At 38.9% G+C, this 144,179-nt stretch overlaps 1 protein-coding gene across 1 annotated transcript; it reads right to left on the reverse strand.

The window, feature by feature from the left end:
- Positions 1–6,217: 6,217 nt before the first annotated feature.
- Positions 6,218–75,521, reverse strand: LOC139724666 (unconventional myosin-XV-like). The gene is made up of 16 exons (XM_071635795.1): positions 75,507–75,521; positions 66,486–66,580; positions 51,016–51,131; positions 46,919–47,004; positions 46,089–46,244; positions 44,023–44,117; positions 40,289–40,371; positions 38,602–38,830; positions 37,991–38,165; positions 33,147–33,307; positions 31,941–32,074; positions 31,091–31,358; positions 28,529–28,663; positions 20,422–20,587; positions 7,682–7,801; positions 6,218–6,225 (listed from the first exon to the last, which is right to left on the reverse strand). Exons 2-16 carry the CDS (start codon positions 66,564–66,566, stop codon positions 6,218–6,220), a joined length of 2,013 nt encoding a protein of 670 aa, XP_071491896.1. The 5' UTR covers positions 66,567–66,580; positions 75,507–75,521.
- Between the last annotated feature and the right edge of the window lie 68,658 nt (positions 75,522–144,179).

A 144,179-nucleotide genomic window follows, 5' to 3' on the forward strand; every position in this document is an offset into this window, starting at 1 on the left:
TATACATTGAACCATTTGCGAGAAAAGTGATATTGCAACATTTTCACCTAACCTTTGACCTTTTGACCTTTGACCTTATGACATGAAACTCCCTCTGGAGAATCCTTACGCAGTAGTACATGTCTACACTAAGTTTCAAGAAAATAACTGCGGGCATTGCATAGATATGGGGGAAATAGCAACATTTTTAGCATTTGACCTTGACCTTTTGACCTTTGACCTCTTGTCAATGTCAATAGAATCTACTCAACTAATTGTCCCATCATACATCATCCTTGGACCAAGTTTGGTGAAAGCTGCTTCATCCAGTTTTGAGTTATCACATAAACAGATAAATTTTAGGATTTGACCTTGATCTTTGACCTTTGACCTCTGTCCGATTTCACTGAAAAACTAATCAAGTAATTGTCCCATCAAATATCATCCTCCAACAAAGTTTGGTGAAATTTGCTCTATACAGTCTTGAGTTATCGCGTAAACGGATACAATTTCATGATTTGACCTTGACCTTTGACCTTTGACCTTTAGCCGATTTCACCCAAAATCTTATCAAATCGTTGCCCCATCATACTTCATACTTGGACCAAGTTTGGTAAAATTCCAGTAAATATTACTCAAGTTATCGCGTAAACGAAAGCGGACGGACGTACGGACGTACGGACGTACGTACGGACGTACGTACGGACGTACGTACGGACGTACGTACGGACGGACGGACAACCCGAAAACATAATGCCTCCGGCACCACTTCGTGGCGGAGGCATAAAAAGTTGGGAGTCTTCTGCATCAGAAAATGTGACTTTGATTGACTGATCAAGCAGTGCCACAAGGGGGCGCTAATCAGTTTCATGAAGGAGCAGCATCGGCATTGAGTACATCTGCACAGACAGCACACATTTTCTCTTGATCTTGTGAGAATACAAGAGTCAAATTTATAAAGATTACAAACATTGCAAAAAAGGATCAACAACAAAGATACTCTGATTATCAACAAATCAAGTTAAGAATTTGAAATCAAATGATTGGCGCTTTCATAAATCCAACTCATTCTCTCCCTAGGAAAATGTCTTGATAGACATTTCTACACATATCCTTTTTAAACTTTTCTTGTGAATGAGTCCCTGCTAACTAGAGATCACCTTTTTGCTCAAGTGGGGAAAATGGTATGTTGATATTTGTGCTTATAAGATAAGAATACTACCTGCCCAATGTAAGATATGGACTTAAAGATTAAACAGGCAAAAGCTTAAGTTGTTTTCATAGCAACAGGTGCCCAGATCAAAGTTTCGCTGAACACACAGTGCCCACAAGAGGGCGCTCTTCAGTATTATGAAGCAACAGCATTGACACTCTGTACAGAAGCACACACCACACTCATTTTCTCTACACCTAGGGAGAATAAAGTAGAGGCAAATTCATGACAAGCAGAAACATTGCATGAATTATCAACAGCAACAAAGATACTTTGCGTGAGAGAGACAACTTTCTAGAAGAGTTTTACAAACTTTTCTTATGAATAAGTTTCTGCTCATGTAAAGATCACTTATCTTTGATCGAGTGGAGGAAAAAATATGAAGTGCTTGTTTTGTGTGCTAATGAAATAGAAAAAAAAAATTGCCATGGTAAGATATGGACTTAAAGAATTAATAGAGAGAGAGAAAAAAAAAAGTTGGAAGTCTTCTGCATCAGAAACTATGACTTTGGTTGACTGACCAAGCAGTGCCACAAGGGGGCGCTCGTCAGTTTCATGAAAGAACAGCATTGGCATTCATTACATCTGCACAGACAGCACACATTTTCTCTTGATCTTGTGAGAATACAACACGAGGCAAATTCACAAATTCATAAAGATTACAAACATTGCAAAAAAGGATCAACACAAAGATACTCTAATTCTTAACAAATCAAAATGTAATTAAGAATTTGAAATCAAATGATTAACTCATACATAAACCCACCTCATTCTCTCTCTAGGAAAATGTTTCGATAAGAGATTTCTACACATACCCTTTTTGATCAGAAAAACAAAACAAAAAAGTGCAAATACATGTAAATCAAGCAGTCCACAGTTCTTTTACAGGAATATTTTTGACTTTAACATACCTTGACAATGAGGATGACACATTCGTATATCGCCCTCTCTTGACCAGTACTGCCGCGTGTTCTGAGAGGGTAGTCCCCCATTATTTGCATCAGTTCTATATGTTTGTGTGAGTGAAAGAGAGCAAGACAACGCATGAGCACTAAATTCAAAACCCATAGTCTACTGTTAGGCAATGCTTGTGGGGAAAAGAAAAAATAGCCTGTTACATTGATCATAGTAGCATTTGTACTGTTCATAGAATGCATTCAATAATTCCCCCCCCCCCCCTCCTATATGAAAAACCTGGCCACAAACAAAACCAAAACTTTGTGTCTGAACATAAAAATCTGTCATCGTTTCAGTCCTGGACAAAAGCATTTAACAAATACTATATATCAGCAAATTTTATAAGGCCGATACCATATAGCCATGTGGTGAGTCCAAATGAACAAAGCTGTGAATCACCAAATGACAATCCCTTTGGTCAGCATATAAAGCCAAAATAATTTGTCCCCATTTGGATAGGATATAAAAGTCCTGCATATCAGAGAGTCACAACACAAACATGTAACAAATCTGACTTAATTAACTTCTCCTCATGAAAAACAAGGAAAAGTAGAAATTACGCGGTGCGTAATATATGTCCCCGCCGAAAGCAGCATTTTGTAGCAAAATGTACAATATAGGTCAAAAATCAAGGTCAAAGGTCAAAGAAGTCAAAGGTCAAAATTCTGTGAAGAAGTTTTGAAGCCCTCACCTAGTGCCATCACATAAAGCAAACGGAATCGAAATCGGGTTAGAAATGGCGAAGGAGTAGCATTTTGTAGCAAAATGTACAACAAAATGTTGGTCAAAAATTCAGGTCAAAGGTCAAAGAAGTCAAAGGTCAAAATTCTGTGAAGAAGTTTTGAAGCCCTCACCTAGTTCCATCACATAAAGCAAACAGAATCGAAATCGGGGAAGAAATGGCGAAGGAGTAGCATTTTGTAGCCAATGTACAATATGGGTCAAAAATCAAGGTCAAAGGTCAAAGAAGTCAAAGGTCAAAATTCTGTGTAGAAGTTTTGAAGCCCTCACCTAGTGCCATCACATAAAGCAAACGGAATCGAAATCGGGTAAGAAATGGCGAAGGAGTAGCATTTTGTAGCAAAATGTACAATACAGGTCAAAAATCAAGGTCAAAGGTCAAATAAGTCAAAGGTCAAAATTCTGTGTAGAAGTTTTGAAGCCCTCACCTAGTGCCATCACATAAAGCAAACGGAATCGAAATCGGGTAAGAAATGGCGAAGGAGTAGCATTTTGTAGCAAAATGTACAATACAGGTCAAAAATCAAGGTCAAAGGTCAAAGAAGTCAAAGGTCAAAATTCTGTGTAGAAGTTTTGAAGCCCTCACCTAGTGCCATCACATAAAGCAAACGGAATCGAAATTGGGTTAGAAATGGCGAAGGAGTAGCATTTTGTAGCAAAATGTACAATATAGGTCAAAGGTCAAGGTCAAAGGTCACGACTGAAATTCTGTGTAGAGTTTCAAAGCTCCCATGTAGTGCTATCATGTAAAGCAAACAGAATCAAAATTGGCTCAAAAATGACAGAGAAGTAGCAAATTGAAGATTTTGATCACACACGGACGCACACACGGACGGACACACGGACGGACACACGGACGGACGGACGGACGGATGGACGGACACACGGACACACACACGTACGGAGCCCGTTTCATAGTCCCCTGCTCGAACTCGTTCGGCGGGGACAAAAAAGGGTGCTATCTCGAAAATGTGTTCCCCTACCCCAACACATATACTCACAAGACACGCAAGAAAATAGTTGACTACTATGGTGTACATGTGTTTGCTTGAGCTTATTAGCAGCAGTCTATGAACAGCAATAAATCTGCAATTCATGGAAAACTAATGAGGTCATACGTTTTCACTACATTCGCAGGGACATGCTTAGGAAGGAAATTTAGGAGAAAATCGCACTCGGAAAACTAATGTTTGTACATCGCCACTGTGATAAAATTCCTAAATATTGTGACTGAGATCATAAAAACATCCAGTATACATTTCAAACAAAGATACTTGTAGATCAGTACCCAGGTCGAAAATTCCATAGCCTCCCATAGAAATCTAACAAGAACTTCTTAGTGGTTTCTACTGGTTTCTATTGGTTTTGCTGGTTCTCATTGGTTTCTCATTGGAACCAACAGAAACTCCACCAAGTGCAACAGTTCATTACTTTCCTAAAACACCATCAGAAATTCAATAGGAAACCATAAACTTCAAACCAACAGGATATCTAATAAGTCTTACTGGTCCTATTGGCTTTTGTTGCTTTTACTGGTTTCTATTAGATTCCTATTGGAATCATTAAATGCTATAGTCCATACATTTAGATGCAGTCAATGACACCTGATACAGTGTTTTATGAGTACACTTTTGTCAATTTGAGAAATCTGTAAAATACTTGATTTTGCTCCCAATATTTCATGGGAGAATTCAAGAATCAAATACCCCATATAAACTGTTTCTTACTACCAGTTACTATCACAAATTGATGACACAATCTTACTTAACTCTTAACGTGCCATGGTCGCCGAACGGCGACCTTAGTCCTGACGTGCCATGGTCACCGATCGGCGACTAAGAACAGCGAGAAAAGCATTGATCATTTAAGTTCTTGTGGTACCGTAATGTGTTACACCAAGAAACTGCCAATGATATGTACTGGTGGCTGATTAGGATAGCCATCGTTTCCACTAAAAATATGAGCATGCTTACATTGGAAAATTTTGAGTAAATACACGATTTTTCAGCTAGATGTATTTTTTTCACATCGGGAAAATCCGCAGTGGGCGCACCCTCTGCGAGATGTGTATGGATCAAAAGTCTCATAGGTAAACCACACGTGTGTATGCTATTGACTCTGCGTGTATTGTCTATGCGGTTCCACTCGCATTGTTCCGCTTGGACGCTGTCCTGCGGGAAGCTGCTTTGATTTTGTCCCTCAAAGAGGATCAGCTTTCGTTCGTCGGTCAAGTCTTTCATCCTTTTGTTTTGGTGAACGTCACTAATCGTCCCACGCTAGCATAGGAATTGCGCGTGGACAAAGGTCTGCCGATTTCAATAGAGTACGCCCGCCCGCGGTCCGCGTAGACAATAGGAGGATTAGCAGGTTCTTCCTTCTCAGGTGGACAAAAGACACTATTCCAGGGCCCGGGACAATTACTTTAGTTTCAAATACAGGATCTGGGACTAGAGGACTCAGATTTGGGAATGAATTACTGAGGCAGAAAGAGAAATTGCTACGACAAAATAAACTGCTAGTATCTTTGGAATCATACAATTCTAGAAGGCAATTTTGTTATCATTTGAAAGAGGAAATGTTGCTCTAAACCTTTCTCACAGAGTCAAGGGAGCGTTCCATTGAAGAAAAAACAAGACTGACTCTTTTTTTCCATACTACACAAAAATTTCTAATAATTTTTTTGATGTATCAAATATTTCTACAACATTTCAGATTCAGATAGATATTGTGGCAAACTGACTGCATGACACGAAAGAGCAAACATTTCTTCATATATGTTGTGTAGAACTCAATTCAAAACAATCAATAGTTTCAGAGATATGGCGGTTTCAAATTTCATTGTCAGTCCAGTTTCGAAACATTCTGGCGTTAGGTAAAAACCTCTGGCACGTTAGGGGTTTTGGGCCTGGCACATTAAGAGTTAATGTCCAAACAGAGAGTCCAAACCAAGCAAAAGAATAAATATAAAAATGAAATAAACTGAGCAATGACCTAAACTCATACTTTGCATCAATGCAAATATAAGCCCCCCCCCCCCCCTCCACACACACACAAAAACGAAAAGCAAACACACTAACACCATAAGGCACACTTTCATTTTGCACACCTTTTCCAGGATGATGTTACACCCATTCTAATTACAACATGTCATTCTGACTCTGGACTGCTACCACTGGACTGAACTGAATGAGATTTTCAAAGACTTGCACTGATTTGTCTTACTAACTTTCAACAGACAGACCTATCACCAGAAAGACATACATGTTCACAGATTTACGTCGTAGAAAGAGTGATAGCATTACATCGATGAGACATGAGATTACAAAACTATAAGACTGAAAAATAGACAAAAAGAAAGATGAATAGATGAATGAATATCAATGCAGACAGACAAATGAATGAATGTACAGACAATCTTGTATGCACAAGCTAATTCATTCACTTGACAGAAAGACATCTCGCCTTTTTTGTGACAGAAACATCTCACTTTTTTTTTACTTCCTTGATATTCTACTTGCTAGATTTATGTTTTTGCTTGTTGTTTATTAATCATCTATTAATCTACACTAACACTGAGGCATGAACAACTGAAATAGAGCACAACTAGAAATGTCGCTATGGCGACCGGTATGCCTCCGCCATAATGCATGATTCTCCTAATAGGTCTATAGTACATGTGGACAATGTGTGATTACATTTTCACAAAATTGGCAAAATATTAAAATGACATGTTTGTCACAAATGTATCGAATGTTCACCTTCCTTGACCTATGTTTAATTGGATGAATAGGAGAGCATGTATTTGGGGATTTAAGAACTTTAACTTCGACTTTGACCCTTTCATAAGTTTACACACTTGAGAGATTTTAAGGTATGGAGTAAAAGTGCAATTTCCGTATTGAATAGTAAATTGTTATCATTTTCATCTGTCAGGCAGAACATACATAAATATGTACTAAGTTTAAAGATAACTTGAGCCACTTCCGAGATATGGAGAAAGAAGTAAGTTCAGCACTTTCACTTGATCTTTGACCTTTTGACCTTTGACCTTCTTGGCAAAAAAAAAATCCCAGAGAATATCTAGTGGGTTATACATGCATACATCAAGTTTTAAAAAAATAATCCTGCTGGCATTGCATAAATATAAGGAAAATAGTAAAATTTTGAAGTATTGCCCTTGACCTTTGACCCCTGACCTTTGACCCCACGAACCCCAAATTCCCTAGATAACCATGGCCAGTCAGTACATGCATATATACTTTGTTCCATAAAGATACCTTGAACAATTTCCAAGATAGAGAGAAAAAAGTGAAATTTTAACATTTTACTTGACCTTTTGACCTTTGACCTTTTCACCTCAAGACCCCAAACTTTTACCAGAGAATCTTACTTGGGTAATACATGTATAAACTAAGTTTCAAGAAAATATCTTCAGGCATTGCATAGATATGGGGGAAAAAGTGAAATTTTCAGCATTTGACCTTGACCTTTTGACCTTTGACCTTGAGCATGTGCACCCAAAAGTTGATAGGCACAACTTCACCCCCTAATACACATACATGCTAAGTTTCATTAGGATACCTCAAAAGGTTTTGATAGTTACCCTGTCCACAAAATTCATTACGGACGGACGGAAGGACGGACGGAAGGACGGACGGACGGACGGACGGACAACCCGAAAACATAATGCCTCCGGCACCACTTCGTGGCGGAGGCATAAAAACCCAAACAAACAAACAAAACAAAAAAACAACAACAACAACAACAACAACAAAACAGTCCTGGACCTACTTATCAGAGCTCTCCCGGAAGTACTTGCTAGCAAACTCAGGCAGGGAGAACCGCTTCTGGTCCTCATTTGGTACGTACAGCCGCGGCAGGTGGCTGTTCCACACGGGGCTGCAGGCCTTGCTTTAATTGTGAGATAACAGATACGAGGGAATTGTAAAAAAAAAAAAAAAAAAAAACTGCGCAAATGGGGCCTTCAAGTCCACATTCATAGTTACCACTGATTATTGGATATCTGGCCTGTAAGTGCAGATGCAGGTTTGCCATTAAGAGTTAACAGCACTTTATCTACCTGAATCCTGCCTCGAACATACATGAAAAAAGAAAGAAAGGAGAAATATTCTCACAAACGTATACTAACAGCTGCCCTTATTAGTCTTGCCAACTTATCACAATGTGGTGGCTCAAAAACAAAGGGGAAAATCCTTTATGAATCAGAAATGGCATTGAAATGGAAGGGGAATATAACTTTTGGACATTTTCTTTTGAATACATAAGAATTATGTTGTAATAGGTAGTTCAGTAATAAGGAAAAAAAGAATATATATCATGTACAACTGTATGAAGCAATCAGACATCAATCTTAGAGCAAAGAAAGAAGTTATATTGAGAAATACAACGTACTGGAATACTGCCATTTACAGAGACAAGTTCAGTTAAAAATATACATGTATATAATATGTATTAACTATATATTAATAAATGCAGCCAGCTTATTTTGATTTTGATTTGTATTTTGCACACGGGTGCATAACCTTTTCTTACAATAAAAAAAAATGGTAATACTTCCTGTTTGATGCCCTATCATGTAATGATCTTCGTGCAATGCAATGATGTCATGTCATGACTCATGTGCCCTGCCCCATGCCATTACATGCAATGAATAAACACACAGTTCTACAACTCCAACAGCTCTACCTTTATCTATACAGCTAGCTGAGCTTTGCCAACGGGACAGATTTGCTTTGCCATGGGACAGATTATGTGCTGGAATGGGCTTATTCTGCAATCCATTCATTGCAATTGAGGTACGTGTACATTGTAGGGACCCCAGCTTGTGAACTGATCCTATAACTGATGATTCTTGCATATTGATATTGCCGTCAAAGAAATGCTGTCATTGTTAGTTAAAAATCACCAACAGTGTGTCTAGACATCTTTGACTTTTAGTTTTGTCATCTGCATTCATGTTAACCCTGGGGCATTCCTTGTGCACACTTATACTGTTTTGCGTTCGACATTCAGGCTGGTCACAGTTACATAGTACATTAATGTATATTTGTTATACATTGTACCAGGTATTATGGCAGTATTTTTTCACATGGTGCACATGACATGCAAGAAATGCAGTCTGCAACAGTGTGTATGTGTACACCAGTGATGTAGCATTGTGTTTATAAATGCTTACACATTCAAAGCTTTGTAAGAACTTCTGCCTACTTGCAGGTAAGAATCCATTTTGGAATCACCTAACTTTTATTGGCGAGTAAAGTCCTAACACTATATTATCTGTAATATATGTCATACATTTGTAGGTTCAAGACATTTGAACATGCATTATTTGGAGTACGGGGTGCTGTATGAGATTGCCTAGACAGGGGTATTGGTGATAGGGATAGATATGTGTGTCATGCAAACTAGAGAAACAAATGATAGGTGAGGTCTCTCATGTTTGAATGAATGCACAAAATTATGTCATTACTTTGGTGCAGACAAGAACCTACCCCAAATCGATTCTGTAAGTGCCTGTTGTTTATATTTGATCTTGGTAATCTCTTTCACTTTGCAAAATGTTAACAAACTTTGCCTGTAGATATGACATTAATTACCCTACCTGGTGGTGTCAATTTGTAACATTATTTTATTGTGTAGTGTCAAGATTATGTCAATCTGAGTAAAAGAAGGAAAATAAAGCACTTAAAAATCAGACACATTGGGTAACAAATGGATACATATACATATACTGCAAAACAGGATATTTTCGCATTATGAAATTTTTCACAAACTGGAGCCAATGGTCTTTTTCGTGGCATGAAATTTTTGTGAGTTGCCTCTAACATTCAATGTGTAAATAGTGTAGACAAGAACTTTCCCGTGCATTTTGATTTTGAAAATTGGCTCTCGTGAAATTCGCGAAATTAAAATGCACGCGAACATTCCTCGTTTTACAGTACATTATCTTAAAGGGATACCCCACTCTGTGCTCAAGTTGATTTCAACAAGATGAGTAAAGGCATGACGGAGCATTGAAAGTTTTCTCTAAATCAGAAATCTATTCTACAAATCATTTATGAGGCCGATATTACTGGAATTATACCCCTTCACAGAATTTAAAGATGTTGAAATCCCTATCCTGAATGTTTTCACTTCATATTTTACTATTTTGACTTAGATAAGATAGATGCAAATTGACCCATATGTACGATCTTTTCATCGCACACGGCGATCTCTATTACAGTCCCACATATACAGATTCGTGTAAGTTCTCCACACAAGAAACCTATGGCAAAACTGTGCACAATACATCGCAGTCTGAATGCTACGTATACACTGAATAAATCTTGTTAGAGTATGTGTCCGTGTTGGAAACAGATGACGTACTGATCAAGGAAGGCTTATGCGAGGCGCTAGATCTCTCCCTCGTACATCCGATATCCCCAGAGCCGTTTCCACTTCCGGGTTTGTGCGATCGCGATCGCAATCAACAAGATATTTGATATCGATAGCAAAAAAAAATAATAAAAAAACATGGGGTCGGCGGAATTTTTAGGGTCGGGCGGGTTACGCCAATGCAACAATTTTTTTTTTTTGGCCTAATGATGTCATTGGCTCAACACTCTCCCAGTCATATGCATCTCACAGGAAAAACATTTTTTTTCTCTGTCAATTCATGGACTACAAAACTAAAAACCCCTTCACAAAGTTGTCAATGTTAAACTGTCATGTTTCTGTATCACTTTGGAGTGCTGCATACAATTCCTCTTCTTAAATTCTAATCACATATGAGAATTTCATTGAAGATCTCAGTTAGTAAGCAAATAAGATACTTAAGAGGCCATGTCCTTGTCACTTTATGAAATTTGAGGCAGTGGACAGTGATTGACATAATTACTGTTTTTGAAAACATATGAAACTTTGAATTTCATATCCATATTTGGTCAAATCTTTGTCAAACTTTCATTGTCCACTCACTGTATATGCCATGTATTTAGGGAGCTATATTTTTTATTTAAATATTTTTTTTTTTGCAAATTGGGATTTTCCAAAATTTTCGTGAGTGGATAAGTTAGTGGTTAAAGGAATATAGTAATGAATAGAGAAATGTACAATGTATGCATGCACGTTGTATCAATGTTGAGATCAGCGTGAATAATTTTGCATGTATTCATATTCGCAATTGGCACCTGACTCGTGAAATTTGTGAAAATAAAAACATTGCGAAATATTCTGTATACACAGTAATTGTTTGATTTTCATTCTATCACTCAAAATCTACTTGAACGCGGAGTGGATTTTTTCAGGTCAATGAACTCATTTACTTCTTCACGCATCCTGGACTCAATGTTAACTTGGTTCTGGGCCTGATCACCATGCACATGAGGTGAGAAAAGATGATGAGTTATGAGAACTCTCCTACATGGATGTTGATAAAACCAGACTATGGTTCATATCATGCAGAGGAAATGGCAGGATTCAATTAAAAAAACATTGCCCTCGGGGCCAGGCATGTACTGTGGCATATTGCACAAACATTTTTCTGAACTCAAATCTGGACCAACTGACTTTTAAATTAAAAGAATCCTCACCAGAAATTATGATAAAAGGATATACAATGTATTTTTTTTCACAGTATCTCATGATCTTTTCTGAACACATGGACACACATGATTTTTGGCAAAGATGTATTTTGATTCCCAGCATGAAAAAAACAACAACATATGGGTACATATTTGAACATTAAGTAGTATATCCAAAGACTTTTTCTCCTGCAGTTGGTTTAAAGGGAATTATTTGTCTTTTAAGATGAAATTTCAGGGGAATTTCAATTCCAACAGGAATTAATAACCTGACTTATTAGATTGATTACACAGAAAGACAAAAAAAAAAAAAAGAAGAAGAAGAGATGATCACTTCAATTCGATTCCAATTCTTATGAACACTTAGAATAGCAATGCAAGTTGGGTTTCCAAGATTTCAATGGACAAATTTAGAGTGACACACACAACAAACACATGTGAGAATTACAGCTCTGAAGAATAAGTTGTTATTGCATGTGCTCAAAAGGCATTTGTACTCAGAATGGAACAAAAAGAGAGGCCATACCCCCCCCCCCCCCCAAACAAAAAAAAAAAGAATTATAACTTCAGGAAATGTATGTGACTGCTGGTGGAAATGCACTACTGGTATGGTGCTGTGTGGGGGGGGGGGGGGGGGGGGGGGGGGGGTTTATCTACTAACACAATATGTTTGTGGTTATGCCATGCAATGTTCCATGATTCAAGGGGAGTGTAGAGCGCCACCTACAGTCAAAGATCTAACAAGTCTATTGAAGGTCAACAATGCTGTACATGCACACTGAACTGATTAAACAGATAGTGTGTGTGTGTGGGGGGGGGGGGGGCAATCTCTGGCATGCATGTACAACAATGATTTAAGACATACAGAGCAAAACAAATTTATGGATAAACTGGACTTAAGGACATATTGAACACAGAGCTGAAAGATGCATTAAACTCTCTCTCTCTCTCTCTGATACAAATCAAACTGACATACTTGTCAAGTGATATTATCAGGTGGTGTGGAAGTTCAGTTTGAGTTTTGGGCATCACTAAACTTATTTCAATAAATGATACACAATTCTTTTTTGAAATATCACAATTTTGAAAAAAAGAAAAGAAAACAACAAACATTATCTATATGAAATCTTCACTAGTATGGGGCCGAAACATGATAATGAAGTTTTTTTTTTTTTTACTTTCTTAATCTTTCCTACTCTTGATATCATGAAATTAGAAACAGGTGTTCTGGCTAATAGACTTCCTGCCTTTAACAAAATAATGTATGACCTCCGATTCAATAGACATACAAATCAAGTTTGATAGTATCCATAATATTCTTGTTATATGTAAATCTGATAACATCAGAAAAAAGGATATAAGTGAAGTACATGAATTGAATTTGATAAATGAGAGGATCTCTCTATGGATGCTGATTAATCATCAAATCGTTCCCTCGATAACAAAATCCCCCTCCCCTTTCTTTCATTGTACATACATGTACATGAATATGGAGGCATGGGCTCACAACTAATGCTCTTAAGTCTATGGCAACATATCGTGTGTCTCTTCAAAAAAAGTCTTCCCTTTATTATTCCAAAGACTTGTTGTTGTTGTTTTAAAGAACGAAAGAAGAGAGAGAGAAAATGGACTTCTGTAAAATTTGTTTGGTGTCAAATGTCACCATCAGATATAATCATACGAGCTGACAGGGAAGCCCAGCAAAGAAAAGTGTCTTTCTGCATGTACACAATGTGTGGATTGGGAACTGAAAATCAGAATGCTCCATATAGAAGCACAATGGCATATAAAGACTTTGGGACTCTAATAAGAGAGGCTCAGCTGGAATTGCACCCCCCAGAGATTTCCCATAGTTGAGTATAATATTTGCTTCACGAAGCATTTAACATTGTCTAAAGCATTTTCCATGAAACAATCATTGCCTATGAAATCATTTAAAGGGGAAGGCTAGTAACTGATCAGTGGGAATCGGTGGAAATGCTGGGGGATGATTTTTCAAATCCTTGTGGGATTCATTCAAGAGTTCATTGTATATCTATTCTTGTGTGAAAATGATTTGCTTCAGAACGGTCTCATATTCAAGTAATGTGCAGATTAATGCTCCGTCACTGACCAGGGACGCTAACCTGGAAGCATTAAACTGCACATTACTTGAATATGAGACCATTCTGAAGCAAATCATTTTCACACAACAATAGATATACAATGAACTCTTGAATGAATCCCATAAGGATTGGAACAATCAACTCCCAGCATTTCCACTGATTCCCACTGATCAGTTACTAGCCTTCCCCTTTAAAAGAAACCTCTCTACAATAGAAAAAGTATTTTCCCGAAAATTTCATTCCACAAAAAAGGCCGTTCAACTCCAATTCACGAAAATTTCATGCCGCGAAAATATTGTGTTTTACAGTATAACGTGGTGCAATAATGTCAACCATGGTAATCAGAAGCAGCCACCAACAAAGACATGCCTGCAAACAGCAAAATACAATGACATTTTGGCTTGTACTGTGTGACAAATATTGGGTAAGCAATATTTGTCAATGATGGCCAAAGATATATATGGGAGACCACTTCTCCTACCTTGTGAATGCCAGCAAGGGGCAGCACATTAACTGTCCTATCAGCAAAATATGATACCCTTCTCTGATCCTGGTTGGCAACAATATGTGATCCCATGCACATACAAAGTAATGTGCCCAAAGATATTGCAATGGCAATTAGCAGTGGCAATTTGAGGTCACAAAAGCTCTGTCCGATGGGTTCATTTACTAGATGACATCCAGAATCATTCTGAACCCCTGCGGTTTAGTCGATCTACCATTTTTCACAGAAAGGAGGAGGGATGTTGACAATTCTTGGTGATGCACACATCAAGCAACAATCGGTCAAGTCTATTCTCATGCATGTACCAGTGAATCGAGGTTAATGTCCAATACCAGGATAACTACCAGTAAGTGTGCCTGCCTGTTTGCTGAATCCTCAGTACCAGTAGTTTTCACATCATGCAGCTGATAAAACTCCCAGCACTCAGCCTTCTATATGAAATTATTGATTTAGATTGCACAGCGCAATGCACCGGTGCTTGTCAAAGAAGAAAGAACGACCCTAGAGGATGTTTATCATCACAACCATGGTAACAGGGATAACACCTCTTCCCAGGGCCCCATTTTATCAAAAGATAGCATTGATGTCAAATTTCCCTACCACACAGGATGCCATTGACTTACAGGTAAAATCTACTATATAGTCAATTTTAACTCTTCATAAAAAAGGACCCAGGTAGTATTGCACGCATAAACTCCCAGCATAAGTATAAACTTATATAAGTCTACACTTCCTATATTCATATCATACCTCCATACAATGCCTCTGCCACCTTTCAAAGGTAGAAGCATAACAAAAGACAAATATGAGCAGACTCACTGACTAATTATCTTTGTTTGAAATAATGTGAGCTAGACATATAAATGCATTGTATTTAAACATACTACTACCCTCTAATCCTCTTTCTCTCTATTTTGCATTCTTCTTGAATGATAACAACTGGTGTACATTGTAGGACTATACACATCTAGAACTCTCACTCAATGTGATTACTACCCTCACCTAGAACTGAGGGAGTTAGCTTTAATATCCAGATATTACTTTGTATCCTTTTTATCGAAAAAAAGGTTACTACGGCAATGTATTATTCAACATTGTATGTATATTTTGCTCAATGATAGTCACTTGTGCCATATCTCAAGACATATGTTAAAAACTTGAGTAAAATAAATAAATTGGCAATTTCTATTACTTTCATTTAAAAATGTTGTTACCATGGCAACACAATGTTTGACATAAAAAAATTGATGTTTGCACAACTATATATAATAGCCATCACATGAGCCAAATTAGTCCAGTGCTCAAAAGCTGAGGGAGTTACACACTGTAGCCAAATTCACAATATTATTGCATGACTTTCGTTGAAAATATGCCGTTACCAAGGCAACACATTTTGCAACAAAGACAAATAGTAAATTTAGCTTACCTAGGTTATATAGTAGTAACATGTGCCAAATTTGAAGCCATATGCTCAAAAATTGTGAGAGTAAAAAAGCTGAATCTAAAATTCTGTATGATTTTCATTCAAAATATATTGTTACCATGGCAACACATTGTTCAACAATGATGAAATACAAAGTTTGCACAGATCTTTGTACTGTAGTGGTCAAACAAGCCAAATTTCAAGTTAAATGCTCAAAGACTGAGGGAGTTAGCTGAATCCACAGTATTTTCGTATCATTTTCATTCAATTTATGTTGTTACCATGGCAACAAATTGTTCAACAAAACTCAAAGAATAAATTTGCACATGCATGAACTACAGCGGTCACAAGTGCCAAATTTCAAGTCAACTGCTATCTAAAAGACTTAGGAAGTTAGCTAAATCCATATTCAGAGATGCCAACTTTTGGAAATCAGAATTAGGGAGGATTTGCAACTGACACCAAATAATGTGCGCAAAGCGCACATCTCGAGCGCGGAGCGCTCGACCCTTGCGGCGGGGTCCAGGGCCCGCCTTAGGGCCCTGGAAGCTCTGGGGTTCTAGACGCTCTCTAGTGCTCTCTGAGCCCTATTTTGGAGCATTTAACATGTTAAAAATTCCCATTTTTTTAAACAAGAAAAAAGGGGAAAATTGTGCACTTTTCAATGTTACATGTATGTTAATATTAGTAAGTTAGGGGACAATCAAAGATTAACAAAAAGCAAAAAAGCAGCAATATTTTTCTTACCTTACTGGCTGGTACTACTGCTGCTTGCTTTTTCCATGGCAGCTTTGCTGAGTGATAGCTGTGTGGCTTTTTTAGCCCTTCGGATAATGTCTTTGCTGTATTCTCTCTGGTAGCAAGGGGTGCTATGAGCTAGTTTTTCAATTAAGAGTGCTTCCAGGGTTTTGACGCTCAAATTGGGACGAAATTCAGTATGATTCTTCCGTACAAGACTGAATGCCCGCTCACATGATGCGTTCGAATGAGGAATGACCAAGATTCCCTTCATCACTTTGCTCAAATTAGGATACTTCTTGGCACCAGTGCAGGGATCTGTGAGCTGTGAAATCCGATGCCACTGCTCATCCACTCTCACTGTCTCAGTAGCAATTGTAGGTATGGAGGCATCTGCCTGGTAGTGAGCAAATTCACTCTCAAGACTGTCTACAATGTCACTATCACCGTCACTGAACAGACAGGGGAATTTCTTGATGAAAAACTCCACACAGTCAAACCCCACTTCTTGGTGTAGCTTAACATCCAGCACCTGAGCATGCTTGGCTAATTCATCATCTAGCGGCCAGGTTTTGAAGATGTAATTGCAGGCTTTCACATAATATGAGCGAACTGCACTGAAGAAACCTTGGATGTCTGACTCACTCAGAGTGAAGGTGGATTTCTTGAGCCTCCTTTGTTCCCTTATATACAGTTTGGCATCGTTCCCAATCATGAGGTCCTCATCATTCTTCTGATGATTTCTGTCAGAGAAGGGTACATTTACCAGAGCAACCGATGACACTGATGATGGTTTCAAAAACCGTACGAAGATATCTTTCAGAAGACCATTCAGTTCTCTGTGCAGGAGATGAATACAGGGTTCGTCTCTTTGGAGCAGAAGATTCCCCTTCTCAAAAAGCTTGTTAGCATATCGAAGGAAGAAACAATAGAGTTTTGTTTGTGGAGACAAGAACATCCTGTTGACACGTTTTTCTCTAGATTCCTGCACAGTGTTTGAGGAAGATGCGTTTTTAGTTGTAGAACTCGTAGTACACTTAGCCGCAGGGCGATCACACTTGCGTTTACTGCCAGCAGAAGAGGTCAGACTCGTAGTACCAGATTCAATTTTACGTTTGAGGAGAGAGCTTGAGGTAGGTGCAGCCAAGGAAGAAGGCCTCTGATTCGAAGGTTTTGCTGAGCCTGAGCTTCTATCAAGTGATTTGGCAAAAGCAGAACTTAACTTGGGTCCTTCTTTGCCTGTAGATGGGACTACAGTCTTTCTCGACTCTGAAGGGATCTGCTTTGTAGATGAACGTGATGAAGGGCCGGTGATGCTACCTGCTCTAAGCATTGGTTTTGGTGCTGTCCCTGCTGTCTTCTTCGCAGCAGATACTGCAGTGGTAGTGGTGAATGCTGCTCCACTAGTGCTTGATCCTGCAGTGCCAGTACTGGCAGTAGATACAGTGCCGTCCTTCTTGCTCGTTGTTAGAGTCTTGGCTACAGTTGGTTGCATTTTTCTTCGTACTTCCTCTTTGAAGAAGAGGCGAAGTGGCTCCCACTGTTCAATCAGCCTGTCTATGCACTGGCCAAGGGACAGCCACCTTGTTGCGACATGCTTTAGAATCTTGTGTGTCGGGGCATCACAGAGCTCTTGCAGTGCTTTCACTCCTTTGACGCGTTTACTACTTTTGTCCAAGTAGTAGTAAATATCGATGAGAAAGTCATCTAATTCAATGGGTAAGGCCTGAGCCGCCTTCTTGGCCGTATTGTGCATCATATGGCAAGGGCATCCCATGATATAGCACTCTGGATTTTGTTTGTGGATATAAGCAGCGACTCCTTTGTGCTTGCCCACCATGACAGAGGCATTATCAGCACAAAAGGAAACACAATTTCCCCACGGAATTTTCCTGTCACTGAACTCATGATCAAGCAGTTTGAAAATGTTTTCTCCAGTGGAATCTTGTTTGCACGCAGGCAAACTTAGCAAACCTTGCTTCACAATCCCAGCACTGTTGTCATAGTACGAAATCAGGACAGGATATAGCTGGGCCTCACCACTGTCATTGCTACCGTCTGTAGCTAGGCTAAATGGAGCTAGTCTAGCAATATCTGCAATAGATGAAGCAGTAACATTTGACAACTCACCAATTATTGCTGAAGTTTTTGTTCTTGCACATCCATACTTTGAAGCAACTTTTGAATCTGGAAACATCTTTTGAAATAGAGGTCCAGCATGATCTGAGACTGATATGGGCAAGTTATGTTCCACAATAAATCCACTAAAGAGAAGTTCCGCTCGGGTAACATCCTCTTCCTCGCTTGTCCCTTGTTTGGTGAAATAATTCAGAAGTGTACCGGTACTCGTGCTCGAAGATCTCTCCTTTGCAATGTCCGTGTGCCGTTTGCTTCCAACGTGCTTCCGAATATCATCGCGACCTCCGTGCTCAACTGAAATATCAACGCTGCACACTGTACAATACGCATGATGAATTCCTCTTTCAGACTTTTGAATACACGGGTATTGGAGACTGTATTCGGTCTTGTACTTCTGAGACCATTTCTTGGTCTTCGCATGCTTCTTTTCCGCCATTTCGTAACCAACATCGAAGGCTTGAAGCATCGGTAACTTCGAAGTCGATGTTCCACAGCTGCGGCGCGACTCGTAGAACTCTAGCGGCTGTTATACACGCCGGCACGGTGGTCGCGACCGCCGGGCTGGTACGGGGCCCAGCTGCATGCAGTGAGCGTATCGCATGCATATACACTGTGCATACATGCCGCATGCACTGTATTGTACACATACTAGTAAAGCATGCACTAAATATCAGTGCATGATCGCATAAGCGAGATCCAGACCCAATGTTTCGCTGCTCCTCACTTGAATTTGCGATTTTTTACGTACAATTTGGTAGCAGCGAACATTATGGAGTTACCACATGCTATACGTAGCAGACGATGTTTTTCATTCAATTCTCATACTAGTACATTCTGATTAGTGAACAGTGCAAAAATATCGAAATTTCGGGAGGATAAGGATAGTGATCGTAAGGGCGGGAGTTTGGGTGAATTTTCGGGAGCCTCCCGATGAAATCGGGAGGGTTGGCATCTCTGCATATTACTTTGAATTTGCACATCAATGTACCACAGCAGTCACATGTGTCAAATTTCAAGCTAAATGCTTGAAGACTGAGGGAATAAGCTGAATCTGCAATATTTTTGTATGATTTTCATTCAAAATATGCTGTTACCATGGCAATGCATTGTTAAACATTAATAAAAGATTAAGCTTGTACATCAACATACCATGATGGTCACATATGCAAAATTTCAAGCTAAATGCTCAAAGACTGAGGGAATTAGGTAAGTCAACGATATTTTTGAATTGTTTTTTTAATGAAAACATGCTGTTACCATGGCAGCACATTGTCAACAACGACGGAAGAATAAATTTGCACATGTATGTACTACAACAATCACATGTGCCAAATTTCCAGCTAAGTGCTCGAAGACTGTAACCATGGCAAAGCATAGTTCAACATCAACAGAAGATGAGTTCTGCACATGTACATACAGTAGTGGTCACATGTGCCAAAATTAAAGTCAAGTACTCAAAATCTTAGGGAGTTAGGACAATCCACATATTTTTGTATGATTAGCATAAAAATCTGCTGTTTCCATGGCAACAGATTTATTCACACATAAATAAAAGGTGTTTTGCACAACCACCATACACATTACATCGATCATACATCTCAAATTCCAACTGAATTGCTATAAAACTGAGAGTAGTTTGATCCACATTTGGTACAATTTTTTAAAAATTTGCTGTTACCATGGCAATGCATCATGCAATACTAGCAAAACAGATATCTTGCACATCTTACTCTGATAGCAGGCACACACGCCAAATTTGGGGTCAATTGCTCAAAAAATGAGAGAGAAGTTCGATTCACAACATTTGGTAGGATTTTTAAAAAATTTGCTGTTGCCATGGCAAAGCATTATGCAATACTAACAGGAGTTATTTTGCACATTTTCCTTTGACAGCAGTCACACATGCCAAATTTGGGATTAATTGCTCAAAAGATGAGAGAGTAATTAGATCCACAATTTTTATGAAAATCTGCCGTTGCCATAGTTGTGGTGAAGTCCATATTTTCTGATTCCCTCTGCTGAGAGCCAAGCCTCACCTGGGTCAGTGACATGATGTTTGCCAGTGACCTTGATGATGTCCCCCTTGTGGAAGCTGAGGAGGGTGGTCTCTCGAGTGATGTAGTCCTGGATGGCCCTCACGTGCAGCGAATCTTTCTCAAGGTCCAACACGTAGGCATCGACCTTGCTCTTGATCTGGGCAGCCTACAGCCAAGTGACCCAAAAAGATACGACGAGAAATTATCATCTGCACTTTTCTTTTTCCTTACCATACTTAACATATTGGATGATACATCTACACATTATCTCATTTCGACTGGCCTTTATATGCACGGTCAGCAGACTCAAAGAAGCAGGCCAACATTTTCATCTACTGGTATTGCCTGATTTTTGTTTATAATTACCGGTACTTGTATATGACGGAAGACTGATATTTATACTCAAAACAATTAAAATGATGTAATGAATGACTTGTAGTCATTTATACTAAAATATGTCTTTAAAGCGGAAGAGTTTACATGTGTAGTTTCACTTTGAAAGAATTGTTGATGATGATAAAGTAGGGTATTCAAGTGTTAAAAAACAAAGAATCAGGATCACGGGACAGGAGGCACTGTGTTTTGATAGCGAGTAATGTAAATAACTACTGCAGGGGATGTTGGCATAACAGTCAGGACGTGCCAGCTTTGATGGGGAAAATCAGAAGGACAAATCCATAAAAGATCTCTGCCTTCCCTTCACAATTATGAAGAGACACCAAAAGACAAAACAAAACAAAACGAATATGCATTGTGCATGTGCTCCGCATATTTTGCTAAGTAGGGCCTATATTAATTTGCCTATTGGGGCTTACAAGACAATCTCTCTAGTGGTTGAGTTCACAATCGAGAAGCACTTTGGCAGAATTAAAAACAGATGTTATCCATTTTCAACAGAAAAGTTAGCAATTTCCCCACCTGGAGATGATATTCTACGCATTACAATTTCATGAATATTGGTCGATTCATGAAATATGTGCACACTGCAAATATGCCACGTACACTAGTGACATACATTGTACACAGGCATGTATATACAATGCAACAACAGATAAGAAAAAGTCTTCCCTAGTCTGGTGGTCCCCTTTAAATATTTTGACAATCTCATGATGCAACTTTTTGTTACTGCAAGACAGTCAAGTTGACATTTTACGTTTCCTTCTTTCCAATTCTGTTCGGTATTTAGTGTTCAGGTTTTGTATAGGTTCTCAGGTTATCACCCATTTTCACTGACCTTTACTCTATCTCTCTAATCACCTTCACTCTTTTCCTATTCAGTAATTCATTCATTGCATCCTCCACATCTGACTCTTGTTAAAGATTCATTGTAAATGTAATCACAACACAACTTTAGTTTGCTGTTTTCATCCTACCTGATTTCATTGGCTGTTTTGGTGAATCAGGTTCTTGTATTTCAGTTGTATTCCTCCATTTCTTTTATTTCTATCGGTAATCAGAATATGTGAATATACTTTCTGTAAATTACATTCACTGTGGAACACTTTGCTGATGGCAAGCATCTCCCCTAACAAAAAAGTCCTGTGGTACTCCCTGTGGTACTTGTCGGTACCACGCAATGTACCACACACTTGTAGTGTTACCACAGGAACTGTGTGGTACTGTACCACAGGCTTGTACGGTACTCCCTGTAGTACTTGTCAGTACCACACAATGTACCACATAAATAAATGTTACCACAGGAACTGTGTGGTACTGTTTTACAGGCTCATGTGGTACTCCCTGTGGTACTGGTTGGTACCACACAATGTACCACACAAATATATGTTAACACAGGAACTGTGTGGTACTGTGTCACAGGCTCGTGTGGTACTCTGGGATGTACCACAGGGCAGTACCACAGGACAATACCACAGGAAAGTACCACAGGACAGTACCACAAGACAGTATACATACAAATTGTCCTGTGGTATTTTGGGACGTATACCACACGACAGTACCACAGGACAGTACCACATGAATTGTTCTGTGGTATTTTGGGACGTACCATAGGAGAGTACAACAGGAAAGTACCACAGGATAGTACCACAGGACAGTACCACACGACTTGTTCTGTGGTATTTGAGGACGTACCACAGGACAGTACCACAGGGCAGTACCACATGAATTGTCCTGTGGTATTTTGGGACGTACCATAGGAGAGTACAACAGGAAAGTACCACAGGATAGTACCACAGGACAGTACCACACGACTTGTTCTGTGGTATTTGAGGACGTACCACAGGACAGTACCACAGGGCAGTTCAACAGGACAGTAACACAGGAAAGTATCACAGGATAGTACCACAGGAATTGTCCTGTGGTATTTTGGGACGTACCACAGGACAGTACCACAGGATAGTACCACAGGACAGTACCTCACGACTTGTCCTGTGGTATTTTGGGACGTACCTCAGGACAGTACCACAGGGCAGTACCACAGGACAGTACCACAGAGCAGTACCACAGGACAGTACCACAGGAAAGTACCACAGGATAGTACCACAGGACAGTACCACACGACTTGTCCTGTGGTATTTTGGGACGTACCACAGGGCAGTACCACAGGACAGTACCACAGGAAAGTACCACAGGATAGTACCACAGGACAGTACCACACGACTTGTCCTGTGGTATTTTGGGACGTACCACAGGACAGTACCACAGGGTAGTACCACAGGAAAGTACCACAGGATAGTACCACACGACTTGTCCTGTGGTATTTTGGGACGTACCACAGGACAGTACCACAGGGTAGTACCACAGGAAAGTACCACAGGATAGTACCACACGACTTGTCCTGTGGTATTTTGGGACATACCACAGGACAGTACCACAGGAATTGTCCTGTGGTATTTTGGGACGTACCACAGGACAGTACCACAGGATATTACCACAGGACAGTACCTCACGACTTGTCCTGTGGTATTTTGGGACGTACCACAGGACAGTACCACAGGGCAGTACCACAGGACAGTACCACAGGAAAGTACCACAGCATAGTACCACAGGAAAGTACCACACGACTTGTCCTGTGGTATTTTGGGACGTACCACAGGGCAGTACCACAGGACAGTACCACAGGATAGTACCACAGGACAGTACCACACGACTTGTCCTGTGGTATTTTGGGACGTACCACAGGACAGTACCAAAGGGCAGTACCACAGGACAGTACCACAGGAAAGTACCACAGGATAGTACCACAGGACAGTACCACATGACTTGTCCTGTGGTATTTTGGGACGTACCACTAGGACAGTACCACACGAATTGTCCTGTGGAATTTTGAGACGTACCACAGGACAGTACGACAGGAATTCCTGTGGTAATTTTCGATGTATACCACAGGAGAGTACCACAGGAACTGTCCAAAATCCCACAGGAAAATCGTAATATGGTGCTATTCCACACAGAAGTACCACACAGCAAATTAAATTCGTAAGTACCACAGAAAAATGCTACAGGATATTCTTTTTTTTTCTTAACATTTTATACCAGAGGACTATCACATCAGGAGAATATCAAACAGCAGTACCACACAGGAGTACCACACAGGAAAATTGTAAGGCAGAATCAACTGAAATTTATAACAAAAATACATACAAAAAAGCACATATTAATATTCCTCAATTAATTGATAGATGAGTTATGCTGTGAATTATAGCAATTGATTTGCCATTACTTATCCTGTCCTATACTCCTACAGTACTTCACCCTACATGAGCACCCCTGTCTACATAAACCACTCAGAGCACAACAAAACCTGCCATGCCCCCTTTCAATTAACTTAATCTACCTTGCAATCCCTCCCAAAAATTCCCATCAAACAACCACAAAAGTCAAGAAGACGCGATCCAATACCCACATGATATTTCCAACCATATACATTCATTACTGTGTCGATGTTTACAGAGACAACATTTTTGTTTCTGCAGATCCAGTCTGTTATTTTCTACATCAATACACTTATTTGTCACTTTTGGTCAACTGAGAACATTCTGTTTCTCTTACGCAAATTAATTGCTCCTGCTTCTCATTTTGCAGCAATCTATGGGGGAGTAGTAGCACTTGAAGCAGCACTATGAATCATATATTCATTTTCTGCATGGTCAACAACGTAATTTCACCCACGGACACTCGGTCACCACAACAACATGCGATGGACAAAGTTTTCAACCAATCTCCCTCTTCCTTCACTTCAGCTTTCAAAGAAGTTTCCCATGTCTGCTAGAACATTTGTGACCCACTACAACAAAAGGATCCTAAAGTCGCTGACGGCTGAGCCAAGAAAATCAAGTTTGAAGTCACATTGTCAAAATTGGTCAAAACAATCAGATTTCTGTTTTTGGCATAATTCTGTAATTGAATGTTTTGTCTATCATCTGCCGAAATTTCGAAGCTAAATGATCAAAGGAAAGGCAAGAAATCAGCGTCTTTCTGGGCCATAATTTTCTGACTTTCTAGGTAACAGAAATGTGTCTGAAGATTTGGATTTAGCACTGAAGCTAGACTCCGCCCCTAGCAATGAGGGAGTGATCTTATTGGTCAGTGGGTGGCATCCTGATTACCGATTGGTTGTGCGTAGACCGCTGGGGCTAAGCTTGAATGAACATCACGGAGGTTAGTCCGGTAATTGCTAGGAGCATACCTTCTATTGTCAAGAGGTGAAAACCGTCTCGCCTCCCCTTGATCATGGTAGCATCGGAAGATTAACTTACAGGCGTTTTTCTAGACATTGATTTCCTCAACCACTTGACATGCATTAATAAAATCATCGATATCTCCGCAACCAAGTACTTTTATGATTTGTGCTATATATGAAATTAAAGAAGAAGAGTAAGGAAATAATATCATGCAATTTCAAGAAATTTGTAGTCCCCCGACTTTCAGATCATAGGTGACCGTGCACCTCAAAATGAAGATAAAGTTGCACACACTGATTTTGCGTGAGGACTGAAAATAAGTGACATGGGTCAACCTAAGCTGAACTTGACTTTTTCATATTTTCTGAAAGAGCGGGTTTTCTTTTACATTATGCTACAATTTGGTATCATAAAACGGGCAGGAAAGTGTGTTTTTTAGCAGTTTATCTCTAACATTTTTTGTAGAATAGTGTGATTAGGTGTGTCTTTAGAATCCCTTTTTCATTTCTAAGAAACCTTGTCCACTATACTCTTCACTTTCAACTCTAATAACTTTTGAAAGGATAGTGCTACTGCCTTGAAAGTTGGCATTAATTATGGACAGAATGTGTTAATGAGGCAAATCCCTTCATTGTTGTTACTCTGGTGGTTTACTTCCTGTTTTTTGTCCCAATCATCGCACAGCCAGCACGGTTTGGTAAAGATTAAGCGCTTCAATAGACACTGTACTTCAGAGCCTCTTTTCTCAGTTCACACTTTTCCTGAGTTTGTGCTTTCTTTCCAATATTTAGATAGGTTAGAAGAGTCCATTTGATTTGAGTTATACATCATTTTAAAGCTTAAAATCTGCTCTTTTAGAATATGGTCTTAACTAAACATTCCTGTCTGGCGACTTTTTGTTTGTTTTGGGGTGCAGGGTCACATATTGTTGAAGCGGGTCACATTTCATTCACAAAATGCTAGATGACAAAACACTAAGTGTAGTTGGTGGTACCAATCCGTAAGGGAAAGGGGATATGATGAGCTGTGACGTGCACAGAAAGAGCTGAGAAAGAGAGGCATACCAGACGTAATGGTAGGGGCAGTTCTGTTGAGTTCTTATGCAGAGGTAAGGACAATACTTAGAGTAATTGGATCAGAGCTATTGGACGGAGTCTGTGGTGAAAGTTGGCATACAGTGTACATCAGGGATCTGTCCTAACTGTCACTGTTTGCAATAGTGGTTAATGAGGTGACAGAGAGTGGGATTGTTAATGGAGATATTGAATGCAAATAACCTGGTTTTGTTTTTTGTTCTTTTTTTATTGTTCCATATTTCACATTTAACAAATAAATAGGCCATAAACATAACAATACAAAGGCAAGGATGAATTTTCAAGTACGATTTAACATGTGAAATATGAGGAATCTACATAGAAGCATTGCTCGTAGGGTGGTTCTGATGAGCAAGGGGATGGAGGAATTGAGGGAAAAGTTTCAGTGGAAGGTACATGTAGTGGTTGAGAGCAAGGGACCAAATATAAACCACTGGAAGATAATGATAATGATAACAATAACATCTCATTTACACGTACAATGCAGGGTAGTCTCTTCAGAGTTGCCACTGCTCTACCAGAGGGCCCTGCCATTATTATTACCCTAGCATTAATTGCCAAGTATCCATTCACATGTATACACCCAGGGACATGGTGGGTAAAAGCATCTTGTCCAAGGACGTAAGCACTGATAGGCAGGAATTGAATCTGTGTCCTGCAATTAAGAGTTGCGAGACTTATCCAATATGCCACAGCGCCCCTATTGTTACCAGGTTGGAACGAGTAGTGCCGTTCCGTGAATGAGTTAGATCCATGTGGTGTGTGTGGGAAGAGGGGTAATGGCAAATTTGGTGTTGCTGTGCATGAAATGTGGGAAATGGATTTATGGTTGATGTACACAAATGAAGAAGGTGACCCCAAAAACAACAGGAGGTTCTATTTTTGGAAGATGTTACAAAAGAGTTAGAAAGCTGGCAGAAAGGGTGAAAAGGGTTAACCTTTTAACTGTGGGGATTTTCCCAGCATTTCATAGGAGAATTTACACCATATGCAGCATACTCATTAAACCCGTTGAGGATGGGTTAATTTCCTTCAACACGCATTTTCCACAGACCCTTGCCCGAGTATATATCATGTGACTGTGAATCACAAAAAGAACAAAAAGTTGCACTCCTTGATTTTACGCTCGGGCTCAAAAAAGGTGCAATGGGCCAACCAAGCCATGCGATCTTGAGTTTTTCATATTTTCTGATAGAGCTATCCTTTTACATTATTCTTTAGTTTGGGATCATAACATGAATGGGAAAGTGTGCAGAGACTCCAACCCCAAGCACCTTGTAATCTGGAGATTCTCCCGCCCGAAACCCCTTGCAAACGGGAGACTCCAAGTTGATGTGTGCGAAGCGCGAAGTTCCTAGGATTCTAGATGTTCTCTGGTGCTATCTAAGGCTTATTTTTTCAACATACGATAGAAATAAGTAAGAAATCCTTTCCATCGGGAGACACAGAGCCAGGGCGGGAGAAATCAAATCTCTAATGGGAGAACGGGAGATTGTGTAAAAATGGGCTTTCGGCGGGAGATATCCCGTCGAAAACGGGAGAGTTGGAGTCTCTGAGTGTGCTTTCAGCAGTTTTTGTACAACCGTTATGGGGGGAGAATAAAATGATCAGGTATGTCTTAGAGTCCCCTTTTCATTTCTTGAAATCCTTTACACACTCTTCACTTTCAAGTCTAATAACTATGCAACATACCTGGGCCAGGTACTAAGAAAATCTATCAAGCATTTTTTTTTTACTAAAATCAGGATAGCAAGACGTGGGAATTAAGATCGGAGATAGATGAACAACACAATGCCTCTAGCACCCAATGGGGTTAGAGGCATTTAACCCATTGAGGACGGTTTGATTTTGCTACAACACGTACTTCCCATAGACAACTGCCCGTGTATACGTGTACATGTACTTGGGAATTGTCCTCAACGGGTTAAGCTGATAAGACTTGTCAGCCAAAAATATGAATGCGCTATATTCTCTGAACATTTTTTTTTTTCTGTAAACAACAGACTGATCCTCACTTTTACAGTCCATCTGGTAGTGATGTGAAAAAAAAAAATGCATGCACATTTATTTACACAGAAACTGATTCCTACATCTACCAAAAGACTGCTGTCAACAGCCAAATTCACAAATTGTCTTCCAAGCTGAATTCCTTGGAAATACATAGAGCATGTTTTGTAGTAACATATCACATGCACACACACAAGCATTCACATGCACACGCACAAGCAGGCACATGCACACACACAAGCGGGCACATGCACACAAACAAGCAGGCACATGCATACACACAGCTATGCACATGTTTACTTTGATTCAAAAGGAAATGATTATTCTTTCAGTTAAGAGGATCTTTGGAGAGAGTATGCTCACCTGATTAGTCTCAAATCGAGACACCTTCTGCATCATTAGGTCACCATGCTTCACATCAAAGTACACCACCCCATCGTGAGATTTCAGTCTGCGGCTTGAGACTATCTCGCCAAGGGAGACGTGCTGAAGAATCTCCTATATGTTTTTTTTTTTTGTGTGTGTGTGTGTGTGTGTGTGAAGGAGAAGGAAATACACTATTGAGGAACTGTGGTCAGTTGTAATCCTTAACACTGACAGAAATTGATAACCCTAAATTGCATAACCTGCCATATATATCGGTCAAAACTCTTAATTTCCTTTATTGTGCATTCTTTTTCTAATTTTACACTATTGCCAACACTGCTGACCGTACTTCATGACATGTGTACCATTGCTGCCTTTTTTTGCATGGCTTTAGCGGCATAAGAAATTTTCTCAAACAGATCCTAATTGATGTATTTTCCAAAATTATGCTAACACATTTTCCTGCATTGCAAGTTTACCTGATGTCTCATATCTTAACTACATACATGTACATTGTACAGTACCATTTACGCTAAGATGGGATATATGAAGACTAGGAAAACTGCACATCTATCTTGAAAGTTATGATTCCTATAATATCAGTAAGAGATCTCTCATGAAACTCTGTGTTGAGTTGGTGAACAAGAAGGTGAAATCCCCTATTTCATTCATCAGGTTCAGGTTACTATTCAGGTTTTCAAAATATCCTGTTTAAGTCTTTGACGATGTGTGTGAATAAAATTCTGTCTTTATGGCACTGTACTTTGCACATACTGATACAGATCTGCTTTTGAGTAGAAGCTTGAAATACTTGTACAAATAAGAAGAGCACCGTATATGCCATATATTCAGCGAGTCTAAATTTTCGCGAATCGGCGCTTCCCAACGATTTCGCGAGTGGTTAGATTCACTATCGTGGAGTACAGTGCTGAACACAAAAATGTATATGTGCACGTCACATTTATATCTGGATCACAGTCAATATTTTTGTGTGTCTTTGAATTCGAAAATAGCACCTGACTTGTGAAATTTGCAAAATAAAAACATTGACTGAAATATTTGGTGTATACAGTACTTGTCATGTGACATCAAAGTCACCTGACAAGAGATAGCTTTATTCAAGCAGCTGGCTCTTGAAGTTGTTTTCCTTTTATCCTCCTCCCTTCCCCCTTAAACTCTTAATGTGCCACATTCGCACCTCCGACTCAGTTGACGGCGTGCCAACTTCGCATATTCCGCTCAAACGCACAAACCCCCCCAAACCGATCGATATATCGCCAAAAGCCACAGTACAATGAAAGCGTTTCTTGTGATTCCGTTCCCCTCATCTAAGCTTGCATTTTATGTGATGATTGACTAACAAGCAGTGTTTCATACTGGATCTGCATGCAAATTTTAAGTTACTGTCTCTGCTTTGTGTGCAAAAGTTACATATTTACTAGCTGTAATGTAGCTACTGGGCATTTGAAAGAAAAGCAATTATGGATTTGCCATAGAATTTACATCAATGCAAAGCTTGACATTTTCTCTACAAATTTGCTCACTTCCTCTACTATTTAATATAAATCTATAAAAGTTGTATAGATTTTAAAAACAAAATGTTATCTCAACGCATGACTACGTTGGTGTCTCAGAATAAAGTACATATACATGGCACACGGGGGGTTTCCACCATGGCACATAAAGAGTTAAAGACCCGGTAGTGTGGAGATACCATGGAGATGGAAAGGCTGGCTCAGTTCGGATATATTTGAGAATCCCCCGAACAAATTGCTTAGGACCTTATCACTGATCTCTATGTAATATACTGTGAAATGTGGAATGTTCACATGCATTTTAATTTCACAAATTTCACGAGATCCTAGAGTCGCAAAATTAAAAATCAAGAGAAAGTTCTTGTCTACACTATATGCATTGAATGTTAGAGGCAACTCGCGAAAATTTCATGCTGCGAAGAAGGCCGTCGCCTCCAATTTGCAAAAATTTCATTCCACGAAAAATATCACTTTTTACAGTTAGTATACTGTAAAACGTGGAATGTTTGCGTGCATTTTAATTTCGCGAATTTTACGAGAGACGAGTCGCAAACTTAAAATGCACAAGAAAGTTCTTGTCTACACTATATGCATTGAATGTTAGAGGCAACTCACGAAAATTTCATGCTGCAAAAAAGGCCGTCGGCTCCAATTTGCAAAAATTTCATGCCACAAAAATTATCATGTTTTACAGTCAGTACTTGTACATGTCCACACACAGCTGAAGAATCATGACTAGAGTCAAAATGTCACATATGTGCATACGCTCTGATGCACATATTCGATGACAGGTGCTATTCTCAGTTTTTCAAATGTACTCTAATGTGCAGTGAATGAAGATCAGTTAAATTGAACCACCCACGTCTCCCCATGCTACCAGGTCGTTAAACCCATTGAGGACTGCCTGACTTTGCTACAACACTCATTTCCCATAGACCCTTGCCCGAATATACTTGTACTCGGGACTTGTCCTCAACGGGTTAAAGGAAAAAAAGAAAATGTCATCTTTGTGACAATTACTCACATGGGTGTGGTCCTTCAGGACATAGAACCCTTCCTTGTTGATCGCCAGGAGGCGCGGTTCACTAGGACTGGCGGCGCTGCGCATCCTGACCGGGAAGAAACTGCAGCCGAAGAGGCGCCACCTCTGTAGCACGCCCACGAAGCGGGCCCGCGCCTGGGCAGGGGTCATGTCATGCAGGTCGCTGAGGGTGGCGTGGAGTGCGTTGAGCCACTTCTGGGGCTGCTGCTTGTCCTTTACATTGTAGGGTAGCACCAGGTTGATGTCCTTTCTGCAGGACAAGCAACGGAAGAGAACAAATGGAATCAAAGCACCACCACAATATTATCAAAATAGTCTCAAATTTCGCATACATATCAAGCACACCCCGTTGGAATTATCCCTACTTTTGACATTTTCATCAATGCTAGTAGTGTATAATAGAATGGAAAATAATACCACATACGAGAAAGTTATGTCTTCAAAAAATATTTTCTCCTTCCAAACTTGATATTTCATCAGAGTAAAGATTACTCCTCAGAAAATGCCAACAAAGAAATAGCAACATTGTTGACAACCCTCCCCTTGTGCCTCCCCCCTTACCAAACAAAAAGAACAACCCTGCATTATCTGTCACAAGGAGAGTCTAACATGTTTTGTTGTTGTTGGTGGTGGTGGTGGTGGTGCTGCTGCTGCTGCTGTTGTTGTTTTCTTTTGTTTTCATCTACTTTATTATTACTATCATGTTTGTTTGTTTGTTTGTTTGGGGGAGGGGGCTGCATTTACATACAATAATATAAAGCCAAATATGGGAACCCTAGAGGAAGGGGAGAGGGGGTAGTGGATTCTCTGGCTTGTACCAACTGACACTTACTGGGTTGGGAGCTGGACCTGATCATTAGCTTTAATCTGGAGGGCTGCCAGGTGGATGATGGATGAAATCAAGTCGTCCCGTAACTGACCATTTTCAAGAATGACCAGGTGGCCAGCGATGTAATCCTGACGGACCTGCAGAGATCATTGAAATTGAGATGGAGAGATTAATGTGATATCTTCATGTGTCACGTCTGCAAAGCAATGACTAATTTCAATCTATCCAACACTTTCATTCCAGCACATAGCTTGTCCTTGATGAGGTAATGTTTTGTAAACATTCAGCATTTCTATTGGATGTGGTTTGGGAGGTCATGTATTTGCTTTACTGCAAATTGTGAAACCCCCTGTTTGGGCAAGGATAATTAAAAAACAGAACCCATATTCTGATCCTGATTAGTTTGCCACATGTGAAAGCGCTTCATTTTGTGATCACTTCCTTGATTCAAAGAGACAAAACAGGAACTAAGAATACCAAGCAGGACCAGTGACTCACTCTACTTGTGACACACACCCATGTTTAAGCTTAATGTCATCATGTAACAACATAATCTCAAACTCCTGTAGGGCCTACTGCCTTGGCTGTGTATGCTTCTAGTAATACACATGTTAATGTGTGCCAATTATTGTTGGTTATATATTGTGACTTTTTCTTGCGCGGCACGCATTCTATGTAAGGGGATGAAAAAGCAGCATCTGGCTGGCATCCATAATCTCTGAATTAACCATGAATAATATATACGAATGAAATTCATTTGGTACTTGGTATGGCATGACTGACATCAACAAGAACAACACGACAACAACAGAATCTTACCTGACTGCTTTGGTTCTTCAAAGCTCCTTGTTCAACAATCTTGTATTCATCAGACACTCACATGGTAATCTCTCTGAACCCACTCCTTCACACAAAGACACAAAATTCGCTCCTGCAACAATTGCTCCGGTCTTATTCTCTCGGGTTAGGTTTAGGGTCATGATAGGGTTTTAGGTTTAGTTTGATGTCAGAAATAGGATTAGGGTTAGGGTTGTGTCTGTGGGTAGAATTTATGTTTGGATCAGCATGCAGATTTTTCATGGCAGCAAATGTTGCAGGAGAAAATGTCATGGAGCCCCATCAGACACATTCTCCTCTCTCAGGCAGTGTGCATATCCACTAGTGCAGCCACACTTAACATTACATGACATCTACGCCCTTCAGACATACCTGGCTGTAGACAATGGACACAAGGTCCTCATTCTCCAGCCGCAGGGGGCGCATCCAGAGAATGCGCCGGAAGAGCAGCACAAAGCCGACGCCCATCTGTTCCATGTGGGTGGACACGTCCATGATGTAGTCATTCTGCTGGAGCAATGTCTCGTTTTGCTCTGGAAGGAAACAATTGTGTAAAACTTCTGTCTCAGCAGATGACATGTGCACTGCTTAAAGTGCTATAGTTTGTACCACTCATGACAGTGTACTATGCATGTTGTGGGCTTGATGATGATGCTATGAAAGTGGCTACATTGTACCTATAAAACTTTAATTCGAAGCATGCATTTCTGAGCTACATGTACTTTAGTATTCAAACTGCCATTATAAAACAGGAGAGTTCATTAGAATGTTCCAGGGAATATACATGTACATCTCAGGGTATAACACACTAGTTTGGGAAGGCTAAAGTCCTTTGCACCTAAAGACTGACATCTCTCAATACCTTTAAAATCATTGCAATTTTCCCTGCATTCCCTCCCCTTCCGGTCTTTATCATCACACTGTAACAGCGTTTTCTGTCTATTAAAGATATTCATTCCACAGCCTGACCCCTTTCTCTGAAAAATCAATGATGCCAAAGTAGCTTGGTATCAAACTTATAATGCATCAGAAATGCTTAACTCTTGTGGGGAAAGTTTTGCAACTACAGTCTTGGGCTTCCAAGCTTGGATGTGATAGATAGTTATCATTTGCTACGTATAATAAAACAAGGAAATTTCCAGACTGCACCTTGCCCACCAGGGAGACACCCAGGGTGAACATTTTCATGGGAATGGATAAATAGAGCAAACTTGAGAAAATTACGAAGAAGTGTGAAAAAGGCATGGTAGTTAAGTCTGTGGCTCAAAGCATTAAGCATACATAACTCTGCACGTTTTCATAGCAAAGGTAATCATTACCATATTCAGTAGAGAGTGTGAGAAGCTCTTAGAAATTTAATTATGCATAAAAAAGATATTTCTGTCCCAAGTGCATAGTTATTTGTCAAAAGAGAGTCTTGCCAGTTAGCCTTTGTCCAAGACCCTCCAGCTGTAGTGACTGCAAGGAGTAGGCAGAGGGCCATTAAGAGAGACTAGTCAAGCCACCAGTGAGAGCCCATACTAGGCCAGAGGGTCTCTTTGGATCTGTCAGAAGTCTTAGACCCTTTCTGAGCCAGAGACAGTGGACAATACTATGGGGTTTCTGTGCCAATCAGCACTCAAAACACACAGAGTTAACTTACACTCGAATTCTTGAAATGCATATGGGTAATTCCGTGAAGTTGGGTCAAAAAGTGTGACATTTTAGCATAACTCAATACTAATTATGCTATACATATATTGTTTATAGGCTTTACATTTGTATTGAGACCATATTACATTTCCTGGAAATGTTGTGCCATTCAGACTCAATTTTGATGAAGTTATTAAAACAATATGTAACGGTGTCCTGTAGCATCGTGACATGTCCATGTAGCATCGTGATAGTTAAAATCTGGTCCTAAAAGACAAATTAATGCAATTAGCTTGACCAAAATTTGATATAATATGCATAATTACTAGATTAGTCAGATAGCTAAATATCTTAACTCTCCTTTCCACAGTTTTACTTTTACAAGAAAATTACACAATGTGTCACTATGCTACGCGGTGTCCACCAAATGTCACAAAAAAGGACACCGCATAGCATCGTGATACATTTTGTAATTTTCTTTTAAATCAAAACTGTGTACAGCAAATTTGAGGTATTTAGCTATCTCATTCATATCTTGTAAATATGCATATTGCATCAAATTTTGGTCAAGCTAATTACCATAATTTGTCTCTTCGGACCAAATTTTAAAATATCATGCTACATGGACACGTCTCGATGCTACAGGACACTGTTACATATTGTTTAATAACTTCATCAAAATTGAGTCTGAATGGCACAAAATTTCCAGGAAAATGTGTGGCCTCAATGCAAATGTAAAGCCTACAAACAATAAATGTATAGCATAATCAATATTGAGTTACGCTGAAATGTATTTTTTAAATATCACGATGCTACATGGACACTGCCCCAACTTCATGGAATTACCCAAATGAGTACCCATTTCTCACTGACGGTCAACGGGTGAATTGAGAAGTTTCATTGGTCGAAATGACTATCTAAATCATTCGGTGGGATTGGTTTCTGGGACATAGTCTCCTTCGTCATTATCTATGATCACAATCATAAATCTCAAAAAGATTTTGTGCTGATGCACTCAGCTTTGGTTCTCTTGCTCTTCGTTTCACCAACAGTGTGAGGCCATTCTAAAAAGGCTACATGTACCTGCCAGTAGACTTTAATATCTGACCTGTAGTGACCTTTGACCTGAGCATGTGACCTTGGATAGCACCATAGCATGGAGATCCCCAAGTGGATCAATAACAATCTGGTGTTACTGTGTGAAAATTATTTGTCAACCAGGATTCTTGTGGTTAAACTTGATCACATGACCAGACATGACCTTTGACACTGAGTTCACATCTCATGAAGATGCAATGTAAAGGTCATATGATGAAAGTAAGCCTATGCCATGTTCAAACATCCTTATGCTGGCCAATGGAATAAAAAACAAAGCAAAACAAAACAAAACAATCACATGCACCATATGCTATCTCTGTCATTGTTTAGGTAAGGTGTCAAGTGTAAAGTGTAGTGGCATAAACTGGAGAGTGTCACACTACAATAACTTCACATCTTTTAAAGACAAGCCCCAATCAAGGGTCACATGACATAGATGTAAATGCTTCGTTAGAAAAAAATTCTTGATCATTTGTTAAGAAATACCTAACATATTCTCCAAGTTACATGTATGCACCAGTATTTCAATGTTCAAGAAAGCCATTAAGTGTAAAGTGTTACAGATTGTAGTGGTGTAGTTGTAATAACCTCATATCTACCAAAGACGTCATAAATGTACTTTTATCCACTTTTCATAAGTATTTTCTTGGCCAGTTGGAACAAGTTTCTGATAACCTGTGTAGTAACTACTCACATATTCCTCAAGTTATGTACTCCCGTGTTCAAATGAGCTGTTCAGTGTAAAGTGTTACAGCATAAATTGGTGGGTGTCAAGTTGTAATATCTTAATAACAGTGGGTAGAACACCATGATTAGCAGTCCAGAGGTCTCAGGTTCAAACCTCAGTTTTCTTTGCTCAATTTTCATCTATATTATATATCTTTCTGGTCAGTTTCCTTTTATTTGTATTAATGAAGATTCAAAAAGCTGTATCACTTCAGTGATCCATTGCATATATCTCCCAAGTTGATATCTATCCTTCAAGTTTATGTCAGGTTTACATAAGCTTCTGACTATACAAGCATTGAGATTAAAGGGTTTCTGGCATGAACACCACATTAGGGACTTCTATACCTCAGTTGACAGAGCAAAAATTTAGAAATCTGGAGGTCTCAGGTTCAAATTCCGATGGAGCAAAACCCTTTTCTCAATTTTCATCTAAATTATACATCTTTCTGGTCAGTTTTACCTTTATCTGCATTGAAACAAATAACTTCACATCTTCTAAAGACATAGCAAATTGGTCATGTGACGTAGACATGTAGCACTTTTCCTGGCCAATTGGAATCAATTTCCAGATTGCTTCTACAGCAACTATTCTCATATGTAACTGAATAAGAGTGGATTCAAGGGTAACAGGGAACTGTTTAGTGTAATGTGCTACGGAATAAGTTCAGGAGTTTCATATCAAAATAACTTTACATCTTTAGTAGATATGATGTAAGTGACAGATAATATCAACATTACACAAATTTATCTACTGTATGCTATAAATAAAAACACTTCCTGCAAATTCCTTATCACTTTGCAGCAAACACTCAACAGATTGGAAAGGTTGCGTTTGATAGTGTTAAACCAAAACATGACATACAAATCTATAGTCATACGGATAAGAATATTGTCATATTGCACTGCATGCCGAAACACAGATTATAGAGGGCTGTTTCACCAGATAGTTACACAAGTAGTGAAATACTGTAAGTGCTATTTTGTCTTGGTATCAGGCCTCACAGCTTAGATTTTTGCATGGAGGTGACTCACATCAAAACAATACCATAAAAAGAAAGAAAATCACAAAAATATAGAAAAACAATAACTTTACATTAAAAATGTAAGCATAATAATATTTCATACTGACTGTCATAATGACGCTCATTTTTGTCAAAATGAATTTTGTTACCATACTTATTTTAAGCCTTTTTTTCTGTACTTTGGAATAAAACACTGTGAACTTCACCTTGAATAACATCAAGCATTAATCAGCACATTGCTCAACCATTAAATCTGTACTTCAAAACGTAGTGATATATTGGTCTAAAAAAAAAATAGGTCACACCATTTGTCATAACTTCTGAATTTTACATCGTACAAGCATTAATGTTTATTTTCGTGCTCTACGAACCTCAATAGTGTTTGGGGAAAACGTCGAACCAGGGATGTCTTGGAATAAGAAATGAGAATACACCAGAAAAATATCAGAATTGCTGATGTGCGCTAACTTTATCCCAGATGTAGCATATGGCAGAAGCTCCATAACACACTGTACCATGCAGTAGTACTTGCAACTGTACAGTATCGTTTTGTTGCTGTTGTTGCAAAGGAATTTCTTCTTTTCTTTAAAAAAAAACCCAAAATAGCATAATGAAGATTGAGGTTGAAAAAAATCTCTAGAAGGATCAAACAAATGGGAAGGTCAATGGCCAGGCACTGGATTCTAATTAGCAATCTGTTAGCTGGTGAGTGTGCAAAGACGGCTCAATACGTACTGTTGCCTATGATGACAAATAGGCCAAACTCTTGTCTGTCGCCCTCGTTGGTGAGACCAAGGCTGCTGCAGAGGGCATCCAGTACGTCGGCTACCACTGTGCTGGCATTGACCTTTAACATGGTGCGCGCTCCACCGGGGAGAATGAACTGTTGCCGCTTGGTCACCCGTCCGTCCTGGGACAAATATAATGAAATCACAGGAATCGTAAGACTCGAGTCACTCTTTTAAATTTGCTTAAACCTTGCTCATATGGTTTTACCACATTGAAGACACTGAGTGAGATGTTAGCATTGTTCATTAGGAATAAACCCAAATTTTGCAGATGTATTGTAAAAAAGACAGTTTTCCAGACATTGAGGGAGTTATATAATCTCATTACTCATAAGGCCTACATGGTATCATACCTTTATTTCAAACAATGTGATGCATTTGTCACAAAGCTGTTGCTGTTTAGTAGCTAAGATGAGTCAAGCTTGCTGGTGGGTTCCCTCAATGCCCTCACTCTAGAACTAATGAGGGATGCATGTCAAAAAGCACTGCAGCAGTTTGCTGAAATGGACAGGGGCTACATTCAGGGGTTTCCTTAACCCCGGTCCCTTTCATACTCACCAGTAAGTTGGTGACCTCGGTCTCGATGGGCATGACTCGTCGGCCACCATACCGCAGCGCCTTGCGCATGTTCTGCGCGCACATGGCTGCCAGGCCGCTGTACACGTTGGGCCCATCCTGGGCACCTGCCTCCGTGAGGTACTGGAAGAGGTAGGGCCGGAGGACTTTGGAGCAAGGCATGTAGGCTGTCAGAAGGAGCAGCAGTCGCCAACCCTGCTGAGCACTTTGCCTACAACGCAAATGGGGGAGCACAATCATCAGATGCGGATGTCCGTTGAACAACATTTGCCCTTGATAGCATAGGTCTTGCATAGAAAACCCCAATACTTTGTACAATATGTATATAAGTGGATTGAGCGAATACCACAATATTAACTGAACACATCAATTATACACTATGTGTTATGCGTTATATGAGCATTGTTAATCTTTATCACTATCATCAATGACATTTGAGGAAAGGAGGACAATCTGTGAAAAACAAATTTTCAGAGTTTTGGTGCTGCCATTGCTGGACAAGAAGGCTGCAATATTTCATGACGTCACACATGGATGGCATATACAAAGAAAATATAAAGAAATTTCAACACATTTCAATATTTCTAGCATAATGTAAAAGTACTTGACTAACCTCTTTCAGAAACCAGGGGGAATAATATCACTAGTAAAATGTCACTACCACAAGGACGGAATGTGAACCTTTCATTAAAATAACATTTTGCGGAATTCTCTATAATACATTATTCTTATATCATTGTCCATGTATGATGTCACAAACTACCAATTCTCCCATTAACCCATTGAGGATGGACTGATTTTGCTATAACACACATTTCCCATACACACCTACCCAAAAATCCTGTCTTCAACAGGTTTATCAACACACAAATCCCCGGAAAATTTCTTATTTGAAAAATAACAAAAAGAAAACCAAAAACAACCCATAAACCCATCAATCATCCAAAGTGGGTCGAGAGGTCCTTCCTGAGAGGCAAAATAAATTAGGGACGCTCGTTTCCTGAATTACTTCCCTCACCTTTTTTTTTTTTTTCAGCCAACTCATGGTAGATGTGGCATGTCTTTACAGTGACCCTACAATTATATGTATCAGTGTGTAAAGCTTTGAAATGAAAAAAAAAAAATGCATCCTTTGTTGCAAATATTCATGCATCATTATTCTTATTCAAATTTATGAAGTCGATGTAGGGCAATTTGTCAATCAGTTGCAATCATTATTCTTTATCAACACTAGATTTTAGCTGGAAGAGGCAGCAGGTGATGAATTATTAACTATAAGTAGAGCCTTTTCTTTTCTGTGTACAAACCATAGGAAAAGTTGAGATATGATTGCATCGTCATATCAGTAATTTGTTGCCCTTTGTTTTCAACCAATAGTATGACTGTCGTGCAAAAAAAAAAAAAAATTGCAAATTCCAGAGTCATGTCTGATTTCGAGGAAAATTCTGTCATAAGCACGATTTATAGAAGAATTTCAGGAATTTGAATGATTTATCAAAGTCGATTTGAACATGGAACAGCATTGCACTTGAAAATGATGTACAGTCAATTGATCACTGATTTTACACTTTGTGTGTGTCCCATACCCATATATGGCCCCTAGGGTCAATCTACATGGCTAGTGAGTGGCAGGAATGATGAGTTGGTCATAGACGTGCTTTGTACTCACCTCTTAGGGCTCCTGTTGTCCGTGACCTGCTTGATGACCTGGCACAGGATTTCGTCCCGAAGCTCTGGGTACTTGTAGCCGGCCTGAGCAGAGTGGAGATTGGAAACACAGTGTAGATGCACACTAGTGAAACCTGAACTTTCCTACACATTCAAACTGTGATCATATCCTCATCAAAAAACAACAACAAAGCAGGAGTAGTAACAGCGAGTAGTCATGTTAAAAGATAACAAAGACTTTCTGTGGCATTCATCATCCTTTGTGACCTATCTTCCGTTGCTTTTGGTTGTCAGTCAAGATACTGTAATTTTTTGTGCTCTGCTGGGTAAGATGTTTCTGTGTGTTTTTGCCTGAATTAAAAAAAAAAAAAAAATCAACCTACAACATAGAGTTACATATAGCAGCAAAACAAACTGCCCCCAAGGCCCCCAACATACCTTGGGGATAACTTTGCATTCTCTAATCAAAGACGATTTCTTCTAAGTCTCCGCAGAATTGATTTATAGGAGAAAATAATGACCAGGGTACTCTCACCAATAAGGACCACCCTGGATCTACCATGATTTTTTGTGTTTTTTACCCTTATATATTTTTAATATACAGACAGCTACACAAAATAGTGTATCATGTGGGTACATGAACAATTTATTTTCTTCAGTTCCAAAAAACATGGCACCTTTGCACACAAACAAAGAAACAAGAGTTTTTAGTTATGAGGGCCCCCATTGGGGCTTTTGGTGAAATTTGGGTGGAATTTGAACAAGTTCTTTATCATATCAACCTGCACCTAAGAATGATTCCTGACCAGCTTGGTCAAAATCTAATAATTTCTTTTGATAGAGTAGCTACATATGTAAATTGTATCCCTCTGGCCTTACAAATTTCTTACACCTACCCCCCCCCCCCCTTCTCCCTTCAGTGCTCAATAAGGCCATATCTGCTACAGTCGTGAGCAACTTGTAGTGTTCTTCACCTTGCTCTTCTGCTTTCTAAATGCAATAAACTACAGGCTCTGGAGGGGGGAAAAAATCTTAAATTTATTGACATTGGGCTATTTGAGCCCATATTCACAGTGCCATCTTAACTATAAGAACAACTGTGTATGCCCTACCCCTCAGAATCATCCATCATATGTTCAGTTCAAACCTGATGATGAATTTGACAGAAAGAGATGGAAACTTATAATGTTTACAGACCACAAGAATGACTCGGGGAAATGACAATTTGGTTTACACACTATTCTTTAGAGTCTCTGCCCACTATAATGGTACCGTGTATTTGTCTTTTGGGGAAATGATCGGTATACTTGTACATGTAAAGATTGTGAAAAAAAAAACAAACAAGGAAAAGTAGAAATTACGCGGTGCGTAATATATGTCCCCGCCGGAAGTAGCATTTTGTAACAAAATGTGCAATATAGGTAAAAATCAAGGTCAAAGGTCAAAGAAGTCAAAGGTCAAAATTCTGTGTAGAAGTGTTGAAGCCCTCACCTAGTGCCATCACATAAAGCAAACGGAATCGAAATCGGGTTAGAAATGGCGAAGGAGTAGCATTTTGTAGCAAAATGTACAGGCCTCACGCTCCTAATTCAACTCGCGCATTGCCTGCCGGGAAGGCAGTACAAAGATGAGGTAATGTTATTTTTTACCAAAGAAATCATTAAAAATCAGTCAAGTGGAAAATTGCCATCTTTGGTAGTGTTTGACATTGCTTGAGGACAGAAGCTTCTGCAGGCTATGAAGAAGTTGTGTGAATCAGGGTTTTTGTATTTTTAATGAATTTTTATTGATGTATGAGGTAATTTGCTATTTTTATCGTTTTTGAGAGTGACTGGATGACTAGTCTCGTATGGAGGCTCTTAACTTTTTTTAGAGCTGGAAAACATCCCAAAATATGTTGTTTGCTTGAAAGCAGAGAAAATTTCCATTCATATGCTTCAATCAAAAAAAAAAAATCTATGATTCAATTATTTTTTTATGATTCATGGAATATGCTGCATTTAACACAGTTTTCTATGGGAGCCCATAAAAGGAGCGTGAGGCCTACAATACAGGTCAAAAAATCAAGGTCAAAGGTCAAAGAAGTCAAAGGTCAAAATTCTGTGTAGAAGTGTTGAAGCCCTCACCTAGTGCCATCACATAAAGCAAACGGAATCGAAATCGGGTTAGAAATGGCGAAGGAGTAGCATTTTGTAGCAAAATGTACGATACAGGTCAAAAAATCAAGGTCAAAGGTCAAAGAAGTCAAAGGTCAAAATTCTGTGTGGAAGTGTTGAAGCCCTCACTTAGTGCCATCACATAAAGCAAACGGAATCGAAATTGGGTTAGAAATGGCGAAAGAGTAGCATTTTGTAGCAAAATGTACAATATAGGTCAAAAAATCAAGGTCAAAGGTAAAATAAGTCAAAGGTCAAAATTCTGTGTAGAAGTTTTGAAGCCCTCACCTAGTGCCATCACATAAAGTAAACGGAATCGAAATCGGGTTAGAAATGGCGAAGGAGTAGCATTTTGTAGCAAAATGTACAATATAGGTCAAAGGTCAAGGTCAAAGGTCACGACTGAAATTCTGTGTAGAAGTTTCAAAGCTCCCATGTAGTGCTATCATATAAAGCAAACAGAATCAAAATTGGCTCATAAATGACAGAGAAGTAGCAAATTGAAGATTTTGATCACACACGGACGCACACACGGACGGACACACGGACACACGGACACACGGACGTACAACCTTACGGTGATATACTTGTGTGTCTACCCCTTTGTTCTCCCTTTTGTTAAACTAGACACACAAGCAAAAATTTTAGCCACACAAGCCTGACGGAATAAAGGCCATCTATTGTGCACTATTGTTCTCTTAGCCACACAAGCATACTCTCGTTAGCACGGACGGACGGACGGACACACGGACACACACACGTACGGAGCCCGTTTCATAGTCCCCTGCTCAAACTCGTTCGCCGGGGAAAAAAAAAAATATATATATACATATATATGAGAAGGCTAAACCAGACCAATCGAAGATAAATCTACTCAAGATGGAGCCACTACACCACCATGAAACAGCATAAATGGATTTGACTGACCAGCACTAACAGTAGAGGGCGCTAGTCCCAATACTCCACAGGCATACCTTGGATGAAAGAGACAACTTTCTCGCGAAGTTGGACAAACTTTTCTTGTCAATGAGTCCCTGTTCACTAGAGATCACCTTTTTGCTCAAGTGGGGAAAATGGTATGTTGATATTTAAGCTTATAAGATAAGAATACTACCTGCCCAATTTCAGATATGGACTTAAAGACTAAACAGGCAAAAGTTTAAGTTGTTTTCATAGCAACAGGTGCCCAGATCAAAGTTTAGCTGAACACACAGTGCCCACAAGAGGGTGCTCATCAGAATTATGAAGCAACAGCATTGACACTCTGTACAGAAGCACATTTTCTCTACACCTTGTGAGAGTAAATTAGAGGAAAATTCATGACAAGCAAAAACATTGCAAGAATTATCAGCAGCAACAAAGATACTGTAATTATAATCAGCAAATAAAAATTAAACATTTTAAAACAAAATGATTAGCTCATTCATAAATCCACCTCATTCTCTCCCTAGAAAATTTCTTGACAAGAGATTCTACACATACCCTTCTGTGATGAGAAAAACAGAAACAAACAAAGTGGATACAAATCAGGCAGTCCAAATCCCTTTTATGGGGATATCCTTAACTGATTTTAACATACCTTGATAATGAGGATGACACATTCGTATATCGCCCTCTCTTGGCCAGCACCTTTGCGTGTTCTGAGAGGGTAGTCTCCCATTATTTGCATCAGTGCTATACGTTTGGGTGAGTGACAGAGAAAAAGAAAAAACACATGAGCATGAAATTCACAACTCAGAGTCTACTGTTAAGCAATGCTTTGGGGGAAAAGAGAAATAGCATGTTACATTGATCATAGCAGCATTTGTACTGTTCATAGAATGCATTCAAAAATTTTTCTTTACCCCTCTATGAAAAACCTGGCCACAAACAAAACATAAACTTTGTGTTTGAACATAAAAATCTGCCATTGTCTTGGCCCTGGACAAAACCGTTTAACAAGTACTATATACAGTCTGTATGAGCAAATGTCAGAATATTTTATAAGGTTGATCAGTCAAAATGAAAAGTGAATTAATAACAAATGTAATTATGGATATTCAACAAGAACAAGTTGTTAATCTCAAACTCACATGAAATATTGATTTTATTATCTTTCAGCATACAAATAAACAAACAAAAAAGCCTGGACATTACTACTGGTTTCATAGGTAAATAAATGGCCTGAGGTACAAAGTGTATTTGATCTCAGCATAAAGAGTAAGTTTTCTTTGTGTACGAAACTGAGACTAAGATGTGCTGAAGAGCATAATATGAGTTTGTATATTATTATCGTCAACGATTAACTTTGCATTTTTTCATTTATATAGAATATTGATATTGTGCTGATGTTATGATGTAAAAAGGAATGTCCTTGATTTATTATTTTGTGTTTGTTGAACTGTTATATTTTGTCATTCTGTTGCAGGGCCCCCTAGGATAAGTGTTTAAACCACTGATGGGGCTACCCTGGGAAAAGAAAACTGAATAAATAAATAAAAAATAAATGGGATTTATTTTACTGTTATGCATCTATAAGTTATAATCCACCTTTTCCATTATTCTTTCAAATGTTATTCATCCTCACGCCCTACCTATCAAAAACAGACGAACAAATCTTGTATTGGTGCAGGCTGAGGGCATGAACAACAAGGTTCGGCACAAGGTCTTAACTCTTTATGCACCATGGCGTAAACCCCTTGTGTGTCACATTATCCTGAGACAGCAGTGAAGTCATGCTTTGAGAAAGCTTGTTTTTTAATCCGTGCAACTTTCATGGACTTTTGTTACCCTCGACATATATTGAGCAAAGTGGCAGAGAAAATGCCAAGCTTTGTTTTGATGTAAATTATATGACAAACCTATGGTTATTTCTCTCAAATGACCAGTAGCTACATTATTGCAGAGGGATTACTTTAGCACACAAAACAATGATAGAACATTAAAATTTACTGTAAAACATGATATATTCGCGGCATGAATTTTTCGCGAATTGGAACCGACAGCCTTTTTCGTGGCATGAAGTTTTTGCGAAGTGCCACTGGCATTCAATGCATATAGTGTAAACAAGGACTTTCGCATTCATTCTAATTTCGCGAATCTTGGCGCTCGCGAAATTCGCGAAATTAAAGTGCACGCCAAAAATTCCTCGTTTTACAGTACTGTAAAAGTGGAAATTTTTCAGTGTCGAAATTTTCGCGCATTTCGCGCAACCAGAAACTAGCGCGAAAATAAAAGCACGCGAATGTTTTTGCTTGCCATATGTTCCAGTAGTTGACGTCTTGATTCCGCGGAATTAAAAACATGCGAAACTCTTCTACCCCCGCCGAGCGCGAAACATTAGTCGCGCGAAAATATCCACTTTTACAGTACTTACAAATCCAGTAGGGAACATAGCTTGATCTTCAATCACCACAGAGAATGCAAGCTACACGTGTACATGTGACAGGAATGGAACAGCTAGAAACGCTTTCAATGTACGATGGCATTTAATGGTGGCATACAGTGGCGATTTATCAATCGTTTTGAGCGAGTTTGTGCATTTGAGCAGAATAAGCGAACTTGGTATGCCATCAACTGAATCAGGCATGCAAACATGGCACATAAAAAGTTAACGGTGACACACAGTAAATGGATGGATGGATAGCACATGGACCATGAACTCACCAAGGAAGCACTCGAGGGCCGTCTTGTTGAGTTCGGGAACCGTGATCTCGATGAGGGATGCCTGGATGGGACTGTTGGTGAAGGAAACGGCCATGATGTATTGCTGCATTGACTGCTGCATTGAAGGCGGCTCTCCCTCCTCCATCTTCTTCTTCTCTGTTGGTGGACAAGAAAGCAGAAATATTCCAGGGCCCCATTTCATAATAATGCCTCTGGCACCCTTCGGGCGGAGGCATAAAAACTTGCTACAGTTTAAAATATAGATTAGCAGTTGCGATCTTACAAATTTCACTTGCACAGAGGGAGACAAATTGAAGAAAACTCATACTCCATATCTTCACCCCTCTGCTTAATAATCTCTTACTTTCATTTTATATATCTTGTCTACCCAGGACTACTTAACATAATGTAGGAATTTCAGAGCTTGGGTATTTGTTCCAAGTTCATCATGTCACTGCCGGCAATCAGGGAGAGCCTTGTGCGGCCTTGAGATGGCAAAACAATGTATCTACAAAAATGTACATCCAACCTCACTTCCAGTATAAATCGAGCTTGAAGTTTCGTAAACCTACAGCTCTTTTTTTTTGTTTTCATTCAACACGTCATATCTTACCCTAGGAATATTAACAACTGTGCTTGTCTGAATTTTTCCTTCATATAAAAGCAAGCTTTAACATGGGAGTGGTATTGCACTTTCAAACAGCAATGTCGACAAACAGGAATACATTTCCTGCAAAAGAAATTTAATTCTTGGGTCACATGCTGTTGACACATGGTAGCTAGGGAACTACAAGTCACCCTAGCATGGATGTTCAGTAATCTGCTATCACCTTTTCTAAGAAGCGACCTCTTCAGCGACCCCATGAACTTGAGAGAACCGCGGATCGACCCGTCACTCTTCCTCTGCATGATGAACCTTACCACAAAGTATGAGATACATGGCTGTCACTGAATCTGATATGATTTTAATCAATTTGATATGATGATAACTATCCTTCAAGGAAATTTACTTTCAGGGGATTGCAGAATCACATCACCATCGATTCACTTACAACACGGCAATGCAACAAGTGACGATTGTTTAATATATGACATCACAAAAACGCTAGCTTGATTTGACATCTCTACATCTCCACCCTGGTGTCAGTGAAAGTGTTATATGAATTTTATCATATAGGCATGTGCTGAGTCCCACAGCAGTTAATTACTTTCCTATAAACACCATCAGAAATCCAATAGAAACCCATAAACTTCAAACCAACAGGATGTCTATTAAGTCTTAATGGTCCTAGTGGCTTCTGTTGGTTTTACAGGTTTCTATTAGCTTCCTATTGGAATCATTAAATGCTAGCCCATAGATGCAGTCAATAGTATCTGATACAGTGCATCAAGAGTACACCTTTGTTCATTGGAGTAATGTGCAGAAGATATGCCCACACCCATTTCATTCATTCATTCATTCATTTATTTCTTTATTGGTCTAAGTCAGACATAGAAATTTGGCTTCCACTGGCATTACATTGCAACAAAATGAGTTTACATCACTGTCACATTGAAAATGCATTTCCAGGTTGTTTCATGTACAACACCTATCGGTCATTCAACTAGACAAACATGTTTACGGGTAGGGATAACGAGACAAAAAGTGCGAGTGAGTGAGCGAGAGAGAAAGCGAGAGTGAGAGAGAGAAAGTGCTAGGACAGGTGTGAATGTTTTACAAGTCGCGCCATCGATGACCGAGAGGAGTTCATTTATTTTTGCATGTCAATTAATGTAGAAAGAAAAGACAGGAAATAGCTCCAGTTCCGGGAGAGTGCTGTAGAGGTGTTTTCGTTCAAGTCCTTTTAGTTGTATCAAATATTCCAAATGCCTCGAAAAGGAGTGTCGTAGTCGAGTAGCAATTTAACAGTAGAGTTGGATCTTTTCGTGGCAGACACCATTTTGATTTCACCGAGAGAACATTGAGTTAGCTCCGTGATGGCAGAAAACCAACCTGCCACACCCAGGCGCCAGTTGGCAAGATAATTTTGTGTCTAAGCCCAATTTCGTTTGCGGCCAGGAGCCGTCCGTCCACCTTACCGTCAGCCTGTATACTGGCTGATTTGAGTTCAGATTTTGTTTGCTGCCAGAAGGCGTATTCCAACAGCCTTTGCAGCCTTCCAGTAGCCAAGAAGAAGAGGCATTTTGGTTATATTACACCGGTCATTGGTAAGTTAAATTGCGATTTGATTTCTGCTTTGTCGTGTAAAAGGATGTGAATGTGTCTCAGGGCACCACATATAGCCCCGGAGAACCCCGTGAATAAGTGATAAAGTATATTATAATGGTGTACAGTTTTTGAAAACGATGCGGTGATGTTTGATAAGCTATGCACTGTTATATTTCCAATGTTTGAAACATTTCATTATGTGAATTTTGTATGTTAATTGGATAATAATGCAGTTCTCAAATTTTCACTGTGATGTCAGGATTTTAAGCTGATAATGTTTTTGTGTGTGTGGTTAGAACACACCCCATTGGTATATGTTGCATTTAAATAATTTTGTAGATGGCGCCGAGGCCGAGGTCGAATCTACTCCCAGGCCGACGCATTCGCAGCAGAGCGACTGTGCCCGCCCCTCGCTAGGGAGAACTTTGGACGCCAATGAATACGGAGCGCGGGTCCCTCGCGAGACTTTGGAGCTGGAACAGCAACCTCGCATACAAGGACGCTCCACCCACGAATCAGTTATGTTCTGGAAGCGAATAGTTTGACAATTAAGGTGACTCTGGGGACAACGCAGGTGAGCGATGAACCTGGCGGGTGCATGACACCCTGTTGATATGATTGGTTACGACGAGGAAGTGTCGCCGAAGTAGAGAGGTGAAGGTCATGTTAAATTGGTAAAAGGATGAATATGATGTGCACATAATTCGAATGTTGGTATTTATACACTCCATGATAGTTGCGGGTTAACACAGAACCCGGATGTAAACGGAAGCAGTGTAATTGAAGGCAAGTGTTATAACCGCGGTAAACCGTCGTGCGTGCAGGCTGGTCATCTCAGGATCAGCACTACGGTGGTGTGAACCATATAGTGTTGCGCTTGATAGCAGATAGTGTATTGTCAGGGATAACGAATTAATAGTGAAGCTGTTATAATTATTCTGAAGAAGTGTCAAGCCAAAAGTACAGGTGGAACCGGACCAAGACAGGGTCCCGTTTACATGGTTGTCGAATATAAGAGTATTGTAATTTAATTTATCTCACTCAGAATTTTGATTTTGCATTTTATGTTGGTCACAACTCCTTGATTTCAGTCTTGTAAATATTCTACAAATGGTTTATTAAAGTGTACATTAAAGTGAATGGCACGAGTGTGATTGAGTATTATTTAAGTCCGCCCATGTGACAATCACAATTACATAATTACGTCTATGATAAGCACAATGAAAACAAACAACACCCTACAAATCTATTACACAATACATATACAATATATCAATTCTTTATAACCCTTTATAAATCAAACTACTTCAACCCTTCTCAGCCCCCAATTTTAAATTTACAAAATAATAACATAATACTGCAAACAAAACTTATATCAGAAAATTCAAAATAACACACACACCCAAATAACTAACATGAGTCTCAGTTAGCATAACAACCAGTAATATCAAACATATACCATAACTAAATAATTCTCCCATTTCACGGGAGAATTTAAAGATCAAATACACTGTACCCAATATAAACTGTTTTTTACAACCAGTCACTGTCACAGATTGATGGCACATTGTGGAATACTTAATGTACAAACAGGGAGTCCAAACCATGTAAAAAAAGAGTAAATAAATAAAATTAAAATAAAAATCAACTCTGAGCAATGAGTTAAACTCATGATTTGGGTCAATGGCAAATATACTCCCCCAAACAAACTAACAAACAAACAAACACCCTATGGCACATTTTCACTTTGCACGCCTTTACCAGGATGATGTTACACCAATCCTAACTTGTTAAGGACGAAATGATTTTGCGATAACTCACATTCTCCAGACACGTGCCAGAATATACTCAGGACTAGTCTTCAACAGGTTAAAACACACCATTCTGGCTCTTGACAACTACAACTGGACTGAACTGTGTGAGATTTTTAAACACTTGCATGGATTTATCCTTACCTTTAACAGACAAACTTGTCACCAGAAAGACATACATATGTACAGGTCTACATTATGGAAAAAGAGTTAGAATTACAGTAAATCATTATACATAAGGATTTAGAGAATGCAGCAATATTAGTAGAACACATCAGTGAAAGTTTGAGGAAAATTGGACAATCAGTTCAAAAGTTACGAATATTTTAAGTATCTGCGCAGTCACTGCTGGAAGAGAAGACTACTACAGTGTTTGATGTCACATGCGTACAACTATATAAGGAAAATAAAAAGAGAATTTCACAAAACTTTACTTTTTGAATAAAGTGCAGATTTCTTCGACTTGCTACTGACGTATGTTAAGGGTAATATTATTCCCCCTGCCTTCTGAAAGAGAGAAGTCGAGTGTTCTTTTGTTATGCTGGAAAAATGGAAATATGTTGAATTTTCTCTATTCTTTCTTTATATCGTTGTACTCGTGTGACATCACAAGCTATAGTAGTCTTTTCATCCAGCCGTGACTGAGCAGAAAATTCAAAAATTCATAACTTTTTAAAGGATTGTCCGATTATGCTCAAACTCTCACTGATGTGTTCTCCCAATATTGCTGCATTCACTCAACCCACATGTCTATGAAGGTGAACTTGTCCTTTAACTTTCTTGATTCTATTTGCTAGCTTTATGTTTCTGCTTGTAGTTTATTAAATCATCTATTAAACTGCACTGACACTGTGGCATGAAAAGCTTACAAAGAAGAAGAACAACAACAAAACAGTCCTGGACCTACTTATCAGAGCTCTCCCGGAAGTACTTGCTAGCAAACTCAGGCATGGAGAACCGCTTCTGGTCCTCATTTGGTACAGCCGTGGCAGGTGGCTGTTCCACACGGGGCTGCAGGCCCTGCTGTGTTTGTGAGAGAATAGATACAAGGAAATTATTGAAAAAAAAAACACAAACAAACAAACAAACAAAAACAAAAATAAACAAGCTGTGCAGGTGGGCCTCAAAGTCCATTACCACTGATTATCGGATACCTGGCCTGTAAGCGCAGATGCAGGTTTGCCATAATGAGTTGACAGCGGGGAAAATTTACCTGAATCCCGTCTCAAACATACAACAACAACAAGGAAATAAAATATAAGATACAGTGTATTCCAATAAACTTATCCTAAAAGCTACCCTTATTAGTCTTGTCAACTTATCACAATGTGGTGGCTCAAAAACAAAGGGGGAAAATCCTTTATGAATCAGAAATGGCATTTCAAAGTGGAAGGGAAATATCACTTTTGTTTGAATAAAAACAAATTATATTTTGCTGGTTACCGCAATAAAAAAAAGGAATTGTGTATGAAGCAAATAAGACATCAATCTTCCATCAAATACAAATTTTATGCAGTGGGAGACACTAGAATACTGCAACTTAATGGGAAAATTGATTTAAAAAAATATATCAATGTATCCAGTATATCTTGATGTTGATTTGCATTTTGCAAATGAGTGTCCAACACATACACAAAACACACACACACACACACACACACACACACACACACACACACACACACACACAGGCACATACACAAATAATAATGATGTTTATCCCTAATCAGATATCAAAAACAAATGAACATTGAGGTTTAGTCTATCAGTAAAAATGAATAAATAAATGAATAAATAAATAAATAATAAATGAATAAATAAATGGAAAAAATAACTTAATAAATAAGTAGATGAATAAATGGGGAAAAAATAACCTAACAAATAAACAGATAAATGAAAATAAATAAATGGGAAAAAGTTAATTAATAAGTAAAGAAATGAAAATAAGTAAATAAGTAAAAATATACAAAGATATAAGAAACCTCTGGAAAGTAAATAGTGATTCATATATGTTGACATGGATATTATAAGAAAAATAAAACACTGCATATCAGATTCAGCCAAAGTTTCATAATGTATGCTAAACTCTTGCACTGAATGTTCCTGTATGACGCCCTCTAGTGATGATCTTGCCGTGCATTGAGATTTGTCATGATCTCATCATGTGTGGGGTGCCATTGAGTACCGTGCAATTTTGCATGTGAAGGAACACAGCTTTACAATGTAGCCAAAATGATACCAACCAGCGGAATGGATTATGTACCGGAATGTGTTAATTCTGCCCTCTTGTATTCATCAAAATCCAGGTAGGTACCCCAGTTTGTGAATCAATTCTATGAATGATGATTTTCTACTCGATTGCAATCAAAATATTGTTGTTATTGATGGGTAAAAAATTCCCACCAGGCAGAGTGTCTACACATCTTTGACTCTCTGTATACATTCATGTATACAATGTACATGTCATACAGTGTACAATGTACATGTACACTGTTATACGTTATGCCAGGTGTGTGAAAATTGGCAGTACAGTAATTTTCCACATGCAATCCTGAACTGCCAGAAATAATGACTGCAACAGTGTATGACAATATTGATTGCAAAAATATTACATATACTTGTATGTGTGATGCAAATTATGAATTTACAGCTCAGGAACTTCTGCCTCTTTGCAGATATAAGAACCCAACCTGAAAGAAGTTTCATCACTATGTTACTTGTAATGTTGGAGGTTCAAGACATTTGAACATGCATTGCTCGGGGTATGAGGTGCTGCATGAGACTGCCTAGGAAGGGATATTGGTGATAGGGATAGATATGTGTGTCATGCAAATGAGTGAAGACTAGAGAAATGAATGATAGTTGAGGTCTCCCATGTTTCAATGAATGCACAAAATCATCTCATTACTTTTGTGCTGAGAAGAACCTACCCCAACTTGCTTCTGTAAGTGCCTGTTGTTTATATTTGATCTTGGTAATTTCTTCCACTTTGCAAAATGTTGAAAAACTTGCCTAGGTAAGGACATCAATTACCCTGCCTGATGGTGTCAATTTATAACATTTATTCTATTGTGTAGCATCAAGATTATGTCAATCAAGTATAAAAGAAGGAAAAGCACTTAAAAATCCAACACATTGGGTAACAGATGGATACATATACATATACATGTATCTTAAAGGGATACTCCACCCTGCGCTCAAGTTGATTTCAACATGATGAGTAAAGGCAAAGGGAGCATTAAAAGTTTCTTGGATTCGGACGAAAATAACAAAGTTACAGAATTTTTGAGAGTATGCAAAAAAAAAAAAAGAAAAACTTATGGCTTTTTTAATGCAATATGTTTTCATGAAGCAGTGATGTCACCTAATTGATGCCAATTATGCAAATTAGATAAAAGTACTGATGTCATTGGCTCAACACTCCCCCAGTCATATGCATCTCACAGGAAAAACATTTTTTTTTTCTGTCAATTCATGGACTACAAAACTAAAAGCCCCCTTCACAAAGTTGTCAATGTTAAAGGGATGATACAGTATTGGTGGAGATGAGAATTGGGCTTTTAACATTTTGCGAGATACCAAGAAAACACTTATAATATAGTACAGAGCATACCATTTTACGAGGAATTCAAAGTTTATTTGATGAAAATCGGGTTTGGAATGACTGAAACATCCAAAAACAAAGTAAAACAAAGCGATCGTAATAAAGTGTGGGTCCCACACTTTATTAGAATTGCTCTTTTTTGGATATCTCAGCCATTTCAAAACCAATTTTCATCAAATAAACGTTGAATTCCTCATAGAATTACATGCTCTTTCATATGTTGTAAGAGATTTCTCATTATCTCGCCAAAAAAAATGTTATAAACCTGAAATTAGGTCTCAACCAAAACTGTTTTATCCCTTTAAACTGTCATGTTTCTGTATCACTTTGGAGTGCTGTATACAATTCTTCTTCTTAAATTCTCATCACATATGGGAATTTCATTGAAGATTTCAGTTAGTAAGCAAATAAGATACTTAGGAGGCCAGGTCATTGTCACTTTATGGAATTTGAGGCAATGGATAGTGAGTGACATCACTGTTTTTGAAAACATATGAAAATTTGAAATTCATATCCATATTTGGTATGATCTTTGTCAAACCTTCATTGTCCACTCACTGTATATGCCATGTATTTACTGAGTCTTTTTTTTTCTCGCAAATTAGGACTTTCCAAAATTTTCATGAGTGGTTAAGTTTGCACTAAAGGAATATAGTCATGAATAGAAAATGTTTGCATGCACGTTGCACCAATGCTGAGATCAGTGTGAATAATTTTGCATGTATTTAAATTCACAAATGGCACCTGACTTGCAAAATTTGTGAAAATAAAAACTTGCAAAATGTTCAGTATATACAATAATTGTTTTACTTCATTCTATCTCTCAAAATCTACTTGAACGCGGAATGGATTTTTGAAGGTCGATGAACTCATTTACCTCTTCACGCATCCTGGACTCGATGTTAACGCGGTTCTGGGCCTGATCGCCATGCACCCCAGGTCGAAATTCCCATAGAAACCAGTAGAGCTAAAACCAGTAGAATTCTACTGGTTTGTACGGGTTCAGTGGAGACCGATTTTCTACTGGTTTCAATATGGAAAGTGAAATAAAACCAGTAGAAAACCAGTAGGAAATTTGTACTGGAACCAGTAGCAGACCAGTAAGAATTCTTATTGGAACCAGTAGAAACCAGTAGAAATGCTTGATTTAAACCAGTAGAATCCAGTGAAGACCAATGAAAACTCTCAATGAAACCAGTAGAAATCTCAACAAAACCAGTAGAAATCTTAACAAAACCAGTAGAAAACCAGTAGAAACCAGCAGGATTTTTTTACTGGAACCAGTAGAAATCTCACCAAAACCAGTAGAAATCTCAACAAAACCAGTAGAAATCTCAACAAAACCAGTAGAAATCTTAACAAAACCAGTAGAAAACCAGTAGAAACCAGCAGGATTTTTTTACTGGAACCAGTAGAAATCTCAACAAAACCAGTAGAAATCTCAACAAAACCAGTAGAAACCAGCAGGATTTCTTACTGGAACCAGTAGAAATCTCAACAAAACCAGTAGAAAACCAGTAGAAACCAGCAGGATTTCTTACTGGAACCAGTAGAAACCAGCAGGATTTCTTACTGGAACCAGTAGAAACCAGCAGGATTTCTTACTGGAACCAGTAGAAGCCAGCAGGATTTCTTACTGGAACCAGTAGAAACCAGCAGGATTTCTTTCTGGAACCAGTAGAAACCAGCTGAATTTCTTACTGGAACCAGTAGAAACCAGCATGATTTCCTACTGGAACCAGTAGAAACCAGCAGGATTTCTTACTGGAACCAGTAGAAACCAGCAGGATTTCTTCTGGAACCAGTAGAAACCAGCAGGATTTCTTACTGGAACCAGTAGAAACCAGCAGGATTTCTTACTGGAACCAGTAGAAACCAGTAGGAATTTCTACTGGAACCAGAAGAATGCCAGTAGATTCCTTACTGAAACCAGAAGAAACCAACAGAATACCAGTAGATGTTGTACTGGCCCCAGTAGAAACCAGAAGAAATTCCTACTGAACCAGTAACAGCATGTACCAATGCATTTGGAAGAAGAACTTGCACTTCAAGTGACTCCCATTATAACGACATCTTCAGGACCGACAGTTTTCTTTTTGTTACATTAAAATGTTGTTACAGCTCAACAATGCAAGAAAGAACATTGTAAATGTAGTACAGTTGTAAATACAGGTAATTTAAGGACCTGATTTTTTACTTTTTTGATACATTGCAAAAAAGTTTCCATAGAACCATGTCCAATATAATGGATGTGCACTAGTAGTACAAATTCTTCTTCAAATCAGCAAAAACAAACAAGCAAACAAAAAACCTATTTGTAATGGTGCCACCAGACATCAACTAATGTACAGTACTAACCAATTTTCGACTGAATGAGACATACCTGAATGTTCAAAATTAAGAATGCATACATGTACACAACACATGCCACACAAATTCACACTGCATTTGTATGCATACATTAATCAAAACATGAGACTTCTATCACACACTGTAAGTCTGGAGTAAATACAGTCTTAAGTTGAGGAAATTTTATTACAGGTCAATGGATGATAATCATATTACATGAGTACATTACATTTCAAAGTATTCATTATTCAGATTACTTTTTTTTTCACCATGTTGTTTTGCCAAGCCAAAGAATTTTTATTTCAGTTAACAAATTCGTTCAACTGATTATGTGACAGGAATTTTTGTTTTTGAAAGACAAATAAGGCCTCGACAGGTATTTGAAAAAAAAAAAACATGTAAATTTGTATTACATCAAAAATACAAGGTTTACATTCCTGTCATTGAGCACTTTCCATATGCCCCATTTGTTTGTTAAAGCGATAACTCAAAGATGATTACCCTAATCATAGAAAATGTTCATCTGAAAGGATGCAAAACTCATACGTACACAAACAAACTTAATAATAAAGATATTAAACTGATGGCATGACAAACAAAACTTCACTTGACAAAACAAAATACAGCATTGGTGGTTGGCAAAGAATAGATATTCATAATTATGTATGTAAAATAAACCATGCTGTCTTGCTGGCATCATCCAGGTACATACATCTACGGTACATACACAGATAACACTAACAGCATCGATCATAGATAGAGTTAAAAAAAGCGGCACCAAAATGGGATTGGATATTGTAGGTAAGAGGCAATGAGTAAAAAAAAAAGAAGAGGAAAATAAACAAATAAACAAATTCATAGTCACATCTGAATGTAAGTTTACAGAATAGATTTCAATTACCAAAATGCTCACGCATGCTTGGCAGCTCATTTTATGTTAGTTAACAGCCTTTCAAAAACATAAGAGAACCTCATTATGTCAAGGACCTAAATACCACGATTCACCTGTAATTACCTGTTTGAGTGCATATCACCTTTCTTACTATATTGTAATTATACACAGCCCTGTCCCTTTGTTGCACACAGCATTTGGTTGGGCTAGTTTCTTTCTATAATAGGTCCTTGTTCTGTCAGCTGGAAAGTGGTATGCACAATCTGTGAGGTTTAATGTCTAATAGTAGTCATAGATTTTTCACAATAAGTCAAGAGTCTTCACCTGGGACCTGATAAAATCATTATCATTTGCAAACTGGCAGGTCTGCAAGTTGCAAGGTTACACTAATTTAATTTTAAAAAAAGAAAGAAAATGCATCAAACTGAACATTACCCATTTGACCATTTAAAATAAAAAAGAAAAAAATACAATGTACACCGTTGCATGATTCAATTACACAACTTTGAGCACAAACAACACAGCATGGATGCGGCAGGTTTTGCACTTCAAGCTCACACCCGTTAGTCTTTTTATCCGATAGCAAGTACAGCTATACTGTGTTATTGTCCAAGTTAGTCCTCACCTAATCCTTTGCCATCAGTACAGCGCAGGAATCTTCCCCTCCTCGACCAGCACAGCAACTCTCTTGTGCAAAATGATAAAATACTGTACATGAACTAAGTATATGTTGACTTTCTTGCAGTTTATACTTGTACCCATCATGAATGTAAAGATACACTGTAGCACAGAAGATCACCCAAGCCCAGTCATCTGGTTCTGACATACATGTATGTACTAAACTTGTACATTGTACATTACGGTACTGTCCAAGTATTTCCTCATTTAAGCTGTCACCAGTGATGGAATAACACAGGACATAGTGACACTCCTTTTCCTCCAGTCAATCTTTAAAGTACATTGTCGCTAACAAATCTCTGCACTGATGATGATGAGTCTGGCTGAATATGATGGTTCTCTCAGTTTTACATTTCTTTCGCTCACATAATTCTTTCACTAGTGTGAAAATATCTTGAAATTTTCCTGAAATGACAAGCTGACAACATACACTTTTTGTAAGAGCAAATATTTGGCCAGGCCTCCCTGGTTGGGCCCATCTGGTGCTTGTATGACGATTTCAAAATGCTGAAGGCCCAAACTCTCAGTGAGGTCATCATTCTCTGAAGAAGGCAAGGGAAGATGTAGGGCCCACTCGTGGCAGTCAAAATACCAGGTACGTGGCATAGCGGAGCTCCGCAAGTCGATCTTAGCTGGCTTCCTCTAGTCTTCATCGTCTCCTAATACTTAAATATAAAACAAACAGAAAGAGAACTTTGAGTAATCAATCAATTTTCAATGTTTGATGTTAAAGTGATATATTGCACTACACGTTGTACGTAAATCTTGCCAAATTGAGAACATTTGTTTAAAAAATCAGCACATTTTTCTTCTTCATTGGAGATCAACATTCAACAATCATATCATTATGGTCAACTAGTGTTTCAGTTTGAACTCTTTATACATACATGTATGATTAATGTACAACATATGTTACGTTTCCACGCCTGACTCTGTCAAGGGCATGTTATCCCAGGTCGAAAAACCAGTTGGCAACTGGTACTGGTACCAGTTGATTCCAGTTAAGGCAACTGGTTTTAATATGGAAATTGGAATGAATGACTAGAAATCAACTGGTATCAACTGGTATTCATTCAACTGGTATCAACTGGTATTCGTCCAACTGGAATCAACTGGTACCAGTTGTCAACTGGTATCAACTGGAATCAACTGGGATCCAATTGACAAAATTAATTTGGTGTTGAATCATATGGTGTATGGGTGTTTGGTGTATGTCAGGACATTGTTAATATCTATCCTAACATAATCCTACAGGTAGTCTTAAAGCCTATACCTACAACTACATTTAGGCTTAGCCTACATCCTAGACCTAGTTAGTACCAGGGATGTTTCATTCATATATATAGGGCTATATTGCTGTAATGGTTTAAGACATGGTTACCAAGTAGATTAAACTTTTATTATAAAGATATGAAAATACCTATCAGAGGTACAAGTTGAAATTGTGAATATCACGGCAATAATATTAGATAAATTTCTAATGCATTTCAGACATCTCTGAGTTTATTAAAATCATAAAAAAGATAAATTTAACAATATTTTCTCATTTTCACGAAGATAATTTGAATAGCTTATGAATATTCACAAGCAAAAGAACCAGTAAAAACCAATAGAAACCAACTGGTATCAACTGGTATTAGAATTTCAATGATTTAGTGGGTGTTAATATGGAATGAGCAAGTCCAGTCTGTCACATGGGTATCAAATTGTGTAAACTAATTTGCACGCACACCAAAACACACACACGTGCGCACACACGCGCACACACACACACAAACACACGCACAAACTGGTCAAAATACAGTCTGTCAGTTGAAGTGTCAACTGATCTTAATTGGTTCCAGTTTCATCTAGTTGAAGTCATTAAGAGTCCAAGTTCAATCACGTCAAATGTTTCTATTTAATTGTGTTTTGTTTACTTTTTAATTTAATGTTTTAACTAAGTTTTGTTAACCATTTAATTCAGTTTTAATTGATGAAATAATGGAATTCAAAAAGTAGACTTCAGCTTGTGTCAACTGGTACACAATGAGATATTAACTGGTATCAACTGGTACCAGTAGACTTGTACTGGTTTCAACTGGTAAGCAGTGCAACTTCAACTGGTATAAAACTGGTACCATTAAGACTTCAACTGGTAACAGTAGACTTGTGCTGGTTTCAACTGGTAAGCAGTGCAACTTCAACTGGTATAAACTGGTACCAGTAAGACTTTAGCTGGTACCAGTAGACTTGTACCGGTACTGGTTTCAACTGGTAAGCAGTGCAACTTCAACTGGTATAAACTGGTACCAGTAAGACTTCAACTGGTACCAGTAGACTTGTACTGGTTTCAACTGGTGAGCAGTGCAACTTCAACTGGTATAAACTGGTACCAGTAAGACTACAACTGGTACCAGTAGACTTGTACCGGTACTGGTTTCAACTGGTGAGCAGTGCAACTTCAACTGGTATAAACTGATACCAGTAAGACTACAACTGGTACCAGTAAACTTGTACTGGTTTCAACTGGTAAGCAGTGCAACTTCAACTGGTATAAACTGGTACCAGTAAGACTTCAACTGGTACCAGTAAACTTGTACTGGTTCCAACTGGTAAGCAGTGCAACTTCAACTGGTGTAAACTGGTACCAGTAAGACTAAAACTGGTACCAGTAGACTTGTACTGGTTTCAACTGGTAAGCCGTGCAACTTCAACTGGTATTAACTGGTACCAGTATGACTAAACTGGTATCAACTGGTACAAGTACATCTTCAACTGGTATCAACTGGTTTCAGTCAGAATTGCTTATTTTGTTACTGGAAATTTGGAGTTACCTTCTGATTTCAACTGGTACCAGTTGAAACCAGTTAAGACCAATTAAAACCAGTAAAGACCAGTTAAAAATGCTTACTGGTTTCTACTGGTTTCTACTGGTTTTTCGACCTGGGATAGTTAACTTCACATATTCTGCTCAATGCACAAACCCGCCCCCACCGATTGATAAATCACTAGCACAGGGTAGACAGTGTTTCTGGCAATTCCATTTCTCTCACTTACAATGTACCGGGTAACCGGTACATACTGTATAGCCTGTATTTTACTTGGTGATTGACTAGCAAGCGGTGTTCCCTACGAACTGTTGTTATAATATACTGGCTTTTTGTACGCTTAAATGGTCACAGATTTGTCATACAATTTACACACACACATGAAAGCAAAGCTTGGCATTTTTTTCTACAACTTTGCTCACTGCATGTCCAAAATATGATTCAACATAAATCTACAAGTTAAATACATAGCTGTACATGTATTCTCAAATCATCACTATTTTGTTGGTGTCTAATGTGGCAAACAGAATGTTTCGGTTAGATGAGAAAAACTGAATGTACATGTATTCTCAAATCATCACTATTTTGTTGGTGTCTAATGTGGCAAACAGAATGTTTCCATCATGGCACACAAACTGATATTGAGTGATAAAGAGCTAACTTAAATCCAACTTTGTAGTTAGCGTTAATAATACTTTAAATCTAGGCTAACAAGAGGTCTAAGGCAAAACACTCACTAACTGGCCAACACTGGTGCTCGGTTTGTCTCAGTCGGGTTCCTCATACACTTGCACTGCAGACGAGTACAGCATGGCTATGCATATCAGTGAACCTACTGCGTACTGGTGGCTGTAGCTGTTCCAGTGTCTCACAGTCCATTATCGGGCATTGTCAGTCTCCGACACGTACCACCACCACAACGGTAGTACCAGATACAGTTTGGATTCACAGTGGATTGTTTCGTCAATTTTCACGATGTCACTAGCTTGCACATTTCAAATCGTTTGAACATACATGTAGTATGGTGTACGACATTTCTGAAACATACTGTAGGGCGTACTAGTACACCGAAAAAAAAAAAACGTAGCGTTCAAACGTACGGCTTCGATTCCGATCGTCACCTAGTATGATCAGCTATGGTTAAATACGGCCTGGAAGCAAACTCGACATCAAAGTCACTCTCAAATGAAATAAAACGTCAATGTTTACCGCTAACTAAACCTTAGATTCCTGAGCTCATCGAAGATTCTCATTCCGAAACACAAATGCAATCGTAAGTGGAGTTTTCTCGGTATAATTGGCTGCTGGATGACAGAGTTGAACAGATTGCGATGGGTGCGTTGATGTGTGTACGACAGCGCAGTACCGACGTACAGCTCAAATATGAATGCGGTGGCGGCCGGCCGGCCAGCCAGCCAGCGCAGGGCTGGGGAGCGGACGGCGGATTGCGCTGCCCGCCAAAAGTAGCTCGTTTGCATAACGGCTAGCTGCGCGGTAGTATGACGTCATGTTGCCGTTTGAGACCCAGGGATTTATTGATGAGCATAACGAGTTTAAAGACAATTAGGTTATAACAATTACATAAGTATAATTTTATTTCAAAATATATGACTTATATTTCTATTTTTTTTTTGCAATTGTTAATATCCACATGACAACAAAATTAACAAAATTTTCCGTAAAAGTTGTTCATTGTAACGACGTTCTGTTGTTTGACAACTTCCAGTAGAATCCACCGGTTTCTATTGGTTTCTGCAGGCACTCGGTTGGTTTCTACTGGTTTGACTTGTTAGAAGTATTTTGACACCCCATTTTAAACCAGTAGAATCTACTGATTTCTGTCGGTTTCTACTAGTATTACTTCACAAGTTTACAACCCTCTTCAAACCAGTAGACTCCACAGGTACTCGTTGGTTTCCGCTGGTTTGACTTGATATTTTTACATCCCATTTCAAGCCAGTGGAATCTACTGGTTTCTGTCGGTTTCTACTGGTATAACTCCACACTTCTACAACCCTCTTCAAACCAGTAGACTATCTACAGGTACCTGTTGGTTTCTACTGGTTTGACTTGTTTGTTTTTACATGTATAGGAGATGACTGGTTTGTACTGGTTACCACTGGTTTGACATGATATTTCGACACCCCATTTTAAGCTAGTGGAATCTACTGGTTTCTGTCACTTTCTACTGGTATAACTTCACACTTCTACTAATCCTCTTCTTACCAGTAGACTATCTACAGTACCTGTTGGTTTCTACTGGTTATTTGATTTTCCATGTATAGGAGATTGACTGGTTTGTACTGGTTACCACTGGTTTGACTTATATTTTGACACCCCATTTCAAGCCAGTGGAAACTACTGGTTTCTGTCGGTTTCTACTGGTATAACTTCACACTTCTACAACCCTCTTCAAACCAGTAGACTATCTACAGGTACCTGCTGGTTTCTACTGGTTTGACTTATTTGTTTTTCCATGTATAGGAGATTGACTGGTTTGTACTGGTTACCACTGGTTTGACTTAATATTTTGACACCCATTTCAAGCCAGTGGAATCTACTGGTTTCTGTCGGTTTCTACTGGTATAACTTCACACTTCTACAACCCTCTTCAAACCAGTAGACTATCTACAGGTACCTGTTGGTTTCTGATACTGGTTTGACTTATTTGTTTTACATGTATAGGAGATTGACTGGTTTGTACTGGTTACCACTGGTTTGACTTAATATTTTGACACCCCATTTCAAGCCAGTGGAAATTACTGGTTTCTGTCGGTTTCTACTGGTATAACTTCACACTTCTACAACCCTCTTCAAACCAGTAGACTATCTACAGGTACCTGTTGGTTTCTACTGGTTTGACTTATTTGTTTTTCCATGTATAAGAGATTGACTGGTTTGTACTGGTTACCACTGGTTTAACTTAATATTTTGACACCCCATTTCAAGCCAGTGGAATCTACTGGTTTCTGTCGGTTTCTACTGGTATAACTTCACACTTCTACAACTCTCTTCAAACCAGTAGACTATCTACAGGTACCGGGTACCTGTTGGTTTCTACTGGTTTGACTTATTTGTTTTACATGTATAGGAGATTGACTGGTTTGTACTGGTTTCCGCTGGTTTCACTTGATATTTTGACACCCCACTTTAAAGCCAGTGGATTCTACTGGTTTCTGTCGGTTTCTACTGGTATAACTTCACACTTCTACAACCCTCTTCAAACCAGTAGACTTCTACAGGTACCTGTTGGTTTCTACTGGTTTGACTTATTTGTTTCTACATGTATAGGAGATTGACTGGTTTGTACTGGTTACCACTGGTTTGACTTGATATTTCGACACCCCCATTTTAAGCCAGTAGAATATTCTGGTTTCTATTGGTTTATGCTGGTATTACTTCATCACAATTGTATGACCCTCTTCCAGCCATTACTACTGGTACCTGTTGGTTTCCACTGGTTTGATTTAATTCTTGTTTATACATGCAGAAAAGTGACTGGTCTGTACTGGTTCATACTGGTTTTCCCTTCTTTTAAAGCCATCTTCAAACCAGTAGGCTGCACGGGTACCTGTTGGTTTTTACTGGTTAACAAGTAATGTCTTAACATGCATTTAAAAAAATGCTGGTTTGTATTGGTTTCTACTGGTCTGACTTGTCTTTTTTCAACCCAGTTTTGAAACCAGTCGACTCTTCTGGTTTGTACTGTTCTCTACAGGTTTCCCTCTCCACTTGAAACCATTAAACAGTACTGATTTCTTCTGGATTCTACTGGTCTAACTTTGAATTTAACACTCCATTTGAAAACCAGTAGACTCTACTGGTTTTTATTGGTTTGTTCTGGTCTTTTGACCAGTTGAATCTAATGGTCTCTATGGGAATCCTACTGGAACCCTCTGGAAATTCCCATAGAAACCACTCAAATCCGGAAACCATTAGAAACCAGTAGAAGGTCTCTACTGGTTTCTACTGGTTTCTATGGGAATTTCGACCTGGGACATGAGGTGAGGAAAAGACGATGAGTTATTAGAACTCTCCTACATGGATGTTGATGAAACCAGACTATGGTTCATGCAGAGGAAATGGCAGGATTCATTACAAAAATGTTGTCCTAGGGGCCAGGCATTTTCTGTGGCATATTACACAAAAATTTTTCTGAAATCAAATCTGGACCAATTTGACTTTTTATTGAAAAGAATCCTCGCCAGAAATTATGATAAAAGGATATATTGTTACATTTTTCACAGTATCACATGCTCTTTTCTGAACATATGGATCTACATGATTTGCGGCAAAGATGTATATTTTAATTCCCAGCAGTCCCAACATTAAAAAAAAAAATTGAAATAACAAAAAAAAAAAAAAACACATATGGGTGCATGTTTGAACATGTAAGTAGTATGACCAAAGATTTTTCTACTGCAGTTGGTTTCAAGGGAATCATCTGTTAAGATGAAATTTCAGGGGAATTTCAATTCCAACAGGAATTCATAAGCTGACTTTAAATATTAGATTGATTGCACAGAAAGACCAAAAAAAAAAAAAAGAGAGAAGAAAGGATCACTTCAATTTGATTCCAATTTTGTATGTACACTTGAATAGTAACGCAATTCAGGTTTCGGTCCCACGACTTCAATGCACAACTTTAGAGTGAGACACACAACAAGTGTAAGAATTACAGCTCCGAAGAATTAGTTGTTATTGCATGCGCTCAAAAGGCATTTGTACCTAGAATGGAACAAACAGAGAGGTCATATTCCCCACCCCCATTATAACTTCAGGAAATGTATGTGACTGCTGGTGGAAATGCACTACTGGTATGGTGCTGTGCGGGGGGGGGGGGGGGGGTATCTACTAACACAATGTGTTTGTGGTTTAATATGCATGCAATGCTCCATGATTCAAAGTGAGTGACAGCGCCATCTACAGTCAAAGATCTAACAATGCTGTACATGCATACTGAACTGATCACGAAGATAGTGCGGGGGGGGGGGGACAATCTGTAGCATGCATGTAGAACAATAATATAAGATATGCAGAGCAAACTTATCTATTGATAAACTGGACTTTAATATGGACATATTGAACACAGAGCTGAAAGATGAATTCTACTCTCTTTCTCTCTCTGATACAATCAAACTGACATTCTAGTATAAAGTAAAATTATCATTTGGTGTCGAAATTCAACTTGAATTTTTGGCTGGACTAAACTATTAAAGAAAATGACACACATTTTTTTTTTCTTAACATCAAAATTTTGAAAAAAGAAAACAACAAACATTATCTATATGCAAACTTCACCACTATGGGGCCAGAATATGATAATGAAGTTCTTTTTTTTTTCCTTCTTTCTTTCTTTCCTTTTGGAAACCTACTATCATCTCAAAATTAGCAACAGGTGTTCTGGCTAATAATTTTCCTGCCTTAAACAAATTCACTAGCACAAATTCAATAGATACAAAGCAAGTTTGATAGTATCTATAATATTCTTGTTACATATAAATCTGAAAATATCAGAAAAAACAGGATATAGGTGAATCACATGAATTACAATTGATAAATGAAAGGATCTCTCTATGGATGCAGGTTAATTTCAAAGGTAAAATGAAAAGTAGGCATGGGAATGCACTCTCATGCAGACATTTATCAATTCCCTACCAATAAGGAAGGGGGAGTACGGAAGACAGAAAATAACAGAATGGTTAAACAAAAATGAGAGAGATAGCACAAAGATAGAGGAAGAGATATCAAAAGATGAAGAGAGTGACAAACAGAACAAGAGAAAAGAAGAACAATGAGAATGATACAAGGAGACACAGAAAAGAGAGATAACACATCAAAATTAAGGAATACATCATAGACAGAGATAGTCAAACATACAATAAGGAGACACAGAGAGTCATCGACAGATAGAGAATCACACAACAGAGCAGACAATGAGAAGATATAGACATAAAAGGTGACTGAAATACGACCAAAACCAGGGGGTGGGACAGAATTGTACATCAGTATACAGCCATGACAGAGAGCATTGTACAACTGACCTTGATTTGCCGAAGTGTCTGCGGACCAGGGGCTGAAATGACCATCTCCTTGGGGAAGAGGCCTGAGCGGCCATCGAGCATACCAAAGAGCCATCCTATGAGAGATAAAGTGCAGCAGACAGAAACATATATTGTGTTGTGTGCTATCTGTTTTTATAAAACTATTGTTCTTTTTATTTTTTTTTTAATGGAGATGCATTTGAGGTAAATCATACAGTTACTTCTGCTAAAATTTCTTGTAGTGCATAGATCTGTACTGTACTTACCGGTACACCTTTGTGGTCCTCTATTGGTCACTGCCAATTAATGGTCAACAAAAACTTCTTGTTGGAGAGCAAAGGAAATAACCAGTCTAGCTTCCATTTCATTTCACACAATTTCCCTTTTCAGCAAGCTGTTGCAATAGGCGTTGCTCTTCAAGTGCAGTACATACGGTATACAGGAAAAAACTTACAAAAAATTTGGGAAGGTGATTTACAGCTCTGACCATGTTTCCTCCCCTCACATGACATGAAAAAACAGGAACTCATATGATGGCAAAAACACCTATTGGCACAGAGGATGCTGAGTGGTTCAGTCTCTTCCTCCCTTTCTTCCCCTCACAAATGGCTCCTCCCCCAAACACACAGACAGACACAGACACAGACACATCACTCATCACTGCATTATCAAGTTTTAATGTCTGTGATTTTTTGTTCTATTTGTTCACGTTCACATAAGGGATCATTATTTCGCTTTCATTTCAGTTTTCATTTTATGAGACCGTTATCAATTTTAAAAACACTTTGCTTGACAGGGTAATCTAGAATTAATATTCTCCTACATTTAAGGGAGAAACAAACTGCACACACACAAAAAGTTGAGAGAAGAAAAGGGAGAAAAACAGTGTTTAGTAGTTTGGAGCTTCTGATGATCGGATGCAAAAAAAAAAAAAAAATAGAACTATCACTCACTGTGATTAATATACCCCAACCCACAACTGAGGGAATTAGCTCAACCAGGATTAATTTATTTTTTTTACTTTTTAATGAAAAAAAAATGTTTCCATGGTAATGCACTGTTCAAAAGTAAATAAATGTATTGCTCACTGTTAGTCACATGTCCCACATCTCATATCAAGTACTCAAATACTGAATGAGCAAGATAAATAAACTGACAATTTGTATGGTTTTCATTAAAAACTGTGTTATCATGGCAACACAATGTTGGACATTCAGAAAAAATGAAGTTTGCACAATAGCTGTCACATGTGCCAAATTTCAAGCCAAATGATAAAAGGCTGAGGGGCTTAGTTGAATTCACAATATTAATGTATCATTTTCATTCAAAAATACTGTTACCATGGCAACACATTTTCAACACTGACAAAAGATTTTTTGCACATCTAGGTAATGTAGAGGTAACACGTGCCAAATTTGAAGCCAAAATGCTCTAAAACAGAGAGAGTTAGGAGAATTGAAATGTTTGTATAATTTTCACTCAAAATGCATTGTTACATGGCAACACATTATTCAACAATGATGAAATATGAAGTTTGCATATCTCTGTACTATAGTGGTTGCATGTGCCAAATTTCAAGCCAAATGCTCAAAGACTGAGGGAGTTACCTGAATCCACAATATTTTTGTATGATTTTCATTCAAAATATGTTGTTACCATGGAAACGCATTGATCAACAATAACAAATGGTTAAGTTTGCACATCTACGTACCATAGTGGTCATGTGTGCCAAATTTCAAGCTAAATGCTAAAAGACTGAGGGAGCAAGCTGAATCCACAATATCTTAATATGCTTTTTGGTGAAAAAAATGCTGTTACCATGGCAACACATTGTTCAACACTACTGACAGATGAAGTTTGCACATCTATATGCTATAGTGGTCACATGTGCCAAATTTCAAACCAAATGCTCAAAGACTGAGGGAGTTAACTGAATCTACAATATTTTTGCATGATTTTCATTCAAAATATGCTGTTACTATGGCAACACACAGATCAACAATGACAAAAGATTACGTATGCACATCTACATACTATAGTGGTCACATGTGCCAAATTTCAAGCTAAATGCTCAAAGACTGAGGTAGTTACATACCTGAATCCACAATATTTTTGTATGCATTTTAGTGAAAAGATGTTGTTACCATGGCAATGCATTGTTCACCACTGACGAAAGATCAAGTTTGCACATCTGCATGGAATAGTGGTCAAATATGCCAAATTTCAAGCCAAATGCTCAAAGGCTGAGGGAGTTAACTGAATCCACAATATTTTTGTATGATTTTCATTCAAAATATGCCATTACCATGGCAACACATTGATCACCACTGACAAAAGATTAAGTTTACACATCTACGTACCACAGTGGTCATTGACGTGTGCCAAATTTCAAGCTAAATGCCAACAGACTAAGGGATTTAGCCGAATCCACAATATTTCTGTATGCTTTTTGGTAAAAAAAAAAAAAAAAAACTGTTACCATAGCAATGCATTGTTCATCACTGACGAAAGATTAAGTTTACACATCCATATACTATAGTGGTCACATGTGCCAAATTTCAAGCCAAATGCTCTAAGACTGAGGGAGTTATCTGAATCCACAAGTATTTTCGTATGATTTTCATTCAAGCTATGCTGTTACCATGGCAATGCACTGATTAACCAATGACGAAAGAGTAAGTACACACATCTACATACCATAGTAGTCACATGTGCCAATTTTCGAGCCAAATGCTTAAAAACTGAAGGAGTTAGGTTAATCCACACATTTTTGTATGATTGGTAAAAAAAAATTAAAAAATTGCCGTTGCCATGGTAACAGATTTTTAACGCACACATCAAAGATGTTTGGCACAACTGTACATTACATTGATCACATATCCCAAATCAAAACTGAATTGTTACAAAACTGAGAGAGTAGTTCAATCCACAACATTTAGTAAGATTTTTATGAAAATCTGCCATTGCCATGGCAACGCAGTATGAAATACTCATGAAAAAGGTGTCTTGCACATCGGCCTGTGGTAGCAGTCACACGTGCCAAATTTGAAATTAATTGCTCAAAAAATTAGAAAGTAGTTCAATCCACAAGTTTTTATACAAATTTATCGTTGCCATGGCAATGCATTATGCAATATTGACGAAAAAGGTGTCTTGCACATCTACCTTTGATAGTGGTCACACATGCCAAATTTTGGGTCAATTGCTCAAAAAATTAGAGAGGAGTTCGATCCACAACATTTTGTACGTTTTTCAAAAATTTGCCGTTGCCATGGCAACTCATTATGCAATACTAACGAAAAAGGTGTCTTGCACATCTACCTTTGATAATGGTCACACATGCCAAATTTGGGGTCAATTGCTCAAAAAATGAGAGAAGAGTTTGATCCACAAGATTTTGCAACGGACCGACCGCCTGACCGCCCAACCGCCCGACCGGCCACCCGACCTCAGAGTGATTCCTATATACCCCCCTACACACTATGTGTGGGTGGGGGCATAAAAATGACTTCACCTACAAATGCATATTTTAAGCTTATGAAAATGAAGAATAATGTGATAAATGAATGGATATAATTAGTTAGGGAGGTTGCTAATTTGAGTGATACATTGCGAGAAGAACTTTTGGTTTGGTGATATTAAACATTCTCTAGCACCTGCTTTAATAATACTGAATAATCATAATATGTAAGTTAGCACAAGGACAGGTAAATGAGAGAACCACTTACAGGAATCCACACAAAGAGATAAAGACACAAAACAAAATAAAAAAAAAAACAAAACATGGTTCCAGCTTGCCCATCGATGCAAGAGGAAGTCTGGTTTGATAAACAGGATGACTGTTCAAGGAACTTGACTCTTCTATAACTGATCTTTTTTTTTTCCAATCACCTCTTTTCAATGCTATCATTCAATACAGTCTATTTTCAGGAAAACATGTAGGCAGGTTTTTCAATTATTTGATAAAATTTGTGTGTGGGAGAAAAACGGAGGAATGTCATTGCCAAGGGATTTTTGTTGTGGTATTTTTTTGCACTGTTTTCTTTTAGAAATGGTTCTTGTTTGTGGACACAGAAAATTACTCTGTAGTATACAGACTAATACAAAGAATCTTGTAACATACCGCCAACCAGACAGTTTACCTATAATGTATTTTACAAAATTATACATCACTATACAGCTTATGACCTAATAACAATTAAGCCACTCCAATATACCTGCCAACACTTCAAGCAGTTATCAAGGACTTCATACTTGACACAAGTATATACTAGGAATCCTATCATACTTGTTACGTATGTTAAAGGTGCATGGTCCCGGTGTTCTAGTCAAATGCATACGCGGCGCACGGCGCAAGTTTCCTATAGAGACCTACGCTATCAAGGACTATGCACCTTTAACCTAGCCTCAAGCATGCATGACCCTTTGGTATCAGTAGAACCACTGATAGAGGAAGTCAAATGAGGACAGTAAACCTCCCCAACAGGTAAAGAGAAGTTAGAGAAGTAGATCGACAACAGGAACCCATATTTCATTTTAGCCTGTAATCAATCACTTAATATATTTAAACAGGTTCTCTACTAGGAAAAAAAAAAGAGAGAAAATATCAGTTCACCTATATTCCACAACTATATAACACCTACAAGCTGCAAAGTGTTTCTCCTTGACTATGACCTTGTTTACAGTTCAGGGCCGGGCCGAGCCAAGGCCGATCCGTGGCCAAGCCCGGCCTCAAATGTGCTACTCGGCCCCGGGCTTTTAATTCATAACTTTCAATATTTTGTCGGAGTGGCATTGTGCTTGTAAACAAACGACTATTATTGAGAGCACACCGGTCGCAATTTGGTAGTGCATTTGTCCACTGTCCACTAATATTCTGATTCTATCATCATCATACCACCTACATATTTATATAATATTGACTGGCCCTGAGGGAGGTACCAGAAAATATTGCCCAAACTGAAAGCATATGTTTTCAGTGCGGGCAATATTTATCTGGTACCTCCCGAAAGAAAGGCCAGTCAATATCATAATTATCACCTATCCCCTAGGTAAATTAAGAAAATATGTGAATACGGCTATACACTATGATACAGATCAAGCCACATTTGACTACCTGTAGACCATCAACATGTTGAATAATTGCAAAATTGTTCATCAATGTTTATCATTCAACTCCAACTTCAAAGATACATAATGTAGTTGTAATCAGGCAAACTTCAAACATCTGAATGCTAGCTCTTACACTTTACTTTTACTTCTCTGTTTAAAGTTGGAGAGTTGTAAAACTGATGGTCACTGTGCAATTACTGAGCACAAATGGACTAGTCATTGTTTGACGCCTATAGTGCTGCTGTAATTAAGTGGTTGACCATGTATGAGTTGATTTATCAGCGTTCTTCTGCCGTGTGTGTGTGTGTGTGTGTGTGTGTGTGTGTGTGTGTAACTGACACCCTGGACGTCCTGGAATGTTTTCTTTTCGTGGTCGATCGGAATGTTTACGTTTAAAGCAGGGAGGTGGGGAGGAGATTCCACTCCTTCTCTTCCCACCTCCCTGTTTTACAGTGCACTCCTATCATAACGAACACGGTTATAACAAAATTCTGGTTATAATGAAGTAAAAATTTGGGCTGCAATGTCATCCACTCTATGTATTTCTATTGTTTATTTGTTCAGTTATAACAAAATTCCGATATAACGACAGAAAACTGCCGGTCCCGAGGATTTCGTTATAACAGGAGTCCACTGTATATCCATATGTAAAACCCCCGGATGCTCGTGACATGCTCTAATGTCGCCTGCTGAACTCCCGACCCTGCAAAATACCAACTGTAATTGCCTCGCAAAACTATCTCGTATAGGTAATAATATGCAATGCTCGGTCTTTCCTCTCACTCTTCATCATTCTAAAGCCAGCATGCATTCCACTGCCATGACTGTCAATTAACCATTACCTCTTCACCAACTAAGACCCTGTTACACATATGAAAAATCCGACCAGAGGCTGGCCTCAGGCTTTCTCGTATGTGTAAACGGTCGCACAAAAGTGGGGTTGGCCTCAGGCTGGCTCCACTTCAGGCCACCTCTGGAGATGGTCTGAGGTCGGCCATGGCCGGCCTCAAGCCGGCCCGGCTATATACACGCGTAAATGGTACAGGGCTCGAGGCTGGCTTTCGGAGCTGCGGTTGACTGGTCACATGACCTTCAGCAGGGGCGAGAGCGCGGTGCAAAACCAAATTCCCCAAGCAAAATATTTGTTTACTTAAGGGCGCTCCTACAGGAGAGTACGGAAAGTTGACTTGAGGCTGGCCCATGTGTAAACAGGGTCCATGAGGAGCGTCGTCGCTTGAGCTGGCCCCGAAGCTCATGTGTAAACAGTCCACGAAGCGGCCTCAGGCCGGCCTCGAGCCGGCCACGAAAAGCAGGCCTCAGGCCACCTATTATGTGTAACAGGGGTCAATCTCACATGAACAAAAGCTGACCCGCTTCCCAAGTAGACTATAACCACAACACATTGCCCCTTCATTCTAATATGAATCATGAACTGCTAGGCAACTGCTTGTACATACATGTATTATATCAGAAAGTTTCACCATCTATAAAGATACTGAAATCCTCCTAACTGCCATATTAATAATAATAATAATTCACAACATTTATAATGCGCTTAATATCATATTTCAAAGCGCTGGGGAAAAACAAAGATGGTCAATTCCATTGTGACTTATGGGACAAAGTGACAATCTTTGGCAATTTCAAACCAGTATTTTGAGAAAATAGTTGCATCAAATGCATTTTTCTCAGTTCATGGTTAGATCCATCATATCACACTTTATGAAAACACCATACTAAGGTTTGAAAAGTATATTGCATTATATACAGCAACGAAAAATTGCTGTCGTGACTTATGGGACATTTGAGGACTGTTTTTCACAGGGGAAAGTAAGTTCTGAAATATTCTTACACACAGAGTCTCTGGAAAGATACAATGTATTTCTTTCCTGAATGTAGCAAAGGGTTGGTGCTTACCCTGAGCCAAGTGGTATGATATCTACTCATTGGTACAGTAGCAGGATAGGGAAAACCAGTGTGACTGATGGGACACAAAAACGTGACTTATGGGACGCTATCAACTACCACATTTTGAGATTGAGAGAATAATATTTACTGATGCTGGAACAAGTTCTAGAACATCGTAAAACCAATCTACGACCAAAGAACATTCAGAAAATAAGCCATCTAAGAATTACACAAGCTGTATTATGGTCATAATAGTGTATCAGAAATGATACATAAAATTCTGCAAAAATTGGCAATTTTCATGAAAAATGAAGGTTTTATTAATTATTAATATTAATATTAATTACTAATGAAGGTCATTAATCATCTATACTCAATAGTTTGATTTTCATAAAATGCAACCTTTCCGTGGAATTGACCAGATAGAGAAGGAGTGAAGAAGAAAACAATAAGGAAATCCACATATAAGTACAGTAAAACAATCATACATATAAACAATTACAAATACGACTACTACTACTGACACAGATAACACTGCTTAAAGAGATATGTTTTGAGGTTTGTCTTAAATGAATCTAGTGTATTGGCTTGTCGGATGCTGATGGGGAGACTGTTCCATAGTTTAGGGGCAAGAGAGGAAAAGGCACGATCACCATAACGTGTGTTGGTACGAGTGAAGTTCTTGTCTGCTGCATCTGATTATCTGTAAACTAATCCATAACTATAGTAATGCAGCCATACACCGCAGCACGTACATGTATACAAACATTACAGCTTACCACCCAGCGCTTATGTCAATGTTTTTACCCACCATGCCCCTCTCAAACCCAGGTGTGTATAATGTGTACTTGGCAATGCTAGGGTAAATAGAAGGACCCCCTAGTGCTAGAGCAGTGGCAACAATGAAGAGGCTACCCTGGATATTGAATACCTTATATTATCATTATAACCCCCCCCCCATTATACAAGCAAACATCAACAAAAGATAGAGATCAAGATAGATAGAGTGGTGACTGCAGTTTGCACCCCTGATCGATCGGACATGTTCGCAAACTTCAAAGTACACTATGTACTGTACAAAGTGAGAGCATTTCTGATTCGATAGATTTTTTTAAACATCTAATTTGGGGGTTTTGTCCACCCCCCACCCCCCCCCCCCCCCCACCCAGGTGGGGCATGGTACCCATGCGATGTGTAGACCTACAAATAGAGAGCATATGCATTGCATTCTATCACCCTATAGCCATAATGCCCGCCAAGTTGGCAACACATTTGATCATGTATTTTCAAGGAGATGAAAATGCAAAAATTGGTCCAGAATTGCCCAGCACCCCCTCCCCACCCCTTGATCTGCCATGATCGAACAAACTTGAAACTACAGTCTTCAATCTGCTTCCTCTTATTTAACATTAACCTAGCTAGTCCCATCACTTCTACTTCTAGAGAATACGATTTTCAACACCCCAAACTGAGATTCTATCACCCTATGGATGCTATCTGCTAAGTTTGGTGAAAATCCATTAAGTGTTCAAGATGAAGCTGAAAAATGTAAAGAGTTTAATTGTACAGTTGTATATGATGCACAATGCATCATGTTCTTCTGAGCAAAATGCTCAGGTGAGCTATAATTTTTTTTTGTTCCTATTTGATGGAGGAATTTGGATGTATATGGATATGCTGAAAAGAAACAGATGAAATGTCTCAACAAAATACAACTTGGTAACATTTCAATGAAAATGCACAAACAGTAAACTTTCATTTTCACATCAACTTTTTATTTTTAGGTCCAACTTATGCTAGTAATTGCACAGGAAGCATTTACTAGAAAATGTTAGACATAAAAACAACAAAGAGAAATACAAAGAGATTGTCAGAAAAAGAGAGTAGAAATGATAGCTAGGGAAAGCATTAATCAATGATCCCAAAAGAAAGAACCTTGACAAGCTTCACAACAGGCCTGTTATTGGCCAAAACAAATTTTAAGAGACCACATCCTCTTACCTTGTGAAAGCTCAGCACACCTATTCCAACACAAATATCATGCACAACTCTGGGACCCAATCAATAGGAATGTGAGATTCCACACAGAGAGACCAACCCATGCAGACCGTAAAATGGTGTGCAATCACTGATGGGTGACAACTCTATATACATGTATGTTCCAAGATTTTCTAGTTTTTGTTTTGCACAAAAGAACCAGACTGCTGCACTCAGCCAACCAAGAGACAAGGTTTATTGTATGCCTCAATCTTTTCTCACACATTCACACTATCTGCCCCAAGTACAAGGTCCATCATTTGCATCACTGGCGTAGCCAAGGGGGGCCGATGGGGGCGGTCGCCCTCTCTAAGATTTTGATCAGAGATTTGGGAGGCAAAAAATAAAAAATAAAAATGTGTGTATACTGTTTGCATGTACATGAAGCGGCCTCCCTTTCAACCTTTCATCAAGTAAGATTATATTTTTTTTTCAATATTTCACTCAAAATGTGAACCAGATCGTTGAATGTCAATTAAAAAAATGCAAAATATCTCGTGCTTGAGAGGGGGTATCCCCTTCCCAAACCCTTTCCCTCTGTGCCCCTTTCCCAAGCCTTATAGTACACTTTTTAGATTTACAAAAAATTTCAGAATAAATCTGAGTGCACAAGACTTATCACTTATATTCTGAAAACTCAAAGTTCCCTCATGTATAAGGGGAATATCCCCTTTTAATCAACCCATTCCTCCCCCAGTTCCTTCAGATCAGTCTTTTTGCTTTTTTGTTAATGATTTCCCTAATATTCCATCAAATATGCATATATGAGATATCTCAATTTCAACTTTAAAAAGGCAATTTAAGTTCCATCGTACGGAAAGGGTGGCTATACACTTTGAACATAAACAGTTTTCCAAATATGCCACAAAATATGTGCACCAAAACATTTAACTTCAATCAGAATATTATACAGAATCTTCTTCCACAGACTTGCTACACTTCCCTTCTGATTGACAAATTTCCAGTATTCCTACAAAAATGTATGCCAGATTGTTGAATTTCAGTTCTAAAACTGGAAAAAAGCTCCCTTGAATATGGGAGAGGTACAAATGTATCTTGCCACTATTCCATTGCTTGGTACCCACTATAGACTTAGAATACTTCAGGGAATGACAATTTCCAAATTTTCTACAAAAATTGTGTTCCAGATGACTTTATTTCAATTCTAAAAACGTAAAAACTCTGTCGAGTGGGAGGAGGAATCCCCCTCCCACGCTCTCCCCTTAACCCTAACTTACCTGGGCTATTTAGCGAGCTTGAATTCCTGGGGGAGGGGGGCCATTATGCCCCCCCCCCCCTTCAGATCTCGGCTGTTGATTGCGCAATCGCCGCAAACTTTTGCATGAACATAAAGCCGGATGTAGTCTACAAGACTATTAAGTCAAATTTTCAAAAATTTGCATTTTCTATTTTAAATTAATTAATTATGCAAATATATGCAAAAAACCTCATTTTCGTCTGTAATTGGCTTATAAAAGCTTATGGAATGCTGATTTTTGGTGTAAATATTCCTAGTGACATTTCAAAAATTGGTGCTTAAATAAAAATTCAGTATCAAAATTAATTTCTTATGTTTTTTATTGTTTTATCAATCTTTTATGTATTTCCTTGTTTTTTCGAACTTTTGTTTTTGTTGATTTTTTCAGCAGAATTTGTCATACACATTTTTTGAAGCATAATTATACTAAAATAAATTAATTTCAGCCTTCAAAATTAAAAATATTAATCTTTATATGAATTAATTGAAAAAACACAATTTGTATTGACTTTGTACTCAAATCACGTTTTTGAGCAATTTTAGGGTTGACGTAAATTTTTTAAAGGGGCGTGGCTTCGGAACGGTATCACAGATGATGCACATTCGGAATAAGAGCTAAATACTGTGATTTTAACACTTACCTGAAAAAGCCCTGTATCCATTATTATTTGGCATTATCTGGTATAATATTGCACCAAAAGTTTGCACTACATCACTGAATTTCAGGTCTGAAAATGCAAATCACCTTCGTGTGGGAAGAAAAATGCCCCTTATCTCCGCCCTCGTGTGCATGCTTTCTCTGTTTGATTGCTGAACAGACAGCATTCATAATATTAATTGTAAGAATTAATACAAGAAGTTTATTCAAATGATATCATTTTATACAGGCAAATTATTCAATGACAATCTACATCAAAATATATTTCTACCTTAAACAAGTGGGACTGTTTCAAGTTGATAAAACACGCAAAAACATGCATCAAATTGCACCATTTGCCACACATCAAAATGCAAAAAGTTTTCACCTTGGGAGGGGGACACAACCCCCACCGTCCCCTCCCCATCGCTCGCTCTGCTCGCTCAGGCTCAGCCGCATTCATGATATTCAGTGTAAGAATAAACACAAGAAGTTAATTTCAATGATACCATTTTATATGTAGCCCATATGGCTACTACTAGCACATATAATAAAGAATAGAACATGATAGAAAGTTAAAGAAAATACAAGCATTACTATTGTTTTCCAAGTCACCCTGTGACGTCAGTATGAATCAGTCTTTTCCCCTTCTTGGAGTTTATGAAACCCTTTATTTTGCTTCCAGCTAGACTTCCTTTTTTTTGTCAATTCTCCCCTCCCAAGAAAAGTTATTGGTCCTAGGAATTTATGAGTTTGACATTTGCTACTTTCTCCAGCCAGTGGTCAGTTCCCCCGCACTCTCCATCCCCAAAGCCCCAATCCAAATTATGGGAATGACGTGTTTTTGCCCTCTGATCCCTAAAACATGAATGACCCTCGCTGGTCTAGAAGGTCGTTCTCCAGCAGAACTTCTCCTTTATTTTGATGTACTTTAGTGCAGTAGGTCAGACAGGAATTCCAAAGACAAATTCAGGGACAACAACCCAGAAAAATGATGACGATGACGTTGGACGTCATAAGGACACTAGCATTCATTTGTTTTATGATTTTATTTATCCAAGAAACAATAAAGTCTTGACCAGTGGTTACAGAGAAAGAGGAAATAAAGAAACCAAAAGACAGTGGGCGAGTTTATCAGAAATTGAGATGAATCAGAGAAAACGGAGTTCCACAGAAACGAATGGGAGGAGCTAATGGAATATCTGACCAATAAGAAATTAATTTCAAGTGAAGATCACACCCCAAAATAAGATTTAGCCAATGAAATACTTTTAGGGAAAGGATACCAATAGAAAATGTGTTATAAAAGACCATGTTTGAGTGAGGAGAGGAAGCATGGAGAGCATCATGGGAGCGGCTTCACACTATAGTGAAGCAAAGGCTGCAGAATACTTTGGAACTTTGAGGTACTTTGAATAGTTGGAGACCACAGAGATAGAGTCAGGAGATCCCCCTTTCCTTGTACATCATGCTCCCCCCCCCCCATATCAATCAACTAAACTCTATCAACGCTGCGAATGTGACGAGGATCTTGGTTGAACTGCCCAAGAGTTAACGAGTTACGCGAGTAACTGGTGGACAACGACAAGTTGAGAAACTATACGACACGACAAGACACAACTTTGGTTTACACCAATGTGGGGTGTAACGAACTCGAAATAGTCGACTGATGTCATCAGAGATGTTGAAGCGTCCTGTCAGGTTGCCACAACGTGGACGGCAATCGTTTAAGGAAGCAGTGAAAGCAGACCGGTTAACAGACGCCCCAGCCCCGTGCAGACAAGGACCCCATCCGCCAGCCATGCCGACGTCGAGATAAGTGGCCACACCCATTAACATCATTTTCCCTATTAACCAAATCCCTCCCTTTCCCATAGATTAAGATGGTAGAATATGAAACGGTCTCCAAAGGTGTAGAAGAGTAGAGTGATAAATGATGTGTTCAATTGTGTTGTAAGGAAAGTAATTGGTGTTTGTAATCAAGTATCTATATTTCAGACCTACGAGAAGGCAGGTCGGTGAATAAAGATGCTGTTAGCAGCATTAACATTATCCATGTAAATTTTATCCTTCTCCCGCATTTTATATTCACTGTTGTTGTGAAATAATATTTAATCTCTTTCTGATTTTTGGAAATTTGTTGATGATTGGTGTCTATGTGATTAGGTAACCCCCGACCAGTACAGAGAGAAGCTAACAGACCAGACCAAAATTTATCCGCCTCTGTACAACATTGGTCGGCCCCTTGAGACGAAAAGGGGTGTGGGGGTTGCATATAGGCAAATTGTTCAATAATAATCTACATCAAAATATACTGCTTATACCTTAAAAAAGTGGGACTGTTTCAAGTCGAATAAAACACGCAAAAACATGCATCAAATTGCACCACTTAAGACACAAAAATGCAAAAAGTTCTCACCCTGGGATGGGGGACACCCACCTCTCCCTCCCCCCCCCCCCCCCCCCTCACTCGCTCCGCTTGCTCGGATTCGGTCGTGTTCAAGATATTCTGTGTAAGAACTAATACAAGAAGTTTATGTAATTGATGCCATTTTGTAGCCAAATTGTGAAATGATAATCTACATCAAAATATATTGCTACCTTAACCCTAACTAGGCCAGGGAGGGGGGGGAGGGGGCCCCCCCTTGACGTTCCACGCGATGTTTCGCAATCGCAAAAAGCTATCGCCGCGACGTTTCATGACTTTTTTTTTTCGAGTCTCCCGCATCTTTTGACACCAAATTTGCGACATCCGGGTGCGCGGTTCCGAAGTTACGCATAAATATGTACATGCATGTCAGACCAAAAAGTGCTCGAAAACGTTAATTTGTGTACAATTTCAATGCAAACTGCTTACTGGCAAATTTCATAAAAGCATGATTATTTTGGTGTATTATTGATTAAAATCAATGAATAACATATTTTCTCGTTCGGAGTGATGTCGCGGACAAATTGCATCGAAAAAACAATGAAAAACATAAAGTCGAAAAAACAAGGAAATACATAAGAAATTCAAAAAACAATAAAATACTTACGAATTTTTTCTGTAATCACAATTTTTTTAACACATTTGCTAAGGACACGTAAAAGAATCTACACACAAAAAATGTGCCTGTTTTGAGCTTTTTGTGATTTATACCAAATAGTCTGATTTTATGCATCATCATGCATAAATTAGCATAATTTAGCATAAATGATGATTTTTTTTTGTTGAAAAATTAACTTCATGGTATTTTAGATTACATCATAGGCAATGTGTGTGCCAATTTTTGTCGCGATCGCCCGGTTGACGGCCGAGATCTGGAGGCCCCCCCCCCCCCCCCCCCCCCCCCCCCCCCCGGCTCTATCAACTACCTAAATAGCCCGGCCTAGTTAGGGTTAAACAAGTGGGACTGTTTCAAGTCGATAAAACATGCAAAAACATGCATCAAATTGCACCATTTGCCACATCAAAATGCAAAAAGTTTTCACCTTGGGAGGGGGACACAACCCCCACCGTCCCCTCCCCATCACTAGCTCTGCTCGCTCAGGCTCAGCCGCATTAATGATATTCAGTGTGAGAACATATACAAGAAGTTAATTTCAATGATACCCATTTTATAGGCAAATTGTTCAATAATAATCTACATCAAAATATACAATTGTACTGCTTATACCTTAAAAAAGTGGGACTGTTTCAAGTCGATAAAACACGCAAAAACATGCATCAAATTGCACCATTTAAGACACAAAAATGCAAAAAGTTCTCACCCTGGGATGGGGGACACCCACCTCTCCCCCCCCCCCCCCCCCCTCGCTCGCTCCGCTTGCTCGGATTCAGTCGTGTTCAAGATATTCTGTGTAAGAACTTATACAAGAAGTTTATGTAATTGAAGCCATTTTGTAGCCAAATTGTTCATTGATAATCGACATGAAAATATATTGCTACATTAAACAAATGGGATTGTTTCACGTCGATAAAACGTGCAAAAACATGCATCAAATTGCACCATTTACAACATCAAAATGCAAAACAGTTCTCACCTTGGGAGGGGAGACCCCCCCCCCCCCCCCCCCAAGATCAAATCCTGGCTACGACGTTGATTTGCATTATGATAAGTCCACAAATTTTGACACTGTGAAATCACAAACTCTTGTAGCCTTCTCAAGTTATGATAATGGCACACAGCTGTAATCAAAACTCTGAAAACATTTTTATTGGAATGTCCAATTTCCCTCAAACATCACTGATGTGCTTTTCCACTAATTCTGCACTTCCTGATTCAATATATATGTTTGAGGTGAATTTCTCTTTAAACAAACCCAAAACAGCATAACAATGCCAGAGTACGTGATAAGTACAGAATCAAAGTTTCAAAACAACTTTCAGGGAGTCTTGGGCAGTTGATAAATGCTGAGCTGTTTGGATTATGGGGTTAGATGTGCATAATTCTGAAATGCAAAAAAAAAACTAGATATATCGCTACGGCTACTGATATGCCTCCGCCATAATGCATGGTTCTCCTAATAGGTCTATAGTACAATGTCTTGACAATGTGTGATGACAGTTTCACACAATTGGCAAAATATTAAAATGACAGGTTTGACACAAATGTGCTGAATGTTCACTTTTTCTAGAACTAGGTTCAATTGGATGAATGATTAAAATGTCAGAGTGCAGGTATTTGGGGAACTGATGATTTTTACTTGACTTTTGACCCTTTTATAAGTCTATGCATTGAGTAATTTTCAAGGTATTGAAAAAAGCATAATTTCAGTATCAAATGGGAAAATAGCATTATCTAAACCTGGCCTTTGACCTTTGATCTCACAGTTCCAAAGAGAATCACTGTTAGGTTGAACATGCATAAATATGTAAGTTTCATGACGATACCTTGAGTTACTTTCGAGATATGGAGGAAAAAGTGCAATTTAGCACTTTCACTTGACCTTTTACCTTTTGACCTTTGACCTTTTGGCAAGAAACTTCCCCAAAAATATATATTGGGTAATACATGCCATACATCAAGTTTGAAAAAAAAAAACCCTTCAGGCATATTGCATTTTAAGGAAAGTAGTGATATTTTGAGGAGTTGACCTTGACCTTTGACCCCCTGACCTTTGACCCATGACCCCAAATTCCCTAGATAATCACTGCCCATCGGTACAAGCATATATACTAAGTTCCATGAAGATACCTTGAACCATTTGCGAGATATGGAGAAAAACATGAAATTTCAATTTTTTTTTCACAAAATAAACCTGTGACCTTTGACCTTTGACCCTGTCACCTTAAAATCCACACAAAGTATCATCCCCCAAGGATATACCCTCATACCAAGTTTGATGTAAAACCACCACATGGTTCTTGAGATATCGACAAAAACAAAACGGGACGGACGTACGGACGGACGGACGGACGACCCGAAAACATAATGCCTCCGGCCACTTCGTTGCGGAGGCATAAAAAAAGAAAAAAAAGGGGTGATCACAAACAAGTTTTAGCCACAAATGCATTTCTGTTGAGTTGATAAAGGCAAAGTCACTTTAGGCGCAGTCAGACTGGCAAAAGGTTGCGAAGTTTAAGATCGCAAAGTTTAAGATCTCCAAGTTTTGCCAGTGTGACCAAAAACTTCCCGCGAAACTTCCCGCAAAATTTCTCGATCTGTTTGCGGGCGGTACCTAGGAAGTGTGATGCTATTGACATCTACAGATGTGCATTGTTTTGTCACAATCACTTGCCATCGGATGGCGCACTTTTGCTTTCACGCATACCAATGGCCCAAACTTCGCGATCTTAAACTTCTTGATCTTTTGCCAGTCTGACCGCGCCTTTTGAGACATTTTTATTGCTTGGACCGGGTCACAGTGCACAATAGAGCTGCACAGTGACAAGTCCTCCTGATTGATTAAGCATAGAGATCGATAGTAAAGCAACAACTCAAGAAGTGCAACAACTCGAGAAATATGATCCGAAAGGCCTACTGTTGCAAGTGTGTTTTGTGGGTATTGAAACATGTTTCAAACATGAGAAAGCTAGATGAAAAAGACAGTGTTTAACTATTGCTTTAAGACCATATATAGAATTTGACTGTATGACAGTTTCCCCCCCCCCCCAGGATTTTACTGAGTTGCCACCCACCCACCCCCAAAACAACAACAACAACAAACAAACAAACAAACAGAAAGCATCAAACTGTGATAGACAAAGAGCGAGGGATATCATTGTATCTGAGTTGCTCCCTAAAAAAAAGTAGGCTTTACTGAATTCCTATAAACTCAGCAGAATAATTAAAGCATAAATGGTATTGTACCCTGAAACTACAAGAAGAGACTCTGCATTATCACAGTCAACTGAGTATTTTAAGTTCTCCTTCTATCCCCTGGATCTCCCATTTAGCAAACTTGAAAATACACTCATATATTACATGCACTGTATCAATACTGAAAGCAATTTCCCGTTTCACAAAAGACTTTCTCAAGATTTTCTTATTCTTCTGGGCTTCCCTGGGGGCCTAAAGGTGGGGAATGGTACCCAATTTGGATGAATATATTCTATTCTCCCATCATACTGAAAACATACATGTCAAGTTTGGTGAAAACCTGATCATGCATTTTTATGGTAATGAAAGTGCACAAATTGGACCCCTGCATGGTTTGATCCCCTGACACTACAGGGAGCATCCAAGATCCACCAGGAACAAACTTATTCAAAGCACTATACAGAACTCTATCACTCTTCTGGTTCAAAAGAAGACTTTTCAAGATTCTTTAATTTGGAGGCTTTGAATGGGGCCCATATGAATAAATTGAGATCTTACTGCCCTAGGGATGCTTCCTACATGTACCAAGTTTGGTAAAAATCCTCTAAGAGGTTTTCACGAAGAAGCTGAAATTATAAAAAAGTTACACATGATCACATACTGAGCCGATGCCAGATAAGGATCGATCGCAGTGGCTCACCTAAGCCATAGGCTCAGGTGGATAAAAACTCTTTTTCCATGATTGATTTCCCTGCTGGCATTCAACAATTCTTCATAACCTGCATTTTGGGTTGTTTTTTTTTCTTCATTCTTGCTAGAATCCATTAAATAATGTGCGCAAAGTAATGTAATACAGATGTTGGAAGACAGTTGGTCTATTCTCAGCTGCTTTGGCATTTGGCAGGCTAAAAAAACACTATTTGGAGCAACCAAAGTATCAATAGGTTGCTCAAATTAAATGAAAATCTGGAGAGTACTCATCCTTCTTATTGCCTTCAATAGAGTAGAGTCCTGGACATTAATTATGCCACACTGACAAACATGAATGGGATATGATATACCTTTGAAATGAGATGCTCACAAGCAATCCTCGTTGTGTAAATCTCACTGACAAGATAAGGAATGAGGAAATCAGGCAGGAGCTCCATCATACTACCACCACCTGCAATGAAGAATCCATAAGATGCTTGAGATGGTTCAGACATCTGGTCCCTATGCTTTGCCTTTTGGACTCCCATTCCATGCTTACAAGAATTACTTTCTCACTAAAAGAAGACCCCCAAGACACCCACCAGCCAGCTGGATCAGAGTTCAAATTGAAAGTGACGAGGTCATTCCCCTGAAAGAAGCTGAACATCAAGCCCAGGGAAAATCAAACTGGAGAAGCATCACTCATACAGTGTAGGCGAGCAAAGAGACACACCATCCATCCAATTAAGTCAAGTCAGTTAAAGGAATAACTTATTTGCAAATATAACAAAAACCCAGTGCTTCAAAATAGTTTTAAAATGTGAGCTAGGGATATAGAAACAACCAACGCAAAAATTTAAACCAGTATAATCAATGTTTAATAAGTATAGTTAAATATACAAAATGTGAACAATTGTTATGATAAAAATGTTTCAAGACTAAACCACCTACAGTTATCGTTTAGTGAGAAAAATAGTGATATCTTCTTATATTTTAGATTTTATTGCAAAAATTTTATATGGTAGGATGTTTTGTGATACAACTGACCGACAAATATGCATCACAAGTGATATCTTGAACACTTTTAAGATCACTGCTTGCAAAGGTAAACAGGACCTTTAAGCCATGCCACATAGGCAAACGTGATTGGCAAACTCTGGATATACACGTGTATTCAAGTACGCTTGCCTGGGAATACCGTACGCTGATCCGAATGCCATGGTAACAAGCCATTACCTCCCAGCTCACTGCCTTCTATATGGCACAATTAGCCGAATTGCATTAATAAATGAATATGCCTCTACAGCTTACTGTGAAAACACAGGATATTCATCATCACATTTACAAGCATTTGAACACTCAAATTAAGACTACAATGTACGGTCATTAACTCCTGGAATACAGTACTCTCTGTTTAATCGGGTACCACTTCATCAGGTACTTTGCTTAACCCGTTGAAGACGAGTCCCGAGAATACTCGGAAAGGGGTCTATGAGAAATGCGTGTTATAGCAAAATCAGTCAGTCTTAAATGGTTTAATTGACTTACTAGCTGGAAAAAAGTTCCAGATGCATGTCATATTTACAGGATAATCGGGTAGGCATTCTGGATACAAACTGAAAAATTGTCCAGATTAACCTGATCTAATGTCATAATTTCTAACAGGAGGCCTTTAAAATTTATGTAAAAAAAAAAAAGAAACTGTGAGGGGCTAAAAGTTGATAGAGAGTATGGGTTGACAGTTTAACATGTTAAATGTGCAATGTACAACAGATTATGGCCTTATCACTGGTACACATGGACAGATTATATGCATGAGGTGTACAAACCCTCAAACCAGCACCATATACACTACCAACACACTCTCACACACAGTGACAGTGACACGGTGGCTATCTCTCTAAAGGCTGTGTCACACCTTTCCGGGCAAGCTACAAGGGCTTGTTGCGAGAAGGGTTTTCCAGCACGGAGGAGAATTTTCCGCGTGCGTACAAGAGTGTTTGCGAGTTTCGCACTTGTGTCTTACCTGTTAGACTTGTGCTACTTACATTCTACTTGCGTGTATTCCGTGTGACCTGCGTGAGAGCCTTGAAACCGATCTGTTTTCTGTTACGAGCGATGTACGGGTACTGAGAAGTACCTATGTTGAAGTTGCCTGCGAGGTGCTGCCGGTAAGGGTTTCCTACTGGTGTTATGCGCGTACCTCTGCGAGCGAACCCCCACGACTCACTCGGAACAAGTTTTGAGCATGCTCAAGGCATTGTCACACTGTATCTTGGGAAGTTTTGCGGCTTGACTTGCAGGGAAACAACTTTGCTACCCGGAGCTCTCCGCAGTTGGTCCGCACCTGACAGTACCTAGCGCGTATCTCACCTGTAGTTGCCCAGAGGTGCCCACGCAAGTCCCATTTTTAACCGCAGCCAAGTTTTGAGCATGACCAAAAGTTTTTCCGGGTGAGTCGCGGGGATGCCCGGAGAGGTCCACGCACAACGTCAGTAAGAGTTCTTTAGCAGCAGCACCTCGCAAGCAACTCCTACGTAGGTACCTCGCAGTCCCCGTATGCAGTCAAGTATACTGACATGCTGTGGGATTTCTGCCATTCCTTCAGAGGAATTCCTTCACTGAGTTGTCAGCACCCATGTGACTGGTACACAGGTCACACAGTATACCCGCAAGTAGAATTTATGAAAGTAGAACGCGTCCAGCAAAGGAGTCGACACACGCACTGACTCGCCCAAATACTTGTGCGTCCTCAGAAATTTCCGGCATCCTTGAAAATCCCCAAACACAACAAGCCCGCAAAGCATGCCCGGAAAGGTGTGACAGGGCCTAAACATGGTTGCGGGTAAAAAGATTTGCGTGCACACCTCCGGGCGACTACGGGTGAGATACGTGCTAGGTACTGTCATGTGCGGCTCATCTACAAGACGGGGACCTCCGGGTAGTCAAAATTGTTCTTTGCAAGTCGCACGCAAGGCTTGCCCAGAAAGGTGTGACACGGCCTTAAGAATAAAAAAATATAAACTAACTCCATAGAGACTCTATCTTGCTTCAAGCTGTTATTTGAAAACAACTTTTAGTCACCATGAAACCCACAAGGACAGAGCGGGATTCCTTGCTGAATTTGGATGCATGCCTATAGTTCCAAATGACAGATGTTTATGAAGTGTGCACATGTGTATTGATGAGGACTCGGGGCTGCATCTATGCTGAATGTTTGAAGAATTCCTTTACGGTATATCACTAACTGTTAAAGCTGTTGAACTGTGGCTGTAAGTGATATACCATAATGTGTGTCTGATGCAGAGAGGTGTGTGTGGTACATTGTGAATAAATTCACATGCTTTCCAGTTAATCGGGTTCTCCCTTTAATCGGGTAATGCTCTGCCAAATAGTGCGCAATTAAATGGAGACTTATACTGTATCATTCTCCACTGTAATAATGTGTTGTTAGCACATGCACAGTTCATGTGCATGTACAATTGTTAATGCGCTCTACTTGTTATGCGTATCCACGGTAACGCGTATCGTGAGGATTCTAGAATATGGCAGTCCTCCTTATGAGCTTGCTGTGTGGCATCTAGACATGAGAATAAATCCATATCATTTATGAACGTTATCCCAAACTATGAGTCATGACTGGCTAATCTTTGAATGCTTGTTCGACATCTATGGCATCAAATATCAAACTGCATATCTATAGATGTCTCTATGGCACCCTTTTAACATGCTAAAATGCATGCTTTATTCAAACCTCCTGTCTGATCGATGTGCATTGTTTGACGACGTATGTAGTTGGCTGTGAAATACATAATAATACATAATTGCTTGACTTCTTTCCCACAGGATGATTAGAAGCTTGTTTGTTCTTTGTTGATTGGCAAAGGAAAAAACAATCCTGTTTGGGGGCCTTGAAAGTTCTCAGAGAATTGCAGAAGGAATGGGTTCACTATTCAGAACAAAAGACAATAATTGGAGTCGACGGCCTTTTACGCAGAATGAATCCAAACCGTCACAAATTATTCAATGCATTGTGCATGTACACAGAACCTTTTTGCCACTGTATGCATTTTACATTTGCAAATCTCGGCTCTCTACGAAAGTTGCAAAAGTTTCATGCACACAAAAATTTCTGGTTTTACAGTACATTGTGCATTGTATGCCAGTATTGGCTGGTCAATTATCTTGGATAATCATGTCAACAGATGCCAATGTATTCATACTGTATGTGTCAGATAAGCATAAGTGTGTTATATTATCATGCTTTCTCTCTCTCTCTCCAGTTTGCATTCTTCTTATACCCTGATCATCTCTAGTATTGTCTTTTAAAATAATCCCCAAAATGTTGTGAAACACTGCATTTCTCACATATCAAAGAAGGCATACTGTAACATACTGAGCATCAGCAGAGCAAAGGTATGTGACCCCATATAACAAAAGCATCCAAAAGTAGAGGGGGGGGGGTCAATTTTCTGAAAATGACATGACATTATTACCTTAATTTCTCTTCTACTTCAATTTCATACATAACACAATTCGTAAAAGTACTCAGTGGCCAGATATTGATGATTTTATGAGACCATGTCGAATGGTGTAGGAAATCACCGTTTTGAGAAAATCACCTTTTTCTTTCCCACGCAATCGTGATCGCAGGAAGATAATATAGTTTTCATCGATTGACAATAGAAGGTCTGTTCATAGCAACTTCTGCAATGTTCATTCAAGCTTAGCTGCCGCCGTGTACACATGACCAATCAGTAACCAGGATGCCAGGCACTGACCAATAACATCACTCAATTGTTGCTAGGGCCAGAGTCTACCTGTGGCACTAAATCCAAATCTTCGGATATGCTTCTGTTCCATTGAAAGAAATATGCCAATTTCTTGCATTTCCTTTGATCATTTAGCTTTGAAATTTCAGCAAATGATAGACGAAACATTAGATTACAACATTATTCCAAAAACATATATTTGCTGGCTGTGATTGATTTTGATGATCTGACTTCAAACTTGATTTCCTTGGCTAAGCCATCAGTAACTTTCGGATCCTTATAATGTGGCGGGTCACATATAGATGTAGAATTGTGATCATTTGTGTATTTTTTTTTTTTTTTTGGGGGGGGGGGGGGGGGGGGGGGTAACTGCCGTCCTATCAAAATCACTCCCAAGTTGTGGTAGAGTCTCTTTTTTAATTCCCACTGGCGAGAGCCACAAGCCTTACCTGGGTCGGTGACATGATGTTTGCCAGTGACCTTGATGATGTCCCCCTTGTGGAAGCTGAGGAGGGTGGTCTCTCGAGTGATGTAGTCCTGGATGGCCCTCACGTGCAGCGAATCTTTCTCAAGGTCCAACACGTAGGCATCGACCTTGCTCTTGATCTGGGCAGCCTACAGCCAAGTGACCCAAAAAGATACGACGAGAAATTATCATCTGCACTTTTCTTTTTCCTTACCATACTGTAACATATTGGATGATACATCTACACATTATCTCATTTCGACTGGCCTTTATATGCACGGTCAGCAGACTCAAAGAAGCAGGCCAACATTTTCATCTACTGGTATTGCCTGATTTTTGTTTATAATTACCGGTACTTGTATATGACGGAAGACTGATATTTATACTCAAAACAATTAAAATGATGTAATGAATGACTTGTAGTCATTTATACTAAAATATGTCTTTAAAGCGGAAGAGTTTACATGCGTAGTTTCACTTTGAAAGAATTGTTGATGATGATAAAGTAGGGTATTCAAGTGTTAAAAAACAAAGAATCAGGATCACGGGACAGGAGGCACTGTGTTTTGATAGCGAGTAATGTAAATAACTACTGCAGGGGATGTTGGCATAACAGTCAGGACGTGCCAGCTTTGATGGGGAAAATCAGAAGGACAAATCCATAAAAGATCTCTGCCTTCCCTTCACAATTATGAAGAGACACCAAAAGACAAAACAAAACAAAACGAATATGCATTGTGCATGTGCTCCGCATATTTTGCTAAGTAGGGCCTATATTAATTTGCCTATTGGGGCTTACAAGACAATCTCTCTAGTGGTTGAGTTCACAATCGAGAAGCACTTTGGCAGAATTAAAAACAGATGTTATCCATTTTCAACAGAAAAGTTAGCAATTTCCCCACCTGGAGATGATATTCTACGCATTACAATTTCATGAATATTGGTCGATTCATGAAATATGTGCACACTGCAAATATGCCACGTACACTAGTGACATACATTGTACACAGGCATGTATATACAATGCAACAACAGATAAGAAAAAGTCTTCCCTAGTCTGGTGGTCCCCTTTAAATATTTTGACAATCTCATGATGCAACTTTTTGTTACTGCAAGACAGTCAAGTTGACATTTTACGTTTCCTTCTTTCCAATTCTGTTCGGTATTTAGTGTTCAGGTTTTGTATAGGTTCTCAGGTTATCACCCATTTTCACTGACCTTTACTCTATCTCTCTAATCACCTTCACTCTTTTCCTATTCAGTAATTCATTCATTGCATCCTCCACATCTGACTCTTGTTAAAGATTCATTGTAAATGTAATCACAACACAACTTTAGTTTGCTGTTTTCATCCTACCTGATTTCATTGGCTGTTTTGGTGAATCAGGTTCTTGTATTTCAGTTGTATTCCTCCATTTCTTTTATTTCTATCGGTAATCAGAATATGTAAATATACTTTCTGTAAATTACATTCACTGTGGAACACTTTGCTGATGGCAAGCATCTCCCCTAACAAAAAAGTCCTGTGGTACTCCCTGTGGTACTTGTCGGTACCACGCAATGTACCACACACTTGTAGTGTTACCACAGGAACTGTGTGGTACTGTACCACAGGCTTGTACGGTACTCCCTGTAGTACTTGTCAGTACCACACAATGTACCACATAAATAAATGTTACCACAGGAACTGTGTGGTACTGTTTTACAGGCTCATGTGGTACTCCCTGTGGTACTGGTTGGTACCACACAATGTACCACACAAATATATGTTAACACAGGAACTGTGTGGTACTGTGTCACAGGCTCGTATGGTACTCTGGGATGTACCACAGGGCAGTACCACAGGACAATACCACAGGAAAGTACCACAGGACAGTACCACAAGACAGTATACATACAAATTGTCCTGTGGTATTTTGGGACGTATACCACACGACAGTACCACAGGACAGTACCACATGAATTGTCCTGTGGTATTTTGGGACGTACCATAGGAGAGTACAACAGGAAAGTACCACAGGATAGTACCACAGGACAGTACCACACGACTTGTTCTGTGGTATTTGAGGACGTACCACAGGACAGTACCACAGGGCAGTACCACATGAATTGTCCTGTGGTATTTTGGGACGTACCATAGGAGAGTACAACAGGAAAGTACCACAGGATAGTACCACAGGACAGTACCACACGACTTGTTCTGTGGTATTTGAGGACGTACCACAGGACAGTACCACAGGGCAGTTCAACAGGACAGTAACACAGGAAAGTATCACAGGATAGTACCACAGGAATTGTCCTGTGGTATTTTGGGACGTACCACAGGACAGTACCACAGGATAGTACCACAGGACAGTACCTCACGACTTGTCCTGTGGTATTTTGGGACGTACCTCAGGACAGTACCACAGGGCAGTACCACAGGACAGTACCACAGAGCAGTACCACAGGACAGTACCACAGGAAAGTACCACAGGATAGTACCACAGGACAGTACCACACGACTTGTCCTGTGGTATTTTGGGACGTACCACAGGGCAGTACCACAGGACAGTACCACAGGAAAGTACCACAGGATAGTACCACAGGACAGTACCACACGACTTGTCCTGTGGTATTTTGGGACGTACCACAGGACAGTACCACAGGGTAGTACCACAGGAAAGTACCACAGGATAGTACCACACGACTTGTCCTGTGGTATTTTGGGACGTACCACAGGACAGTACCACAGGGTAGTACCACAGGAAAGTACCACAGGATAGTACCACACGACTTGTCCTGTGGTATTTTGGGACATACCACAGGACAGTACCACAGGAATTGTCCTGTGGTATTTTGGGACGTACCACAGGACAGTACCACAGGATAGTACCACAGGACAGTACCTCACGACTTGTCCTGTGGTATTTTGGGACGTACCACAGGACAGTACCACAGGGCAGTACCACAGGACAGTACCACAGGAAAGTACCACAGCATAGTACCACAGGACAGTACCACACGACTTGTCCTGTGGTATTTTGGGACGTACCACAGGGCAGTACCACAGGACAGTACCACAGGATAGTACCACAGGACAGTACCACACGACTTGTCCTGTGGTATTTTGGGACGTACCACAGGACAGTACCAAAGGGCAGTACCACAGGACAGTACCACAGGAAAGTACCACAGGATAGTACCACAGGACAGTACCACATGACTTGTCCTGTGGTATTTTGGGACGTACCACTAGGACAGTACCACACGAATTGTCCTGTGGAATTTTGAGACGTACCACAGGACAGTACGACAGGAATTCCTGTGGTAATTTTCGATGTATACCACAGGAGAGTACCACAGGAACTGTCCAAAATCCCACAGGAAAATCGTAATATGGTGCTATTCCACACAGAAGTACCACACAGCAAATTAAATTCGTAAGTACCACAGAAAAATGCTACAGGATATTCTTTTTTTTTCTTAACATTTTATACCAGAGGACTATCACATCAGGAGAATATCAAACAGCAGTACCACACAGGAGTACCACACAGGAAAATTGTAAGGCAGAATCAACTGAAATTTATAACAAAAATACATACAAAAAAGCACATATTAATATTCCTCAATTAATTGATAGATGAGTTATGCTGTGAATTATAGCAATTGATTTGCCATTACTTATCCTGTCCTATACTCCTACAGTACAAGCTGTATTACCTATTTAGTGAAAGTGCTGATGTAAAGCATGAGAAATTTCATAAGGACTTCTGTGGTACTCCTGTGGTACTCCTGTGGTACTCCTGTGGTACAAATTTTTACATAGCTCATGAATATTCATAAAAAGCACTTTAGATTTTAGAAAATACATATATGACTTAAAAAGTCAAAGTATTAATGATGGAACTTACTTTGAACTTTAGGAAAGATTGTCTAATTATGTTATGTTATCCAGAAAAAAAAGAAAAGAAAAAAGAATTACCAGTGCAACTCAAGATTTCAAGTCTACAAGAAAAATTTTGTACTTGTGTCCACAATCAAGCAGCACTCCTACATTATTGACAATGCTGTTGTAAATCCAATCACTTGATTTCTGTGTTCTGGCACTGTTCAGAGGCCAACATGCAGTGACCTCCGCAAACAATGGGAAGTCTGCGTACCACAAGGTCACAGACATAGAAAATCTGCTTTAAGAGTTCTTGATCTCTATGAATCTATTCTGATCTGATCTGATCTCCTAAAAAAGACAGTGAGAACCTTAACAAAGAAATCCCTGTTCCACAATAATACCTTTGTAGTGAAGAGCAGGATGAAGGTGCCGTCTGCAAGGCTGATCTTTAGTGTGTGATTGGAAGACACCAGGAGCTGGCCGAGGTCAGAGAAGCTGTGGATGCACATAATGGAGATAAGACAAGAAGTGTGAAACAAGATATTTTCGTGGCATAAAATTTTTGCGAAAATTGCCTCTGATATTCAGCAGTCAATGCATATAGTGTAGAAAAGAACTTTCCCATGTATTTTAATTTTGCAAATCTTTATTGGCTCTCGAAAAAACGAGATGCAAAATTAAAACGCACAAGAACATTCCTCATTAAACAGCAGTCAGTTTGCAATAACCAGCAGATGGTGGCAATGATGATGGTGATGATGATGATGAGGATGATGATAACATAAACAAAGAAAAGTAGTAGGAGAAGAAAACACATGAGATGATAATAATAATTAAAAAAAAAGAGGAGAGTAGGTGACACAAGCAGGAAAAAAGGACAAGAATGACAAAAGCAAAAGAGAATGACATGAAAAAGGAAAATAAGAGGGTAGAGAAACAAGAAAAAGAAGACAAGAAATGAAGCAAAAGAAAGCAGATTGAAGAAACAAAGAAATAAAGAAGGGGAAGAAAATATAGAATAAGAAAAAGAAGAAACGATAAAAGTGGAAGGTGAAAAGAAAAACAAGGATGAGAACGTGCTTCAAAAATAAACAACCAACAAAGTCTGTTAAATTTAGAGTTCGACTTTGACATCGGCGCACGATATCGATGCTTGGCCACACAATGCACTCACTTTAAAAAGGACTCCATCAAGACAAGCTGGTCCTTCATTGGGTCTGATTCGTGGCTCACCAGGTAAATACAATTATCGCTGACACACCGCCATCTCACTCCACGATGCTGGCTACCAACCCAGGGATGATTGGAAGGATTATTTGAGAATGATGAAGACACTTCATGAGATTCGACTGACTCGTATCTCTCAAATTTATCAATATGGCACCAAACCACTGGCAGGAAAGGATCTGTTCAGATTCCTTTATTATTTGTACATACAATTATATTAACAACAAATACCATTATCATGATCATTAATCCGACAATAGTATCATTTGAAATGGGTTAATAATACTCCCCATCCCACACATACTGCAAATGCAGGTCAGATGTTCATGAGCGAGCAAATATCCCTATGACTGGGTTAAACAACATTATTTCATTTGCTCCTGCCAGTAATGCCACTGGTTCTTTCATTACCCAATTCCAATGCCAGATTTGCTCAGCATTAAGGAATAAAACAACAGTAAGCTAAAACCAGAAAGAGGTACTCTATGCTATTTTGACAAACTTGAGGGGGAAAAACTCAAAATCATGCAAATCCTTATGAATGTCATTGTGCTAAATACAGGCCCAATTAGCAAAGTTAGTGATAAGCATTTTAGATTAGCTTCAACACTCAACATCAAAGTGGCTGTATTAGTTAAGCCAACAGAAAGAAAGAGTACTGAACAGGGTTAACTTCTCCAATGTGCATATCAAGTAAACCAATAAAAAGTTTATGATTAGTTCGTCCCCAAATTACAAAACAAGCATTTATAAAAGACAATTTGTGTACTCATTAATTGCAAGATGATTCATTCTAGTGATAATTGATTCTCCAAAAGATACCCAAACCGACATATTCAAACAGAGCACAGTGATTACAGAGTACAGCAAAATCTGAAAAATGGGCCAACCACCCCCACCACCCCCCCCCCCAAGAAAAGAAATACATATATATGAAAAGTATTTGGAGTAGAACAGCAAAATGGGTGCATTGACGTACATGCAAATTAGATGATGCAGTGATATCATCCTCTTACCATTACTGGCTAATACATTAAAAAAAGAAATGTAAAAAATGTAACTTTTCCTCGGCTGTACCTCATCTTAACAATTCATCAATGGTTTAATGCAAAGAACATTATTTCTTTGTTTTACTGATGGTGAAAGATGGAAATTAGGTGACGATTAGTGTGCGGTCTTCAGAAGACCTGTAGGGCAATAACATCACTCAATGATATCATTCACTCTGCGTATACAAGTATATGGTCATAACTGATATCATTGTTTGTGCCAGAATATGAAAAAAACTTTAAGATATCACTTTTCTTTTCTTTTTTTAAATTTCATGTTCAATTTTGAAAAAAGTTTCCCTACTTTGCTTGTTCAGTTTTCCTCTGCTGATTGAGAAATCAACTTGAATGTGGTTTGGGGCATCATGTTTTACGTGTCCCGCTTCACCCAGTCGCTTTCAAGAGCAGTGATGGCGATACTCACATGGACCGGAAAGAATCTGGCAAAGTAGAGAGGCAGCTGCGGTGGGCACTCTTTTGGGACACATTCTTTGGGATTATGCCATACTTGTCTGGGTGGCAGTTAGAAAAAAAAAATACAGGCAACCTCATGGTGTTAGCTAGGTTAGTTGAAAGCCACAAGCATTTAGCACTCCAAGCAATAACCCTCTCTTCTTTCAATTCCTAACTGATCTCTATCAAAACCTCATTGGTTTATGTTGCTTAAAATGATCTTACTGCATATCACCACTTTTTGATGAAACACAAGAAACACCTTGGATATATATATATGAAATAACCCCTGAAAATCAGTGTTCCATGATTTATCTGCCCTCTATCAAGAGCTTTAGATTTGTTTTGTTTATTGTCTTCTCAGGTCACCAGCTCATGTAGCTGGTATACAGCAGCAATAAGAATTTGAGATTTGCCCTTAATTTGATGGCTAGGCTATCATCTTAACCAAATCTCCTCCCCCCCCCCCCCAACACACACACACACAGACACACAGAAAGGAATAGAGAGAAAAAAGGTAAATCATATGCTATAAAATAAATATTCCAGTGCATGTGGCATTGAATGTGAGGTTGGGCCCTCCCCTCCCCCATCACAAATATATCTTTATCTAAGCTATAAAACTATTACATTTTGTCAAAAACTTACAAACAGCATTATAATCTAAAGATGTATTAGCACCAATTCTATTTTCTTCATATGGGTAAAATGTCAAAATAACATGATCCCACAAGTGTGGATTTACATGCATTCTCTGTGTAAAGATTACACTGCAATAAACCCCAGTTAAAGCAGTTTAACCCGTTGAGGACGAGTCCCCGAGTATACTCGGTTGAGTGTCTATGGGAAATGCGTGTTGTAGCAAAATTAGCCCATCCTCAACGGGTTTAATAAAATCTGAAGTTACCAAATCCAGTCCATAGACCAAAAAAGTATGAAACAAGCATATACAATGTCCTTCCTAATGACAGTCTTTTGGCATGCACAATGTGTCACATGCTTTTATGTAATGGAAATTAATTTGTATGATTCATGGACTACACTGTAGATCAAAAAGCTGCATTGGTACATTCAAATCAGTGATGTGCTCATCCCACAGGCTGTGCTTGGCATTGAGTAACCATAAACACACAAGTAAAAGTTTGTTCACCTCTTTCCTGATGGTGAGGTTCCAGCGGACCCGGGTGTACATGTAGAAGGACGACTGGCTGACGGGGTAGATCAGAGTCTGCATCTTCTCCATTTCCTCAACATCTGCATCAGAAAGGGCATCTGGGATGGTGGAGGACGTCTGGAGGAGACAGTAATTGGCATCTTGGGGTATTAAAGTGACGAATAATTGTGCAACTTACAGTGAGACACAAAATGTAGGAATGAAAAGGCCTTGTCTAAAAAGATTTTAATATGAAAAGCTGTAGGTTTGGAGAAGGCATGAACATAATAAGGCGGGGGCCAGGCAGATTCACCTTACTGATAAAACCTGCCTCAGACATATCTGGGATGGCTTTGCAGATGTCAAGCTGGGGGAAAAAAGACATAAAAGACATAAAAGGATACTTACATTGTATATGACCTGCTATTTACTTGACAGTATAAACTAGAACTATCACTCATTGTGATTAATATACCCCCACCCACAATTGAGGAAATTAGCTCAACCAGGATTTTATTTTTACTTTTTAATGAAAAAAAAAAATTACCAAGGCAATGCACTGTCCAACAGTAAATAAATGTATGGCTCACTGTTAGTCAAATGTCCCACATCTCAAGTCTAGTGCTCAAAAACTGAGTGAGCAAGATAAATAAACTGACGATTTCTATGGTTTTTATTAAAAATTGTATAACCATGGCACAACACAACGTTGGATATTAACAAAAAATTGAAGTTTTGCACAACTACAGTAATCATAGCCATCACATGTGCCAAATTTCAAGCCAAATGCTAACAGGATGAGGGGCTTAGTTGAATTCACAATATCAGTGTATCATTTTCATTCAAAATATACTGTTACCATGGCAACACATTTTCAACACTGACAAAAGAGTTTTTGCACATCTAGGTAATGTAGAGGTAACATGTGCCAAATATGAAGCCAAAATGCTGTAAACATAGAAAGTTAGGATCTAATCGAAATGTTTGTATGATTTTCATTCAAAATGCACTGTTACCATGGCAACACATTGTTCAACAATGATGAAATACAAAGTTTGCATATCTCTGTACTACAATTGTTGCATGTGCCAAATTTCAAGCCAAATGCTCAAAGACTGAGGGAGTTAAAACGTGTACCTGAATCCACAATATTCTATGTTGATTTTCATTCAAACTATGCTGTTACCATGGCAACACAATGATCAACAATGACGAAAGGTTAAGTTTGCACATCTACATACCATAGTGGTCAGGTGTGCCAAATTTCAAGCTAAATGCTCAAAGACTGGGGGAGTTGGCGGAATCCACATGCTTTTTGGTGAAAAAATGTTACCATGGCAACGCATTGTTCAACAATAACGACAGATTAAGTTTGAACATCTATATGCTATAGTGGTCATCTGTGCCAAATTTCAAGCCAAATGCTCAAAGACTGAGGGAGTTAACTGAATCCAAAATATTTTTGCATGGTTTTCATTCAAAATATACTGTTACCATGGCAACATATTGATCAACAATGACCAAAGACTATGTATGCTCATCTACGTACTATAGTGGTCACATGTGCCAAATTTCAAGCTTAATGCTCAAAGACTGAGGTAGTTACCTGAATTCACAATATTTTTGTATGCATTTTAGTGAAAAGCTGCTGTTACCATGGCAACCCATTGTTCACCACTGACGAAAGATTAAGTTTGCACATCTATATGCTATAGTGGTTGCATGTGCCAAATTTCAAGCCAAATGCTCAAAAAGTGAGGGATTTAACTGAATCCACAATATTTTTTTATGATTTTCATTCAAAATATGCCGTTACCATGGCAACGCATTGATCACCACTGACGAAAGATTACCTTTGCACATCTACGTACCACAGTGGTAATGTGTGCCAAATTTCTAGCTAAACGCTTGAAGACTATAGAAAGTTAGCTGAATCCACAATATTTTTGTATGTTTTTTGGTTTAAAAAAGCTGTTACCATGGCAACGCATTGTTCATCACTGACGAAAGATTAAGTTTGCACATCTATATACTATAGTGGTCATGTGTGCCAAATTTCAAGTCAAATGCTCTAAGACTGAGGGAGTTAACTGAATCCACAATATTTTCGTATGACTTTCATTCAAAATATGCTGTTACCATGGCAACACATAGAAAAAAAATGACGAAAGAGTAAGTATGCACATCTACATACAATAGTGGTCACATGTGCCAATTTTTACGCCAAATGCTTGAAAACTGTTAGGAGTTAGGCTAATCCACACATTTTTGTATGATTGGTAAAAAAAAATTCTGTTGCCATGGCAACAGATTCATCACCACACACATCAAAATGTGTTTTGCACAAATATATATTACATTGATCGCATATCCCAACTTCAAACTGAATTGCTACAAAACTAAGAGATTAGAGCAATCCACAACATTTTGTAAGATTTATATGAAAATCTTCCGTTGCCATGGCAACGCATTATGAAATACTCATGAAAAAGGTCTCTTGCACATCTGCCTGTGATAGTGGTCACACATGCAAAATTTGAAGTTTATTGCTCAAAAAATGAGAAAGTTGTTCGATCCACAAGTTTTTATGAAACAAGAGACCCGCGGGTCTAGCGCTCACCTGAGTATCGCAAGTTCACCTTTCACGCAGTCACTAATCTAAATTATTCACAGCTCTACCAAAATTTGACGAGGCATTCTCAAGTGGAAGATGAAAATGTACAATAAGGGCCCAATTTTTTCAAGATTCCTTAATTTGGGGGAATTGGGGCCCCCTGGGGCCCTCTGGGTGGGGCATGGTGCCCAGTTTGATAAATTGAGATCCTGACCACCTAGGGATGCTACCTGCCAAGTTTGACAAAAATCCATCATGAGGTTTTCAGGAAGAAGATGAAAATGTACAATTCAGGCCCCCATTTGGACCCTTCCAACCACCCCCCTCCCCCCTACCCCCAAGAGGGGCACCCCTGGATCTCCTATGAACAAACTTGAAACTACAGTCATTAATGTACTCACTCATAGTATTATCTCAGCTCTATAACTTCTGATTCTAGAGAAGATTTTTAAAGATTCCTTCATTTGGGGGGTTTGGGCCCCCTGGGGGCCCCCTGGGCGGGGCATGGTGCCCATTTTAACAAATTGAGATCCTAACCCCCTAGGAATGCTACCTGCCAAGTTTGGTGAAAATGGGTCATGGGGTTCTCAAGAAGAAGATAAAAATGTACAATTTAGGCCCCATTAGGACCCCTCCTCACCCCCCCCCCCCCCCCCCCGGGTCCCAAGGGGGCACCCCTGATTCTGCCATGAACAAACTTGAAACTACAGTCATCAATGTGCTAACTCATAGTATTAACCTAGCTCTATCACTTCTGGTTCTAGAGAAGAAGGTTTTTGCGGATTCCTTAATTTTGGGGGGTTTGGGCCCCCTGGGGGCCCCCTGGGTGGGTCATGGTGCCCATTTTAACAAATGGAGTTCCTAACCCCCTAGGGATGCTACCTGCCAAGTTTGGTGAAAATGGGTCATGGAGTTCTCAAGAAGAAGATGAAAATGTACAATTTAGGCCCCATTAGAACCCTTCCCCACCCCCCTCCCCCGGGTCCCAAGGGGGGCACCCCTGATTCTGCCATGAACAAACTTGAAACTACAGTCATCAATGTACTAACTCATAGTATTAACTTCGCTCTATCACTTCTGGTTCTAGAGAAGAAGATTTTTACAGATTCCTTAATTTTGGGGGGTTTGGGCCCCCCTGGGGGCCCCCTGGGTGGGGCATGGTGCCCATTTTAACAAATTGAGTTCCTAACCCCCTAGGGATGCTACCTGCCAAGTTTGATGAAAATCAGTCATGGGGTTTTCAAGAAGAAGATGAAAATGTAAAAAGTTTACGCACGACGCACGACGGACGACGGACGACGGACGACGGACGACGGACGACGGACGACGGACGACGGACGACGGACGCCGGACGAAGGGCGATCGCAATAGCTCACTTGAGCCTTTGGCTCAGGTGAGCTAAATATGCCGTTGCCATGGCAACGCATTATGTGATAATAATGAAAAAGGTGTCTTGCACATCTACCTTTGATAGCAGTCACACATGCTAAATTTGGGGTCAATTGCTCAAAAAATGAGAGAGGAGTTCGATCCACAACATTTTGCTAGATTTTTTTAAAATTTGCCGTTGCCATGGCAACTCATTATGCAATTCTAATGAAAAAGGTGTCTTGCACATCTCCCTTTGATAGCAGTCACACATGCTAAATTTGGGGTCAATTGCTCAAAAAATGAGAGAGTAGTTCGATCCACAAGTTTTTATGAAAATATGCCGTTTCCATGGCAACGCATTATGCGATACTACCGAAAAAGGTGTCTTGCACATCTACCTTTGATAGCGGTCACACATGCCAAATTTGGGGTCAATTGCTCAAAAAATGAGAGAGGAGTTCGATCCACAACATTTTGCTAGATTTTTTTAAAATTTGCCGTTGCCATGGCAACTCATTATGCAATACTAATGAAAAAGGTGTCTTGCACATCTCCCTTTGATAGCAGTCACACATGCTAAATTTGGGGTCAATTGCTCAAAAAATGAGAGAGTAGTTCGATCCACAAGTTTTTATGAAAATATGCCGTTTCCATGGCAACGCATTATGCGATACTACCGAAAAAGGTGTCTTGCACATCTACCTTTGATAGCGGTCACACATGCCAAATTTGGGGTCAATTGCTCAAAAAATGAGAGAGGAGTTCGACCCACAAGATTTTGCAACGGACCGACCGCCCGACCGCCCGACCGCCCGCCCGCCCGACCGACCGACCGACCGACCGACCGACCGACCGGCCACCCGACCTCAGGATGATTCCTATATACCCCCCCTACACACTATGTGTGGGTGGGGGTATAATTACTATACATATAATATACATACAGTGCTATCATTATACAAACCATAAATACCATCATCATCATAAACATTATTACTCATATTACTATCAATACCATTATTCTATAATCATCCTATGTGTGATTATTTCGGTTGAGTAATCACTTTATCAATTAATTCTTTCCTTCAGTCATATTTCCTTCCTTCCCGTCTTCATTCATTCATTCATTCATTTATTTAGTCATTCATTCATTCATTCATCCATCCATCCATCTATCCATTCATCCCCATCTCAGTCCAGTAGATAATACCATGAGGGCCTGCTGATTGAGGTATGCCTGCTGGGACAGGGCCGGGTCAGCCATCTGGGTCTGGGGCATCATGACAGGGGCCTGCATCATGGTGGGCTGTAGGGCAGTGGGATGTAGGGCGGTCGGCTGTAGGGCAGGCTGCAAGGCCAGCTGAATGGCTGGCTGCATGGGAACCATTCCTAGGTAGGCGCAAAGTTGACAAAATGCGTTTCTTATATTACTAATCTTTATAACCAATCTAGAATATCAAAATGAATTATTGAATGTTTTGCAGCACATTTGTTGTTTTTTTTTTGTATATTAGAGAATCCATTCATCATCATAGTGCACCATGAAAATCAAAATTTATTATTAGCAGTAGTAGCAATAGGAATATTAATATTCTTACTATCATCCTTATCCTTAGATCATAATTGCTTTGATTATAATTAACGTTTGCATGATCATTATATGATCATTATTGTTACATGTATTATCATTATGGTCATTATTACATTATCTTAAACAATGCCATTTCATTCAAAATTTGGCATGAAATATTCAGTGTCACAATTTTAGCCATATCAATAAGGAACATAGACATTACTATATACCTTTTTTCATAGTTCTACATCTCTTACAAAATAGAAATGCTGATCTCATCCGGGCGATATATCACTACTACCAGTATCAAGGACATTTACTGTTATCTCTCATAGCATGCTTCTCTTTTGATACCATACAAAAAAAAAAGTCGATCAATTGTGGTAAGAGATCTCTCAAACTCGGCAATTTCGTGATTCCCACGTACATCACTGTATATGGTGAGCGTGAAAACAGGTCGATCAACCTGACAAGATTCATGGGCAAATAAAAGATTTCTTTCCCATTCTTCTTCTTTTTTTTTTTTAATGTTTCACTGTCTCTCCTGACTAACAAAATAAAATCATGGGAAATAATATGGCCACAAAGAAATTGGAGAGAGATGTACATGTACATTGATTGTAGACACCCTCATGTAGGGTAAAGGATGAGATTCCAACAGAAACAAGGTGTAGGGGTATTTTTGTGTATGTGTGTGTGTGTGCGTGGGGTGTGTTTGGTCTATATATATATATATATATATATATATATATATATATATATACTCCTAGATGGGTCATTTGGAAGACATTTCCATTTGTTTTATATGCAAATTTTAAAATACATGTTCAATGGCAATTTACGCAATGGAGACACGAAAATTGTCTCCTTAATTACCAGTTGTCTCCCTAATGAAGACACTTCCCCCCAATATGTCTCCCTAAGGTGCCAACTAGGGATATATATATATATATATATATATATATGACTCTAACATTGTACTATTCTTGATGTTCAAAGTATACAATACTTCTTTTACTACCTCCGCCAAGGGGGGAGGTTATCTGTGACCATGCATCACAAAACCATGACGCAAATCTCTCGTTTGAAGAGGCTACACCCCAGTAAATAATGCCAGTGCATATCTTGGCAATCAATGACTTAAAGTCAAAGATATAAAACACCTGTTTCTTGACCCTGGCCTAATCTAAGCATCAGTCATCGCCACAGCGCCACAGGAGGGGGGTGGGGGGCACCGCGAGAGGACGAGATTGTTTTGGTTTTGGCATGGGCCATGTAGCTCCATGGTGCGTGTGTGTGTGTGTGTACGTGTGTGTGTGTGAGTGTAGACATTCAGCCTATGCAGACAGAGCATGCCTGTACTGTAGTGACCGGAACTATTGTCATTCCATTTTGCTCTCCCCTTCTCCCTCCCCCATCTCTCCCCCCTCTCCCTCCCTCTCTCCCCCTCGCTCTCCCTCCCTCTCTCTCTCTCTCTCTCTCTCCCTCTCTCTCTCTTTCTCAATGATCCAGTCAGCAGGCTGATTGTAACCAGGGAGGTAGTCTCACCTCCCCGTTGTAACTCACTGCCAAATAGCACATTGTCAGCACCGGCAAACTGGCAATGCTCTCCTTCTTATTCCTGTATTTTCGTTATTTACGGGTCAATTTTTTTCGTTCGAAATGTAAAATGGATGACCATAGAATTTCTCAATAGAATATAAAATTGAAAACTTTAGAAAGGATAGAGAAAATTGAGTTCACTTTGAATGGTCTGCCACAGGCAGATATCCTTATCATGCTCTTACGTAATACGACAGCTGCTTTCTCAACGATCCAGTCAGCAGGCTGATTGTAACCAGGGAGGTAGTCTCACCTCCCCGTTGTAACTCACTGCCAAATAGCACCGGCAAACTGGCAATGCTCTCCTTCTTATTCCTGTATTTTCGTTATTTACGGGTCAATTTTTTTCGTTCGAAATGTAAAATGGATGACCATAGAATTTCTCAATAGAATATAAAATTGAAAACTTTAGAAAGGATAGAGAAAATTGAGTTCACTTTGAATGGTCTGCCACAGGCAGATATCCTTATCATGCTCTTACGTAATACGACAGCTGCTTTCTCAACGATCCAGTCAGCAGGCTGATTGTAACCAGGGAGTAGTCTCACCTCCCCGTTGTAACTCACTGCCAAATAGCACCGGCAAACTGGCAATGCTCTCCTTCTTATTCCTGTATTTTCGTTATTTACGGGTCAATTTTTTTCGTTCGAAATGTAAAATGGATGACCATAGAATTTCTCAATAGAATATAAAATTGAAAACTTTAAAAAGGATAGAGAAAATTGAGTTCACTTTGAATGGTCTGCCACAGGCAAATATCCTTATCATGCTCTTACGTAATACGACAGCTGCTGGAGTCATCAAACCCTGGCTTGGCCTCCAGGTTTGTCACGCCTGAGCAGAAAGTTTATTTGCAATGGACAAGTACTTCGACTCCCAACTCCCAAACGACAAATATACGCACCCCACTTTGGGGAACCCCAGTTGGGGACTCGCCTCAAACGAGGGATTGATGGCATGGCAAACAAAAAGTCGCACACACTGATTTTGCGTGAAGACTGAAAATAAGTGAAATGGGTCAACCTAGCCGATCTTGACTTTTTCATATTTTCTGAAAGAGCAAGTCTTCTTTTAAATACATTATGCTAAAATTTGGGATTATTTAACACGGGCGGGAAAGGGTGTTCTTCAGCAGTTTATCCCGAACATTTTTAGTAGAATAGTGTCATTAGGTGTGTCTTTAGAGTACCCTTTTCATTTCTGAAAAACCTTGTACACACTCTTCACTTCAACTCTAATAATGTTTGCAAGGATAGTGCTACTGCTTTGAAAGTTGGCATTAATCATGGACAGAATGTTTTGATAAGGCATGTTTAATTTCAGTTTAATCTCATAATCCCTTCATTGTTTTTACTCGGGTGGTTTACTTCCTGTTTTTTGTCCCATTCATCGCACAGCCAGCACGGTTTGGTAAAGATTAAGCGCTTAAATAGTCACTGTACTTTAGAGCCTCTTTTCTCAGTTCACACTTTTCCTGAGTTTGTGTTTTCTTTCCAATATTTAGATAGGTTAGGAGAGTCCATTTGATTTGAGTTATACATTATTTTAAAGCTTAAAGTCTGCTCTTTCAGAATATGGTCTTAACTAAAAATTCATGTCTGGCGACTTTTTGTTTGTTTTGTGGTGCAGGGTCACATATTTTCGTTACCGTTGGTTTGTGTGTTTGTCGTTTGTTTGTTTATCCGTGTGCAAAATAACTAAAAAAGTGTTAACAGATTTTGAATGAAACTTGCAGGAAAGGTTTAGATTGATACAAGTAGCAGATGATTAAATTTTGGTAGTGATCTGAGAATTTTTTGGGAATTTACGGAGGATTTTTGATATTTTGACAGGTAGGCGGGTCAATGAACTTGGAAGTTCAGGCTGCGCGTATTTGAGGTTTGCATGCGAGCTCTAGTTTCTGCTGGGGCGAGGTGCGCCGTGCAGCTGAGGGTTTATGATGTAACAAAGGCTTCTATATTGGGAAATCGGGCGACTTTCAGCACGTACATGGGTGGAAATCACTGATTATATCTCTATGGAAGAACAAGATCAGTGGTGGAAATAAAATGCATGCTTGGCAGAGGTCTGCGCTCTCAGAGTGTTTTTCATCATTGATATTGCTTCATGGGAAAATGTTCCCTCTCTCTCTCTCTCTCTCTATCTCTTTCTCTCTGTCTCTTTTCTCTCTTCATTCCTAAAGAGGGGTTGAATCATCAAGTCAACATCTCATGCAACAATGCACATTCTGAATACTTCCATTTTTTAGAACCCCCTGTCACCGAGTGATGAATACCTGGTATATCATTGAATGTGAACATGATATAATGCATATTTCCCTCCCCCCCCCCCCCCCACTCAAAAAAAAAAGAAGAAAAAAGAGCTTCACAGTCTGCTCGTGATTCACCTATCTTTGGATTGAAGAGCATTGAAATTAGCACCCTGTACCTCTTTTCTTTTTCCTTGGGGCTATGCTCCAGTTTGTCTCCTCTACACTCTGAGTCAATGTACACAAAGTTAAGTCCTAGCTGAATGATCAGAAAAACCAGCTTATTTTCAGTGTGCACATGCGTGTCTCAGTTCACATGTTCATTTACACAGCATTCTTGAACAAATTTATACAATGTATTTCATGTACTGTAATCGGTAGAATCTTCTCAGGCCAACATTTTTTGTAGCAACCCCACAGAGTACAAGAATATGCATTCCTTGTTGTTAACATAAAGCATTAATCTTAACAATTTTGATAAATGCACCTATCCCGACAATGTTACTCCTACCAAAGATAGCAGTGGTTATGACGTTAGTAAAGGTAAAAATGCAACAATTATGATGAAATCATTATCATCGTCATTTTTATGAATGTTCCTAACAATGAAAGTGTGCAATACCCTATTCTCACCTCAAAGACAGTGGCTAAAGTTTGTATCAGCTCACTGCATCTGCACCATATCCTATTCCCACACCCAAGTCAGAGGCTACAAGCCTGTGACTGCACAACTTTAATGGGCACAAATCTCAGTTTTCTCTTTCTGCTTTCAGCATGCATACAGACCACCATTCTAGCGGGGCACTTAGACCTGTTTTACGTGTTGTCTTGTTTATTTTGGTTCTTTAAGTTGTTTTCTATTCTTGATTCATTCATGCTAGTACCTGCAGGGGCGGATCTAGCTTTTTATAAAGGGGTTGGGGGCGGTATGCGAGGGAGCATAGCGACCGAACCCAAGCGAGCGGAGCGAGCGAGGGGGGAGGGTGTGGGAGGGGGGTGTCCCCCCTCCCACAGTAGAGAGAATTTTTGAAAATCTGTGTGTGAAATTGGCGTTTTCTTGCATCTAAAACACTACTATTTTTGGTAAAGAGGTCATTGCCGTGTGCAATACATAAATAGAAAAAAATAAAATTACATGTTAAAAAAAAAAAATAAGATAAAAAAAAAAAAAGTCCCCAGATTTTTTTTTTTTTTTTTTTTTTTTTGGGGGGGGGGGGGGGGAGGGGGAGTTGCAACCCCCCCAACCCCCCCTCTAGGGGCCCGTTGCATAAAAGTTACAATTATGGTATCTTTGCCATCCAATGGTAACTTCCATGGAATTCTTGATTGTGATTGGCTGTTCAGTATTGTTGCCATGGCAGTTACCATTTGGTGGCAAAGATACCATAATTGTAACTTTTATGCAATGGGCCCCAGATCCGCTTCTGACCTGGAACACCAGCTGTCATGGGCTGGACAAGCGTCGTACCTGTAGACGGGGCCATGTATAGGGGTACCCATATAGCAACAGTACCTGCTGGTCTTAGATAAATGCAAGTGATAAAGCTTCCAATACCATATAAATCCCATCAAATTTACTGCATTTTTGGTTGTAAATCTACGGCTATGATAACTGTGCAAAACTTTTGTTTCTTTTTCTATTTTTGCTAAAAGCATGCATTTTGAGGTAAGCTTAGAGAAACTGGTTGCATGGACAGTTCAGCAAATTGCCAGTACTTGGTAACTGCTAGTATTCTTGATGGGCAAGGCTATAATCGGCCGTATGTGGTATTCAGAACATGTGTTTCAAGAACTTATTACAAGGATCTGATGTGTCTCTCTTTTCTCTTTCTATTTCTCTCATATTATGCATGCAAATGTATTTGTATATTGTAAAAGAATATATAGTTACATGACAGCATACGCTGTTTGTATGTTCATATACTACAATATGTGTGTGTGTGTGTGTGTGTGTGTGTGTGTGTGACAATGTACAATGACAGCCTAATGAAGACACCAAAGAACAATTAAGAACAATTAAAGAACTGGTAAAAGAAAGTCGACCTTCAGAAAACCACATTTACAAGAAAATATTGCATGTATACCATATTATACCTGTATCTGTGGTCAAATGTGCTCAAGTTTTAGGCATTTAGCCAGCCATCAAAACTGTAATATATTTCTTTTTGAAAACCGGAATGGTTCGAATCTCAAAGCATTTAAACTTCCACACTAAAAATTATAGGTAAAAGGTTGTTGAGGTAACAGACTTTCTCCGCTAAATCACCTCAGACGGTGACTTGGTAACAAGTTGTATATGTTTGTGTGTCTATCTATGAGTATAAAATGTACATTGGCAATGCGAAATATTCAACAGAAATTGCTACATGGAGACTGCGAAGTGTGAGGTAAAGTGAATTTCACTACTAAGCACGTCGCAATCATGATTCTACTAGTATCAGGGATGCCAGTTAGAATGAAAGAGAAGGCCTGAAATACATCTACATGAAGCTCCTTTGTACACGAAAAAGCCTGAACTTTGAAAATGCCAGGGCCTGAATTCAGGCTTTTGCCTGAAAACTGGCATCCTTGTAGTATACCATACAAGCATGTTGCATGATTATGACTGATATGCTCATTTACAGCAAGGCATCCAAAGTTGTTTTAAGAAATCTAAAAAAAAAAAAACAATCAAAAAGAAATGTCTTGGTACATTAAATCATGCATGATATACAGCTGCAGCTCTCTCACATACTTTTCCACATGACAGCAATGTTTCACTTACATCAATAAATGTATAAACTCCTTGGGATGAATTCTGCTTATCCTGCAGAATTTAAATGCTCCAAGAAACAGATTATCAATACCATAGTTTACATAAACTGCTAATTGCAATAATTGGAATCATAATTTTCCAGTAGGTGGAATTTGATGATTTAATTGTACTGGTTAAAAACCTTTTTGAAGTTGCATGAATCTTTATGAAAAAAAAAAAATTGATACTGGTGATGAAATGAAGATTTTTTTTTTCTTACTATACAGGTACTTCACAAAAAGTCAAAGTGTGGTCCTTTTTATTCCGGTTTCTTAATTTATTTGATTTGTGGTTTTTATGATCTCTTGTGAACACTGTACAAACATAGGACCAGGAACCAAGGAGCTATGTACACATGCTATGCTTAGTGTACCAAAAAATTAGCACTTCATGCTTCTTGCCTCAAGCTTCTAAAAAATGAAAGGTGTATTTGTACTGAGCCAACAAACCCTCGTCAGAGGTCAGCTGAGTGAAAATAACCCAGTATCAAAATAAGAGACTCACATACTTTTCAAATAGTACTCCAGAGTAAGACTGGAAAAAAAAAATGAGACCACACATCAATATAACCATGAAAAATCCATTTAACTATAGATGTAAAACTCATAATGTAACCACAACAAAAACTTACAACCACTGAAAGCATGTGGTTAAATTGAATGCTGCAATCTTGGAGCACTGAGTACAGTTAATGTACCATACAATTTGTATGTGTCTATTGTCATTACCCCTGCCAAGGGAGGAGGTTATGTTTTCATTACCGTTGGTTCGTTCATTCGTTCGTTCGTTCGTTCGTTCGTTCGTTCGTTCGTTCGTTCGTTCGTTCGCTCATTTGTTCGTTCGCTCATTCGTTCGTTTGCTTGTCCGTGTGCAAAATAACTCAAAAAGTAGTTAACGGATTGGGATGAAACTTGCACGAAAGGTTGAGAATGACACAAGTAACAAACGATTAACTTTTGGTAATGATCCCAGAATTTTGGGGGAATTTATCAGGGTTTTTGATATCTTGGCAGGTAGGGTCAATGAACTTGGGAGTTCAGACTGCGCGTATTTGAGGTTTGCATGCGCGTACTAAAGTGCGTGCTCTAGTTTCTGCTAGGGCGAGGCGCGCCATGCAGCTGAGGGTTTATGACGTAACAAAGGCTTCTATATTGGGAAATCGGGCGACTCTCAGCACACAATGCTATAAGTACGTACGGGTGGAAATCATGGAAGAACAAGATCAGTGGTGGAAATGAGCTGCATGCTTGGCGGAGGTCTGCGCTCTCAGAGTGCTTTTCTAGTGTTGGTGTTATTTTTCCCATATTCTATGCGTCATTCAATGTGAATGAACATGCTGAAACATCACCTTCAATTACGCAAGTGAACTGCATATCGTTGCTTTGCTTGGGTGTGATATTTTGAAACTTTGCTTCAAAACAAGGGGTAATATATATATATTTATTTTTTGTAGTGTGGTATTTGATTTATTCACTTGTGAACAAGTCTTGATTGGTGAAACATATGGTGCGCACTACTTAGTTTTTGTAGAGTGAAGTCTGCAGTCCCATCCATTGTTTCTGGCATAAGGAAACTTTTCTATCAATTGTCATTTTAATATATGATACATATGAAACAAGTTTTGTGTTTATTTTCTTAGCATGGTGATAACAAAATCTGAGCAAGTGAAAAACATGTTTAACTTAGAGTGAATCTATGAGCATGAAAACTTACATACAAAGGATGACATTAAATTAAAAGAGGGAAAGCAAGACTGAAAACAATCCCTCGTAATCTTCCTCTATTGTACATGAAGGTGGACAAGTTCATAGGAATTCATGATAAGATAGGTGATATGAAAATGAACTGCTATTAACCCATCCTGTACGGAAACCTGGAGGCCTGCATATTAAGTCTATGGGCATTTAAGAATTTAGTATGGAACTGGTTAACACTGGGTGATACAATGAGCCTTTGATCATGTGGAATTGGTCACAAATATCCTTGATCAATCAGTTGAGTAGCACTGCCAGTGCCGACACTACTCTTCCATATCAATATCTGACTAACTTGCAATTAAAACAAAATATTGCCCCTGCAAAAGTTTAATACTGTAGTAACGGCAAATCAAACAGAAAATCAAGCGAAAGATTCCATTTCTCTTATCACAATCAGGCATTAAGGTCTTAAAATCTGATGCCAAAATACAGAGGAGACCTAAATTATTTAATTTGCAGAGACAAAATATTTAGGACTAACAAATTCAACTGAGTTTATCTTTGTGATTATTTGTTGTAAAATTATGTATTGATGAATTTGCATAGTATGTATATTGTAATATGGAAATATTCAGCAAAATACTAGCTTCTTAGTACTTTTATCTTAAAAGAGTAAAAAAAAAATACACAAATTTATGATACTCATGAGAAAAAAAAAGAATGTGTGGACTGTGTAAAACTATTCAGACATAAAGAAGGTAATTCCTAAAGAGTATATTGGTACGCAACATACCGTAAACTGGTAACAGGGCAATGAAGCGATAACAGTAGGGCATGAAACAAGATTAAAAAAATGCAAACAAATATTCATGGGAATGAACCCTTTAGAGTGTTCGGCCTTTTGTTTTGACTGCCTTGCTTTTAGATTTGTTTGGTTGTTTTGATAATATATTTTATAATGAATAATGTTGCAAATGATGTCAAGTGTTATTTTTTAAATAGTGATGAATGATACTTTCTTTTTTAATCAACTATGTATTGTGTGAACAAATGTTGCAATTCAGCCTTTTGGCTGCGAGAACATTTCATCTAATAAACCATACCATACCATACCATACCATACCATATTCTGTGATAGACAATGGGGATAAAAATGGTCTGCATGTAATTGAGTGCAATACGCTCACAAAATGAAACGTCATTGTTTGTGGTGCCATCAAATGCAACTCATATATAGTTCTTTTAGCATTCATCATTATTAGCACATCAAACATGATCTAATTTCACAGCAATCTCATGGGCAATGAATTACCATGAACAAAATATTCTGCACATGCATAGGCGTAAATCCCGGGGGGGGGGGGATGGATATATCCCCCCCCCCCCCCCACTTTTGAAGGAGGTGGGGATGGCCTGTACAATTATCCCCCCCCCCCCCCGAAATTCTCCCAAGAAGAAGATGTAGGAACAAAAAAACAAACAAAAAGAAATGTGGTGACATTGATTTCAGCATGATGGATTATTGCATAGCCTATAATCTAGGCGGAGAATGCAGTTATTGTCTTTGTAATTTGCTAAACGTATGATGCAGCGAGATAATTGTCTTTGCCAAGCGATACATCTGATGCGGCGAGACTACGAACAGTGGACGCATCTACCATGTCCGCTAGGCGCCACGATCGGTGGCAGTTTTTTTTTCCGTATAAGAAGACTGCCACCGATTAAAAAAAAAATTAGAAAACAATGACAAACAACTGGATCATAGGCGGTGTATTCGCGCGCATCCACTGTTCGTAGTCTCGTCGCATCAGACCAGCTGCATCCCTACCTAGGTTATAGGCTACATAGTGTAATGCATGAGCCTTGACGTTCGCACGCCCGCCTCGTGACGATCGAGAGCATACTGCTGAACAGTGCTAGCAGCGCTCGCGTACTTCTCTCGCACGCCAATGCATGTAGAGCAATATCGACCGTAATGCATGCTTCGGATGTTGAACTACTATAGTAGCCACACAACCAGATGGCAACCAGCTGCATGCAACCAGGGAGGTGCTCTTCCCAACTCCTTGATGCAACACAGCCTGTAGGGCTATGGACGTAGCGTGAACGAGTGCACCATGCCGAGCGTGATACGACTCACGTCGAGCTCCGCATGAGTTACCAAAAGATCTAGATAACAAACGAGTTCGTTAACAGCCTTGTACGAGTTTCAGTCGTAGGAATTGCAACACATTTACCCTCTCCATATTGGCAGTGATTTGGCTCAGTTAGTATAATTCGTTTGCCTCCAGAAAAGACACAAGGAACGGGTGTCGATTCCCATATTTTGCCATATGCAAGTACCTCCTTTAATCTAATGAACATTGCTTTAGATTAATGGTTCAGACCTGTTAACCAGATTTCTTTTTGTTTTCATGGGAGATGTGCAAAAAACACAAGAAAGTTCACCTGTTAACAAACAAACATCAATAGATTAATAAGACAAGTTTATTCGCAGCCAATCTTATTGATATGCAACATTCATCTCATGAACAGAAAAATGGATTCTTTAATCCCCAATCAAACAATCCCACAGAAAAGGTAAGACATTCTAACAGTTTGCCAGAATAGTACGAAAAGATTTTCACTTTTTTTTTCCCAGTGAATAGGACCTACTTGGAATTGAGTACTGAAATGGATATTGTACTTTACCAAATCATTTTCACACGTTGGTAAGAATGTATAGAACCTGAAGTTGCCGTGATCCTGAATGAATTTTACAACTGTATTTATGAGCCTGTAATGTTGTTCGAAAATAACGTTGCTTATCATGTCATTGTGCTTAGTAGGGGCCAGATATGAAGCCATTAACTTGACAAAGATGGAAAAAAAGGTGAGCAAAATAAATAGAACTATTTCTACGAAAAGGAAGGGCTGAACGCATTTTGATTTCTGCAAATATGAATGGTGTTTAAATGGTAATAAAATATACAAAAGAATCTTTAAGAAAAAATCTCAGGAAATTATTCAAATTGTCGGCATCATATGCCCAATTATGTTTGAACTTTCAAAGGCTACAGTATGTTAACATCTGATAGACCTGGGCTTCAGAAGTGCTCTGATATGTAGGCCTATGTTGCAAGATTTATAGTTAGTAAACGTTGGGTTGTCTTCAATTAAAGTACGGTTTGCTTAATCTATTCCTGTGAGGTAACTGAAGTTAAAAGGTAAAATTTCCTTCAATACGAGATGAACTTTCAAGTTTTCAATCTCCGCCTATACGGTCATTATATAACCTTGCGTTTCTGATAATGTTTATTGTTTACTCTCCAAAGGAATGGGGTTAGACATAAAAGATATTCTATATGGTCGATTGGAATTACGGAACATAATTATGTTATTAGAGTCCACAAAGATTGTCATAGAGACACATACGGAGAAAAAAACTGTGCTTGTTTGTTTAACCTTGTTTGCTTTGTTACTGTTTTATGTTCAGGTTTTTAACAAATTATGTACAAACCTGATCTCGCGGAATAAATTTATTCAAGTGAATAAAACTATATCCACCTTTATCCAGCAATTTGTTCTCAATAGTGTTTTGATCAGAGGAAAACTAGTGTGTTAGTTGTCGCATGTCACAAGTTATCCCGGGTTACATGAAAAGCTGTCACTATACCTTGCCACTACAACTCGACTTCTGTGGAAACCGCTCTTCGTTATTCTGCCAAGTACCATTATATCCCCCCCCCCCCGAAAAAAAAAGCGCAAGCGCGCGAAACCGAGCGCTTTAAAAGTTCAATCGTGTGCAGTGGATGAAGTTGGGGGAGACAAATCATTTTGTCCCCCAAGCAATTCCCGAGATGAGGACAAATTTCAAACTTTCTTTATGGAAAATTGGACGACTACCGCCAGAATTATGCACCGGATCGCTGAACTGCAATCATAAATATGCAAAAGCTACTGGGTCCCTTTCGATAGACTTTGTACACTTTTGAGATTGACGTTTTATTTCCTTATTTTATCAAAGAGCGTGCAGCAGATCTTTCACTTACAAAAGCTCCCTCATATGCAGAGGCGTCGATGGAGGGGGAGGGGGATGGTACCCCCATAAAAGTATTGGGGACAAACAGATCATTTTGCTTCTCCTCGTAACTCCCGAGATGTGGAAAAGTTCTTACTTTTTTGGATAGAAGACTGTCTAAATATTTCACCCAAAGATGGCTGAATATCAATTCTGAAAATACAAAATCTCCCTCGCGTAAGAGGGGGATAGGCCTAACCCCTCCCATACCCTCCCCATTAAATCATTTCTACTTAATACACTTTAGATTGACAGATTTCAAAATGTTTCATTCAAAGTGTGCACCAGGTCTGTTACTTCAGTTTAAAGAAATGCAAATGTTCCTTGGATGGGAGGAGATATCTAGATACTTTCAATTAACGGAGGATCCCCCCCCCCCCCTGAAAAAATAGTATACACTTCTGGGATTGAAATTTCCCCAGATTACATCATAAATGTGTTTACGAGATATTTGTTGCTGCCAGTAATTGCCAGCAGTTGCGCCCGGTGCAGCGCCCCCATCCCTTAATTTCCAAAGCGAAAAAAGTACAGCTACAAACAGTAGTTTTTGGACTGTAATAATGTCAAAATTTTCAAGTTCGCTCGCTTCGCTCGCTCGCATTGAATTGTCATGCCATTCTCCTGATGTTGCTGCCGGGTAATTGCCAGCAGTTGCGCCCGGTGCGCTCCCCTTATTTTTCAAAGCGAAAAAAATATAGCTACAAACGGCAGTTTTGGGACTGTAAGATGTCAAAATTTTCAAGCTCGCTCGCATCAGGGAGGTGGGAAGAGACACACCTCCCTGCTCGCATTTAATCGTTATGTCATTCTCCTGATGTTGCTGCCAGTAATTGCCAGCAGTTGCGCCCGGTGCGCCCCCAACCCCCTTAATTTCCTAAGCGAAAAAAGTACAGCTACAAACGGCAGTTTTTGGACTGTAAAATGTCAAAATTTTCAAGCTCACTCGCTTCGCTCGCTCGCATTAAATCGTCATGCCATTCTCCTGATGTTGCTGCCGGGTAATTACCAGCAGTTGCGCCCGGTGCGCCCCCACCCCTTATTTTTCAAAGCGAAAAAGATATAGCTACAAACGGCAGTTTTGGGACTGTGAAATGTCAAAAATTTCAAGCTCACTCGCATATAATCGTTATGTCATTCTCCTGATGTTGCTGCCAGTAATTGTCAGCAGTTGCGCCCGGTGCGCCCCCACCCCCTTAATTTCCTAAGCGAAAAAATATAGCTACAAACTGCCGTTTTGGGACTGTACAATGTCAAAATTTTCAAGCTCACTTGCTTCGCTCGCTCGCATTTAATCGCTATGCTATTCCCCTGATGTTGCTGCCGGGTAATTGCCAGCAGTTGCGCCCGGTGCCCCCCCCCCCCTTAATTTTCAAAGCGTAAAAATGTAGCGACAAACGGCAGTTTTGGGACTGTAAAATGTCAAAATTTTCAAGCTCGCTCGCTTCGCTCGCTCGCATTTAATTGTTATGTCATTCTCCTGATGTTGCTGCCTGTATTAAATTGCCAGCAAATGCGCCCGGTGCGCCCCCCTTAATTTCCAAAGCGAAAAAAAAAAAATATATATATATAGCTACAAACGGCCGCTTTTGAACTGCACAATGTCAAAATTCATGATCGCGTTCATGATCTTCAGTGTAAGAATTAAGACAAGAAGTTTCTCTAAATGATACCATTTTATAGGCAAAATTGTTCAATAATAATCTACATAAAATGTACTGCTACCTTAAATATGTTGGACTGTTTTAAGTCGATAGAACACGCAAAAAAAAAATGAATCAAATTGCACCATTTACAACATCAATATGCAAAAAGTTCTCACTGTGGGAGGGGGAAACCCCCCTCCCACACCCTCCCCCCTGCTCGCATCGCTCCCTCACATCTAACCGCTCCCCCTAAGATCAAATCCTGGCTACGCCGGTGATAGGCCCCACTATTTAGTAGGCCTTCACAGTGATGTCGCACAGGCGGAGCAAGAGCTGAAATACCACGATGTAGTCATTCAATTATCTATGAATATTTCTTTTTCATACTTGTTTTCTTATAGGAAAAAAATCCCAAATTTCACCAAAAGTGTGCATCAGATCGCTGAATTTGAGGTCTGAAAATGCCAAATTTTCCTCACCTTTCCACACCCTCCCCCGCAAGGCCGCTCCGCTCCCTCGCACAGATATTCAAACTCAAAGTACCTCCCCTACCCCCCATCATTAAAACGGAACGATTCCCCTGTGATGATTACTTTACTGACTTAAATCAGCTACAGGAAAATATCTACTACGTTATTCAAGAAATGGATATCCTCATTAGCATTTTATTGAATTTATTTGGGAATTATTCAGGGCTGCACTACGTTTTTGAAAAGGGGGGGGGGGCAAAATCGCCTGTCAGTCAAGAAGAAAGAACATCAAAAGACAAGAGAAACAACAACAAAAAAGTCTTCATGCTTTTAAGGTCTGATTTTCCGCCGAAAGTCGGCTGACAAGAAAAAACAAACAAACGAACAAAAACAAGAACAAAAAGTCGTCATATTTTTGCTGCCACTTCCCTCCCATGCACTTTGCATGGAAAAGAGTGGGACATTTGATCCCTGTAAAGTGTGTATGTGTGTGTGTGTGTGTGTGGGGGGGGGGGGCAAGCTTCCCCCCCCCCCCCCCCCCCCCCCCCCCCCCCCCCCGGGGCAGCGCCGGTCCGGTTATGGGCTTTAATCGTGCTGATGGTGACTATCGCCAATCATCCCCCCACTCCTCAGGACGGATTTACACCGCTGTGCACATGTAACTGGTGGGGAATATAAAAACTCTCTTCCCTAATCAAAATAAAATTAAATAAATAAATAGATAGAATTGACTACCTCTTCAATATCTTCTAATGACATGTTGCAATATAAAAACAACAAAAATAAAGATTGTCTGTCTGTGACCTTTGACCTTTTGATGACCTTCAACTCCCCAAGGGACATCTACCATCCAAGTTTGGTCACAAATGGACATAGGGATGAAAAGTTATGTGCCATAATCGAAACGTGCCATAAAAACTTAACTTTAAGCCCTAAAAGTTCGTTGACCCATGTCTGTGACCTTTGACCTTGTGATGACCTTCAACTTCCCAAGGGACATCTACCATCCAAGTTTGGTCACAAACGGACATACACTCTAAAAACAAACTTGTCATTTTATGAGTAGAACACCATCTCAAATATTTTTAAGTCGTAACTACTCACTTTGAGTAGAAGTTCTACTTATTTCAAGTAGAATTCTACTCATTTCCAAAACTTTGTCTGGTGTTGCTCCGAAATTTTGAGTAGAAGGCCGTCTCAAATCACGTCATTGGCAGGGAGCGTTTCTATTCGTCAATGTTGGGGTATCACGTGTACTTGTACGTAATGCACGCATGCGCAGTGACCTGCGCTCGCTCGCTAATCCTGGCAGTTTGGCTGCAGATGATGTTCGCGAATGTGATTTGGGTAAGTTTTTAATCCGTTCTTATCATCTTTTTGAAGACCAAATATGCGAAACATTTGAGTCTAATGAATAGTGTTGGATATATAGATATCAATCAGATTGCTCTTGCTGTCTCTTGAAAGGAATGAATGCAATTTTTACGTATTTTTGTCTATGTCTGGTGTGCATGGTTTCACTGTATCTGTAACAAACATGGCAGGCCTGCTGATGATGCCATACTCTGATAGCCCTACTGCATTAAACTACTGTACCGGTAGGCCTACCACAGTACCAGGTAACGAAGAAGTGTCTAACCGGGTTACTAGAAATTCTAACAGTAGGCCCTACTGTTGCCCTAGAGGATCTAGATCTACAGTACTAGTAGTATTAAACGGGAGATAATTTATGGATTCTAACGTTACAGACTCTAAAATGTTAGGATACTACTATGTACTAGGCCTAACACTAACAGTTACAGTAGAATCTAACTGTTGGTCTAGTACAGGTACTAGGCCTGATGTAGGAGTAAAGTACATATAGGGCCTACTGTAGATGTCCTACAATTTCTAGTATCGGTAGGCCTAGCCTACTTCAAACGTACGTTACGTCGTTATTACTATATCAGACCGTCTGTGGCACGATAGGGTTTCTACCTAAAACTGTTGTGTATAGTGAGGTGCCCACACCTCGTCAGGGGCCCGAATACCGTGCACCCCACTTAAAATTGTTTTGAGCGCACTAAACAAAAATGTATGCCCGGGACTGTGTTCTGTACGCTTGAAACTTGGCAAGGCTACCACAACCAAGCAAATTGTGGTGAAAACCGAACAGTTTTTCGCGAAAATCTGAGATTTTCATAGGGCTATAGGAATACGTGTTGTCACCCGCACGCATCTTTTACGTGTATGTCTATGGGAACATCACGGTCACCCGCACACGTCTTTTACGTGCTAAGTCTATGGGAGAGCGGGTGATGAGTTGCGGGCCCCTTCCTTAGCGCGCAACTTTTTCGCATCATTCGCGTTCGACGACGATAGCTGCAAATTTTCAATATCGATCAGTGAACTTGTGATTCCATTGGAATTTTCAGCATTTTTCCTGTATGTGAGTGGGATTTCAAAGAATTTCAGTGGCGAAATGTGATTCAAATATGGGCAAACATTAACTATGACGAGGTGCGGGTCACCCAAGTATAATACTGTTAGTGTTAGGCCTAGGCCTACGTGTGTTATACTTGGGTGACCCGCACCTCGTCATAGTTAATGTTTGCCCACAATTGAATCACATTTCGCTACTGAAATTCTCTGAAATCCAACTCACGTACAGGAAAAATGCTGAAAATTCCAATGGAATCACAAGTTCACTAGTCGATATTGAAAATTTGCAGCTATCGTCGTCAAAGGCGAACGATGCGAAAAAGTTGCGCGCTGAGGAAGGGGCCCGCAATTCGTCACCCGCTCTCCCATAGACTTAGCACGTAAAAGACGTGTGCGGGTGACCGTGATGTTCCCATAGACATACACATAAAAGATGCGTGCGGGTGACATATAACACGTATTCCTACAGCCCTATCAAAATTTCAGATTTTCGCGAAAAACTGTTCGGTTTTCACCACAATTTGCTTGGTTGTGGTAGCCCTGCCAAGTTTCAAGCGTACAGAACACAGTCCCGGGCATACATTTTTGTTCAGTGCGCTCAAAACGATTTTAAGCGGGGTGACGGTATTCGGGCCCCTGACGAGGTGCGGGCACCTGGCTATACTAGGTTTAATGTTCACTAGTTTAAGTGCCTTTTTACATGGCTAAGTTAAGTATGCTTTACCAGTGACGTTAACTGCTGACGTTTGATGCAACTATTGGAGTATTGTTAGAATCAACAGTCCTACTATCAGTAACGGGCCTAACACTACAGTTCACATTAGACTTCTATTTTCTAGATCCCGTCTAACGTTAGTTTTAACAATAATTGCAGTGTTCTAACTGTTACTGGGTGTTTTAGTACAATAGTAGGATGGGGAGCAGTTCAATTCCCAAACAGACGATGAGGGAACAAGCCAAAACTTTATAACAGCTGAGTTGTTATGTCCGATATTCAAAAGAAATTAGGCCTAAATGACATTTAGAAACGTACCGGTAGAACTCTAATGAATGTTTATACGTATGGTACATGGCCAATACTAAATAGGTTCTAGGTCTACGTAGTCGGGGCCGGCCTGAACAAACGGTTGGAAAATACTAGATCCAACGTTAGTTTTATACATGCATTGTGATTTGTACTATGTAGGGTAACTGTTAGATCTGATTAGTTTCCAATTTATCAGGCCTACCAACTGTTAGACTAGATCTAGGTTCTAGATCAAGTGCCTGAAATATTAGATCTAACAAAACTAAGGGTTCTGATGTTACCTAGATCTATAGCCTAGGCCTACTAAGTACTAGACTTTCTATAGATCTAGATTTCTACTAAGATTATCTAGAGCCAGAGGCTCTAGTAGAATCTAGATACTAGAATCTAACCTTACAACTGTAGGCCTACTGTTAGATCTAACGTCAACGTGAGACCTATCACCTAGACATTTAGACTCTACTGTTAGGTAGAAAATCAAGACCATTATACTAGATCTAAGTTAGAGTTTAGACTCTAGTTTACATTGTACCTAGCTCTATCTGCCGGATTTTTGGATTCTTGATATAGGCGAATAGGCCTACCTATCACTTCTAGTCTACAGTAGATTGTCTATGTACAATATGTGTTTATAATAGACAGATTATTAGTAACTAGTTAGACTTAGAGTCTAACGTGTTAGCTAGGAGTCTTCAAAGGTCTAATACCGTACCGTAGTAGTCGACCATACAGTTCTAGAAGATCTAACAAAATCTAGGTCCCCAATATGCCTAGTAGTGGGGTGGCTTAGTGAAATTATCGTGACACGGCGGACAAAAGCATGATTTTTTCACCAAAGGTACTTCATGATGTACCTTCTCAAAAAATAGGGTGCTCCAAGAAAATTGATGCTGGGAAGGAGGTTAGAGGTCAAAGGTCAATGACCTTTATTTGTGAAATAGGTTTTTTGGCTATTTCTCAGGTCAGGAATATCCAATCTGGATAAAACTTGGCAGGAAGAATATTGAGAACAAGTAAAATATTTTGATTGAATTTGGGGTGAAATTTCCAAAGGTCAAAGGTCAAAGGTCAATGAACTTTTTCTAAAAATCATGTTTTTGTTTATTTCTCCAGGTAGGAAGATTCAATTTTCACAAAATTTGATATGAACGTTGTATAGAAGGTACCAAGAGTATAAACCAGGGGTCAAATATAATTGTTGATTTGTGCGTTGCCATGGCAACCCAAAACTAGGGTTTTTAATTGAAGTTAGTTACAGGAGGCTATTTTCCAGTTTGGAAGAGATTCCATTTGAATAGGTACAACTGGTCAACGGGATGTATAGAGGTTTGAAATACTTTTCATTAGTGTTAAGTGGTATGTTGCCATGGCAACTACATATATAGATTTTGGTTAAACTTAAAGGAGACTTCAGAACTTATGAATTTGAAGAGATTTCCATCAGGGTTGGTATTATTGATCAACAAAAAAGTCGCCAGACAAAGATTTGTCACCTTTATAGCATGTGGGTTGAGTGAATGCAGCAACAATAGTAGAACACATCAGTGAGAGTTTGAGGAAAATTGGACAATCCGTTCTAAAGTTATGAATTTTTGAAGTTTCTGCTCATGCAGTCGAGGCTGGATGAGAAGACTACTATACCTTGTAATATCACATGTGTACAACGATATAAAGAATGAATAAAGAAAATTCAACATAAATTATTTTCGCTTACAAAAGGATACTCGACTTCTCTTTCAGAAGGCAGGGGGAATAATATTACCCTTGACATACGTCACTAGCAAGTCAAAGAAACTATGTGAACTTTATTCAAAAAGTATGGTTTTGTGAAATTCTCATTTCATTTTCCTTAGAATGTGCGCATGTGACATCATACACTGTGGTAGTCTTTTCATCCAGCCGCGACTGTGCAGATACCTTAAAAAATCATAACTTTTGAACGGATTGTACGATTTTTTCCAAGCTTTCTGTGATGTGTCCTACTAATATTGTTGTATTCACTGAATCCACGTGCGCATGAAGGTGGACTTGTCCTTTAAGGACAGATTCTGAAAGAGCAGACTGTAAGCTTTAAAATGATGTATCACACAATTCAAAGGGATTCCCCTAACCTATCTAAATAATAATACCGGTACTGGAAAGAAAGCACACACTCTGGATAAGTATGAACTGAGAAAAGAGGCTGCATTGTCTATTTTAGCGTTTAATCTTTACCAAGCTGTCTCATGTCATTATGTTCATCTTTTCTTCCCCCCTCCAATTTTCATTTGAGTTTGTCATTATTAATTTTTGATGATAAGAACGATGCCACAAGGCATTGTTTCTTAAAAATGCTTCAACTGCTCCTTCAGGTCCAAAATCTACATCAATATATATTATTTTCCTGATCTCCTCAACATTTTCCAAAAATAAAGCATACACCTTTTATGCATTGAGTCCTCCTTTTTGTGGATAATTAAAGGCAAAAACCCAAAATTAGTGCTTGAAAATTATTCTTAAGTGTGAGTTACGGATAGAAAGAACCTCTGTAAAAAAAAAAAATGAATCTGTATAATCAATGTTAAGTATTGTTAATAACACAAAATGTGAACAATATTTCTATGATAACATGTTTCCAGACTAAACCGTCCGCATTTATGCTTTAATGAGAAAAATACTGATATCTCTTTATATGTTTGCTTTGATTGCAAAAACTGTATATGGTAGGATGTCTTGTGATACAACAGGGGGGGGGGGCATTTCATGAAGCAGTTTGGTCAGATATTTTTCTGACAAACTGTTACAAACTACAGAAATCCTTGCATCTGATTGGCAGAGAGCAAATTTGTCCGACAACTTGTCGGACAAAATGCTTCATGAAATGCCCCCAGACCTACACATATTATGCATAAAATGTGATATCCTGAACATTTTTTTCAAGTCACTCTCCCAAAAGTGTATATATAGGACCTTTAAGTTTTTCTTGTGTTTGTTCCTGGCAGATTACTAGTACACAAATGCTCCAATCCATGATGACCTAACGGAAATTAAGGAAATTAAAATGAATATACTGAAAACCAAAACTACAGATACTAATAACTTACTTCATTCTTCTCTCCCCACCCCACCCCTTCTTTTTGGTTTCTTGATATACTAGTAGATCTACCTGACTTTGATAATTGTCATTATGTAACATCATCTTCAATTGACAAGGCGATAAAACTTAACAATCATTTCATTATGCTTCTGGACTAATGGGGTTAGTTGAACTATATTGTTTTTAATGTGCTATACTTTTTCCTCCTATCAATCACATGTATTTTTGGGTGGAATGTATTTTGACATAAAGCATCATAGAATCAACCGCCTTTGGGGTCGGGAATTTTGTCATATCATATTGTGATTTAGATTCTGCTCTATGCCGATTTTGTTTTATTTCTATCAACTTTTTAAACTTCCCCATAGACTTTGTTCACCAGCCAACTACATCCCACCCTCTTTGGATAATGTGAACCAATCAAACATTGCTTTTACTTTTTAATAACATGTCTATACATAGCTATCAGACCAAAAATATTCAAACCGCTTTAAGTCTTTATGAGTGAAATTACAAATATCAATATATCTTTAAAAATATTCAAATTGTCTAAATTCAACTTTATCTATGAAAGCAGACTTTTAACTTTTTTAAACATTTGAATAACCCCCATAAGAAATAAGAAACATATAAAGAGGGGAGGTGCGGACTATAAAAATTGCTTACGGGAACCAGGTAATCCCTGCGCTAAACCTATGGAATTCACACAATCTTGGAGGAAACGGGTTAAATTTGTTAGGAAATATGTAGGGCAATACCCAAAACCTTAAGTTCTCAATGGAATATGCAGCTCTTCTACTGGTAAACTAGTAGTTCTGGGAGAAAAAATGAACTGTGACATAGTCCTACACCTGGCTCAGTCATTGCCCAAGATTTAAAGTATCTGAGCCAGAGTCACATGTCACTCTTTGCCATTTCTCTACAGGAGGTAGACAGTACTAAAAAAATCCTTTACCAGAAATTATATGAAATTATTCAATGAAAAGGTGCTTAAGAAAACTGGACTATTCCAACACACCTCCCTCAGGTCTGCAACACAGACTAACCACCTGTTACCATAGGAAAACCAGTAAAAATGGTGTATTACTGTAAACATGCACATAATATGTCGTATTATGGGTCTGAATTTTAAGACTAGCAACCATGTACATTGCATTGCATTGTACAGAAACCTGGCGAATGCCCTGTGTATAGTCTTTGAATTCAGACATTATTGTTATGTACAAATTAAGGGCATTTTCTCATTTTTTCTGTTAGCGGATTTCTTGGAGCACCCCCTAATTTTGATCCTCATATATATACCAATGTCTGAGGAAAAAATGACACTTTTGTCCGGCGTGTCACGATTATCAGTATATTTGTCACTAAGCCACCCCACTATAGAGAAATAGTTCTAGACCCTAGATCTAGAAATCCTTGTCTAGATCTTACTCTATGTCTAGACCTCTAGCATTAGATGTCTAGATCTAGAACTGTATAGTTTTTGGGGTTTGGCTGTAATATTCATATAGCGACACATGTGTAACCATTGGGGTGTAGCCAGAGACTAGAGTACCAGGTTCATAAGTAGGGTAGATCTACGCTGTAGATCAAGAGCCTACAGGTCTACAAATACAATGTACCGAACCGTGATGTGCTATTGCATGGTATCAACATATTGTACATGTTCGTCTTTGCATGTAGTCCACGATGAACTACGGTACATACTGTAGATCTACTCCTACGTACGGTCGTTCTATAGTCCTGGGTAGCATTTTCCAGGGTGGTGTACATCAGAAGTAAGAAGAAAGTTCAGTGTTTCCATACAACTTGCTTGAATTTGTTTCATGCACGTAGGTTAGATACAGTTGAAAGTATTATAGTTGTCCTTGATGTCATTTTTGTACAGGGATTTGTTCAGATTTTGCCAATGATTCCATTGTGAACTGCAGGGCTTGGTTTTTCTTTGGCCCGACCAGATGCTGTTAGTACGCTGTGCGAATACAGCGCTACTTACAGCGACTGGGCTGTGTATAGTTAGGTTTTTCTTGTGCATTTACTTGCAGTTTCAGTACAATTTATTTTAACTTAGATTCAGTGTAATTAGTGTGATTGGAGGTCTTCTCCTGTGCTTTCAGTTCCATTTTAAGCAAAATATGAGTGGGCTTTTGTTGAATCTTTTTCATTAAAGTTTGTCAACTTTCTTCAAACCTGACATTGAGTTGAATTTTTGGTTAGCAGATGACTTGCAGGAAGACGACTAGGACACGACGGCCAAATTGAACTGGTTAAACTGCCATGATCTTCCCAGTAGCCAAGTGGTATCTTGGATGAAGGAAAGGTGCAAAAGCAGGGCAGTACATCGTACTGAGAAGTATAAGTGCCAACTGCTGATCTTTTTTAGCATTTCCCTGATTGATCGACACAGACCGGAGGCTACGGTATACTATAAAGTTACATCAAATCTCTTGTACTATATTGGAAGCAAGTGATGATTGTTTATGGCACTCATGTTTAGCATTGCCCCCTTCACGCTCTATTGCACATTTTGTCTTCTGCAGAACTAGTGGATAAAATTCAACCAAACTTGATGGTACCGTAATTGTGTCTTCATGTGTTTGGATCCCCACCCCCCACCCCCCCCTCAAAAAAAAATGTAAATAGATAGAAACTTAAACACCATCTTCTAAATGGGTAGGCTCTAAGCTATCCCAGACTGTGTCTGTGTTGAATGAAACATCGTCATCAGATCCAGAAGGGTGACAGTCATAGCATGAAATGTTAAAATGTTGATATCTTTAATCATTGATGAGGAACGTAATACCATATGTTGCCCCATGAAAGGTGAGTAGGTAGCTCATAAGCTGGGTCTTATTTTTACTCGCATATTTTTAGTGGCTATGATCATGTGAAAATGTATTACAAATTGATAGATGAACATGGTCAGTATTAAAGTAAATTGCAGATGAAGGTCTGATGTTAAATGATAAGTTTCTTTCATTTCAAAGAATTTTTCAGCACCGGTACATGTAACTGTGGTGAAGAAGTTAAAGCCTGCTTATAATAATAAGTAGAGCTTTCCTGGTCTACAAATTTAACTTAAACTTTATAGGTGGGACAGGATTCTGAAATCTTGGCTCCCCAGGCAGCCCAACAGCTCATCACAAAGAGGCCATGGTATTCAAAGATATCCTGAGATACGCCGAGAAGCAGGTGGACTGGAGGAACTACCTCAACTACCATATGGAGTAATGGAAACAGGTCAGCATATCGTCATAAGCAAATTGAAACGTTGGATCAGATAAATTATTGAAATTAATATTTTTCTTTTGTTATTTGTGATTACGGTAGTTAAATGCTCCACAACACTTTCTTGGAGCATTCTATTTCAGTCTAAAACAGGTCATTTCACATTATACTAAGGAATTTTGAAGGGAACACAACTTTGAAATTCAGCAGTTCATTTTATAGACCAATTCAAGATATAGGCACACTCCTACTTGTTCTAGTCCAGGGTAGCATTTTCCAGGGTAGTGTACATCAGAAGTGAGAAGAAAGTGTAGGGTTTTCATACAACATTTCATACAACAAAACCATGAACGTAGGCACTACAGACAGTTGGAAGTTGTCCTTGATGTCATTTGATAGGATTTGTTAAGATTTTGCCAATGAATCCATTGTGAACTGCAGGGCTGGGTTTTTCTTACAAGTGCATTTACTTGCAGTTTCAGTACATTTTATTTTAACTTGAATTTAGTGTAATTAGTGTGACTGGTGGTCTTCTCCTGTGCTTACTTTCAGTTCCATTTTAAGCAAAATGTGAGTGGGCTTTTGTTGAATCTTTTTCATCAAAAGTTTGTCAACTTTCTTCAAACCTGACATTGAGTTGAATTTTTGGTTTGCAGATGACTTGCAGGAAGACGACTAGGACACGACGGCCAAATTGAACTGGTTAAGCTGCCATGATCATCCCAATAGTCAAGTGGTATCTTGGAGGAAAGAAAGGTGCAAAAGCAGGGCAGTACATCGTAGTGAGAAGTAAGTGCCAACTGCTGATCTTTTTAGCATTTTTCCTGATTGACTGACATAGACCGGATGGTATACTTTAAAGCTAAATCTCTTGTACTATATTGGAAGCAAAGCGATGATTGTTACTAAATGGCACTCATGTTTAGCATTGCCCCCTTCATGCTCTATTGCACATTTTGTCTTCTGCAAAACTAGATGATGGATTTCAACCAAACATGATAGTAATTGTCGTCATGTGTTTGGGCCCCCCTCCCCCCCCCCCCCCCCCCAAAAAAAAAATGTAAATAGATAGAAACTTAAACACCATCTTCCAAAGGGGTAGGCTCTAAGATATCCCAGATTGTGTCTGTGTGTTGAATGTTGGGTTCCCATAGTCAGAATAGGGGGAGGCCCAATTCTCCCAAATGGCAAGGCTTGAAACATCGTCAAAAGATCCAGTAAGGTAACAGTTATTAAATGTTTTATGTTGATATCTTTAATCGTAGATGAGGAACGTAATACCATGCATGTTGCCCCATGAAAGGTGAGTAGGTAGCTCATAAGGCTCTTAACTCGCATATTTTTAGTGATTATGATCATGTGAAGATGTATCACAAATTGATAGATGAACATGGTAAGTAAGTAACTTCCAGATGAAGGTCTGCTGTTAAATGGTTAGTTTCTTTCATTTCATTTACATATTTCAGTACATTTAACTGTAGTGGAGAAGTTAAAACCTGCTCATAATAATACATAGTGCTTTCCTGGTCTACAAATTTTTAACTTAAGATATAGGTGGGACAGGATTCTGAAATCTTGGCTCCCCAGGCAGCCCAACAGCTCATCACAAAGAGGCCATGATTTTCAGAGATATCCTGAGATACGCCGAGAAGCAGGTGGACTGGAGGAACTACCTCAACTAGTATGGAGTATTGGAAACAGGTAAGCATATTGTTATCTGCAAATGGAACCAGCGGATCAGCCAAATTATTTAAATATTTTTCTTTTTTTGATTTGTGATTATAGTACTTAAATGCTCCACAAGCATACTATTTCAGTCTAAGACATGTTATTTCACATTTACTGAAGAATTTTGAGGGAAACTGAACATTTGTTAAAATTTTGGCTGATTCAGCTGTTCATTTTGTAGACCAAGATATATTGTACTCCCTACCAGGCCTGTACATTGTCCCAAGAGTTTAGATACTTTCATTCATTTCATTTCATTTTATTTCACTATTATTCTTTTTTTTTTCTTTTCAATATAAGGTCATACAGTTGCAAAACAAAAAATATTCAAAGATTATTTATAATTTGACCTTCATATGTTAGTACACAGATGTCAGTCCAGTGCAACATACGTTTGCAAAAAAAGATAAAAAAATAACAAGATTAAAAAATAATAATTTTGGTAGATATTCTAATATTTGTTGCATTTCTTCCATTTGTTTGTTTTCATATGCAAATAACACAGAATGATAGTAATGTAGCATAATCGATAAGATATTGCTTGTTTGAAGCATTTGATGGCTAAGTTTCTGTGATGTCCAAGTCAAATCCATATCTTACATTGAGGCAATAGTATTAGTATGCTATTGTGGACTATTGTATCATATATGTTCTTTATTTGTCATTACATATTCATTTTGTAATCCACAGATCAGTACAAACATCCCAGTGTGCCTGGAGACCTTTACGCGATCACATGTACAGCCAGCTACACTGTACAAAATCTACATAGAAGAAACCAAATGGAGACTGGCCATTTGCACAACACATCTTCGATCCATAAGGCTACAAACACCAGGACTTTCCGTAGCCCACAGTTTCAATTTGCCAAGACACACCATGAACAACCTCAAGATCTGCGTTATGATGACCTGCTATGGTAGCATGGACAAAATCCGCAAAGTAGGCGAGGAACAGCTTGTCCACCACTTTGGATGTCTACAGCCCACTAGACTTAATGTTTCTCTCAGTAGCTACAAATTATACATTTCACGACACCTCTGATGTCTGCAGGATTTTAGAATCAAAATTCAAATAAAGTTCGTGCTTATGAAATAATCAATAGTACATTACATTTCCCATGTTGCTTCACTAGCCGTGTTTTGCCACTTTGTCACCATCAATTTGATGAAATGAGAGTATGTAAAGAGAATAATATCCAGTGAACTCTGCTTATCAAATTCAAATCTTTTTGGACTGAAGAAAAAGCTTTTCACACAGAGAATTTGGCTTTGGGGAATGAAAAACATTAGAAAAAAGAATGAAAGATGTGGAATGGCATTTGACTATGGGGAATATTTAACTTGTGTTACTTCAACATATTGTAGGGACAGTTAAATTTGTAATAGACAAAGATGTCAGCAATTATATCATTGCATAGATAGATATATTTTATCCCACTGAAAGTAATCTTTACAACACAATGTGACATATTTGCAATAGGGCAACGGCCATACACACATGAAGAACCACGCAAGTATCATTACATACATATAACTTGACCGAAAAATTTTCAAAAGACCACATGTGATATTGTGTTCTTGAATGTGTGTGTGTATTTGTGTGTGTGATGTTTGTGTGTGTGTGTGTGTGTTGGAATATGTACATTCTTTTCTGTCTGTGTGTCTTATTCCATTTAACAAGGCAATCTCTTCACATTTGAGAAGTTGCCACCTTAATTTTGAATAGAAGTACTTGTTAAATTGACAAGTTTCTCCTAATTCTGAGCAGGCACTCTTATAAAAAAATGAGAAGGTTCCTCCTCAAATTTTGAGAAGAACTCCGACTCAATAAAATATGAGAAGGTTCCTCCTCAAATTTTGAGAAGAACCCCAACTCAAAAATTTGACAAGTTAGTACTTATCATTTTGATAAGAAACTTGTAAGTGCCCCTCGGATGCGGAGAACTTGTCAAATTTGACAAGTTTCTACTCAAATTTGAGGAGTATTTTTTTAGAGTGTATACATCAAAATTTATGAGTCATAATCAAAATGCGCTGTAAAAACATAACATTGGGCCTGAAAGTTTGTTAACCCCTGTCTGTGACCTTTTACCTTGTAGTGACCTTTGAATCCCCAAGGGACATCTACCATCCAAGTTTCGTCACAAACGGGCATATCATCAAAAGTTATGAGCCATAATCGAAACGCACCGTAAAAATTAGGCCCTAAAGTTCATTGACCTCTGCCTGTGACCTTTGACCTTGAGGTGACCTTCATGTTTTATGAAATGTGTAACTTTGTATAACCACTCTGCCCTCCAAGTTTGACTGAAATTGAAGTCCTCAACAGAGAGTTATTCAAGTTTTTGTTGCGTCACGGACGGACAGATGCTGCAGGCGATCCCTTAGTCTCCCCACACCTCCTGTGGGCTTGACAAAAAAAACAAGGCAAAATAGCACCAACTATCTTCACACATCTATCCCTTTGTTTATGCACTGTTAATTGTAACGAATTGAGCCAAAATCCATGGATAATCATAATATTTTGTCTTGTAGCACAGATAAACTTGTTGGAAATTAAGCTGAATCATCTGTAGAGTATTCAGTTTGTGCTCTTCACTGAAGTCATTATAGCAAGGAAAAATTAAAGTCAAATAACCCAACTGCCAACAGTACATGTACACTGTATTCATTTTGTAATGCACTCTTTCATAATTGTTTCTTGACACAGATCAAAGAGGCACTATTTTGTCTGACAAAACTTCTTGGGAAAAGTAAATAAACACTAAACAAAAAGTAAGTTCCCCCTAAAACAAACCTGTGTAATTTATGAATCGGGAACTTCTGAGGAAATCTGAATACAGGATCATGTAGCTGTAGTTCTCGGCTACCTTTCATGTGAAATTCAGTGGATATCACTTGGTCACGCTTGAGTGAGCATGACTTAAAGTCAAAATGGTCACTTTTTGAAGTTCACAAGCGCATTTTTGCAACTTTGATTTGGTGATATCGGAACGAATTTCAATTTTCCAGGATAAAAATGCATGCAACGTACAATTTATGTGCTTCTTATCGTACCATGTGACTTGTGCACAAAATTTTACGGTTGAGTGAACACGGGGTGAAAATTACCAAAATGGTCGATTTGACATGTTTCTCGTGGTAATTTCTATCAATTGAGATTAAATTCGTGTGTTGAACAGTTTTTACACACAATTCACGTAATTTCACGGTTGAATGAGCACATTAAAAACAAAGAAAAATAGCAATTTGAATTGTGCAGTAAGTATTGCGATAATTTTGCGCACTGAAAGCAATTGTTTTAATGCTTTTTGTATTATGTTTAATACCACTGTGCATACAGTGATCACCTGACATTTTAGTCACGCTTCAATGAGCATGTGGGGCTGGAAAACCCTTTTTTACCCTAAATAATAAGAAATATTCATTGTTTTTTATGTTTTAGTTGAAATGTTAGGAAATTACTCTGAATTCAATGAAAAAAATAACATTTCAATAAAAAAATGACATTGTGACATGCTTCAGTGAGCACATAAGATGAGCAAAGTGTGCAGGTCAAAACCATTTTCGTGGCTGAAATTCCCATAAGATTTACATTTGGTTGGTTTTGAAGACGTGTTCAGCGGTGTAAGTGGATAGAGCCTAAAAAGTGAGTGCAGATGCTCCTCAATCTGTGTTATATTGCCATAACGATCGCATAATAGTCAACCAACATTTTAAGCAACTATCATCACCATCACAATCATCAACACCACATGAACAATAAAGGCCACTACATGTTTCTCACCACAATCAATATCTGTCTCCAGGCTCTCCATGCATATGTGCAGCACGGGAGGATATTGATGTTGAACAAAAGTGAAATTTGGTACCATGTCAATGATTAATTGCATTTATTTTCCCTTTCAGTTAATGCATGACTTCATGACTTTACAAAGATCAAGAGCTTAATGCCAAAATTAGTATTCAGTAGCGAGAACAAAGGCCCGAAGATTTAATTTGCATAATTTAATCATCTCTGCTCCAACAAGGGGATTTCATCAAACTAAAGGTAGACCAATTTCCCCACGAATGCTTCAATATTTAATCAAAGGTAGCCATGGATTATAAGGAGGGTTTCCGGCACCATGTACCCACTGACTTGTAAAATTTTGAAGGAATGCCAAGGATCGCTGAGACATTTATATCGGTCCTAAACGCAATAACGAAATGTTTTTCAGTTGATTTCAAATGCAGAAGATCAATGCAACACCTGCTGGATGGTTTTAATAAGATAAATAATTGTTTCATGATGTGGTCATTCAACCGTAAAATATACCACATTGCATGCAAAAGCCATCGTTAGCTTTCTAAAGCATAAATTCCTCCTCTTCACATGAACTTACCATGGGGATTATGGGCAAACTGCCAATTTTTCATTTTGTAGGTTAAAAAAGAGGGTTTCAAGCCTCACGTGCTTATTGAAGCGTGACTGAAATGTCAGGTGGTCACTCATATGCGTTTGGGTATTAGCACAATATAAAAAAGCATCATACAGTTGATTTCAGAGCGTAAAATTATCGCAATACTTACTGCACAATTTACATTGTTATTTTTATTTGTTTTTAATGTGCTCATTCAACCGTGAAATTATGTGAATTGTATGTAAAAACTGTTCAACACCCGAATTCAATCTCAATTGATAGAAATTGCCACGAGAAACATGTCAAATCGGCCATTTTGGTAATTTTCACCCCGTGTTCACTCAACCGTGAAATTTTGTGCACAAGTCACATGGTACGATAAGAAGCACATAACTTACAAGTTGCATTCATTTTTATCCTGGAAAATTAAAATTTGTTCCGATATCACCAAATCAAAGTTGCAAAATTGGGCTTGTGAACTTCAAAAAGTGACCATTTTGACTTTAAGTCATGTTCACTCAAGCGTGACCCAGTGATATCCACTGAATTTCATATGAAAGGTAGCCGAGAACTACAGCTACATGATCCTGTATTCAGATTTCCTCGAAGGTTCCTGATTCATAAAATAATGATGTTTGTTTTAGGGGGAACTTACTTTTTGTTTAGTGTTTAGATGAGATATGCTATTTTGATGCAATTTTAGAGAGAGGTTTAGAAGACAATGCGTGATGATAATAATGTTCATAAAAGGGAGTATTCTATATGGAAAACAGATAATGTAGTGCGATTCTGATTCCAAGGAGATGGAAGTCATGTTGAGTTAGTATTCTTTTCTGTTTTCATGTAAACAAGCTTGTATCAATATTGTTTTAACTGCATGGCATCCAAATCCTGTGTCTTTGATTGCTAGGCTTCTAGTGCACCAGACTCACCAGGTAGTAGGCCCTCCTCTGCATGCGTCCCCTGTGCAGGGCCTGCAGGCGCACCATCCCTCTGATGATGGCCCGGGTTCGGCGCCGGGCCAGGTAGCCTTTGTTCAGGGCCTGCAGCTTGAGGATGCATGCTGTGGCGCACGGGCCCGGTAGTGGCGCCGGGCCACGTAGTCCCGCAGGTGGCGCTGGATGACGATTACCGCCCGCGTGATGATCTTGGAGCGCTCGTACTCCAGGTGGTTCTCGAAAACTTCCTTGAGGAACACCTGCTCAAAGAAGCCCGATCGAATAAGGTATAGGCAGATCAAGGTCACATGCTTTCAAAAGGGAATCTACCCAAATACAAACGGACATTGGACAATAAGTTTGAAGTTACAAATTATATTATCGGCTTCCTTTGAGCAGTTTTCTGTGCCAATCAATCATCACTGAGAGCTCACAGGGGGTTAGACACTGAATGGAGTTCCACTTTAAAATTCATCTGATTATCTAACAGAATTCCCCTTGCTGTATACAAATTTTCGTATTACTTCACGTCTTCAGGCTACTGCAAGTGCTCAAGAAATGCGAACACCAATGAATATGTGTACTGGCTACTAGAAACCGGCCCGCTCTGTGATATGGGCTACGTACCAGCGATCCTTCTGCTCTGATCGATCTGGCGCATCCCATGGCTCTGCGCTCCCTGGCTATCAGTTGTTGTTGTTGGTGCTTAAAGGCGCGTTGTTGTTGTTCCTGTTGTTGTCGCTCCCCTGGCTATCAGTGCCGTATCAGTGCCGTATACTCAGTATACAGAGAGTCTGGCCAACTCGGTTTTCGGCATATGAGATTTGAAGCCTGTGATTGGTCAAAAGCTGGTCCCATGATCTACAGGCGCCATGTCGTTACCAAAGTCAATTACGCGGGCGCGAGCATAGCTCACACGCAGTGCCCATTGTTCATTTCGCGCAGCTACGCGCTAATGTTGCTTGCCTTTAGGACGTCCCCAATATTGGTCACGGTGCAGTGGGTATAATAATTGTCATTGCCGTTGTCTACTTTATCGAAGTAGAAGGTATACACGAAAGATATTTTGATATTATTATCTTACCGCGATAAACTAGGGAGGTGACTCCCTGGATAAACTGAAGATTCGTCATGCCTTCCTGCGCAGCATGGCGTTGCATGAAAGAACCTGGCACAAGTGTAATTGCACACCGCTTTCCGACAGATCTAAAAGGAAGGAAAAAGTGGGAAATCGGAGTGCGACGAGAAAGCAGATCCAAACACAAAAGGAAGGAAAAAGTGGGAAATGAGAGTGCGACCGGAAATCTGGTCATCGAGTACCGTAGCAACTCGTTTCTGTTTCAAAGGATCAAAGTTAGGAAAATGTTGAAATTCTACTATGTACAGGTGTGATCTATTGTTGAAATATTATTACATAGTTCCTCCATACCTTGGGGATTACCCAATGTATATATAAAAAAAAAAAAACAGTATTGGCATGCCACCATCACTCCAAATTGACACGTACGGAAAGGTTTTGGCTATGATGGTCAAAGGTCAAGTGAAATACTAACATGACAGGATTTTCCCTATATTTTTAAAATGACCGCTCAAAGTATTTGAATTGTCATAAAGATAGATTAGTCAAAGTAAAAATGCTCAAATTCCTTAATACTTGCTCAGTCTGCGAGTCTTTAACAATAAAATTCCATCCATTCACACCTAGTTTAAGGAAAGTAAACACTCGACGCATTAAATTTTGTGACAAACACGCCATTTTTTTTTCTACCAGGTATGTGAAACTTTCGTGTAACATTGGAAAGACGTACTCCAGACCTGTTAAGAGAACAATATGGCGGAGGTCTACCAGTCGCCGTTATCTTGTATAGGACATTTTCATTTGTTTTTTTACTTACATAATGGCAGTGTAGTTCTAATTTGGTGCGGATGCCACCGAGGATATCCCTCATAACGTAATCCAGGTACTGTCTTGTGCTTAGTTCAATTTCAGATCTTTCTCTTTAAATTATTTTTAAACAATTTGAGATCATTTTACATACCTTAATACGCACTTATCGATGACGTTGCCATGTTGTACATTGTACATAACTGTATTCCTTTTGAATTACATACTAATGTGTACTAGTAGGCCTTCATGCCAGTTTCATACATATGGGAGTAAATAGGATGGTAATTGATGGTTATGTACGTGCGAATCATTAACAATTGTGGAATTCGTCTATCGTCTGTGCACAGCTAGAATTGTAAATTTATATATCATTTTGTTATACAACAATCTTGTTACCTGGACAACTTGCTAAATACAATATATTTATAGCATACAGTCTGGTGACAGATAATGACCCCGCCATTGTAACTTCCTTTTTTTTTTTACAGCAATTTATCATGATATTCCTATAAAGGAATTATGCCTATTATTCATCAAGTTTATGTACCTTTGTGTTTGTGTCTATATGAATGTGTAAGAATGATTGCCATGACAGTTGGCTTTGTTCAACATGGTTGGAATGAAAGAATGTCCCTCCCCCAACCTACCCCCCCCCCCCCCCTTTCTCTCTCTCCCTCTCTAAGAAAAAAAAAAGTTAAGCATTGCAGACAGTATGTCCCTTGCGCCTTTGGGACGCCTGCGCGTACACGCTAGTTCCCCAAGCGCACGCGCTAAAACCTTAAGCGCACTGTCCAGACTCTCTTAATACTGTATACGCTATAATTTTCGCGTACATAAATTTTCGCGAATTGCCGCTGTCACACATTTTCGCGAGTGGTTAAATTCGCGATTGGGGGACCAGAGAAAATATGAAGTGGCAAAGAAAGTGTGAATTTTCAACTCACTAGCAAATAAGAATGATACTAGTTATACACTGCATGAAAAAAAAAACTTACCAAACTATGCGAACTAGTAAGTTAGAATTCAACATTTTTTAAGTGGTTAAGTCCATCGCGCTAGATTTCTGACGAGTGGTCCCCTTGCGATAATGGATTGGCTCTCTACAGTATTCGTAAGTAGACGTGGACGTGCGTAAACAAGCTTAGCCAGTATGGTCTGTTCGGTAAGCCGTGACATGGTATACTAGTACTGAAAATGTTCGTATCATCAAGGCAAGGGATTCATTTTGGAAGGTAATATTTTCGCGTGTTGTTAATTTCGCGAATAGCTCCCGACTCGCGAAATTCGCGAAAATAAAACCCCCGCGAAATATATAGCGTATACAGTATACGGCACTGTGCCGTATACCAGTATAGCGCCATCTCTGGCGAGTTATTCACCGGTTTCCTGGATGCGTTTTTTTTTTTAAGACGGCACAGATTGGGGCATGGCGCGTGTTAAACCTATGGGAAAAACGTTGGGTTAGGGTTTTTGGTTATGGTTATGGTTAGGGTTGGGGTTAGGGTTAGGGTTAGGGTTAGGGTTAGGGTTAGGGTTTGATGGTTAGGGTTAGGATTAGGATTAGGGTTAGGTTTAGGGATAGGGCCCCCGATAGATTTTTAGTTTCCCCAATCTGTGCCGTCTAAAAAAAACACGCTTCCTGGATCCTCTGAACGCTATCCTCTTAAGTCCATTGGCTGTCATGGCTGTGATAAGAATAAATGGCCAACTAGAACTAGAGGAACATGGGGCATAACGGACTGCTTGAAGGGGGAGAAAGAAGAAAAAGGAAGGGGATAAGGGGGAAGGAGGGGGAGAAATGGGAGGGAAAAAACTTGAAGTTCTTGAAAATATATTGTTGAAAAGACTTTGCTTTTTCCTGTCTATATTCATTGAACTTTTGGACCTATTTTGTTTGGTTGTCATAGCTCAATCTGCTAAAATTTTTTAGTGAGAGTACATTACAATACTGTAATGTATATATATATATATATATATATATATATATATATGTAAAGTGGCGTACGGTGGGTCGAAACATGGGGGGAACCATAAAGTAATTTTGACGGTCTGTAATATATGCTTGTGCGTGTGTGCATGAGCAATAATGGGACTACAATACATTACGGAATGTGATACATTCAACAACGCAGTCATTGAGGAACATTGTAAGTTTTCCTTATACATGGATTATGGAATGACGGTGTGAAACGATCGACAAATTATATATTGTCAGCAACATAAGGTGAATGGCATAACAATAAAATGCGAGCGAGCGAAGCGAGCGAGCTTGAAAATTTTGATATTCTACAGTTCCAAAACTGGAGTTTTAATTGTAGCTACATATTTCGATTTGAAATAAATGGGGGCGCATCGGGCGCAACTGCTGGCAATTATTGGCAGCAACATTAGGAGAATGGCATAACGATTCAATGCGAGCGAGCGAAGCGAGCAAGCTTGAAAATGTTGACATTCTACAGTCCCAAAACTGGGGTTTGTAGCTTTATCTTTCACTTTGGAAATTAACGGGGCGGCGCATTGGGCGCAACTGCTGGCAATTACTGGCAGCAACATTAGGAGAATGGCATAACGATTCAATGCGAGCGAGCTTGAGAATTTTGACATTTTACAGTCCCAAAACTCCCGTTTGTAGCTATATCTTTCGCTTTGGAAATTAAGGGGGGCATCGGACGCAACTGCTGGCAATTACTGGCAGCAACATTAGGAGAGTGGCATAACGATTCAATGCGAGCGAGCGAAGCGAGCGAGCTTGAAAATTTTGACATTTTACAGTCCCAAAACTCCCGTTTGTAGCTATATTTTATCTTTCGCTTTGGAAATTAAGGGGTGGGGGCATCGGGCGCAACTACTGGCAATTACTGTCAGCAACATTAGGAGAATGGCATAACGATTCAATGCGAGCGAGCGAAGCGAGCGACCTTGAAAATTTTGACATTCTAGAGTCCAACAACTGCCGTTGTAGCTATGTTTTTCGCTTTAGAAATTAAGGGGGAGGCGCACCGGGCTCAACTGCTGGATGCGAGCGAGCGAAGCGAGCGAGCTTGAAAATTTTGACATTTTACAGTCCAAAAGCTGCCGTTTGTAGCCATACTTTTTCCCTTTTATTCATAATTATATATACATATTTATTTTATTTTCTTTGTTTATTCATTTATTTTTACTATCATTATTATTTTTTTTTCGGGGGGGGGGGCTTTGGGGGGGGGGCAAAAATGCGTTTTGCCCCCCCACTTTTTGGATTGGGGGGCGGCCGCCCCCCCTGCCCCCCCCCCCCCCCCCCCCCCACTTCCGGCGCCTATGTTTGGTGGTAATAGCTCAAAGCTGTAGAAAGTTTAATAGAGAGAGTACATCAACTTGTTGATTCAGCCGCTGACGGAAAGTGACGCCTATCAAGTCTCGCTTTTACTATATACAGGCGAGACAAAAAAAAAAACTTGACAATAAACACAATCATTATACCCATAAGCTCGTAAAACGCGTAAAATCAAAATAAAAGTGAGGAAAACAAATTCATGCTTTCATTTAACATGATCTGAACCAAAAGGTTCATTTTCTTGTTATTCAAAACCATGATCTTCATTAAAAAGTTGGCAAGATTCATCAAGATGGAACAAACTTGTTGTTTGTTTGTTTGTTTGTTTGTTTTTGCACACTAACAATAATACTAAAAGTGTTTCCCGAGACAATTGGCATGTATGCAACTACCAAGTACTAGTAGCATAAAAAGTTGGCAAGATTCATCAAATTGTAACATGGTTTTATGCACACAGACAATAGATACCTGAAGTGTTTCCTGAGGCAACTGTCAAGTACACCAAGTTTCACAAAAAGTCACTTCTTTCCTGAAGCAAATATCACATACATATTAACCGGAAGTATGATTATTTTTTGTTTTTATTATCAATTGAAACATTTAAATTATCATGCTGATAACAGTCGAAAAACATAAGAAATCAAAAAAGTAAATAATTACCTTTTTTTCTATGGCACAACTTTACTTCTATACCAAAATACCAAATTTACCAAAATTTTATGCCTTTTTGGAGCTTTATTGAGTGGTTTTTAGCAAATGGTCTAATTTTACGAATATACGATTGCATACATGAGCATAAATTGACATACATGTATTTTGTTTATATGTATATATATATATATAGAGAGAGAGAGAGAGAGAGAGAGTGAGAGAGAGAGAGAGAGAGACATATATATGTGATAAAAACCTAAAATGGCATTAAAACGCTATTTCCTTGAGAGGAAAGCGCATGTTTTAGAAGAAAAAAAAAACATGCGCTTTCCTCTCCAGGATAAAAAGATATATTTAAATAATGGGTTCAAGAATGTAGCCAATAGGAAGCGCTGAAATGAGTGACGTGTGCTTCCTTTATTCTAGTCCCATTGCACTGCGTGCTAAATCCTATTGCCGATCGTCTGTGCGCGCGGCGGCTCCTTTGAATTGCATGCATACGCGCTGTCAATCCTGTAAACAACTTCTAGTTCGAGCTGCCGGTGTCACAGGCGATCCGTTCCGGCCAGTCGATAAGTTCCGCCGTCGGCGGACTGTGGCCGGTATTTTATAAGATCCCCCAGATCGAATCGGCGGGATTTTTGCCTCACCGCCGATAAGATCCCCCACCGCCGATTCGTTCCGTACAATGTATACAAAGTGGTAATGGGGAAACACCCCTTCAGTAAAATGTACTCTTCCAGTCTCCCTCTACAGCCAATGAACTTCTCCAAATCTCTCTGACCAGCCAACCGAACAAAGTTGCCAATTTGAAACCCGGACTACAAAGCGATTCCTTTTCCCCCCTCCCTTATCTCTTTCGTCGTCATGGTGGCCATGGTTCAGTCACAGAACTCTGCTCTGTAGAGTTCTGCACGATGTGACGTTGGACATGCCAACCTCTCTCTGATTTGAATCATTTTGAACAGAATAACCGAATGAGTAACTGTAATTGGGATGTTCGGCATGCTTCATGTTAACTACTGTAATACAAGGAGCTTCATATTAAACATACTGTGAGCTCAAATAATAGTCCACCTTCATTTTAATGTCTATTTTCAGGGCACAGAGTCTAATCATTTTAGTTATTTTAGATATAACGACCAATATGATCGCCAACGTCATACATGCATGTTCGTTTGGTTCATTATTTTTTCAGTTGTAACAACTAAAAATGACGCGATGAATTTTGTTTTTGTGTGTTAAGTTGTCTTTATTATATGTTGTGTCCGTGTGTATGTGCATATGAATGTCTGTGCGTGTGTGTGTTTTTCTCTCTCTCTATTGGGGAGGCGGTCTATCTATACACAGAGATTACTTCAAACAGGAAAGGTATTCTAAAGAGATACAGTATAGTTTTGGTTGAGATGGGCGATTGAAAATTTAACGTTTTGCAAGATAATTAGAAAGCACATTTGAAATAGAGAGCGTACGATTCTAAGAGAAATTGAAAGTGCATTATACGAAATCGGTTTGGACTGAAAAAAGGACATGTGTAGTGGGCAGATAAGGTGGGTCCATCCTTTAATTAGGGTCTCTTTGTTTATACAATGCGTATCAAAAAAAAACGCAACAAGATTTGATTTCAAATTTGTGAAGATTGTGTTAACTTTACACCAAAGTGAGTAGCAACATCTTAAAACCATATGATACTCCTCTTCAAAATGATATTTATGCATACACGGTCATGGATGGCTAAGTAATCATTCTTTTTAGACAATGGGTAAATTGGACTATGACGCGATGGCATACGGGAGAAGGCCTTGGAGTGGTTCAGGAGAACCGAAAAAAGTACAAGAAGGTATATAGGAAATGTGTGTGGTTGGTTGGGCGGTCGGGCGGTTCGTTGCAAAGTCTACGTCGCGAACTTTTCTACAGCTCTGAATTAATTCTGATGAAATCTTGGGTATATGGTGATATTGAGTGATTATCTTTATAAGTTGAATTGAGTTCAAATTTGGTGATGATGAAAGTGAGGTGTAGATTTGTAGGATATATGTTTCTTGTGTGTGTTTGATAGAGAAAGCATTGTTATGGTAATTTTATTTTTTTATATTTTTTTTAATATATTGGGATATGTAGGTGATATAATTGCTTGGTGTATAACGATGATGTATATGAAAGGATATTATCAAATAAATTTATGAGTGGAATACTTATATGAAAGTGATATAAGCCCAAATCAACTATTCTTAAAAATAGCCCTTTATATTCGGCATCGAGATTATTCAATACATTACCAACAGAAACAAGATCCTTAACTTCAATTACTGCATTTTCAAGAGCAATTTCGCACATTTCCTTTGCTAATCATTCTACCTGACTATATTAAATTTATCAAAGTACTCAATGTTTATGTAATTACTATCTCCCAATAACTTGTCACATGTTTGATTTTCCTTTTTTTTTTGTCTGTCCTTACACAGTGTATACTCAGTGACTTTTTTCTTTGATTTTTTTTGTGGCGTTCGTTTGTAATGATTATTTTGTGTTTTTTTTTATGTGCACTCTCTTCATTGTATGATTTCTATGTTTTGTAATCGTTTCACGGCCTTGCTGAAAAACAGCTTATAGCTGATAGCAGGCCCTTTTTTTTGTATTTCTGGATTTTATTGATCAGATCAAAAAACATCGTGCTTTTTCATAAGTCATATGACATATACATTTTTGACATCACAAAACAAATCATTTGATAGCAGTCAATGATAGTGAAATTACCAGGCGTCTGATCCTTTTTTGGACTATAATCTCTAACACACGTTAACACCAATAACTCTAGAATCGTATACACAGAAAACGAGTGAAAAGAAAAAAAAGGCTTTTTACCGTGGTTAAATAAATAAATTCAATTCAGTTCAATTCAATTCAATTCGTATACAGCTGTATATCAATAGTTTTTGTATACATGTAGTTGTAAATGTCGGGTTAATGTATTGTTATTATGGTGCATACGTTAATGTATGTTAATGTGAGTGAGTTTCATTTTGTACTCTATGACATGTCTGATTGTGGTGTACCTGTGATGTATTGAATGTAAATTTTGTTGCGATATCCAATGTATTAGAATTTCCAGAGTGGACAATTTAAATAATCAATCAATAAATCTCCTCTTCCGTTTATCCTGTTCAGCGTGTAGGCATTCTCTCTCTCTCTCCTTCCTTTAATTTTGTTTTTGCTCTAATCCTTTCATTCGTATATTCCCCTCAGTTTATAGTCATGTCACGTTGTTGTGTCTCTGTTGTTTCTTTCATTTTGTCTTATTTTTTGCATTATGCATAATTACGCACTTGTAATTATAATAAGTATTTTTGAAGATATTTTAGAGTGGCCTAAAATCTACAACCAACGCTTTTTAGTGGACCTCTTAGTTCTCATTTTTACCCTGCAAACATAACTTTGTAATTCCAGTATGTGTGCATATCTTTATTAGTTTGTTAATTACCATTGAATGTCATACTTTGTAATGTATACTTGCTTATGTTTGCATTTTTAATTTACTTTGTGTTATGTTTTGTTGAAAGAAAAATGAGAATAAAATAGATAAATGAAATGAAATCCAAATGCATAGCTCCATTTTAGTCCCCTGCATACACGGCATACACATTAACAATTTGTTTGCAGACCAATAGACCAACATTCTTTTTTTGTTTTGAAGTACAGCTGAATAATAATTTTCTTATCAGAACAAAGCTCACCGAAAAAAAAAACATGTTTATCCTTGCTGTACCCTACCAGCAAAACCTCCCTCTCTCTTCCTTCCCACTTCAAGCAGTCTCTTATAAATGTAGGACCTATAACTGTAGTATTATCATGCTCTTTCGTTGAACTGTTCTTTGAAGTTTTGTCTATAATTAATAAAGGCTAATCGTACACTGTCTGCGCAACGGCTCCAGATGATCGACTCGTACGTATTTGTGCATGCTATTTAGCTAATACATTGTAGGCCCTACAGTAATTCATTTCTTCGCGCCACTTGTACGAGGTTATAATATGATTCATTTAAAGGGAAATTATCAGAACGTAGAAATAA

This window comes from Diadema antillarum, unplaced genomic scaffold (genome assembly GCF_040938485.1).
Source record: "Diadema antillarum isolate AM-2024a unplaced genomic scaffold, OU_Dant_1.0 scf00000226, whole genome shotgun sequence".
Classification (NCBI taxonomy): Eukaryota; Metazoa; Echinodermata; class Echinoidea; order Diadematoida; family Diadematidae; genus Diadema; species Diadema antillarum.

Bases quoted from the DNA above. Each gene is read 5' to 3' on its own strand.
- LOC139724666 (XM_071635795.1), bottom strand. From the start codon at position 66,566: ATGCTCGATGGCCGCTCAGGCCTCTTCCCCAAGGAGATGGTCATTTCA. The intron at 38,166-38,601 runs GTGAGTATGAAA...TATTTGTCCCAG, and splicing joins CCGAGGTCACCAACTTACTG to GACGGACGGGTGACCAAGCG. The intron at 32,075-33,146 runs GTATGTCTGAAG...TGATCTCTGCAG, and splicing joins TGTCCATTGTCTACAGCCAG to GTCCGTCAGGATTACATCGC.